At 46.0% G+C, this 144,179-nt stretch overlaps 1 protein-coding gene across 3 annotated transcripts; it reads left to right on the top strand.

Moving 5' to 3' along the window:
• Positions 1 to 59,120: 59,120 nt before the first annotated feature.
• On the top strand, positions 59,121 to 114,715 carry LOC144106508 (uncharacterized). 3 transcript variants are annotated; one of them, XM_077639350.1, is made up of 4 exons: positions 59,121 to 59,259; positions 69,255 to 69,625; positions 78,371 to 78,390; positions 114,310 to 114,715. In XM_077639350.1, exons 2-4 carry the CDS (start codon positions 69,356 to 69,358, stop codon positions 114,569 to 114,571), a joined length of 552 nt encoding a protein of 183 aa, XP_077495476.1. In that variant the 5' UTR covers positions 59,121 to 59,259; positions 69,255 to 69,355; the 3' UTR covers positions 114,572 to 114,715. The 3 variants fall into 3 exon arrangements, with proteins under 3 accessions (XP_077495476.1, XP_077495477.1, XP_077495475.1); XM_077639351.1 differs by lacking the exon at positions 59,121 to 59,259 and adding an exon at positions 61,557 to 61,676; XM_077639349.1 differs by lacking the exons at positions 59,121 to 59,259; positions 69,255 to 69,625; positions 78,371 to 78,390 and adding an exon at positions 105,203 to 105,560 and having other exon boundaries at positions 114,290 to 114,715.
• The last annotated feature ends 29,464 nt before the right edge of the window (positions 114,716 to 144,179 follow it).

The raw sequence follows: 144,179 nt of genomic DNA, 5'->3' as shown, positions 1-144,179 counted from the left end.
AAGGTGAAAAGAAAGAAGAGTCGGACGTCATTCGAGTATCAATTGGTAAATGGTCTTTTACGCAGGGAATGCACATTTAGTTCAGGAAGGCGGGTCCAACAGCTGGTGTTACCAAGAGATATGCGAGAGATAGTGCTACGCTTAGGACATGACGCCATTATGGCCGGACACAAGGTGTCTAGGATCACCGAGGAGTTCTTTTGGCGGGGTGTTCAGAGTGACGTAAAGTGCTTTGTTCGCTCATGTGATGTGCGCCAGTGCTCAGTTCCGAAGGGAAGAGTTGGTCCCGTACCTCTGGGCACACTACTACCAGCGTCTACTACTAGCGTTCTACTATTCGTGGTCGGCGTTCGTGCTCAAGGTGGTTCGGTGCGGCTGCGGCGTTGTATGGATCCCGTAGCCGGCGTCGAGGCGGCGTTCGGCGTGCTTGGGCTGGCGTTGCTGGCGGCGTTCGACGCCCTTGGGCTGGCGTCGCTGGCTGCGTCGTACCAGCTCCCGGTCCAAGCACCCGTGGAGGTGATGCCGGTGTTGTTGGCGTTGGGGCACCACCCGGATAGGTGGCAACAGAGCTGGAGACACCCCTGGCCGTTGCAGGTGGTAGCGACCTCCGTTGACTCCCCGGAACGGGCTCAGGCACGGCAGAGAGTCCACGATGCGGAGTCGTAGAACGCGAGCTTACCGGAGCAGTAGCCGGCGTCGCTCTCTTCCAGCCGATGTGTCCCTGACCCGCCGGAGCCTCCACTTCTCTGCTGTTCCCCCTCAGGCCTCGCTCTCACTCGCCCTTTTATAGCCTCGGTGATAGTCCACGTGAGCCTTGTCGTCGTCTTCTCTTCTCCGCCAATCATCACTCTCCACCTCACCAAATGCTTCTCTGCCAATCATCTCCCTCCACCTCACCGAATGCTTCTTCTTCCTTTCTTTATTCTTCGGTTAATTCGCGTCGTCTACTTCACACCTTTTTCCTTTAAAATTTAATTGACCGCAGCGGTGGACAAGTGGTTGAGCATCCGCCTCGTATGCGGGAGGTGCGGGGCTCGATCCCCGGTGCCGCCGGGTACCCACCGGTGATACAATGGGTACAAGCTTTCCCCTGGTCTGGTGCTTGGCTTATTTAGGGTGAAATGCTTGGAAAATGGGTCTTTGACCCCACCTTGAGAAAAAGAAAAAATACCTTGTGACATGGCGCTCTTTGGCCATAGCTGCCCTTGCGCCATAAAAATCCATAATCATCATCATAAAATTTAATTTAGGCTCCTTAATATATGTGACAACGGCCCCCTCTCTCAAGAATTTTTCCATAAAAAACTGCTTACGTCATCATCATCTTCAAGCCATCCAGCCAGCCGACTATCTTCCGTGGCGATTCTGGACTCAACACACACCACACCGAAGATGTCCAGCACACACCAAACGCACACCACTGACACAGCACACCAAACTGCCTTTTCAGAACACTAACACGCCACTGCCCCTGCCCGTACACAGTCCTTAATAAACATGTTCGTGTCCACAACACACGCCCTCGTATAATCACATAACACCAACAACAGCAACAAGAAGATAAATACCAGAGACCAGAGATACATTAACACCGCAACAACAACAAATCAACAACACCAAAAAGATACATTCCAGAGATAGCTAGACCTGTTTGATACTCTTCTTGCAAAAGTACGGTTCCATATACTCTGTCTGGTACTTCAGTGAGAAGAACAAATTCTTTATCCAATGCCAATAGCCACTTTTAAATGGTAGATCAATGGCTGGCCTCTTGCCCAGAGGTACGGGTCCAACTCTTCCCTTCGGAACTGCGCACTGGCACACATCACCTGAGCGAACAAAGCACTTAACGTCACTCTGAACACCCGGAAAAAAGAACTCCTCGGTTATCCTAGACACCGTTTTTTGAACACCCTGGTGTCCGGCCAAAATGGCGTCATGTCAGATGGTAACACCAGCTGTTGGACCCGCCTTCCTGAACTAAATGTGCATTCCCTGTGCAAAAGACCATTTACCAATTGAAACTCGAATGACTTCCGACTCTTCTTTCTTTCCACCTTTTCCCCGACTCTTTCGAAGCAGGTCTTCAGGCTCGGGTCTTCTTTTTGCCTAATTGCAATTTCGCCCGGTGTTACGCTCAGGCACATCGTAACAGGAGTGGAGAGCGGACGCTGCGTTGCTCGGGCTGTCGCTTGAGCTCTTGTCTCAACTGCTGACGAGAAACTGGCTGCACCCGTCTGAGCTTTCACGGGCCTTTCCTCATATGGATATTATTCAACATCGAGCATCCTCTTCTCGGGATCGGGGTCTTCGACACCTCTTGCACCAGTAATGTTCCCCAAGATGAGATCGTAGATGGGTTGGTCTACGCATTTTGCCACTACCTGCCCAGTATAATATGGCATGGACACTAGAATCCTTGCTTCAGGAAGGTACCTCACTGCGCTGTCTACAAGAGTGACGACCAATGATTCCCCTGTAAGATCCTCGTCCTTCACCAGGCTTCTCCGAACCAAGACTGTGTTGGCTCCACTGTCTCTAAGCACCAATATAGGACAGTCCCCTATTTGCCCAACCACCACTGGGATTGCTGCTTTCGACTTGGGTGCTCCACTCACTGCCTCATTTTCCAGCGGCGTTTGCTCTCCTTTCAGCTGTGGAACTTCGGGTGGCGTGACAAGTTCTACCCTTGAGTCGACAACACATGCAGCTTGGTCCTGCATTCTGTACCGGCACTCATCCAGAGTATGACCACTCCTCTTACAACCTTGACACACAACCTGTGTTTTTTGGGCAGCGCTACTAGTTCGACAGTCAGCTGCACGGTGTCCCACCTTGCCGCAGAGAAAACACCTTACTGGCGCCTTAGATGCACCGCCATATACTCTTGGTATTGCCGCATCTGTCTCTAGGGTCTTTTGCGTTTCCTCCTTTGCCTTACTCAAGTTTCTTAGCCCTTGAGCCTCGAGTAATTGGTCTGCAGTGTCTGCGAACTCTTCCAATGAACACAACTTTCTTTCTTTCAGGAATAGCGCTAGCTTTGAGCTGCAGCACGCTAAAAATTGCTCTCTGACCAGCTTGTCACGCACCCCTTCTAAACTCTTTTTGTGTTTTACATATCAAGCCACCTATCAAAATAGTTGGTCAGCCTGCAGAAAAACTGCTTCGCGGTTTCCGAATCCTCAGGTTTCGCGGTGCGAAATATCTCACGAAAACCCTCTGCCGTAAGCCGGAATCTTTGGAGGAGCGCCTTTATGACTTTCTCGTAGTCCATGGAATCAGCAGCTGGCATCATTCCAAACACATTCAGCGCCTCTCCGACTAAAGACACGCTCAATGCCGTGACCCCTTCACTGCGCTCCCAGCCTTGCCCCAAATCTATCCGCTCGAACCGTTCCAGATATGCGTCCATATCATCTCTTTTGTCATCGAAAGGAGCCATCAGCTTCCTTGGACAAACTCTGGCCGGGCTAGGTGATTCTGTACCCGCTAAGGAACGCTGATCGTTGTCCGTGATCTCCTCAGATCCTCCCGCTACATGCGCCTGTTTCCGCAAACTAAACTCCTTCTCCCGTTCTATCCTTCTTTTCTCCTGTTCTGCCTCGTGAGCTCTGCTCTCTGCCTCGCGTTCTTCTGCTTCACGAGCGTCTGCGCGTGCTTGCGCCCTTTCCTCTCTCTGCCTATCCGCCTCCTCTCTCTTCCTCTTTGCCTCCTGGTCATAGAGACGCATCGCCTCTTCTTTGCTTAACCCCAGCTTGAGCGCCAGTTCTAACGTTTTTGCCGAATCCATACTTTCTGCCGTCGAAAGATCCGAGACAGAGCAAAAATAAAAAAAGGAAAATATCCTGGCACAGGCTCGCCACTTATCTTTGTCACGGATCTCCCCGGGGAACACTCGGACTGAAAGAATGGACTAGGCGACAGGTGTACCAACACAAACGCACATTTAATACACCCTACGGGACACACTCACTAGAACACAAAACTAACAAAACTAACACCACACACAAAGGCTATAAATGCACACGGCCCGGGCATACTACTACCAGCGTCTACTACTAGCGTTCTACTATTCGTGGTCGGCGTTCGTGCTCAAGGTTGGTTCGGTGCGGCTGCGGCGTTGTATGGATCCCGAATCCGGCGTCGAGGCGGCGTTCGGCGTGCTTGGGCTGGCGTTGCTGGCGGCGTTCGACGCCCTTGGGCTGGCGTCGCTGGCTGCGTCGTATATGCTCCCGGTCCAAGCGCCCGTGGAGGTGATGCCGGTGTCGTTGGCGTGGGGGCACCACCCGGATAGGTGACAACAGCGCTGGAGACACCCCTGGCCGTTGCAGGTGGTAGCGTCCTCCGTTGACTCCCCGGAACGGGCTCAGGCACGGCAGGTAGTCCACGATGCGGAGTAGTAGAACGCGAGCTCACCGGAGCAGTAGCCGGCGTCGCTCTCTTCCAGCCGATGTGTATCTGACCCGCCGGAGCCTCTGCTTCTCTGCTGTTCCCCCTCGGGCCTCACTCACTCGCCCTCGCCCTTTTATAGCCTCGGTGTTAGTCCACGTAAGCCTTGTCGTCGTCCTCTCTTCTCCGCCAATCATCTCTCTCCACCCCACCGAATGCTTCTCCACCAATCATCTCCCTCCACCTCACCGAATGCTTCTTCCTCTACTTTATTCTTCGGTTAATTCGCGTCGTCTTCTTCACACCTTTTTCCTTTAAAATTTAATTTAGGCTCCTTAATATATGTGACAGTAGTTTAGAAAACGTGATGGCGGAGGTCGCGCTCGGAGAGTTATGAAGGCGACCGGACGCATTCTTCGGATTTGTGCATTAAATGTGTAACGTATTAAGGAAGGATTGAAAAAACGCGATTTCGCGTTGCGATTGTGCGAAGCGGGCCGTCGACTACCTTGCTTGCAACACGGGTGATATGTGAGAAAGCCCACTTGCGCAATTTCGCTTGAGGTCAAGCCTAGCGGCGTCAGAGTGCGATCGGACCCCCTGATAAACGATGGAAAAGGAAGGAAATAGGACTTCTGCATCGTTTTCCTGGAAATTTTCTCTGGATCATCGACTAATTTGCCCAGCTGTGGTGGTTTTGCCACGCTCGAATCTGCGCAGTGTACGATCGGTGGCTAGTATTCGTGAATTTTCGAATATTCGGAAATTCTCGAAGATCAATTTCTGGAATACGAATACCAATCAAACATCAAAGATATTCGATTCGTATTCTAGATTTCGAATATTCGCACGCCACTACTGTAAAGCGTGACACATATCACCAGCGATATGCGAGGGACTAGCTACGCGCGGCAGTGTTCTATCTACTTGTGTGGAATATGTATATAAAAGAAGACGGGTATATGGTGAAATAAAGAGGCCGTATAGTGCTGCGAGCTCTGCAATCACAGAGAGAAGTGGTGCCTTTATGATACTGGAAAATGTTTGGGGTACACCAGAGAACCGAATGAACCATGCTGGTGTGCAAAATATGGCCTTTTGTGATGGAGTCCACTTCACTTAAGCTTGAAGTGCGCCTGTGGAGTCTGCTGGGAGAGGGGGCTATGCTTGTGCCATAGGCGGTGAACGTTACGCACCACACGTCGGGGACAGTTGTCGGTTTCATTAGGACGCTGCCAAAGAAGAGGTGCAGAAGGTGTTAAATGAAGGTAAGATCAGTCGGGTCAAAGTAATTTGCCGGAACTGATGCTTGAAGGGACGGTTCAAGTTTCCCAGTGTGCGCTCTACGACAGTGTTTCAAGAGCCCATCGACAGTATACAGCTGAGCTTCCGCTTGTAGTGTATTAATAGGGACCAAGCGAGGAAGGCCAGTGGTAACCCGCATGGCATCTCTGTTGACTGCTTCCAAGCGTTACCAATCTCTTAGCGTAAGCCGTTGGAACTGTACTTTATAAACACTTGAAATAAAGCCATAAAGGCAGAGAATAAACGCGCATTAATGGCATCCTAGTCCAAACCAAGAGGAAATGGCCTCAGACAGGGCATGCAATGCCAAGCGAAGATTACCGATGGACGGTAAAGTTAGGTAACGGAGTGGATTCTAAGAGAATGCACGCGTAGCAGGGGCAACAGAAAGTTAGACGGGCGGACTATATGAAGTTTGCGGGTAAAAGGAGGCCACAGTAAGCACATGGCATGGTAATCAATTTTTATCCACCCTTTTTACAAATACGCTTCTTCAATTACACGAGCGCATTTCCCCCCAGCGTTGTCAGCGGTGTAGTGCACCTGACTGCAGCTAATGCGGGCTAACTAGTAGGCTGGTTAACTAATAATAAATCATTAACGTTTTAACTATTAGTATTAGCCTTGTTATTTATTGACCGGCGCGTAGCCCACCACGATAATATCGACATGAGTTTTCAGAATTTCGAAAACATAGTTTCCCTCGGGGCTGTGGCAGAACATATTATGGTTGCGTCGCGCCAAAACATGTGCGCTTTCGAGAAGCTTGTCGGCAAACCAACCCCTTCAGTGCATGCAACTCGTCGAAATTAACAGAATTTGTTGGGCCACAGCGCCGAGGTGAACTGTGTTTTATAAATTATAAGAACTGTAATGGATATTACTTGTGGTTTGCTCACGCCTCTAAATGAATAGCGAGAGCAACAGCTACATTTACAAAAGTTAACTATAGAGTATCAGCTAACCAGCCCACCTAGTTAGTATGTCTTAGCTGTTTTCTGAAGTGCTACACCGCTGACACTGATATGCAGAAAAACGCGCTCTTACGAGTAGCTAACAGGTACGCTGGGATGAAATAGGCAATCTCTTGAGACTGGCACAAGCCTTCGTAATCAGAGGGATAGTGTACGTGGCACCCTACCTCAATCTCAACGCAGTGGAACGGAACAAGCTAGAAATTGTTATCAGGAAAAGTGTGCCGGTCGCGCTCGGACTCCCCCCGAAAACATCCACTGACTGACTTATGAAGGTAGGGGTCTCGAACACACTCGCGGAGCTCACTGATGCTGCCGTTACCGCGCCGCATCAAAGACTATCCTGATCTAAAACGGAGTGCAAAAATTTTAGAGAGACTGGGCTACGAGCTGAAGCAGGAGCACGTGCGCTCAAGAGACATACGGCGACAAATCAGGGACAGGATTAAACTCCCTCCGCTGCCCAGAAACGTTCACCTCACCTTTCATGAAGGGAGACGTAAAGACGGCAGGGCAGATGCATTAGAAGTTAGGTATACAGATCCACAGAACGTCCTATATACGGACGCTGCAGTAGGCGAGAGCAAAGCGGAACACGCGGCCGTGGCGGTTAGGGAGTACGAAACCCCCTAGGAATGCTGCACACTCCGTGGCGTCGAGACCATAGAAGCAGAGGCAATGGCCATAGCCTCGGCCGTCAGCCAAGGGGGGTAAAGGTGTGCATCGGTGACTGAAACAACGCTGTATGAAATTACGAATCGGGGAAGGTGACTGAGATTGCCTTCCGTATAATCAATAGGGAAGGAGAACCCAGAGAACTGGCTCTACTCGTTTGGGCACCAACTCACCAAGCACTTAGACGAAACGAGGAGGCTAATTCGGTCGACCAATGTCCCACTTATCGGTCCACCCCAGGAACCTCCCAAGCCAAGAAAGAGGAATCTATGTGGAGAAAATTACAGACGGTGTCTTTTCCCAACCCAGTACTCTACAGCAAGTGGCACCCTGAGGTCTTCCGATCACAGTGCGCCTATGGAGTCTGCTGGGAGAGGGGACTCTACTTCTGCCATTAGGCGGTGAACGTTACGCATCATACGTCGGGGCTGATTGTCGGTCCCCTGGGGACGCTGTTAAAGAAGTTAAGAAGGTGTTAAATGAATGTAAGATCAGTCGGGTCAAAGTAATTTGCCAGGACAGATGCTGGAGGGGTCGCTTCAAGTTTATCAGTGTCAGCACTACGACGCTGGTCCAAGAGATCATCGTTAGTATACAGCTGAGCTACCGCTTCCAGTGTATTAATAGGGTCAAGAGAGAAAGGCCAGTGATAACCCGCATGGCATCTCTGTTGACTATTTCCAAGCGTTCCCAATCTCTTAGCGTAAGGCGTTGGACCTGGGCTTGATAAACATTAGAAATAAAGCCATAAAAGCAGAGAATAAGCGTGCAATAATGCATCCTAGTCCAGACCAAGAGAAAATGGCCTCAGACAGGGCATGCAATGCCAAGGGAAGATTACCGATGGTCGGTAAAGGTAACGGACTGGATTCTAAGGGAATAGACGCGCAGCAGTGGCGACAGAACGTTAGCTGGGCGGACTAGATGAAGCTTGCGGGTAAAACGAGGCCGCAGCAAGCACAGGACAAGGAAATCAATATTTATCCACCCTTTTCAGAAATAGGCTTCTTAAATTAGACGAGCGCTTTTTTTCACCCCAACATTGTCAGCAGAGTAGCGCACCTGAACACAGCTAAGGCGTGCTAACTAGTAGATCGGTTAACTAGTTATCAATCATTAACGTTTTAACTATTAGTGTTTGTCTCCATATTTATTGACCGGCGCGTAGCCCACGACATTAATACCGATATCAGTTTTCAGAATTTCGAAAACGGAGTTGCCCTCGGGGCTGTGGTCGAACAAATTTTGGCTACGTAGCGCCAAAACATATGCGCTTTCGAGAAGCTTGCAGCAAAGCAACCCCTTCAGTGCATGTCACTCGCGGAAATTAACAGAATTTCTTAAGAATTTGTTAAGAAATTACGAATCGGGGAGGGTGACGGAGATTGCTTTCCGTAAATTAAACAGGGAAGGAGGACCCAGAGAACTGGTTCTGCTCGTTTGGGCACCTACTGAACAAGGACTTGGACGAAACGATGAGGCTCATTCAGTCGCCCAAGGTCTCACTTTGCGGTCCACCCCTGGAACCTCCCAAGTCGCCGAAATTATAAACAGCTGAGAGGATATGCGCTCAGGCCAGGAAACCGCACTATACTAGAGACTAAATCGACAAATTTATCCGCCAGCGGACAAAAAGCTCAATAAGAAAGAGGAGGTTATGTGGAGAAAATTACAGGCGGGTTTTTTTCCCAACCAAGTACTCTGCAGCAAGTGGTAACCTGAGGTACACAGTACAAATTTCGCAACGAGGCAGCAACTTTGGTCCACATGGTGTTTACACGCCCGACAAGGTGAGATGGCTCGTGCACTCTAGAATCATGGGAGGATTTGCTCCGCAGCCCAGACCCTAACGTCCAGCAGGACGTCATCAGTCAAGCGCTTGCTGCTGCTGTGCCCCAATGGATTCCAAGCGCCGGCTAGGGGCGACGCGGAGATGGACCTCTCTCCTGGCGTTCAATGACTGGTGTTCTATTAAATATGTTTCGCTCTCTCTTTGACTCAAAAATCCTATTTTTTTAAACTTGTTCAACACCTGGTATAACTGATTACGGTACATGAAACCGCTTTTATTACTAAGTTTCTGATAGTAAGCGGTCCGGTCACTATGTGCACGCACGGAAAATATGTTTTTATCAATTTTGCTGAAAGAATAAAAGATGCACGAAGAATCTGAGGTTGGTAACTGATATCTATATTTTAGTGCAAGCCACCGTGGCTCAGTGGCTATTGCGTTCGCCTGCTGAGCCCAAGGTGGCGGCATCGAATCTTCGTAAAGGCAGCCGCCTTTAGTTGAAGAAAATTAAATGAAAATTGGTTTTTGGTAAAGGTAATGGCGCGGTATAATCCTCACTTCGCGGGGGACACCTGAAAAACGCCGCAAAGGAAGGGATAATGGAGGGACAGAGGGACGAAAGGAAGAAAGAGGTGCTGGAGTGGTAGACTCCGCAATAATTTCGACCACCTAGGGATCTTTCGATCCAGAAAAAAAACAGTAGCACCGAAAAAACTCAGACAGTAGAAGAACGACGCAGGAAAAGCGCTAACTTCTTCTGACTTTATTCTCTGAAACGCCAGCAAAACGCGACGGGGGAAAATTGCAAATAATGCAAAAAGTGTGAACCACGACTCCATGAGATAAAAATTCTGGGCAGGAGCGGTGACAGCAAGGCACGAGAGGCTTTAGAGGCGTACCACACCAGAAAAAGAGGAAAAGTGTGTGTCAGTGATTCATCTCTGAACCTTGTTAAAGCTGAGATTTCATATCTTGAACGGTTTTCTTGATCGCACGTGAGATTTCTGTCTGCGCATGCCTAGATGTTCTGCATATTTGCTCGCGTTTCAGGGAATAAAGTCAGATGAAGTTAGCGCTTGTCCTACGTCGTTCTTCTACTTTGTGCGTGTGTTTTTCGGCGCTACTGTTTTCCTTTCTGGATCGAAATGAATCATCTAGCCCAAATAGAAGTTTTTCTTAATTATAGGGATATTTCTTTAAAGCGCACTCACATCGCACAGTACATTAGCACCTTTGCGTTTCGCCTCCATCGAAACCTGGCCGCCGCGGTCTGGTTAGATCTTGGGTACTCCGGAGCAGTAGCCGAGCGCCCTAACCAAATGCCATAACCGCGGTGCACTGCGCGACGTTCTGTGCAGTGCTAAGGTTACCAGAGTGCCCCGAGTAATTATTTGTGCGACGCGCTTTCATCCGTGCTTCGCGCTCCCATTTGTATGAGAACGAACTTGCGCCGAAACCGCTCTTCATAAATGGCTGCCATAAATCTCCAATAACTTGATGTTACATACGAAGCGATACTGTAAGCGACAAGATAGCAGCCCTCAAATTGCTTCCGTAATCATAAGGCAAACCATCGTTTATTCGACGCTCCGATTAAGCCGTCATAACTGCCTTTCTGCTTAATATACGGTTGTAGGCGTATGTCCTTAACGCCCAATGTGACGCTACCTCAGGCACAGCCGATTCTCTACGTTGAGTATGCGCGAAGAAAGACTGCGAAGTTGCCTGACTCAGAATTGCTTACTGTGAAATCCGGATGAATTTTTCTTAATAGTTCTCATCTAAATAACATATCTTGCAGGTGTAAGCCTTTTAAACGCCGGGATAAACTTAACTAGTGCCGTTTTTACCTTGCCCCGTCAGCAAATTTTCGTCTATCCTTCTTCCATCCGTCCACATAAACCAACACAGAACTGCGGAAAACTATTGTAGCACACCTCGCCGTCAAGAATAAGAGAAAGCTTGAAACACATTAAATGAAAAGCGCAGTAGCGCGCTTTTCGTTTATATTTACAGCATAGCCGCACAACAGCTGGCTCCTGTCTTCGCCCGGTGACGTTCACTGAACGAGTCTGCGCGCATGGTCTATCTGGCCCGTCTGGCGGTTTGAGCAGCCTCTGTCGTCAGCCTCTTCCGTCGCCACTTTCGGCGCTCTGCAGTCTCACTCTTTTGCTTTTATTCCCGGCAGCTCACTCTAAGTTCCTCGCTGTTTGCTGCTTCTTCCTTTTTAACGCGGTAGTGTTAAGGGTCTCGTTTCGCAGAAATGCTGGAGCCGTCGTCGGCGTCGTTGACAGTGAGCGAAAAATCTTGATGGAAGGAAAAGATTTATGAAATTTAGCTTAAAATAAAACTGGGCTAACATTAACTCGGTTCTTGGTGGGGATCGGGCTCAGGTCATCTCTGTTGCGTTTCTAACACGCTACCCATAGGCAACGAAGGCTCGGCGGTTCAAGCTGAATAAAGGTAAAGGTGGTCCTTGATTCCGTTGTGATCTTTGACATGGTAAAGTGTCCTAGAGACCTGTAGTGATGATTGAATTTTGGGGTCTAACACCTCAAAGCGTTCCAGGCTATGAAGGAAGTGGGCTTAAGCGGATGGTTGGACAGGAACGAGAAAGTGCTGAGGTGCTGGCCGCCACGATGAAGGAGATGGCGGAATATGGACATAGGGAGATATGGACGTTTTCCGTGTTTCGCGTGACACAAACGCGCTATTTGACGCGTAAGTTATCATTCTGGTTTTGGAACGAAAAGCGAAACCGCGTGACAGAAAATATTAGGTTCTAAATTATCGAGCCGGGAGGTAAGCGAATATCACTTCGTTATTCATGCGTGATAGTGTCTGCCGCATCATTGCAGCGAAGTAAACATGCCACCAAAATTAGGTGCCTGTACACCTTTAACAAACAGCCGCCTTCATGTGTACTCTTTGAAACGAGAAAATATATTTCGGCAACTTTTGCTTCTAGACGCTTCTATGGGCCGCGCTCCCGTTCCGCAACAGCAGCGAGGAGTCCCTCCCATGCGTAGGTGTTTTTAAATATAGATCGCCTTCGAAATAACGCTAAATAATTTCAGAACCGGTACTAGGATGAATTTGGTTGTTCAGCACGAAGGGACGACATCGCAGGCGCAATCCATAATCAGAAAACTGCTCTGAAAACGTCTTTTTCCACGTATTCCAATCGGCGCTAATCCTACTTTTCACCCCCAGTCGGAATTGCCTGCCGAAACTCCCGGTTTGTTTATGAGCACGGTGTTTGTATATATATATAAATTGTCTATAACATTTCTATTGTCCATAGTCTAATTTATAGGACTTCTCAGAATCAAGTCAATAGACTTCAAAGACAAAAGTCTTGTATAGCAAAGAAATTTTCGGAAGCGGTGGCGATTTGACTGTCATCTGAATAAAGGTGTGCATATATTCAGATAGTTCGCTAAGCATTTTCATTTGCATAAATCAGTGGCCTCCTGGCAATAATGCGTTGGCTTCAAAGCCAAAAGCTTGGATGCGGACCCAGAAAATGAGGCAACGAGACAGAAACGCGGGATTGACGCTACATAAAGTCAAAAAAGATGGCCGCGTCGATTTGATGAACAGGTCCGTTTCGCCCGCTGAACAGCAGGACCAACAAAGAGCGGAGGAATGCTTCTGTCGCTCATAAGCGATAAAATGATAGCCTACAGAATCAGGGGCCGATTGATGAGGAGGGATAAACATATTATTAATGCGAAGCGCCTTGTATGGCTCATAATTAACGAAACCCGCCGTTGTCATCGTTGACCATGAAAGTGGTCAGAAATATTCAGTGTGATGTCACGATGGTCCCACAGATCGAAAATTCCCCCAACCAAACCGGAAGTTAAAGCCGGATGTGACCTGTGGCTTGGTTAAAGCGGCGGTTTTTATGTGTTTGTCGTGTGGCCTTTCCTAAAAGCCTTCACCCTAAGGCCTTTGACGTAAAGCCATTTACCGGAAATGCCTTTGAGACACAAATACTAGTTAACAACTTTTGAGGGTACTTCTGTCTGAGGGCACTTTAGTCTGCTTACGTGCAAGAACGCGAAAGCATGGAAGTCTTTAGAACGCGGTTTTTTTCCACAACGCCTGTAGGCGTTGCATTTTTCTGTTTTTAATCTTTTCTTTTTTATAATTAATTTATTTTTGTGTTATTATTCGTTCTTTATTAGCTTTTATTTTTATTTACTCCATCCGTATTTTCCGCATTTTATATGGAGGGTTGAACGGGCGCACGGACGGACGAACAAAAGGGCGGACGGACGAACGGACGGACGGAAAAAAGGGCGGACGGGCGGACGGACGGACGGACAAAGATGAGCCATTATAGGCTTTCGCCTTAAAACAAGACGGAGCGCGTCTGCAGTAATGCAGTGAACTTGTGGCGCACCTTGCGTTAGAGTCTTTTTTTTTTCGCTGAATAAGAAGCTTCTTTATACCTCAGCTGAATTCGTAGGTGGTGAGTTGAAATCTGTAGTGACTGGAGCCAGGATCTATTTTACAAACGTGGGCGGCGGCAGGATTCAAATGACCTAAGCTGGCTAGCTGTTTCACGAGAGCCTTAGAACTCCACCTCGCGTTCTATCAAGTGAATTGTTTTTTCGCGTGTTCCCAAGCGTCGAAATTAGCCATCCGCTGAAACATTCGCGATACTGAGGGTTTATTAAAATTCCTTCAATCTTTAACTTGTTCTAGTACACCCATTAGAAATGTTGCTGTGAGCATACGACCTGAAAAGAAGAACTCTGTTCAAACAGCAAAGGTATCGCTTTTCTAACTCTGTTGGACACGCTTTGTTTCATGGGGTGCAGGGCATATCTGGGGCCAAATTGTGGCTGCCACGTCTACACCTCTTGAGATAATCATTGCTCAGATACTTGAAAGCCATCAAAACCGGTGTTATCACCTATCTGATGCATTTTTTAACAATAAAGAGTTCCCACCATCTACCGTCTGCAAAGCCACAGATTTTAACTGCCCTTTCTCCCGGGGCTTTTATCTTGCCCTAAGATTTGGTTCTTCCTCTTAGCCCTATCACTCACCGGCGCAACCTTCGCTATCTCCTGCCGCACCGCTTCTTCGATGCATTGCATCAGCGAGGCGAAACCAGGAACTTGATGTCTCATACGAACTACCTCTAGGGGGCGACCACTATCTTGCTGTCTCTGTAAGCGGTGGGGGTGAACAAGCACTACTACGAGCCTGCTTCTAATTACAGATTTCAACAAGCGTACGGAACGGTACCGCGTTTATCAACCGACACTCCGTTGGTATAACAAGGACAGATTTCTGCGTCGGAACAGCCTTTTCTGCGGCATCACTGCTAGTGAGTAACGCCAGAAGTCTCCACCACGAACTGTCTAAAGCTGAATGAATTGGGCTGCCGCTGCTAAGATTCCTTGCACTTTATTTTAATCGGCCAAGAATATTCAGGATAGATACCACCTCGCTATGTTACATACGTCTACACGTGTGTCTATACAAATTCAATCTCGCACCGGGAAATCCAGGGGCGTTTTTTGAGAGTTGCATAGAGATGAAAACACCGCCTTATTGTGCAAGCACGGACGCATAAATCATGGTTTACATGCTGTGAAACAGAAAGCTACACCGAGCCCAGCGAGAAGGGTCTAATTCCATTAACATTCAATACAGAACGTTTCTCGTGCGTTGTAGACACGTTTGATGACGTCTGCACAAGTTTCTCTCGTGAGTATGGCGCTCCAAGGTGAATGAGCATAGCAGAATGTTTTCTTTCTAACATGTGGAGTCGATCAATGATCTTTTCTGCCTGGTTTATGAGGTTTTAATGTCCCAAATCCACTGTTGCTATGAAGGGCGCCGTAATTGAGAGTTTTCGATAATTCGGATTACCTGGGGTTCTTTGAAGTGCACTGACATCGCACAGTGCGCGAGTCTCTGGCATTTCGCCTCCATCGAATGACGACCGCCGCGGTCGGGATCTAACTCACGTCTATAGCGCCAGCAACGAAACACCAGGATCATTTTGCCACCATGGCGGCTTTTGGTCAATGCGAAATTAGCAATGTGATCATTACCTACCACGAAGATGGTGGGTTAGAAATCTGCAGAGAATTTTTGCAACGTTCGATTCACTGCGAAAGCATGGATTAATTTTTGCTACGCAGAAGACGACGACGAGCGGGCAGTGAAGTGGGACGGACCGCTCGCGCTAGGCCAGCTTGTAGGAGATACACTAAGCGATTTTGCTAGCTCTGCGCGTTTTGATTTTTTACGTAGTTTCGGAAATTTTGGTCCTGCATTGCCATTTTCTGGTTTTGCATTTTGAAGAAAATAACTAGCGAAGCCAGAGAAAGGCTTTACCAAGAGAGAAGATTCAGTACCGAAAATTAAAGCACAACCCAAACAAATGATAATTGACCATGGCTAGACACGACACATTAGAGATCTGGCAGTATAACTGCAGAGTCTACCGCTACAAAGAAGGCCTACTGCAAAAATTCATAAATTCGCAACAAAATTCTCACGACATATTAGCACTACAGGGACGAACACCGTGCCGACGCAAAAAGCATTCACGTGCCAGGAAAAGGGTAGCACGGCTACGCTCATTAGCAAAAGGCTAGACGCCATAGCGCACGATGAAATCCCGGACACGCGGATAGAACATGTCTTGACGGAAGTATTACCCAAGAAAAAGAGGAAAGAGAAAGGCACATTCGTTATAAATCTGTATAGTCCGCCGAGGCAGAGAGACGGAGACTTCCATAAACTCTTTGCAGGGGCAAGCAAATTGCCAAAATCTAATACTCTGCTCATAGTGGGAGATTTCAACGCCCGCGGGCACAGCTGGGGATATCAAAAAGACAACTAAAAGGTGGCGCAGGTTAGCGAGGCAGCTGAAACCACAAATTGCACCCTCCTAGTGGATGAAAATCATCCAACGCGCCTGAAAAACAGCGTTAGCCCCGACAAATCCCCAGATCTGACCTACGTCAGAGGAGCAAGGCAGGCCACGTAGTAAAATCTGCTGGAGAACCTGGGAAGCGACCATTATATAATAAGAACGCAAGTGGCAGCAGAAAACGTGATGCGCAAGATTGCAACAACCTGAATAATAGACGGTAACGCCTTCCGAAAGGACTCCAAGCTAATGGAAGGGGGGATAACCTCCATAGAAAACTGGTGCAGGCAGCTGAAATACACTCAAGAAGTGGACAAAATGGAACAAACACCGGAGGTGGATTCACGGCTCCTCAGGCTATAGAAGGCAAGACGCGGACTCAACAAAAGGTTGAAAAAGCAGAGGCTAAACGGGAAGCTAAAGAAGAAGATTGCAGAAATCACCAAAAAGGCAGAGGAGTACGCAACGCAACTTGCAAGAGAGAGCTGGCAACAGTTTAGCAGCTCGCTAAAGGGCACCCTAAGCACAGCAAAAACGTGGCGTATCCTCAAAGCCTTAACAGACCCCACAAAAACCAAATCGGAGAGCAACAAAGCCATTCAAAGACTAGTCCATCAATCTGAACGAGCAAACGAAGACCTTTTGGAAAAAGTCCGCGTCAAATGCTACAGAGCGGCACGACCCGAAGCGTATACGGGTGAATACCGCGGCCGGGAGAACTCAAACCTGGACAGGCCGATTACCAGGGAAGAGTTCTTCGCGGCCATTAAGGCATCAACCCGGAACAAAGCAGCGGGCACAGACAACATTAGGAACGCACTGATCCGCAATATGAGCGATGAGGCGGTCACGCAGCTGACGGATTTCCTCAATGCGCACTGGGTTGCGGGAACAGTACCGGAAGAATGGAAACATGCGGTAGTAATGATACCCAAGCCTGGGAAGAAGCTACAAGTAGAAAATCTCCGACCGATATCACTTACATCATGCATTGGCAAGCTTTACGAGCGGATGGTAACAAGAAGACTGCAGCAACACATGGAAGACGAAGATCTGTACCCCCACAGCATGTTCAGATTCCGCACCAAATTATCTACGCGAGACGACCTCCTACAGATCAAGGAAGAAGTCCTCAGCAACATTCCATACAACGGAGAGAACGTGATAAAGACCCAGGATGTCAAGGGCGCATTCTTTAACGTTAGCCACGCAGCCATCCTGGAAGGGCTGGACGGTCTAAACAGCGGCATGAAAATACACAGGTATGTGAAGGCATTCCTCTCAAATCGCACGGCAACAGTGCTATTAGGAGACCTGCGAAGTAACAAGTTCCACACCCCCAACAAAGGAACCCCGCAGGGATCTATCATTTCACCGATTTTGTTTAACATCGCAATGATAGGATTGGCCCGTAAACTAGAAAACATCGAAGGCATTCAACACACTATATATGTCAACGATATCATTGTCTGGACCAACCAAGGCTCGCTCAGCCAAAACGAAGAATGCCTACAAGCAGCAGCAACCTGCGTAGAATACGTCAAGGAAAGAGGCCTCGCCTGTTCAACTGAGAGGTCTGAGCTCCTGATAGTCAGGCGAGGAAGGCGATCGGAGGAAGACCTCAGTGTCATCCTCGAAGGGCAAAAAATACCGGAGAAAGAACTAAATAGCGCGTTGGGAATGTGGGTGAAAAGCAACCAGCGATGCACACACGAAATCGGCCTCTTCAAGTAAACAACAACGCAAGTCAACTGAATGATCACCCGAGTATCGCCAAGAAGATGCGGTATGAGGGAGGGGGACACGATAAAGCTGGTCAGAAGCCTCGTGATCAGCCGAGTCACGTACTCCCTCCCGTACTACAACACCAACAAGGGCGAAAGAGACCAAGCCGACGCCATCGTGAGAAAAGCCTACAAAACAGCCCTCCACCTAACAGCCACCACATCAACGGAGAAGCTTCTGGCCCACGGACTTCAAAACTCGTTCGAGGTACTCAAAGAAGGGCAACCAGTCACAACGAGACAAACTCCAGCAGGCGACCACCGGCAGAGCGCTCCTCATAAGACTGGGGCATCAAGCAAGGCTAAGAGCAGAGCAGAGAACATCGAGTCTGCCTGATAATTTCCGCAGCACCACCAAATAGGCTCGCTCCCCAAAAACATGGATCCACATTTACACGCAGCTAGGCGAAACGCCCGTGCCCAATATATATAGAAAAATACTTGGCAGTCAAGGCGAACACGGTTAACACGGACGCCGCGATGTACCCCGGAAACGGGGAACAACGGAGAAGAAAGTCGTCGCGACAGTAATCGGCCCAGACTATAAGGAGATCGCTTGCGCGTCGGCACGGGACTGCAAGGTAACCGAGGGAGAGGAAAGGGCTGTTGCTTTAGTGGTCGCGGAAGGTTATAGCGCGAATAAGTCCTTAACAATTCTCATAAAATTCGAAAGAGGCAGGCCGTAACTACATTAACAGCTGAATAGGTCATAAAGCGCTTCAAATCCTCCTCCGCGCAGGCCTACCCAAAGATCACATTAGACACACCATTTTCTGGATACCGGGACACACCGAGATAGAAGGCAATCAAAGGGTTGATAGATTCGCTTGCGAGTACACTAACCGAGCATTCTTGAACGAAGACCCGGTGGACTTCTTGAGGGTAATCCCGGCGTACTCTGACATTATAAATTATTGCAGGGGGACGAGACTAAAATATCCTCCTCCCCACAACAAATTAAATCAACAGAAAGCGGTTTACTGGCGGAAGCTGCAAACCGGAACCTTCCCCAATTTACACATCCTTAGCAAAATGTTCTCGAACCAATACAGGGGCATCTGCCCATTGTGGGGTGCAACACCCACCCTATACCATATTACTTGGGAATGGGACAGAAAGAAAGCATTCCATGGCTCAGAAAATCCGAGTGCGGAGCAGTGTGAGAGTGTGCTCTCCAGCGGCAACCCAATCCTCCAAAGAGGATTGGTCATCCATGCCCAGCGAGCGGCCAAATTCAGCAGTACCCTGAAATAGAGGCACCGAGCTCTGCAAGACGGAGGGAGACACCTGCTTGAAGTTGAAGACCTCTGTATGACTGAAAGACCTTGTTTGAGTAATAAAGTGTATCCTATCCTTTCCGTGCTATGTTATGAGCCTCCGGTTTCAATGTCAAGTAGAAGACGAAAAAGAGCAGACAGTGTTGCGGGATGCCATGTCTTAAGACGACGAAGAAGAAGAAGAAGGAGATGCGGGATGAATACCCCGGCGTAGGTATGTGTCATATTTACTGAGGTGAAGAAGAAGAAGAAGGAGAAGAAGAAGAAGAAGAAGAAGAAGAAGAAGAAGAAGAAGAAGAAGAAGAAGAAGAAGAAGAAGAAGAAGAAGAAGAAGAAGAAGAAGAAGGAGAAGAAGGAGAAGAAGAAGAAGAAGAAGAAGAAGAAGAAGAAGAAGAAGAAGAAGAAGAAGAAGAAGAAGAAGAAGAAGAAGAAGAAGAAGAAGAAGAAGAAGAAGAAGAAGAAGAAGAAGAAGAAGAAGAAGAAGAAGAAGAAGAAGAAGAAGAAGAAGAAGAAGAAGAAGAAGAAGATCGGCGACCCGGATTTAGCCGTGGCCTTTGAACGTGGCTGCTGCTGCATCGCCACCCGCCAGCCTGCTTCGTTTCCTGGTGGTGCCGGAAGTTTCTTTTAGTGAGGCCGTTCCACGTTCGTGGGGTTTTTTCCAGGGTTCAGGGTAGCTGTGCTGAGTCGGGTGATGTAACGTTACCGGCGCGCTCTGTGTAAGCATGTCTTTCACCTACCCGGTAGGAGGCTCGGCAGCCTGGTTCGCCAGCCTGCCGGTCGAAAGGTTGCCTTTGAATTCATTTCTAAAAAATGGTGTCGATTCAACTCCCGTGGCGCTTGTAGCGATTGGAGATGCAATTCTCAAAATGAAGAATCCGAAAACAATACAGCAAAAACTGAAAAGTCTAACCAGTCATCATCTCGACATCTCTGAAGTGCGACCTTTTGGAAGGCGTGGCATTGTTTGTAAGTCGGCAAACATTGAGTGTGTGTCCGATGTGTTCTGGTGTAATATATTCACTTCTCTGCCTGTTAAAGCCTTCATTACTGAGCAGCTTGCGTGCACTAGGGGCATTGTCCGTGGACTGGACCCGTCATCTTCTATTCACGAAATTTTGGAGGAGTCCAGGAAGCCGGGGCTGGAATGATTTCAGTATGCCGCTACTCTGGCGAGATGGCTGGAGTGCGTGGTGCAACGGAGTCAATCAACGGAGCCGCGTAGACCCGCTCCATCCTCGACCCCTACATTGTACCAACTGTTAGAGATTTCGACATAGTGGTAGAGCATGTAAGTCGGCGACCAGATGCCGCATGCGTGGCGAAGGTCACTCTTCCGACAGCTGCACCGCTCGACAACCAAGCTGTTGTCTGTGCAGTAACAGTCACAGCGCCGATGATGCCACTTGTGAAAGTCGGTCACAAGAGCAAAGTTTATTAGAGTTAATTGAGCAGAATCGCTGCTCACGGGCAGACGCTGATGCACTCCTTAACCGCAAAAGACATTCATATGCCAGCCTTATGCGCACATGTACTCCTGACCTCGAGGCCACATTGTCTGCCTCAGTGGTGTCAACCGTCGAAAAAGCACTCTCAGTTGTGGTCGAGCGCATGGTCAGCAGCTTCACGCAGGCGTTGTCCAATATTGTCGCTAACCAGGCTTTTTCTCGACCTCAGCTTGTAGTTCCACCAGCATCAACATCACATCAAGCCTATGCTCAAAGCTTCGTTGCCACGTCATGCCCCAAGGTTCCGTATCACGTGCCGCCTCTCGACAGCGTCCCTGTAAGTCTTTCTCGCCACTCTGTTTGCACTAATGATGTAGAAATGGCTTGTCCGACGCAGAATCGTCCTGCTTCAACATCTCCTTCTAAGTCCTCCGTTCCCCAGTCAAGACCAAAAAAGGGCCTTCTAGTGTCTTCCAAGCCAGATATACACGAGTTATTTCAGCCTCCATTCTCGAATAGGCAACATGGCGGGTGTAAAAGTTCTCCAGTGGATTTGCCGCTATATTGCATCTTGCCTTCCTGATTTAAAAATTCTATCTTCTCATAACCCAGATATGGTGCTCTTGAAAGAAACTTGGCTCTCCCCTGTTAAGCCATTTTCTTTAAACAGGTTTCGTGTAGGGGTGGCGGGTTGGTGACCCTGATTTCTTCAAAATTGTGTCACCGGGCATTAACAACTAAAAAAATAATGAATTCTGATTGCGAGCTTCTAGCTATAGATCTCACTTTGCCGCACTGCTCTACTGTCACAGTCGCAAACATCTATATTCCAAATGGAGTATGCAGAACAGACCACCTAGACAACTTACTTGCGAACTATAGCAGGGTAATCATTGCTGGAGACTTCAACTGACATCACGTCGTCTGGGATTCCTATGCTGATTCACATGGACATATGTTATGGGCATGGATGTCAGCAAATGATGTGCGGTGTTTCAATTCTCGAACCATAACCTTCATACAAAGACGCTCGCGCTCAGTTATCGATTCTCAGTTCTCGAGGAGTAGGTATAGGGGCATGGTCCACAACTGACTGTGGCACATCTAGCGACCACCTGCCAATTAATTTCACCATATTGATGAGCCTCCTCGAGATCAAGGTTCTTCCCGAAAATTAGCTAATCTTGCAGCCTACAAATCATCTTTGCGCGCCTCTCTTACATCTGATTCTTGTTCATGTAGGACCTACAGGGCTCGGCGAGTGTTTTCGTGAGCTTTGAAGGCTGCGGGGAGCTCCCAGTTCACTGTGCTTTCTGGTATTTGCAATAAATCACCATCCCCATGGTAGAATAACGCGTGTAAGACAGATTTTCATCGTAGGACCCTTTCGCATAATCAGAGCCCGGCAAACTGGATCAACTACAATTTTTTTCGGCCTGTTTTAAAAAAACCATAGCAAAGGCAAATTATGACTACAATCAAAATTCGAACACATATTTGTCAAACCCAAAAACTAGGAAGGCTTTGTATTAATTATGAAACGGAATGTGAACTCCTCAGTCATGCAGTTAGCCAGCTCGGTGGTGCTCTCTCCACATGAGGCGAAAGATGAGTTATAGCGAATTGCTCAAGGGCTTGCTTCACGTTTTCTGGAGCAGCGTAAAGTCCCTCTGTTCACCCGTTACCACTGCTCAGACTATTATGTGGTTGACAAACCAGAGTTAACAACTGCAGTTTTTTTAATGCAATCCTCAGCTCCGGGTTGGCATGGTTTTACGGTCATTATGTTGAAAATATTAGCGCAAGATTTCACTCAGGACCTCCTCGATCTGGTCAATACATCATCGGAAACTGCATGGTTGCCGCACTCCTGGAGGGTGGCGAAAATAATACTGTTCTTAAAAGATTCAAAGAACGGCTTCCATATTCATAACATTCAGCCGATAGCTCTAGCGTTCAATTTGGTAAAGTTCATAGAAAGAATTGCGCACAGCCGCCTATCCGCGCAAGTTTCAGTAGTGAACGCTTTGAGCTCTCCCCAGATTGGCTTTCGCCGGGGATGCTCGATTTGGTCTGTCCATGTCGATTTAGAGAGCAGAGTCCGCCTTGCTATGCACAAGAAAGAAGTATCAGCATTACTGGCGCTTGACATTGCTAAAGCGTACGACAGTGTTGAATATTTGATCCTTCTCTCTAAATTGGCATGATTACACCCGCCGTACAACATTTATACGTGGATTCGCGAATTTTTAACAGGACGGCAGTTCTTTTGCTCTCACGGTTCCTTCACCTCAGACACCTATGTCCAAACCAGAGGCGTGCCACAAGGTTCTGTACTTTCGCCACTTCTATTCAATCTGCTGATGTGTGATATTCCAGTGGACCCTGATGTTACAGTGTATGTTTATACAGACGACATAGCCTTCTATGCTTCTGCAGCAGACATTCATGCCCTATCTCGTTCTCTCCAGGATTACCTCAATGCGCTCGAGGTTTGGCTGGACGCATTAAATTTGGTATTAAATGTGCAAAAAAGCAGCATGCTGATTTTTTAAAAACCAGCATGCCTTTATATATATCGCTACACTATCGCCCGGGCAGCATCCCTCAGGTAGAATCGTTGAGGTATCTAGGCGTCATTTACGATGCCAGTTTGGATTGGCGACCCCACATCAAGACTAACTTTGAGAAATGTGAGCGTGCACTAGGTAGGCTACTACGAATAAGTACTAAGAAATTTGGCATGCGCCGAGACACGCTTGTACTTCTCTACAAAGCCTATGTCAGACCCATTTTGAAATTTGGCTGCCTACTTTTTTCTGGCTCCTCTAAATATAAGCTTCATCCGTTGCTGTTAGAAAGGCGCGAATTGCGCCTCTGCCTAGGTATCCCTCAATCAGTTTCCACCGCAGTTCTATACCTGGAGGCTCGTATTCCCGACCTTAACTTCTGTTCTCACCTTTTAACGGTCAGGACTTTTTGCGGGCATTTTAGTCGGCTCATGGTGTGGCTACACCTATTTTCGTCTCACACGCAGCCCTTTTTCTCACTCCTCATTGGCCAAAGTTCCGCCTTTCTCAAGTTGTATTTTCTCAGAACCCTATATCAAACATTGGGGTGGATCTGAATTTTGTATGCAGAGTTGGTTGGGCAACGTCCCATGTGGATATTACTTTCGATTATAATTTCCCGCCTAATGCGAAGCATCTGCCTGCAAAGACATTGACTGGACTCCTCGTTGATCACCTTGCCTCGTACCCGCAACATACTGTAATTGCTACAGATGCGTCTGGGGCCGACCGGAAGGCAGGGATTGGTGCTTTTTCAGAGTCTCTCTCGTGGAGCTTTTCGGTTAGAGTCCCGAATTACACGACCATATTTCTATCAGAATTTTTTGCTGTTGGGCTGGCCGCTTTGAAAATGCCCACAAATGTTTCTCAGCTGACATTCCTCTCATGTTGTCTCTCTGTTCTGTTAGCGCTAGAGTCCACGCGAAACGCTTTTTTCAGACGCTCACTAAAGTTTTTTTATTCCTGGATGGGTTAAAGAGGTGCACTTCGTTTGGATACCAGGCCATTGCGGTATTTTAGAAAATGAAGCAGCAGACTTTCTGGCAAAATCAGCTCTGAATGCACCACTTGCCTCTAGCGTCTCTAATCTTGTTCTTTTCGGTATTGCTTGATTTCAGTGTTTTCAGTTTCAGTTTATACCCGCGACGTGCAACGATCTCTTAATCTCTACTGTTGACTAGCAACATCTGAAGTACCCATGGAAGGCTCGTGCGTGTAAAACCCGGCAGTGTGAGCTAGCAATGACACTCATGCGGTGCAGGATTCCCCATCTAAACCTTTCCTTATGAAGATGCGGGTTCAGTCCCACAAACCTTTGTGCGGCTTGTGGCGAGGTCGAAACATTGGAGAATTTCTTACTCTCTTGCCGGAGGTTTGCACATCAGAAGAGAGCACACCTACAAATTCGCATTACGAAGTTGCGCCTCACTTTGTCGGTTCCCCTCCTCCTCTCTTTTGTCTCGAGCGCCAGGGGTTTTGCATTGCATCAAGTTTGCGAATACCTCCAAAATTATATAACAGCTACTGGCAGATTCCCTTGCTAATTGTTTCCAAAATTTCCGTATTCACAAGAGCGTTTGAGTATATTCATATATTTATTTACTTAATTCTCAAATTTTCTCTCCCGAAAATTTGTTTCTTCATTTTCTTTTAAATTACTCTGAAATTTCACCCAAGGCACAATCATTAGCTTGGCGCCAGTTTACACTATTCTATGGGGTCTCCCCACTAAACCCTGGCCAATCCCCCGTCGTGAGTATGTGCCATGTCACGAAGGCAACGACAACAACAACCGGACCTCCTGGCTCACGCCACTCTTCTTGTCATCGATCTTCTTGCCTCCGCCGGACTCCCTCTTCTCTCTTCTACTGTGGGGCCTTTCACGTCTTCGAGTTATGGCCAGAGGTTGCTTTTTATCGTGTATGCTGTAGTACGTTAAATGTCCTCTTAGGCTTTAATCTATGTCTTTAGCTCCCCGGCTTGGAGTACGGTCCTTAGTTCGCCAGCCTGCTGGCCCAAAGTGCGCCCCTGGAATCATTCGGATTGATCGGCGTCAGTGACATTCGAGTGGCGCTTGTCTCCACTTGTGACGGAAGGCTATTACCAGCCGCAACCTGGAGATCTCGAAGGTGCGTCCTTTTGGCCGGAAGGGCATTCTGCGCCGAGCCTCGGATGTGCAGTGCATGGCGTACTTCCTGCATTGTACATCATTCACGCCTTTTCCGGGTAATCCTTTCATACCCGAGCAACTCGTTTATTCAAAAGGCGTCATTCGCGGCATGGACACATCCGCCTCTCCTCTCAGGAATTGCGTGACGGCTATAAGGGCGGCGTTATTGGCGTGTTATTAGTATTCCTCTATACCAGAGCTGCATATACCTCTCGTGTGCCGAAAGAGCCCGTGATCGCAACTTTGTCAGAATCCTCATGCCCTCCTGAGCCAAAAGCCTGCCCCATAGTATACCGTTTCGACCCGCTTCAGCGTCCTCCTTTGCAATTCAGAAATTGCTAGCCCTTTGCTCATAGCAACAAAGCTTGCAAATCTGCGACGCATTGCCGACTTTGCTGCGACAGCCATTCATCGGACATTTGAATATCTGATGTGGCAGTTGCAGTCTCTGTCGAGGCGGTCGTCCGCTTGATGATGCTGGCTGTCCCAAATGTTCTGATGAGCAGAGTGTTCTGGATGTCATTCAGCAGAGGTGCTCCAGAACTGATACCCATGAAGAATGGGACAGGAAAAGGCATTGTTATGCGGGCCTTGCTAGGTCATTGGGTCTGATGTAGAAGCAGTGCTGACTAAGTATGTGGTCTCAGCTATTGAGAACGCGCTAGCAGACGTTGCGGATTCCACGTTGGCTACCTTCAGTGAAGCTATCTCACAGGTCATTTCTAGTCAGATTTGCTCCTTCACCTGCTGGTTTTCCCGCTCCTCCAAATAGTCCTTCCCAAAGGATCTCTGGTGACTCTCCCAGACTCCTATTTCTGCTGCTCCTCGTCTGTGCCTGTCCATGATGCCGGGGATACCAGCCTCTCTACCGTTTGCACTTCGGACGTCGCGATGGCCAGTCCTTTCCAGAAACGTTGAGCTCCTTATACTGAGTCAAAGTTTGCCACCCAAATAACAAAAGCAAGAAATGTTCCTTCGTAATCCACATAAAACTGATGTGCTAAAGAAGGCTGTTACAGCCTCTCTGGTTTTACTGTAATCAAGGCAGGGTTGAAATACTACAGTGCAATTGCCGTTGAGTTGCATCTTCTTTTCACGATTTACAGAACCTTGTCTTCCAATTCGAACCAAACATAATTTTATTTCAAGAAACTTGGCTTACTCCTATCAGGCCATTCTCTCTTAAATATATCCCGAGCCGATCGCATTGTGGCCGGGGTGGTTGCTATTTAACATTTATTTCTTCCAATATATTTCATCGCGCGCATGTGTCACGCCATATTCTAAGACCTGACTGCGAACTGTTGGCTGTTGATATCGTAATTCCACAGTGTGCTCAACTTACCGTTGCTAATGTCTACATTTCTTCAGGTGACCAAAGCACAGAAAATTTAAACAATATTTGCGTTCTAACTTCAGACTGGTAATAGCTGGCGATTTTAATTCTCATCGCGTAATTTGGAATTTCCGTACAGATGAATGTGGGCAGCTTCTTTGGCAAGGAACGTACGCAGGTGCAACAATTCAGGAGTTAGTTACATGCGTGCCGATTCTCAGTCCGTCATTGACTTAACATTGGCAGCGAACGGAGTTAGGGTCTTTTCGTGGTCAACAGTGGGTTGTGGCACGTCCTGTGATCATTTTCGGATAGCTTTCACTATAGTGGATTGTCCCCTTAGCGCGACTCTTTCTTTACAAAAATTCGTAAACCGCGCACTTTTGATAAAACTTTTGCAATCCTCTTTCTCCTCTATTTCATCATCTGAGATCATAAATCGCGCTACACACGCGTTCTGTTCCGTGTTAGGTGCCACTGATAATTCCGTGTTCATGGTGCAATCTATGGTGAACAATAAACAGCTCTCTCTCTGGCGAAATTATGCGTATGAGACACCATATCGACTTAGAATAGCTGCCTGGAGGAGCCTCGCTCGTAATCTCTCCACTGAGTTGGACAAATTACTAATTTTTCGCGACTTCAATTAAATAGACCATTGGCAAGACGAAGGTAGGAGGGATACAATAAGAATTTCACCAGTTATCTATTCCGGCCATATAATCTCAAAACTTTGTACCGGTTCATGGAATGCAACTATAATTCGCCGTGCTCTCATGTAACAGGGTCACTTATGTTACCGCCCCAGGAAGCACAAAATCGACTTGACCAGATAGCGAAACGCTTTACTGTGCGCTTTCAATCGCGGTTGGTGGTTCCGTTCTTCCTACCCACACCACGCGCAGACTACATTGCGGTTCTACCCACTGAAATATTTTCCATATTTTCTGGCCTCAAACCTGCGGCTCCTGGATGCGGCGGGGTTGCCATCGGTATGCTGGAGTGTCTTGTGCAAGACTTTACCTCTGATGTAGTTCATATTGTTAGCGTGTCGCTTGAGAGAGCTTGGCTCCGTCCTGAATGGAAAATAGCAAAAATAGTCTTACTTCATAAAGAACCTAAAAAGAGTTTTGTAATAGATAGCATCCGGCCGATTTCGTAGTAGTCTAATTTAGTGAAACTTATTGAACATACTGTTCACAACCGTGTAATAAGTACGTTACGGCTTCACAAGCCTTCAGTGCTTCTCAGATAGACTTTTTTAGAGAGTTCTCGATCCGGGCTGCTGATTTAGGTTTGGAAAGCGGAATTAGGGCTGCAAGGCTGTAGAGCATTTAATAGTTTTAATAACCCAAGCAGCACAGGTAATTGGCCTAATATTGGAAAAGGAAGGTCTTACATTGGTCCTTGTAGGACCAGCGTTTCCCAATAGATATCCAATATAGGGCCGATCATCTGTGCTGCTTGGGAAGCTTGACGACATTCGGCCACCTTTTTACCTTCGTGCATAGGTACAGCAATTCCTAAAAGTTAAACGTTTCCTCTTCTGACGGTTCCTTTACTTACAAAACCTTTTCTTAGACTACAGGTGTGCCTCAGGGATAGGTATACGTAACCTTTACTTTTTAACATACTAATGCGGGACATATCAATTAAGGGTGATATCAAAGTGTATGCGTATGCGGCGGACATAGCCTTTTTCGTACCTACTAAAGATATTCATTCACGGTGCTGGCTATTCCAACTATACCTCAATGCCCTGGAAGCCTACCTCAATGCTGTGCAATTTACATGCAATTATTAACGTGAACCAATCTTCCGTTCTCCTTTTTCCATCGGCGTCCCCTCTTCGTATCTGTCTACACTTGTCGTGGCACCCAAATCGCACATGTTGAGTCCTTAAAATACACAGGTGTAATATACGACCCTGATTTAGACTAAAGACCTCGTATCAAAATTATTGTTCTGAAAGGTGAGCGGGCTCCCCGTCGCCTGAAGCGAATCAGAAATAAGAAATTCGGTATGCGCAGAGACGCATTTGCTTCTCTAAAAATGATGTAAAACCAATTTTAGAGTTCGGATGCGTTCTGTTCTGCGATGTTCATAGATACAGAACTCAACCTATGAAGTTTTTGTAGAGGCGATCTGTGCGGCTTCGCCTGGGTTTGCCAACATCAGTGGAAAATAGTGCCCTCTTTCTGGAAGCCCGCGCACGTGACTTGAACTCTCGCTTCCGGCTCCTCACAGTGCGCACCTTCTTGAAGAGACTTGAGCCTATGCCGGCAGTGGCTACACCAATTTTTTTCAACAAACCCAGCCTTGTTTCGAGATAAACACCACACGCATTACAAGCTGCCTCAATTTGGGATTGCAGCGTAACTGCTGCCTATAAGTGCAGTATCGCTTAGCTCTACGCAACGCGTGAGTATTATGCAGGCTGCACCAGCTGTTTCCTGCGCTCCAACGCTATGAAAAGAATTTGACTGCAAATGTGCTAAAATGCCTCCTGGAAGAATGTCTATTCCAGTATCTGAGCCATGCTTTTATTTTCACAGATGCCACTCAACATGGCGAAAGAGCAGCAGTAGGTGTTTATTCCCACGGACTAGATTGGAGTTATTCCATCTGGGTCCCTGATTTTACGTCAGTGTTTTCCCGTTGAATTTATCACCATTCCTTTGGCCCTTCAAGAAGTTCTCTGATAAAATTTTCACGTAAGAATTCCCTCGGACTGTTTCTCAGTCTTAGCAGCGCTTGAACACTCGAGGACTAGTCTCTTGTACCGATCCCTAATGCCCTTTGTGCCCCTTCTTGCGCATGAAGTTCTATTTCAGTGCATTCCAGGACACTAAGGCATTATTCAAATTTTATGGCCGATTTCTTGGCGAAATCATCCATCAATGGGCCTGTTTTCTGCGTCCTCCCAAACAGTAGCCAACTCACCACGTCCCGATATGAACGTTTCCAACTACACCAGAACCTGAGCCATGAGCCCATCCTTGATACAGCGGACTATGAGCAATTACACTTCCCAAGGAACATTCCTTCATGTGCGTGATGGCAATGCGAGGTTTCCATGACACTGTTGCTGTGCAGGATTCCTTTATTTACGTCGTTCATGGTTCACGCTGTCGAATTTATGTGCGTCATGCGGGGACGTTGAATCCTTAGACCATTTCATCGCCTCCTGCCGGCAGATTGCATGGCATAGAATTTAGTTTTTGCAAATTCCTATCGCGCAGTTAGGGCTGCCGTTTACTTTTCGCGTCTTCCTCTTCTTCAGTGCAACCGTTAAAGGGCGTGCCCTTTAGCAGTGATGTGAGGTTCTTCGCAGGTACGTTACCGAGAATATGTGTTAACTCTTCGTTGCCTTTACTTCTCTCAAAATTTATTTATTTATGATTATTCCTTTAAAATTCATTTATTTTAGCCCTTTTTTCTTTGTTCCCCCCCACTTCTTTAATGCGAAATCTCTGAGAGTAAAATAAATATGAAAATCTCTCAAACTTCGTCATTTGCTTTCACAGATTTCCAATTTTTATTTATGAGCCACTTGATTTAAATCTGGATATTTTTTCTGCTGTTCGGATCTCCACAAAACCCTGGCCAGTCCCGCATCGTTCGTATGTTCCATCCCTTTAGACGCAACAACATCAAAACCAAGGGCGGAGCGCTGACGCTAGGCCCGCTTTTCGGACATACAATAGACAATTTCACTAGGCTCTGAACCTCCGGATTACTGCTTTCGCATAAACAGTAGAAAGAAAACACAACCACATCGTGTCAGTAGGATCGGCAGCCACGATCTCCGTTTATCGCGTACGGGGCGCTACCGGCTGAGCTATGGCGGTGGCTGTCGAACCTCGCCAACCGTGTTCGTATCACCTGACGTAGAGCGCTCTGTACTAACACAAGTGCCGGATGCCTATATTCTGCAGGAAGCCAGCCGACCGCGGCGCGTCGCGGTTGCTATGGAAGCTCAGTGCAGTGCAGCCGAATGGCACGTTATGCGGGAGCTCGTCGCAGCATGCCACCTTGCTAATGAACTACGATGGACATTACGTCCGCATTGCTTCTCTTGATCTGACAATAACTAAAGATGAAGTGAAGAAAGCTTTAGAAGTAACGAAAAGGGGGAAATCAGCTGGTTAGATTCAGGTAACATCAGATCTGTTGAAGGACGGAGGGGAGATTGTGGTACGAAAACTGGCTACCCTGTATACGTAATGTCTTATAACCTCGAGCGTACCAGAGCCTTTGCAGAACCCTAACACTATAATAATCTATAAGAAAGGAGACGCCCGGAGCTTCAAAAATTACAGTCCGATCAGCTTACTATTCGTTCCCTACAAGGTATTTACGAAAGCAATACCTAAGAGAATCAAGACAACCTTTGACTTCGACGACCCAAATGATCAGGCAAGCTTTCGTAGAGGATATTCCACAATAGACCACATGCACACTGCGACTTGATTGAGACACGTAGCGGCCGCCTTTCGTTCAATATCTGCATAATGGACATACGGCTGTTCTTCCTTTTCGTTCGGTGTACCAAAAGCGTTATGTACCTACTTCCATCGTCCGACGGGACGAAAAAATCTACTCAAGACCTGAATATCGGGCTTCGCACCTACCACCCAGAGCTCATGGGTTGCGGCGACTCGAGAACTTCCTTCTTCCATCTTTACTACTCATTTCCCTCGCCTGCGCTGAGTAGCATGTCAGCGAATATTCGCGCCTGCTAAAATATCAGTTTTTCATTAAGAGTTGTCTGTATGAATACCACTCCAAGGGTGTCATCACGCCCAACAGAATCGATTCGTTCACCTGCCGCACCCAAACCACCTTCCCGTATGTAACGGGCGTCAGCGCGTCTTTGGTCCTTGCTTAGCGCACTTACGATATCCATGTCACTCACACTGTAGCGTTCAACACCAACGCGTTGGTGGCCTTAAATGACTGACTACAGGAAGAAAAGTTTTCTGGCGTAATTTATAGAATTCCTTGCGCATATTGCGACTATACTGACATAGGCAAGAGCGGGAACTTAAAAAGATAATTCATAAATTTCAAGCACGACGTCATCAGTAAGAACAGTGCTTCTAACGCGCCTGCGGTACACATGGAAGCAGCCACACTCTTTATCCCTTGGGATGAAGCATCAATATTCAGGAGAGAAAATAACTGTCTCGCACTCTCATATCTCAAGTAACTGACAATGCGAACAGCAATAACATTAAATTACAATGACGAAAATCTTCCGCCTCCATGAGCAAAGGAGAGGCTTCTGTTTGATTACTGCGCCGCAATTTGTTTTGTCTTGGTTTAAGGCTTTTGTTTGAGTGAACAAGGCTTCCATATGGGAACCAGAGCGTCTAACATTTTTAACAACTTTCGGACAGCGTTCCTTTTCCTTTGACACCTCCGCACGGAAACGGAATAATGTATCTCAACAGAGAATACAGGTCACCTAAAAGAACCCAACACAAAACCTCCTCAAAATCTCCCAGAAATATCCGATCGGGACATTTGGAATGTCCCCACGAGGTTCTCATTTTTCGCGAAGACGTCCAAAAAACGTCCCCACAACTTGCCGTATCCAAAAAGTTGTGCGTCCCAGGGACAGCCCGAAAAGATTAATGCTAGATTTCTCAGCTGTGGCTCAATAAAATTATTTCTTTTTTTCATGCAGACTTCAGGCGTCTAAGCGCACGTATGTGCCATATTTAAGGCACATGCTTACGTTACAGGTAGTGTAATACATCTGTCAACTCGCGTGAATGCTTGCTGGCTAGGCCATTCAGACTTACCTGTTTACATGAAATGTGCTTTAACTAGGTGATAATTTGGACTGGTTGGTGCATGATCTTGTGACGGAAGCAGCGCAGCACGAGACAAAGATTGAGGCGGGACACGACGCTGAATAACGACCAGATTTTTAATGCACGTTCGTCGAATATATACATCTCGCTCGTATAAGAAGGAAAAAAAAGAAGCATGAAAAACGCATAAGGTGTACACGTGGTGAAATATTAAGACATCGCACGCAGATAATCAATTTCTCTGTCACGAAGCGCTATTGAAGGTATGCAGACTCGTAGGTCGCTCTATGGTCGTATGTTGAAGGCTTCTTCAATCTCCCTGGTCCGTTGATTAAAATACGACGGGATGACCAGTGTGTTGATAAGCTGCGGAGTGCATTCATGCTCTCTGCAATGTTTTGCTTATTCACTGCTGATGGCGCCCGTTAGGGATCTTTTGTTTTCTCGAAGCCGTTTATTCAAACAGCGCCCTGTTTGACCAATGTATGTGCGTCAGCATGACAGAGGTATTTCATAAAATCCGCTTTTCACACATTTCACAGGTTTTTTTAGGTGCTTTTTCTTGCATTAATTTTTTTCTTTGCTCGCTGCTGACTTTGGCGCACAGGCTCCTTAACTTGTTGGGTGCTGACATGAGCACCTTTACACCAGCTCTTGCTCTTACCCTTTTGAGACTGTGGGAAATGCCATTAATGCAAAGAATGACCACGCATGGCTTCCTTTATTCTGATGTGGTTGCGACATATTTTCTGCCTCTAGGTGCTTGCAGAATCCCTTCTGAGACACTGGATAGCAGTCTCGTCGGCCAACCTGCTGCTTTCAGCCGACGGTTCTGGGTGTCAAAACTGCCTTGAACCTCATGATGACAGAATCTCGTCAATGCGGCTCTCATTGCTGTCTTTTTCTACCCCCGCTTGATGATCTTGGAGTGTGCAGATGTGTAGGGGATCAGTCCCTTCTAGCTTCGTGGTCCGTACCGCCAGTATATGTGAGCGCCTAGAAAGGCTAGCGTCAAGTCAAGAAATCGCATAACGTTGTTTTCTGGGAGTTCATTTGTTATTTCTAGTCCTAGTTCTTTTAGTCCTTCTAGCCGTTAGCAAAAGTAGCAATGAGAGCCGCATTGACGTGATCCTGTCATCATGAAGTTCGAGGAAGGTTTGACGCCCAGAACAGTCGGCTGAAAGCAGCAGTTTACCCGACGAGACTGCTATCCATTGTCGCAGATGGGATTCTGCAAGCACTTAGGAGGCAGAAAATATGTTACAACCACATCATAAGAAAGGAAGCCGTACGCTATCATTGCTTACATTAATGGCATTTCCCAGTCTCAAAAAGGTAGGCGCAAGATCTGATGTAAAAGTGCTCATGTCAGCACACAACAAATTAAGAAGCCTGTGCGCCAATGCCAACAGCGAGCAAAGAAAAATCAATGCATGAAGAAGCACCGGAAAAAAACGTGTGAAATATGTGAAAAGCCGGGTTTGGGAAATATCTCTCTCATGCGGACGCACCTACACTGGTCTAACAGGGCACTGTTTGAATGAATGGCTTCGAGAGCACAAAATATCCCTAAAGGGTGCCATGAGCAGTGAATTAGCGAAATATTGCAGAGAGCGTGAATGCGTTCCGCAGCTTATCAACACAATGGTCATCCCATCGTATTTTAATCAACGGACCAGGGAGATTGAAGAAGTCTTCAACATCGGGCAAAAGAGCGACGTATATGCGTCAGCATACTTTCGATAGCGTTTCGTGACAGCGAAATTGATTTTCTGGGTGCGTTGTCCTAATCATTTACCATGTGTACATCTTATGCGTTTGTCATGCTTCTGTCCTTTCCTTATTGCACGAGCGAGATGTATATATTCGATCGAACGTGAATTAAAAATCTGGTTGTTAGTGAGCGTTTATTCCCGCCTCTCTCTTCTTTGTTTCGTGCTGCGCTGCTCCCGCCACAAGAACATGAAATGTGCAAGAATTTTACACACGAAGGAAATATAATTCAGAATGTTGCCCGATCCCTCCCATATAACAGGAAATAGCAGCGCAATACAGATGTAATTTCAGTTTATTTGATGTGTTCTTTGCATTTAAATGAATACAAACAGGAGACGCATATGTGTGCACAATTTAACACACAATGTACGGAGCACTACGACACCAGCATATAATAATGGCCAAATTTTTCTCCAGCTTTGAGAAATCTGAAAAATGAAGCAATAAAAACATAATGCAGGCTGAAAGTTGATGCACCTTAAGCAAACATTCTAAATGGTACAAAAGCATATATGCACACACAAAAGCAAACGCATGTAAAGAGCAACCTGGGTGCCAAAAGAAAAGACGATATGGGCGTACGATACAGATACGTGGTTTCAGGTTACGGGTATTCTGCAGGGTGAAACCTCCTTCTCGCTTTGCTTCTCGTACGAGCCTTTGGAGTAGTCTTGAGCGTGTTATCAAAACAGGAAAAAAAATTAATTCTACGAGGCGAAAATAAAAAACGAGCATAAGCCACATACCTTGACGACGTTGCCAACAGAAACCTGGGGATGAAATAAAGTGCTGCAACTATATATGTGAGTTCAACGCAGCCTTCTGTCCTGCGCCTTCTCCCGGCACAGCGAACGCTCAAACATACGCGTTACATCCTCGTTACACCACCGTTTTATTTTTCTGTCACTAAGTGTGGAGATAAGACTGCTTGGAGCCGGATGGAAAGGGGTACGTCTTGAGGTAGGAGCCCTGGCCGCCCGCACTCATGGTACAGCAGAACACGCGTGCGGCACAATACGGCGTGGGAGGCGAGATCAAGGTGATCAAGGCACAAGTAATCCGGTAGGGGTGGGTTGGGAGTCAGCGACGCGAACACAACACAAACTACCGCTGCGAAAAGACGGCAATGTAGGTAGAGCAGGTTAATCCATGGGGACTCGCAGCAAGAGCCTGGTGGGCTTCCGAAGATCTCTCCCGCCTATGACCGCAGTGGACGGCCACGCTGCCACCAACAACACGCCACAGTCGTCGGAGGCGCTGAGGGATGCAGAGTGCGCGCTAGGAGTTGCCCATTGCCTTGAAATCCGCTCCCCCGAACTAGGCCTGTAAGAGCGCCATTATGGTGTAGGGCCGTGAAGCTGTGCAAAAGCCTTGCGATGCGCCGCGCGCCGCTGCACCAGTTCCAAAAGGAATTATGTGGGCACGCCGAGGTTCGAGGGAAAGCTGCCATGAATCAGCAGCTACGAAGTTCATGACAGCCCAGTGATCAGAGCAAGAGCTGCTGCGCGCTGGGGCTTGCGCGCGAGCGGCTAGGGGCTGCGCGAATACGTGTGCGCAAGATGGCTTCCGTCCAGCGAGGAAGCCGAACGAGCGATGGGGGGCCATTACGGCGCCTCTGGTAGACAGCAGCGCAACGAGGACTGCTGGTAGTTGGAGATGCCTGCAGGGACCGTCGCACCGTGCTGAAGTTAGAAACACTATAGAAAACTCGCACGGTGGTGACCGCCGCTCCCGGCGATGCGATGAAAAGGCAGACCGTCGCCTGCCTGCCTGCCTGCAGCATGGAGCCGACGGCCCACGAGAGAGATGCGGGGTGAACTGCGCTTCCTTCGGCTGTTCGAACAAAACTGTCTGATCTCTCAAAACGGCGAGTGCAAGAGCAAAACCTTCTCTCCCCGTAGCTTTTGGTGCGAGGGAGAGAGAAAAGGGAGCGAGGAGTCAATTTGTATTTTTTGTTGAAAAGCATTGGCCCCAAAAACGTTCTCCCAGTTACCTTACTGGGACCAAAATGCTATGATTTGTTTTTGTTTCTGCTTAACACCCTCGAAAAAACGTTTCTAGAACATTAGTGGGTGCACTTCCCTTTTGCTTGTGTTTCTATGTCCTGCATCTACGGCCTGGAAATGTTCGATAAATGTTGCATTGGAGCAGGGACATTCTGTCCTTTCTGGGCGCTCCTGGGGAGGTACGTTGTTTGCTGGGAAAAAAACTAAAAGTGTATAATCTTTTGTCGAACGTATAGGGTCATGTTGCTGGTTTCTACTAACAAAGGATAAATGGCAACAACACATTTTTACAGCAGGCTTTTAATGCAAGACGGTAAAACGTGAAATATTTGTGAAGCTCACAGTATGGAGCATCGGACTCCTTGGGAGCACAGGAACTGGATGTGTGAAAGGATTGAGACAGATATTTAGTTTTAAAAACAGATCCATTGCCAGACACGATATGCGCACATGACGCAAGTTCTCACTCAACGAGACGCCGAAATGTCTAATTTCTAACCCCAAGAATGCCAAGACGGTGGATTGTTGTTGTTCAGCAAGTCTATGAGAGCGTGCATAGAGCGATGTTCATGTGACCGTGAAGTTTTCCGCTCGAGAACCAGTCTCTTTGGAGCTAGGATTATAGACCTCAGTGCATATTACAATTCGCTGTTGCTGTAAATTCGAGTAGGTTTTTCGCAGAAAGAAGAGAAATATAACGATGACCCTTGAGGACTGAGAAGTTGAAAGCCTACTGGGCACAAAATCCGGCCGGATTTCCTGGTCGAACACTTCCAGTGCGGGCGAACACTTTTTTCCACCAAATCGCGCTCTGTTAGCAAGCAATATGAATTCGTTTATTGGTACGTAATTTTGTTGCATAACAAACGTATGTACCTCGTATAAGGGTTTCACTGCCGATGGATGTAGTGGGTTGGCATGCTTTCTGCCTGGCGAGGTAAGGTGACAGGGATATCGGCGAATGGCGATCCAGTCGCTGGAGTTTTGGTAGAAGTACCTTTTTCTACGTCTTTCGAAGAACAGGTGTAAGCAAAAGGGATATGCCGGTGCAGTTGTAGCACTGAGCGACGTTGAACTTCCAACCAAAATATCCGATGTCCTAAAAAAGTAAACAAAGTTTTGCATGGCACCTAATGTACCATCGCCCGAGCTGCTGTCTGTGAAGTGGCAGTTGGAGCGCAGAGCAAACGACGATGACCGTGAAAAGTCTCTACTAGATAGTCATGACTGCCTTCAGCGCTCTGCTACCAGTGGTCAGGTTTTTGAGAGCAAGGATGATAAAGCTCGAAAATGAATGTGCACGAAGTTGCCACTTTTTTTGGACAAAAACGGGTTTATTGTTGTGCTAGCAGACAAGGGTGGAGGGTTCGTCTTACCACTGTTGGGGATATTTAACGTCGACGCCACTGAAGCTGTCACAAAGAACCCTGTGCCCAATATAGTGAAGGCTTCCAAGGAAAAAGCTGAAGCGCTTTAACTGTGCAAGGACGTGTATTTGGATTGATTGTCGATTGTTGTTACTAACTACAAGCACAATAGCCCAATACTGTTTTTTGCTGTGAAAAACCTACAAAATTTATAAGCCCTTTCGATGACAAGTGACTGAAAGTGTACCTGGCAACGGAAGATTGACCCCTTTGCCTCGATGTGTTTAAATACGTTAGCAATAAAAGAACGATTCGCGACAAAGAACACAAACGATGTGTTTTCCTTCCTGCAGGGTTCCTCATCTTTGAGTTGCGTCGTCTAGATAGACACAGAATTCTTTTTCTTTTCAATTCCTCATGTTGCCCTGTTTCGTGCCGATAGGTCTCGCATTGGAGGTAATGGTGTCGTTAGTTTTCAAAGGACCAGACATTTGACCCTGGACAATTTTATGACGCTGATTGAATTTTATTTTGAGCCACCCTTTGTAACATTTGACAACCAGAACCATGCTCAAAGCGAGGATATTTGCATTAGCACTTCTGCGGCGACTCTAGTTGCTGGTACTCTTTTGGCCAGCATTGATCGTGATCAGGTTACCCCTCAAGAATTACCTCTTCAGAATAGATTGCATTTTTTACAGACTAACCTGACCACCAGGTCAGGCGTGCTGGATGAATTCTCCATGTGTCCCAAAAGACCTGTTGCTATTTGAATCCGCTAATTCTGGGACGGTAAAACGGGTCATTGGTACTTTCTGCGTCAGGAGAGGTTTGGAAAAAATATGTTTTCGCCTGGCGCATCACAGCCTCAACAATCAGGTTGGTCGGATGCTGAAAGCTGGCTTCACTATCTCGCCGTGGTTGCTCTGGCGGAGACGTTCCTGCTGATATTGAAGGCTAGAACACCCCAGGAAGCTGACAGTCGAGAAAAGGAAATGAGACCGGAGGTTCTCCGCTATATTTATACGGTGTCCCACAATGTCGACAATGTAGCCAATCTCTACGGTGTGCAGTATGTATTCCCTGCCACACGCATTGTGACCCCGAATCGCCTCCGAAGAAAGGAGCAATAAAGAATGCATGAAATGTCACGCCACTCAGTTCGTCAGGTGTTCGGTTTGGGTGGTGTATGAAATTGCCCTGACCGGTGGGAAAATTTAGTTTCGCCAAACGGGCCTATGTATAAATGAACGACACAGGGAGCACCGGTATTCGATAAACAAATGAAAAGGGACTAATTTGCACTTGCTCTACGCAGCATTCTATTTGGCTGCGCGTGAGAACTTGTGCCGACCTTTGCCTGTAAGAGCATAAATTTCCAGGCGAATTCGGGAACAGATGGCACTTGAGCTTGCTGACGTTTTTTTTTTCATAATGAAGAAGAGAGATGACAACATTTGTGCCACATTGATCAAATTGTATAAAAAAAACTCCAGCGGAGCGCTTAAGTCCACATAGGGGCAGTAATGTAAAACCACTTCTCTGCGCGTCCTTTCTCCTTTACACCCGCCCGACATATCGCCTCCATCATCTAACCTACGCTCATAGAGTTTCTTACTATTAACTGGAGGTAAAGCTAGCGCCTCGCCTATGGAAGTTTGCATCCATGGAGCATCCTTGAGACGACCACAGCCACCATGGGCGCTCTGAGCATCATGGGGCGGAGAGCCACCGACTGCAGAACCACAACTTTAGGCCAAATGTAATGAAAAAACAAACGTTGTTCTATAATCAAGAATGCCCTATCGTTTAATACCCTGTCTACAAAATGCAACAAACGAGCAGAAAAGCACGTAAATGTAAAGTTTGCCCAAAATAAGCGATGTCTTGTTCTCCTATTGGACAAGTATTGCCGACCACAAAAGCCAATACTTAGTGCTTAACAGGCACACATTTAAAAAGAAATATGTTTTAAAAGTGGTCGCTTAAAGACCTTAAGAGGATTTTTAGTAGCACTTCGGAAAACAAAAACCTTTTATAGACGTCGTGTGCTGTTGCGTTTTCGCTACTATGGCTTTTTCGCACTACGTTTGCGCCGAAGTCGTCCGTGCGCGGGGTGCGCCGTGGACAGAATCGACCATCTCAGTAACACCACTCTGTGTTCCTGAAAAAAAAAACGGACTCTCCCGCACCAAGTAGCTCATCGCCCCATGATGCTTGGAGCGCCCATGGTGGCGTACGTGCAACGCTGCCAGCTTTCCCTCTAGGTAATAGTAAGGAACTCTATGCCTATGCGACTTCCTTCACGCCATCTGCTGACCAAGCGTCGTAGATTGCGAGGGCGGTTTTGAGGGGGAGACGAACGATGGAGCTACGACTGCATTTTAATGCAGTTCTTGTAGACACACACTCTCTACCGCTTCTGTCCAAACTTTTGTCCACAGCTTCCTGTCGCGCCATTCATGAGCCAAGAAATGCTTTCCCTTTAAAATAACGCATGTTTTTGGCACGCACTTAGAGAATCATTTGCAAGACGCATAAAGACATGCAAGATCTGTTTTCTTCCGAATAAAATATGTCCCGAGTGTCCGCCTCTCATTGTGGTCTTAACGGCCATGCTTGTATAGCACAGTCCCTTGCTTAAATTTGTGCTTGTGTTTTTGTGGGCTGAGAGATGTAACTCTAAATATCTCCTTCGCTTATTCTGAGTGCACGTTTAGCACACTAAGAGTCAAGCTTTAAACGTTCTATTTTCTGGATTGGTTTCAAATTTTAACGTCTTTGGACGAAGTATACAACTGCAAATACGGAGCCTCCTTCTGAACGCACTGGGTTCTGGCAAATAGGCTAATCGACTCGAACAATCCGGATGTGCTGAAGGAGGTTCCAACTTCTAGCGTGTTCTCTCCACTTCCCTTATAAAAAGGTACGAGAGGGAGACGAGGGTGTCAATAAACGGAAAGCCACTCAACAGCATTTGTTCTACCACGATATGCTTCCAGAGCTCCCACCCTCTTCCCTGGAACTTCTGATCCGCAGGAAGATCACAAGCACCCGCGCGAAAAAAAAAATTATGGCTGACTTCAAGGAGCCTCAAAAACAAACGGCTCTTCAATACACTGCCCGCACAAGCTTGACTAGTGAAGAGGGGACCATTTTATCTGGCATACTATTATGAACACCCATTAATCAGCCTACGCACACAGAATGTGTACAGAGGAATCATGGACACTTTCCCCGCCCTCATTCTGGGAGCTACGCATCAAATCAATACGATGCCGGAATACACCTACACATGGTCGTTAAGGTCCAAGATCTCACACCACTCTCCCAAACCAAGCATCCTATACATCCGGAGAGAGGAGGCCCTCAACGCGAGCACATCTATGTGTTGCTCCTATCCAGTTGTGTTATGGGTGTCATAGTAGAGGAGAGGTTAACAGATGAATACAGTTGCCTACCTCACGTGAAAAAGAACATTTTGCTATCTCCGTTGGTCTATTGCTTCGACACGTAGACACAGTGAGGTAGCCTCAAGCGCCAGTTGTGAACCTGCCGCTTTCTGTTCGTTTTCAGAGGCACCTCGGTGAGCACATGATCCCTCAGGCGCGCATCGAGACGTTGGTGTGAGGAAGATGAGCGCCTCTGACGGCTACCACCTGACGAAGAACAACTGCCAAAAGTAGGCCGAGCGCTTCCTACGCGAGCTTGGTATACAGATAACTCTTTGCGAGCCTCAAGCGGAGGAGGTGGTGGAGCGGGTCATAATACCGGGGGCTGTCGGTGGAGCTCTGCTAGCAGGCGCTGGTATCCTGGCCGCTTGTTTCGCTTCCGTACCGCGTCGAAATAATAGCAACTAACTGCAGCAGTAACGCCGATTGGCTACCAAAAAACATGCGGCCCATGGGCTTCAAGCCAAGTATGCACTTTCGCAGATTATTTGAGGTTGTTAATACTTTCGGCGCTAGTCTGTACACCAATCGAGTGCTGCGCAAATATTCGGTGGTGGATCGATAAAATATTGAAGTTGTTTGTAAGGAATTAAATGAAATACAATAAATTCTCAGTCTCAAAACCGCCCTTTAAAGGAAGCCGTGGATGGATTCGCCACAGTTTAACGCAGAATTGTCACAATGATGATGATGGATTTCTATGGCACAACGGCATCTATGGCCAAAGGGCGCCATGGCACAAGGTATCTTTGATTACTGAAGGTGGAGTCAAAGACCAATTTTACAAGCATTTCACCTTCATTAGACGAGCACCGGGCCAGGGGAAAGCTTGTGCCCACTGTGTCACCGGTGGGTACCCCGCGGCACCGGGGATCGAACCCCGCACCTCCCGCATGCGAGAAGGATGCTCAACCACTCGGCCACCGCTGCGGTAGAATAGTCGCAATACTATCGTTTATCGGAGACATTAGTCCATTCCAACCGACGCAATTAGCAAAGTTAACATATTAGCTGCCAGTACGTATGTCACCGGGTACAATGCATTTTACGTTTTTAGAGACTAAACTTTTTGTACTTCCTTGCAGCCACTAGTGAACTATTGTGCAACACGCAGAAACATAGCGAAACGACATGAAGCATAAATAGCAGTAGACAGTATCCACCGCAAAGAGATGTCACCTCTATGGTAATAGAAGAACACGTGTGCAGCATTTCAGGAAAATATACAGTGCAGGGGTTGGCTTCTGAACTGGTCTGTGTGTATTATTTAGCAGCCCCAGCATTTGAAATCTTTTAACAATGAAATTCAAGACCACACCCTTCAGGACCCAGCGAGAGACTTCAACGAGTTTTCCAGGTGTTTCACTCTACTCCTATGAAAAAAAGCTCCTCGCCTCTGTCATTTTGCCGTATCTTTGTGTTGGTAAACTTGGCTGAAACAGCGCACTCATACTACACGTACACTGCACTAGAATGCGCTTCGCAAAGAATCGCACTCTAAAGCGATGGAATTTAGGCATTGATAATTGATTGTGAAGAGGGACCGAATACAACGTCTTTTAGTGGCGGCCACTAAGAAGCTCACTGCATTAAAAAAGAGCAGTGGGAGGTGTGAAAATCTTGTACGCATCATGTGCTACAAATTATTTTGGGATCACGCTTGGGTTGGGTTCTTTATTCGAGCCCCTCCACCAATATCCTTGAGGCATTTCTGTCACCCCTCCCCAAGGTTATCGATGCAGGAAGATAAAAGCTCTTTCCCGTTCATGAAAACTGCGTTCTGAGACCCTCCAACTTATCACCAACCAAAACATCCTTGCAGGTGCCGCGTCAAGTGTCGAAAGAGGACGAGGCCGGTTCCAGACTCGTAACCGCCCTCCCTTAGTGGCGTGGCATTGTGAGTGGTATGTGGCGGCTGAAGCGCCTTTGTAAATTAGTGATATACTTTTGCGTAGGTATTCATGGCACTTGTCCGCCATTGCTCCGCGCAACAAAATCGGCACAAAAACCTGTAAGGCTACTGTTGATGCATAAATATTTCTCAGTACAAACATTACAGCAGTAATCTCTGCCGCAAAGGATTTGCTTAATTTGAAGGGAATCGAAAAATTCTAGATGTTTCAGTGTTTGCTGTCCCCCGTTTTTTTTTATTGAGTTAATATTCATAGCTCCCACAATTATTCCCTGTCTCAAAGTTCCCGTAAAGTTAACTCTGATCGGTGTTTCTTCTGTGGTGACGTTGTCGACAATAGAACATGAAGTTCTTTAGTTTGCGGCGCATTTTTCTAATGGCTAATCCGAAAGACTCCCGGCTTTTATTAATTATTTATTTATTATTTATTTCATAATACTGCAGGCCACTGCTTGGCCCAAGCAGGAGTGAACATATAATGTTACATAACCAAAAGAATAAAGTTATTCAATATTAGCAGCACACGGAAACCAAAAGAATAAACTTCTACAATGTTAGCAGCGCACGGATACCAAAAGAATAAACCAAACGAATAAACTTATACAATGTCAGCAGCACACGTATACAAAACTTACATATAATCAATATTAGCAGGTAAATAGACGATTTACCGCATCAGAAAAATTTTGCGAGGAAAAAACAGATTCCGGTAACGAATTTCAATCTTGCACTGTTCTGGGGAAAAAACTGTATTTAAAACTGTTAGTTTTGGCGAATAGGGGAGTAAGTGAATGTTCAAGAACGTTCCGAGTCCTTCTCACTAGAGGACGCTTAAAGCACTCCGGAAGCTTCAGTTCATTTTTACCTGTTAAACTATTAAACAAGAATACCAATCTATTAATCTTTCGGCGGACTTCTAGTGTAGGAATGTTATTTGACATCATTAACTGCGATGGAGAGTCTTCCCTTTTGTATTTTCCGTATATAAACCTAACCGCTTTCCTATTTACTTTTTCAAGGACCATTATGTCCTTTTTCGTGTACGGGTCCCAAAAGATTGAAGCATATTCAAGTAAAGACCGCACACAAATTTCGTAAGCCAATTTTTTCATGTGTGCTGGGGCAGTTTTTAGCTTTCTTCGTAAAAACCATAGCTTTCTCAATGCGGCTATAGAAATATTAGTAATTTGTGACGACCATTTTAACTTAATGTCAAGTGTTACACCTAAATATTTATATTGCTCAACTTCCAAAATCCTATTACCGCGAATAAGGTAAGGCAGCAAACTTGGAGACTTTTTTCTAGTTATACGTAAGACAACAGTTTTTTCACTATTAAGTTCTATAGCCGATTTAAGACACCATTCTTCAATGGCAAAAACTGCTTTTTGTACAGAGCTGTGGTCATATTCGGATGAAATTTGTTTAAACACAACACAGTCGTCTGCGAATAACTTAACAGAAACATCTTCAGGTACGACCGCAACTAAATCATTAACATATATTAAAAACAACAATGGCCCAAGCACACTTCCTTGGGGGACTCCTGATTGAACATTAACAACACCTGAAGCGGTCTTATTAATTTCTACATATTGCCGTATAACGCCCCACTCTGAAGCAGTATTTACAAGGCAAACACTCCTGTTGACACTTGCCATATGCTCTCTCAAGTAACCGTGAAAAAATGTATCCACATTTAATATGCATAGGCATCATTTTTTTTTTCTTCCAAATTCCATTTTTTTAACAGTCGTCTTTCCAGTGTAGGGAAACCTAATTTCATCGGAAACAACCTTTAAGGACTGCTAACTGCGATGTTGTTTTCTCTATCTGAAACGAGGTTACAGCTGCCTGCGACGTAACCGCAAATTATATGGAGCCAATTATCACAGAAAACCACTATGTTTGAAAAATGTTATCTCTAGCCTTGTGAACTCTATTAATTGCATTCAGTGCTACGGAAACCCTGGTAGGCAGGACAGCATTTCTTGAGCAGTGGCTTTACAGTTTAGCAAGTTGTAGCACACGACCTACGCGTGGCTCCGTTCTGTGATCACGGGACCACCCTCTGCATCTGCTTCTCGTTGCATTCGTCGTCGTCAGGTGGGGAGTGGTGGAGTGGAGCCGTTGTGACCGCACCCATCATGTGCCCCGCCTTTGACTTCAACCAAACTTCGCCGTCATCGGGCGGAACGCTTGTTCCTGAGGCGCCCCAACGCGTCGTAGCAGTGTTCAGATGCCGCACGTAGCCGGGAGCATAGCCTTCTAGACTTCTGCGAGCGTACAAAAGAGGGTTTTTGGGGGCGTCACGACCTGGATGAGTTCTTGTACGCTCATTCGCCCACGCGGTCAACGCTGTGCTAGCACTATCTGTGATTGGTTCAGCGTTTGCCCACGAAGTCTGCGCATCGCTGGCGATTGGACCTCTCGACTTAGAAAATAAAGAGATGCCACCACCGTCTGGAGGACGTTGAAGTAGCGAGAGTTGGCCGTTTAGTTTGCTCTATAGGATTGACATGATTGAGATTAAAGTTAGGTACACCGATGGATATACGAATTTGGCATCTTTGACTTATAAGGGACGTCACCAATCAATTATTAATTGGATATCTCAGTGGCATCAACCGTCAATCACCAAATATATATACCAATGACGTCACTAATCGGTCAAAAATTGGATTGCTATATCGATTTACAACGGGGCCACCATCTTTAATTCCTCTTAATTAGAAAATTGTACGCCGAAGGGTGGTGGTAGCCGACCCCAAGAAATCGATAAACATTATGGGTAAGACCTAACGCTCTTAAAATTTGATAGTACGCTTTCAGACTCCTATGGGCTCTAATTCTTCATGCGCCTTAGTGAACCAGACGCAACGGCAAGCGTTATTTGTTCTTGGTGCAAGTGAGCGCGCATAAACATTAATGTGGATTAACTCGGCTAATCCAGGATATATAAAGCGGAAGCTATCGGCGTTCAGTGTGCTCATTGACGTTGGCGTTGACACCGTTCTAGACGGCGATGATATCGAGGAAAAAAAGGTCACAGAACTGGCTCCCTGGGTCAATGGACGCCTCAACCGCGCTTTGAGGTACGTGGCGGTGGTGAGGGAGAGATGTGAGGGGATGAAAGACGGAGGGAAACAAGAAAGGAAGAAAGAAGAATTCGAAAATTAAAATATATATTTTGAGGAAAGCTGCAGCGAAGCCGCAGAACGCCTGCGGCTCGGTGCAACTAACGCTGCCAGCACAGTAGTGACTAGCGACGTGTATCCAAAATGCGCCGCTGACTGGCCTAGTGTAGCTTTCGCTACAAAAGTATGGTCTTTTTTTATCTACACTGGCTACACTAGTCACTGTAGCATGGTTCCCTTTCTTTTACTAGTGTAAAAAAAATTTTACCCCTCCTACACGAACGTATTTCTTTTACGCGCAGAGTAGCCCGGTAACTAACCTTTCTACACCGCTTTTTGTTTGGAGTTGTCGGGTAGCAGACGAAAAAAGAAGGCGCGCGTTTCAAGCGCACAACCCCCTTTTGTGACTGTAAATGTCGCTTGCGGTTGCAGCGCAGCCTGGCAAGTCTGTGAAGTTCGTCCGCCTGGACGATGGCAGCGTTATGGCGGTGCACCCACGAGACGGAGACTGGCAACCTTACCTTCTACGAAGATAAATACCGCTTACACGTCGGAATGTGCATATTTTAGTCTGCCGAACGCTACTTCGCATTTAGGCAAGCCGCGTTCGTACAGTTGGTATGGGCCCTGAGCGACCCACGGGAACAAATGTATTTTGCGTACATGGTCATTCACGTATCTGTGTATGTTAGTGCGAAGCTCCCTACTCCCTACACTTACAGTATCGTCTTTCACGTCTGTTTATTGATACGGCAGCGCCTCAAAGCGGTCGGTCAGGCTGCTGTCTCAGAACCAAGGCGAAGCCTTCGAAACTCGTACCCCATATGCCGCGGAACGCCGGTTTCAACGCGTCGCAGAGCGCTGTTCCCCTAGTCACGAGAGAAGCATGGACGCTTTGTATTTCGCACGAGGAACTGGTCGCCGACCCTTCTTCCGACGATGAACTTACTGCGCAAGAAATTTAACGGCAATTGCGTGATGTGCTGCATGCATCGGCTGAGCAGACGATACAACTTAGTGTGCTGCGCTCCATTTGAGGCGAAACAAAAATGCCCATTGCATTTATTTACTTACAAACGCCATGCAAAAACGTTTTGCAGATTATATTTCTTTATTCTATCTTGCATTGTATTACGACATCCCAAATATTCAGAGCTTGTCGTCTGCTCCCGAGGACGGCGACGATCGGTATCACGCTATTGGCTGACTCTCGTGCAGACGAGTGCAGCGCCTTTACGTCAAAGCTTTAGCCCCGCCTTCCACTCGCCTACACGAACTTCCACAAGTTCAGCGCAGTGTAGGTTAAAAAAATAGCCCTAGTGTGGCAGGGTGGGGGCGCTGCATGTCTAGCGTGGGGAGCGCACCCAACGTTACAGATGCCAAGCCGCCTCTACTTGCCCCATGCACCCCAGCTTTCGCTCTCTTACCAGGTTCAGCAGTATTTAAGCTGCTGCTTATTTTTTCTAGACGAAAAAGGCATTTTTAGAAACGCAGGTGGTGGCTAACAATGCCCCATTTTACATCCATCGGCGGTATGTAGCTCTCTTTTATGAAAATATAACAAAACAGGTATACGCTGAATTTCTCCAGGATTACAGTGATTGTTAGTGCCCATATGAGAACATCAGAAAACACCCTAGGATTTTGTTTTGACCCGCCCCGGTGGCTCAGCGGTCCGTCTGCTCAACCGGAATACCAGGGTTCGAACCCGACCGCGGCGGCCGCGCTTCGATGGTGGCGAAACGCAAAAGGTGCCGGTGTGCTGCGTGATGTCAGTGCACGTTAAAGATCCACAGGTGGTCGAAATTATTCAGGAGCCCTTCACTACGCCACCTCTTTTTCTTTCTTCCTTCTTTCACTCCCTCCTTTATTCCTTCCCTTAATGCGCGGTTCAGGTGTCCGCCGAGATGTGATACAGATACTACGCTATTTCCGTTCCTCAAAACCACTTTTTATTTCCATTTTGTCTTGAGATAAATTTACCTCGGACGCTATGCGACCAGACTGAAGTGCATTGCCTAATATTGCCCTGCTCGGGTGCGATTTCACCATCAGTAGATGTTTCTTTTTGGCTCGAGGCCTTCAATTTAACAGTTATTGCATTAAAGACCGGCAAAGAATTTGCACTGCAAAAATTGCATCTCCGCTCAGGAGTCCATGTTTGCCATCATCCTGTTGAACTCTGGCAACGCCGCCCGGCGCAAGGCACAGCGTTATCGAGGTGGCTAACGTCCACCACGAATTACAATGTTAATGCATTACTAGGCTATGTCTGCGAAGAAGTGTCCGCAAAAGGTGTCCGCAAGATGTGCCCGCAAAATGCGTCCGCAAAATGTGGAAGCAATATGCAAAGACGGGGCTGAGATGTTCACAGAGATATCGATATCTGGCTCTACTGCGCCCTCGGACATCATCTAAAATACATGGGAGGTATAGGTCCTAGCCCGTCCCCTTAAGAGCCGCTGCCGTGCCTCACTGGTTATGGAGCTCGGCTTCTGACCCGAAAGACGAGGATTCAATTCCGGCCGCTACAGTCGCAATTCGATGAAACTGAGATTCTAGAAGCCCATGTACTCTGCAATGTCAGTGCACGTTGAAGAACCCCAGATGGTCCTGAGTAGCTTTGGTATGTTGTGCCCGATAAACTAACCAACCACCATTCTTTATATAACGGCTTTTATCTTGGTGGCATGACTTCATGGGTCTGCTCATGTAGCCGCTGCGGCGTTGCAGCGCTTGTCGGCATGTGTAGCCTAGAATTAAAGTACAAACTCGATTTGCACTTCATAAAGCTCGCCGTGCTGGGAAGATGTTGTCCAGCGCTTTTTTTTGTGCTCTGCGGTTCGGTCACTTCGATGAACTCATTTCATTCTGCTCTCATTTGGAGCGAAAGCTTCACTACGCTAGTTAAAGCCGATATTGCCTTGCGCTGCCGGTTGGCCTTCAACTGAGCCAGAGGTCAAGTGTGGCTATAGGCCTTCCCGTATGTGGTCCTCCATGGTGTCGCACCACTTCACCTCTGACCTTTCGATTCCCCGGTAGAGGGCGGTAGAAGGGTCACGCAAAGTGAAGTCGTGTGATTTAAACTGCCATTGTGACGTCAGTCTGAGGGAAATGTAAGCCGGAGCCCTGCGTTCATTGGGTGACCAATTTCTCGCGATAAATCAATATTTAACTTCCACCTGCCCGGGAGGGCACGCTTCCTATCCAGTGCGCGGAACGCACTTAATGTTACAGACGACAAACAGCGTCTATTTGCCCGATACACCACAGCTTTCATTCTCTAACCAGGTTCAGCAGTCGTTAAACCAAAGGTCATTTTTGTTATCCCAGTAATTCTCTCACAGCCATTGATTCAAGCCCTTTCCGACAACAAGCAGTAGAGGTTATTTGGCGCGCACAAGTTTATCTCTAAGGCCCCACATAATCTTCACGAGGCAGTGATAGCGGCGAGTGTCTGATTGTATAAGGGTCTGTGCCATGCTCCAGTTTGTTTCGAGAAGCAAGCTGTTGAACCTCTGCCCCGAGGGATACACGTATTCCATGCATGGGCACGCTGCAAGAGTGCGATATTGTGACCACCTCATGCCTCCACGTAGTATCTCACGTTACTCTTTTTGTAATCGGGCGAAGCGTGAATTTATAGGACGCCAACATTCATGCGGAAAGGCACCTGAAGAAAACAAACTGCACTTCTTCGTCCTGTCTCGCTGCTTTCGATTGCACTTCGTCAATTTCACTTTCCAGCCACTTTGACATCGTTGTCATTAAGCATAAGAGATACGTTGTCGGTGTCTCGGCAAGGGTTTGTTATCTAGAAATCAACGCAATGCCATCGCCAACACCCCGAGCGCCTGCGCAGATCTCGAGTTGAGTACGCACTGCAGAATGCAGGAATTAGCGTATTTCCATTGCCACAAAACAGACACAATCAGAATTCAAGAAACGGAAATGTCAGAACATCCCTAACCTTCTCCCCCTATCCTCTCTTCCTGTCCCCTCACCACTTTCATTTCATTTCTCCATTCTGCCTGCTATCCTTTATTTCCGCTGCCCCAGCTCAGGTGCTTCAGTATCGATGGCAGATGCCGGGGCTAGCAAAAATCTTTTCCTTCATTTTTACTATTCTTTTTAATAAAACCACTACCACCACCACCACCACCTAACCTATCGTTTTTTACTGTCGCTCCCCTCTTTCTTTCTGTCTTACTATCCTCTGCCTATCCATTTGGTATCTGCTAGCCGCAGCTCAGGTGCTTCTGGTTTCGATGGCAGATGCCGCGGCTAGCAACATCTTTTTAGCTCCGCCTCAAAGCGTTTGCATTAAATGCCCCCTCATGCAGACTAACCGGCGACGGTGTTGTCAGCGTTGTGTGCGAAAAATCACAGGCATGACTGTAGCAGGTGGTCCTCAGAAAGCAATCCAGGAGACAGGTAGGCCAGCTAGGTAACACGACCTTTCTAATTCATCGCAACATGCCCACCGGATAGTGAGAAAATTGCCCGCCGGGGTAGGTGGCACTTAAATTAATTATTGCTCTTTCGGAAAGAGCAACGATGTCCCACACGAGGCCTAGCAGAGGGAGCATCTTCCATCGCAAGGCAGTGGCGCATCGCTTAGCCGCTGCACCACTGCCCCAGCAGGGGTATGACGACTCCCAGGGATCTATGAATGTGAAGTAGAGAAGGACCTTCTGCATATATGGGATACAACCAATTACGCTATCGCATTATACCCTTAAGGCAAAACTTAAGTTTTTCATCCTATCTTTTTTTATTCTATCAATAAAACAACTTACTGCGTCCCTGAGCCTAACTCAAAGCCAACCATCCCGAAGTATATAATTCATTGCGTCATTTCTCCAATCATTCAGAGAATCAGCGAGCGTCAAATATACTTAAACAGTATTGGAGGATTAACACAATTTTCAGACAAGCTAGATTGTTCTTAGATTCAGAAAGTAGTATATCGCATTCGCAGGACCGAGACAAAGCCCGTGTGCTTTTGTGTGTGTCTAACAAATGCGCTATACAGCTTCATATTTTTGAGGACTGCTTCCATCTGTACATCTGGCGCTTCGCGTTACGTAAATACCTCGTTGACGATGTAATCGACAAATGCGAATCTGCACTGGTCCTAAAGCGTAACTGATAGCAGCCTTTCTTAATGGCAGAATATCTAGAAGTACAGACAACTCGCTTTCTGTTGTTCGAGTGGTAGTATCGCACCTTTTTTTTTTTACAGCGGCAATCAGTCCAGCAAGAGGTTTGTAAGGCAGGTTATTATTTCTTGCAATTTCAATGAGGGCATTACTGTCCTTTCTACTCACAATTCCAGGCTCAGCAACCACCCCGACAAGATGCCCGAAACTTATTTCAAACCTACCCCGGAGCTAACTGAGGAGAAATTTGTAGACTTCGCGGAAGAATTCGCTGCCTCGACAGATTCTCGCGATGCAGGTCATATTCGCTGCAGCGGAAAAATACTTGAGTTCGAGGCACAAAAGTCAGTCTCAGTTGAGCCTCAGTGAGAAAATTAGGATTAAATCGAGCGTCGTCAAAGTTGCCGGAGGGCAGATATAGGACTAGCTTGATATAGGCAACGCGCTGCTAACTTCTATCTTTAGTTAAAGGAAACACTTCACCAGTAAAATGCATGCATGTCGTGTCAACTTCGCGACCTGAATGGGATCATTCTTACCTTGTAAAAAAAGGAAATATCGATTCGCCAAAAAAATGAAAAAGAGTGAACTGGTGAGCAGCAGCTGATTGATCTACGATAGCTTTGAATCTGACACCAGATTGTATTTCGAAGGCAGAAACCGCCCCGAAATCTGACGTGACAAAGCGGTATGACACTCGAAGCTGCGTTGAGTAAGCATTGTAAAAAAAGTAAGCGAACAATGGTAAAGGCATACTCTTACCAATGAAATATCGGCTGGAATACCTAAATTTTCAGTAGCGAGAACACGTTAAGTGATTCAGTTAAATTGAGAACTTTATTTCACAGCGTACGTAAAAGAAATTGCAGGTTGAAACTAAAAGCATTGATACCGTCATATACAGCAGAATAAGTAATGGTAGGTCACAAAGATAACGACAAAAGAAACTTTTTCGCACATGCTTATATTCCAAAAAGAACACGAGTTTTTTATAGCACGAGTATCGAGATTTCCAATCATTTCTAGAATATTCTGACACAATGCATTGCAGAACAATTAGCAAAGAAAGCTTTTCAGAACGTTGCACTGGCCGCTGACGCACCCTACGGCGACAGTTTTAAAAAAAGCGAGAATCCACAACAATCACAAGCACTTCTGAGAAAGTCTGTTTCGAATGGTAAAAACAATCCTTAAAGAGTTTGTTAGTCACGCACAGATAAATTTTCAATGCTGGGGACTCAGCTCTGAGGATAAATCTGAAACCATCACGATTTCGGTGATATACGTGCCATCCTCGCGGCTGCGTTGTTTGCACTAAATACTTCGGTTGAAGTCAGCAGGCTAAAAGACTGGAACTCTTCCACTGCTCCCGGGAGTCATTATTTGGAATCAGAGAAGTCCTCGCTGGCCTTTGCTGGCTAAACTTGAGTCTGGACCCTGGCGAACACAAAGCTCACGAAATCCAGTGCCACACACAGCGAATCTGCAAACGGAACGTGCGAAGTAGTCATTGCTTGTTCCAGTTGTTGGCGGGCGTTTTCTATTTGATCGACGAGAACCTGCACGTCGCTGGCCCGAAGAAATATTCCCACTGGATCCTCGCAAGCGTAAAAATGGTCGCGCATGTCTTTGGTGACTACGCTGCCATTGCACTTGAAACACGTTGTCACCTCGAAAGTACATGTTTCACGTAAGTGCTTGTTCAAATCTATCAAGCGGCCAACGTGCTCGCAGCCCAGACCACGGTTGGAACAGCGCACCGCCTTGTCGGTAACATTGTTCGAGAACGCATAGGTTTGGTCGGAAGACAGCTGTTCGCTGTCGAGCACGCACACTGCATTCGGCACCTTGAATGCCTCCTCGTGACAATGATAGCAGATGACGTGCCGGCAGGACAGCAGGAACAAGTCAGGGGCGACCAGGCCGCACCATCTGCAGAACTGCGTCGTCTCGAGTTCGTCCAGAAATTCGACCGTCTTCCATTCCGGAAAGCCGCGGTACTCTACGCGGAACGCCAACCGCTGCCGCCAAAGAGCCATGACCTCTTGCTTACTTCTTCCACACAGTTGCGTTACCAGTGATGAAACCGAATGCAGCGATCGAGACACCTTCGAAGATCCCTCTTGAAGGCTCTACGTTGTTCAGGGCGTTCCCCAAAGATCTCTGATGTCTTGCAGCGCGCGTTTCTGCACTGAGTCAATACAGCTGTCGCTAGCCGCTTGCCTAGGGGAGTTGGTCCTTGCTTCTTTCTCGAGCCCAGTAAATCCTCCTGACTGTTGTAAAACTGGGCAGCGATCCGCATATCATTCTTATAAGGAAAAAAACGGATAAGAAAATAAGGTGCGTTATGTCACGCCACATTTATCGCTCCTCGATTGGATGCTTTCCGACTAGTTCAGCTTTGAATGCAACAACTTAATCAAATTATCAGTGACCTGGCCACTCACGCTGGTACCTGTTTCCGATGTGCTGATAGTACTGATTATGATAATGTACTGTGCTTGCGCGTGTATATGACACACCTGAAACGAGTGATTTTGGATTGTCGTTTCTGTAACTTACATTTAAGTCCTTCAGACGGAAGCATATGCGTATCATGAGATGATTTACGATGATAAATAGCGGCGCACGTCCGGTCAGCACATGTTTCCTTGTTAAAGAAACCCTATTATAACAAATAACATATCGTCGCCTTCTTGGTGGGTTAACGCTGTCAGACTCCGCATCGTCACGCAGCAAAACCGGTGATGGAACGTGCGAAAAGGCAGCAGTCAGTGCAATGCTACGCAATTTCTCCCGGGCCAAAAGTGGTAAATTGTGCTACGCCAGAAATTAGCGACAAGTGAAACTTTCAAAGCCACAAAGCTGTTTCTCATTTCTGGTTTAGTATCTATCAACCTCTGTTTTGTTGTATCCACATATGCGTTTCTTTTCACAATACTCTTGTAAAAGTTGTTCTTTATTTTAAGGTGATTTTTACTGCAGTTATGGCTGTTGCAAATGACACAGCCAGGAAAAGGAACAGCGCCCGCTGTAGCCTTTTTTGCGAGAACTCTTTCTGCATTTTGGGCTAAAGTCGATAGAGCATGCACCAATAAAAGAACCTCGCGATATCGGGCTACACGAACCCCCCCCCCCCTTTTTTTTTCTTGGGGGGGGGGGGCATAACAAAAATGTTCTCTTTGCTTAGACTTACAACATTTAAATTTAACCACTAATGTGGCATTTTTTTTATCCAACTGACCATGATATGGATGAATTGAAATATGTGTTTTACACCAACCCTTTAAAAAGAGCACCTTTCAGGTCTTGCCGCAAGTGTCTAAGCCACATTCACAATCCCTTGCCCTTAATCACAGGTATACCAGAAGGCAAATAACAGGAGTTATGATGGGTTTGTTGGCAGGTATATACTAAAGAAGCAATCATTAATTGTGGCAAACGAAAGTATAAGAGATTATTCGTTACTTTTGTGATAGCTTTGAATACCACAAGCTAGCATGCGCAAAGCATTACCGCAACAGCGTTTTGTATATGCTGCATAACAAAGAAAACGTCAGGGTTAATGCCAGACACAAACTTATCTAGCTGCTGCAAGTATTCAGTAGTTAGCGACGTTGACAAATCAGCGGAGTCTGGAAGAGAGTTTCAGTCATTGCAGCTTTAAACAACATAACAACAATCATATTGTTGCTAGTTTTGTTTTCTTTATTTTTCTGCTTCTTGTGTTAGATTGTTTTTTTTTTTTTGCCTTTTCATGTCATTTCCCGCTGCTCGTGTTCTGTTTGCATTTTGGCATTTAGGCTCAATTTGTGATCTGTTTCTGTAATCCACTCCTGCTTGGACCTCACGGCCTGCTGTATGTCATAAATAAAAATAATAAAAATAAATAAAGTAAATTTCGTACGGCCGGTAATCGAATAAATTACTATGGCGATGCCTTGATATTTCATTAGTTTTGATTTCAAAGTTATCTTATTTGTTGATTTTAAGAATGTTGCTACTAACGAGGTAAAAGGATTTTCAATCTTTCATACTTGGTTCTTGCTTCTAGCGACGGAAGTTGAGCTTTCCTACAGAATTCTGGTGAAAAAATGAAAAAAGATAAACCTTGCAGCAAGTCGCTGTATACTATCAAGTTTAGGACTACTGGATTAGGTGTAAGGATCGCGTACTATTTTGGCGTATTCAATTACCGGTCTAACAAGAGTTTTGTATGCGAGGCACATTACATCTGGTAACACCGAGCGGGCAGAGCGCCTCTCAGGGTACGTAGCATCCTTTGTCACACTCTTCTTAAAAGCAATCACCAACTGTTAAATATGTATAGGGATCTAACTTCTGGGTGCGTGTTTTCTTGTTTGTAATAATGCGCAAGTCATTCTCATACACGGATTACAACCTGGTATTCTGCTGGGACCGCTAAATAATTTATAATCGCGTTTATTTTTGTCCTGTTTCAGGTTCAACAGTCGAATGAGGACTGTGACATCAACGTGTGCTTACAGGTCACGGGAGACACTGAATTAACAGCAATATAATCGCTGCTTCCACATTCGTTGTCATTCTGGCAATTGAGAGAGGCTGGCTTGAGCACTACAGTAAGTTATAACGATGAATCAGCGATTATATGGACGTTTTTTAATGCCTCACGTGACAAAGAAGCAGTCTTTGAGGTAATAACCGTCTTTCGGCTTTTGAAACCGAAACAGTAGGACAGAAAAAATCTGATTATAAACTATTTATCGGTCCTAGGTGCATATCACATGGAGATTCACACACGGTAGCGTCTGCCGCGTCATTGCAGAGAAGAATGCATGCCACCAAAATTAGGTGCCTGTACTCCATTAACAAACAGCCGCCTCCATGAGTACTCTGTGAAACGAGAAAAATATTTCGGAAAGTTTTGCTTCTAGTCGTTTCTATGGGCAACGCTCCCGTTCTTCACCCGCAGCGAGGAGTCCCTCCCATGCGTAGGTGTTTTTAAATATAGATCGCCTTAGAAATAACGCTACATACTTTCACAACCTGTACTAGGATGAATTTGGTTGTTCAGCACGAAGAGATGACATCGCCGGTGCAATACAACATCTGAAAAGTGCTCTGAAATCTCCTACTTCCAGGTATTCCTATCGTTGCTAAGCCTACTTTATATATATATATATATATATATATATATATATATATATATATATATATATATATATATATATATATATATTGCGTATAGAAATTGTATTGTCTATAGTCTAATCTATTGGATTTCTCTGTAGGAATCAATAGACTTTAAAGACAAATATCTATTAACAGTCTAAAAATTTTCGGAAGCGGTAGCGATTTGGCTGTCATCCGAATACAGGTGTGCATTTATTCAGTAAGCATTTTCACTTGCATAAATCAGTGGCTTAAGGGCACTATTGCGTCGACCTAAAGGCAAAGAGCTTAGACGCGGAACCGAAAAATGAGGCAAAGGGACAGAAACGCGGGAACTGACGCTACATAAAGTGAAAAAAGAAGTTGGCCGCGTCGATTTGAAGAACAGCTCAGAAAAGGCGACAACAGTTACCTGCGGCAGTTTCGACCAGTTAACAGCACGACCAACAAAGAACGACCAATGCTTGTGTCGCTGCCATGCAACCAAATGATAGCCCTCGGAAGCAGCGGCCGATTGACGAGGAGGGATGAACACATTATTAATGCGAAGCGCCTTATATGGCTTATCAGCAACGAAACCCGGCGTTGTCATTGTTGACCGTCAAAGAGGTCTGAAAAATTCAGTAAGCATTCAGTAAGGGGTAGGGTGTGTGTGTGTGTGTGTGCGGGGGGGGGGGGTGCCCCCAACCTAACCGGAAGTGATAGCCGGATGTGACACGGTAGCTTGGTTAAAGCGGCTGTTTGTATGAAGTTGTTCGTCGTGTGGCCTTTCCAAAGGCCTTCACGCCAAGGTCTTTGACCTAGAGGCATTTACCGAAAATGCATTTAAGGCAATAATACTGGTTAGCAACTCGCACAAACTTGAGGGCAATTCTGTCTCAGGGCACTGAGGGGACTTTAGTCTGCTTGCGTGCACGATTGCGAAATGCGTTTAACTTTTTAGAACGTGGTTTTTTCCACGGCGCCTGTAGGCATTGCATTTTTTTCTGTTTTTATTTGTTCTGTTTAGTGTCATGTTTTAGTGTTTAGTGTCAATATTTTTATGTCATGTTTTACTCTTTATTATTTTTTATTTGTATTTAGTCCGTCCGTAATTTTAGACGGATTGACCGCCGGTAGGACGAACAGAAGGCCGGACGAACGGGCCGACGGACAGACAACGAACAGCCATTACAGGCTTTCGCCTCAAAACGACGCAGCGCGTCTACAGTAATGCAGAGAACTTGTGGCGCACCATGTGTTAGAGTCCTTTTTTTTTCGCTGAATATGAAGCTTCTTTATACTTCAGTGGAATTCGTAGGCGGTTAGGTGAATTTTGTAGTTACTCGAGCCAGGTTCTATTTTACAAACTTGGGCAATTACGGGATACAAATGATCGAAGCTGGCCAGCTGTTTCACGTGAGCATTATAAATCCACTTCGCGTCGATTCAAGTGAATTGTTTTGTCGCGTGTTGTCAAAGCTTTGAAAAAAACCATCCGCTGAGGCATTCGCCATACTGAACGTTTATTTTCGAAATTCCTTGAATTTTCTTAATTCTTTCTAGTACACTTATTGGAAATGTTGCTATGGGCATATGACCTGAAAAGAAGCACTCTGTTCTAAGAGCAAAGATATCGCTTTTCTGACTCTGTATTTACATGGTAACGGAACTACCCGTCGAATGAAAGAATGTGCTCTCCATATGTGAGTTGCTGTGCTTAAGGGAACCTTCATTTCGTGCTAACCGACTCTAGTGTGTACTAGCTAAGCGAGTGAAAAAAACATAATGCACCATTCGATTTTCTCAAAACAAGACCACACGCGCGCCAGCAAGGTGAAGTGGTTTTGAGCTGAATACCGTTGATTTCAGAGGACTCTGCAGGGTTCTTCCGCTACGAATACGGAGCCTATAAAGAGCAAAGGAATAATCTTTATCCGTGTTTACGACGCTTTGTACTTATTTTACCAACGGTTGAACTGCTTCTAGGAGGCTGGACCCAGTCGCCAGTTACATGGCCGCAATGGTATATATTGGCTTTAGGCACAAAATTAGACGCAGCACCAAACCTACCCGTCTAAGAAATTCGCTCCTGATTGAAATTTTATTTCATTAGAGACAGTGTAGCAAAGAGAAGAAGCACACATAGCTCATGTTACGTGCTAGTTCCACGCCAACAGCAGCTGTGGAGTACGCCAAGCCTCAAGAACACCCACAGTGCATGACGAATTTGCGCCAGAAACCAGAACACAAAGACCGCCTAAGATAAAGGAACGTAGTAATCAAGGCCTGCGTTTCCTGCTGTTTGACACGCTTAGTTTCATGTGGTGCAGGGCATCAGACAGCCGCCGGAAGGTAAGATCTGGCAGCCACGTGGCAGCCACGTCTATACCTCTTGAGATAATCATTGCCCAGATACTTGAAAGGCATTAAAACCGGTGTTATCACCTATCTGATGCATTTTTTAACATTAAAGAGTTCCCACCGTCTAGCGTCTGCAAAGCCACCGATTTTAACTGCCCTTTCTCCCGGGGCTTGTATCTTGCCCTAAGATCAGGTTCTTCCTCTTAGCCCTATCACTCACCGGTGCAACCTTCGCTATCTCCTGCCGCACCGCTTCTTCGATGCATTGCATCAACGAGGCGAAACCAGGAACTTGATGTCTCATACGAACTGCCTGTAGGGGGAGACCACTATCTTGCTGTCTCTGTAAGCGGTGGGGGTCAACAAGCACTACTACGAGCCTGCTTCTAGTGACAGGTTTCAACAAGCGTACGGAACGGTACCGCGTTCATCAACCGACGCTCCGTTGGTATAACAAGGACAGATTTCTGAATTGCAACAGCCTTTTCTGCGGCATCACTGCAAGTGAGTAACGGCGGAAGTCTCCACTACGAACTGTCTAAAGCTGAATGAATTAGTTTGACCTTTTATAAGCATAGCGTTTGAAAGCCCCTGCAGAGATTCCTTGCAATTTATTTTAATCCGCCAAGAATGATCAGGCTAGATACCACCTCGCTGTGTTACATACGCCTACACGTCTGTCAAGACAACTTCACTCTCGCCCCTGGAAATGCAGGGGCGTTCTTGAGAGGGGCATAGTGATGAAAACACCGCATTATTGTGCAAACATGGACGCATAAATCATAGTTTACATGCCGGCAACCACAAAGCTACACCCAGCCTAGCGAGAAGGATTTAATGCCATTAACATTCCATACATAACGTTGCTGGTGCGTTCTAGACAAGTTTGTGGACGTCTGTACAAGTTGCTCTCATCAGTATGGCGCCGCAAGGGGGAGGAGCATATTTTTGTGAATAACGCACGTCGGTTAAGCGAAATCATTAAAAGAATATGCGCCATATTTTCTTCAGCACAATATGTCGTTTATCTTCACAGCGTTGAAATAATTGAAAGGGTTCAAGTATTTTTCCTGACATTCCTGTTGAATCCATAGCGGTTCTAGTATAACAGTCACATGGTACTCTCACGCTTTCGCGCTTCGGAGATCAGATGGATGATCAAGAAAATGCAAATTGCGGTGATCATGAAAATTATCAGCTAAAAACAGATCTGTTGAGTACTGCATATTTCTATAAGCCTTTGCTTACTACACTAAAATAACTGAGCAGCAAAGTGTACAGAAATGAGGGACTCGTTAGGACATATGAGCAAAGTCAACAGCCACCAACACCTAGATTTGCATAGCAGAATGTTTTCTTTTTAATTTGTGGAGTCGATCAATGATCTTTTCTGTCTGGTTTATAAGGTTTTAATGTCCCAAATCGACTGTGGCTATTAGGGGCACCGTAATTCAATTTTCGATAATTTAGTCCACCTGGGGTTTTTTAAAGTGTACTGACATTGCACAGTGCGCGACTCTCTTTTCGCCTCCAGCGAATGATGACCGTCGCAGTCGAGATCTAACACGCGTCTATAGCGTCAGCAACCCAACACCAGGATCACTTAGCCACCATAGCAGCGGTTGGTCAATGGAAAATCAGAAATGTGATCATCACCTACCAGGAAGATGGTGGGTTAAATAATCTACAGAGAATTTTTGCAATGTCTGACTCAGTGCGGAAGAATGGATTTATTTTTGCTACGCAGAAAACGACGATTAGCGGGCAGTGCCGCGGGACTAACCGGTCGCGCTAGGCCAGCTTGTAGGAGTTACACTAGACGATATTGCTATGCTCTGAACCTCCGGATTTAATGTCACGTAGAAGACGACGAAGAGCAGGCAGTGTTGCGGAATGCCATGCCTTACGAACGACGAAGAAGAAGAATAAATTGCGAGATGGATCGCCGATATTGCTGTGATCATGTAAATTGTCACCCAAAAAACAGGTATTTTTATTACTGAATAGCCTCTGTTTACTACGCTAAAATAACTGAGCAGAAAAGTGTATGAAAATGAGGAACTCGTTAGGACCTTTTTAAGAGCGAAGTTAACAGCCACCAAATCCAAGAGATGCAAAGAAGAATGTTTTCCTTTTAATTTCTGAAGTCGATCGATGATCTTTCCTGCCTGTTCTATGTTATTTAGACCACCCTGGGTTCCTTAAAGTCCACTGACATCGCAGAGTGCGCGAGTCTCTAGCATTTCACCTCCATCCAATGACGACCCTCGCGGTCGAGGTCTAACCCGCGTCTATAACGCCAGCAAACGAACACCAGGATCGCTTACACCTCCACCGACACCCTTCATAGCTACAGTTGCTTGAGAGATTATAACCCCATCAAACAGGCAGAAAAGATTATTGATCGACTCCACAAATTAAAAGGAAAGCATTCTCCTCTCTTTCCGGCGGTTAGCTGCTCAGGGAAAGCAGTATATGGAGGTCCCTCTTTCCAGGTTACGACCCCTCTGTCTCTTCCAGTTCTTCTCTCGTTCGGTGCGAGCGCACAGGGATTGCCGTTAAGCAGTGTTTGCGGCTACCTTCATGATAACATAAGTGCAATTGATCGATTACCATGTTAGCTGTATACAAAATTCTGTCGCATGTCCGAAAATTCTTAATTCTATTGCTGATAATTCATATTTCTTTTTCATTTGAATTTTCCAATTTTTATGTTGATTCAGTCTTCTCACGTCTATTTTACCTCGCGAAAATACTTCATTGGCATTTTCCACTGTACCTTGGCCAATCTCCCCGCGTAGGTATATGCCATATTTACTGACGTGAAAAAGAAGACCGCCGACCCGAACCTGCCGGCTCCCGCCACTCTTCTTGTATTCGACCTTGTTGCCTCCACTGGACTCCCTCTTCTCTGTTCTACGGTGGGTCCTTTCACGTGCTGTTTTTTTATCGCTGAAACTGTAGTCAGGTTAAATGTCATCTTAGGCTTCGATCTATGTCTCTAGAGTCCTCGGCTTGGAGTACGGCCCTCTGGTTCGCCAGCCTGCTGGGCCAAATTTCGCCTCTGCAATCATTCGGACGGATCGGCGTCAGTGACATTCCAGTGGCGCTTATTCCTACTGTAGACGCAGCTGAAGGCAGCTGAAGGCTATTACCTGCCGCCACCTGGAGATCTCTGATGTGCGTCATTTCGGCCAGAAGGGCATTCTGCGCCGAGCCTCGGATGTGCAGTGCATGGCGTACTTCCTGCATTGCACATCATGCGCGTCGTTTTTGGGTAGTCCTTTAATACCAGAGCAACTCGCTTGTTCAAAAGGCATCACCCGCGGAGTGGACCCATCGGCCTCTCCTCAGGAATTGCGTGAGGGTTTTAAGGACGCTTGTGTTGGTGTATTATCGGTATTCCGCTGTACCAGAGATACAAATGGTTCTCGTGTACCGACAGAGCTCGTGATAACATTTTCAGGATATCCGTGCCCCCCTGAGCTTAAAGTTTGACCCATGGTATACCGTTTCGAATCACTTCAGCCTCGTTCTTTCAAATTCAGAAATTGCTGGCCCTTTGCTCATAGCAACGAAGCTTGCAAATCTGCGATGGATTGCCGACTTTGCGGCGACAACCATTCATCAGACATTTGAAGATCTATGCAATCTCTGTCGCGGCGTTCATCCCGCTGATGATGCCGGCTGTCCCAAATGTTCTGATGAGCAGAGTGTGTTGGACGTCTTTCAGCAGAGAAGGTGCTCCGGAACTGATGCCTATGAACTATTAAACAGGAAAAGGCATCGTTATGCGGGCCTTACTAGGTCTTTGGGTCTGATTCCGAAGCAGTACTGATTGAGTCTGTGGTCTCAGCCGTTGAGAAGGCGCTAGCAGGCGTTGCGGATCCTATGTTGGCTACCTTCACTGAGCCACTCTCAAAGGTCATTTCTAGTCAGTTTTGCTCCTTCGCCTGCTGGTTTTCCCGCTCTACCAAATAGTCCTTCCCATAGAATCCCTGGTGACTCTCCCCAGACTCCTTCCTATTCCTGCTGCGTCCTCGTCTGTGCCTTTACATGACGCCGGGGAATCCGGCCTCTCTACCGTTTGCACTTCGGACTTCCAGATGGCAGCCCTTTCCAGAAACATTGAGCTCCTTCCACTGAGTCGAAGACTGCCACCCAAATAACAAAAGCAAGAAATGTTCCCCCGTAATCCACATAAATCTGATGTGCTAAAGAAGGCTGTAACAGCCTCTCTGCTTTTACAGTAACCATGGCAGGGTTAAAAAACTTCAATGCAATTGTTGTTCAGTTGCATCTTCTTTTCAAGATTTACATAATCTTGTCTCCCAATTCGAACCAGACAATTTTATATCAAGAAACTTGGCTTACTCCTCTTAGGCCATTCTCTCTTAAATATTGTCGAGTATTCCGAGCCGATCGCAATTATGGCCGGGGTGGTTGCTATTTAACATTTATTTCATCTAATATATTTCATCGGGCGCATGTGTCACACCACATTCTAAGATGTGACTCCTAACTGTTGGCTGTTGTTATCGCAATTCCACATTGTGCTAAACTTACTGTTGATAAAGTCTACATTTCTTCAGGTGACTAAAGCACAGATTATTTAAACAATATTTGCGCTCTAACTTCAGAGTGGCATTAGCTGGCGATTTCAATTCTCATCGCGTAATTTGGAATTTCCGTACAGCGAACGGAGTTAAGGTCTCTTCGTGGTCTGCAGTGGGTTGTGGCACTTCCTCCGCTCGTTTTCCGATAACTTTCATCATAGTAGCCTGTCCCCTTAGCGCGACTTTTTTTTACAGAAATTCGTCAACCGCGCACTTTTCAGAAAACTTCTGCAATCCTCTTTCTCCTCGATTGCATTATTTGATAACATGGATCCTGCTCAACAAGCTTTCACTTCCATGTTAGTCGCCACTGAGCGTTGTGTTGATAGTGCAATCTTTAGTGAAAAATAATCAGCTCTCTCTGTGATAGAATTATGAGTGTGAGAGAACATATCGAGATAGAATAGCTGCCTGGAAGAGTCTCTGTCGTAATCACTGCCCGCTGAATTGGACAAAATACTAATTTTTCGCGGCGTCTTTAAAAGGAGAATTCATAAGGCGAAGGAAGGAGGAGCACAATAAGAATTTGAGCAGTAATCTATTCCCCACAAATAATCTCATAGCTTTGTATCGGTTCATGGAATGCAACCACAATTCGCCGTGCTCTCATGTGAAATTCACTTATGTTACCGCCCCGGGAAGCACAAAATCAACTTGACCAGATAGCGAAATGCCTTACTGTGCGCTTTCAATCGCGGTTGGGGGTCCGTCCTACCCACACCGCGCGCAGACTACACTGCGGCTCGACCCTCTGAATTATTTTTAATAGTTTCTGACCTCAAACCTGCAGCTCCTGAATGCAGCGAGGTCGGTATCAGTATTTTAAAGTCTCTTGTTTAAGACTTTACCTCTGATGTATTACATATTTTCAATGTGTCCCTTGAGACAGCTTGGCTCCCTCCTGGATGGAAAATAGCGAAAATAATTTTACTTCTTAAAGAACCTCACAAGGGTTTTGCAATCGATTACATTCGGCAAATTTCCCCGTTGTCTAATTTAGGAAACCTTATTGAACCCACTGTTCACAGCCGTCTAATAATCACATTTTGGCATTACAAGCCTTAGTGCTTCTCGCTTAGGGTTTTGACGAGAGTGCTCGATCTGGACTGCTCCTTTAGATTTGGAAAGCCGAATTAAGGCTGCAAGGCTGTACAGAATTCAATAGTGTTGAACAACAAAAGCAGCACACGTAATTGGCCTAATATTGGAACAGGAAGGTTTCACATTGGTCCTATGTAGCACCAGCGTTTACCAATACATCTCCAATATTGGGCCGATCACTTGTGCTACTTGGGAAGCTTGACGACATTCGGCCAGCTTTTTACGCTCTTGCATGGGCAGAGCAATTCCTAAAAGATTAAATTTTTCTTTTCTGACGCTTCCTTTATTTCCAAAACCTTTTCGCACACTACAGGTGTGCCTCAGGGACAGGTACTGTCACATTTCCTCTTTAACACACTCACGCGGGACATATCTATTAGTGGTGACATCAAAGTGTATGTGTATGCGCATGACATAGCCTTTTACGTATCAAGCAGAGATATTCATTCACGGCACTGGCTATTGCAACTATACCTCAATGCCCTGGGAGCCTACCTCAATGCTGTACAAGTTACAATCAATTCTTAACGTTAACATATCTTCCGTTCTTGTTTATCCACTGGCGTCCCCTCTTCGTATCTGTCTGCTGTATGGCGGCACCCAAATCGCACAAAATGAGTCCATAAAATATTCAGGCGTAATATACGACCCTGATTTAGACAAACTACCTCGTATGAAAAGTATTGTTCCGAAAGGTGAGCGGGCTCTCGGTCACCTGACGGCAATCAGCAGTAAGAAATTTCGTGTGTGCAAACACTGCAGAAACACTCTTATATTTCTTTCGGAATTATGTAAAACCAATTGTAGAGTTCGGCCGCGTTCTGTTCTCCGGTTTTCCTAGATGCAAATTTCAATAACTGGTGTTTTTGGAGAGGCGCGCTCTACGGCTTCACCTAGGTTTTCCAAAATCGGTGGGAAATTGTGCCCTTTTTCTGGAAGCCCGCGTACGAGACATGAACACTCGCGACCGGCTCCTCACATTGCGCACCTCCTTGAAGGGACTTCAGCCTATGCCTGGAGTGGCTCCACCAATTTTTTGACTAACCGAGCTTTGTTTCTAGAGAAACATTGGCCGCAATGCTACCTGCTGCGTTTACAGTCTACCTGTTGTCTAGGATTAAAGTCTCGCTTAGGTCCGTGCAATGCATTAGCATTGTGTCAGCTGCTCCTGCTGTTTGCTTTGACCATACGCTGCAGCAGCGTGCAAAGAACTTGACTGGCAGTGTGCTAAATGGTCTCCTGGAAGAACATCTGTTCCAGAATCCGAGCCAAGTATTTTCTTTCACAGATGGCACTCAACATGGCGAAAACGCAGCAGTAAGTGTTTATCCCCACGCAATAGATTGAAGTTATTCCATCCCGGTCTCTGATTATACGTCAATTAATTCCGCCTGAATTTGTCGCTATTCGTTTGGTCTTCAAAAAATTCCCCGCTATAACACGTAATCATTTCCTCGGACTGTACCTCAGTCTTAGCAGCGCGTCTCTTTTACCGGTCCCTAAGGCACTTTGTGCCCTTTCTTGTGCATGAAGTTTTATTTCAGTGGATTCCAGGACACTATAGCATTATTCAAATTCGACGGCCAATTTCTCAGCGAAAGCCATCAATGGGCCTGTTTTCTGTGTCCTTCCAAACCGTAGCCTCCTGACCACGTCCCGATATGAACGTTTCCAACTACACCAGAACCTGAGCCATGAGCCCATCCTTGATACAGCGGACTATGAGCAATTGAAGTTCCCACAGAATATTCCTTCATGTGCCTGAATGCAATGTAAGGTTTCCATCACGCTGTTCCGCTGCCGATTCCTTTATTTACGCCGTTCATGGTTCACGCTGCCGAAATCATGTGCGTCATGCGGGGACGTTGAATCCTTAGACCATTTAATCCTCTCCTGTCGGCAGTTTGCATGGCATAGAGATAACGTTTTGCAAATTCCCCTTGCTCAGTTATGGCTGCCGTTTACTTTTCGTGTCTCCTTCTCCTTCGGTGCAACCGTTAAAGGGTGTGGCCTTTAGCAGTGATGTGAGCTTCTTCGCAGGTTCGTCACCGAGAATTCGTGTTAACTCTTCGTTGCCTTTACTTCTGTCAAAATTTATATATTATGATTATTCCTTTAAAATTAATTTAGTTTAGTCCGTGTTTCTTTGTTTCCTCTATGTTCATTCCAATTGCCCCTCTTTACTGCGAAAGCCCTGAGAATAAAATAAATGAAATGAAAATCTCTCATAATTCGTTGTTTGTTTTTCCAAATTTCTCTATTTTTATTGATGAGCCACTTGAGGTAAATCTGGAAGATTTTTTCTACTGTTCGAATCTCCACGAAATTATGACCAATCCCTCATCGTTGGTATGTTGCATCTCTTTAGACGCAGCAAGAACAAAACGAAGGCCGGAGCGCTAACTCTAGGCCAGCTTCTCGAACATACAATAGTGGATTTCACTAGGCTCCGAACCTCCAGATTACTGCTTACGCATAAACATTAGAAAGGAAATACAACCACATCGTGCCAGTAGGATCGGCAGCCACGATTTCCGTTTATAGCGTACGGGGCTCTGCCAGCTAAGCTATGGCGGTGGCTGTCCAACCTCGCCAACCGTGTTCGTATCACCTGACGTAGAGCGCTCTGTACTAACACAAGTTCCGGATGCCTATATTCTGCAGGAAGCCAGCCGACCGCGGCGCGTCGCGGTTGCTGCGGAAGATCAATGCGGTGCACCCGACTGGCGCGTTATGCGGGAGCTCGCCGCAGCATGCCACCTTGAGAATGGACGGTGGACAATACGTCCGCGTTGCTTCTCTTGATCTGACAATAACTAAAGAGGAAGTAAAGAAAGCTACAGAAGCAACGAAAAGGGGGAAAGCAGCTGGTAAGAATAAGGTAACATCAGATCAGTCGGAGGACGGAGGGGAGATTGTGGTACGAAGACTGGCTACCTTGTATACGCAATGCCTTATGACCTCGAGCGTACCAGAAGCTCTGAAGAACGCTAACACAATAATAATTCATAAGAAAGGATACGTGAGGGGCTTGAAAAATTACAGACTGATCAGCTTACTATCTGTTGCCTACAAGTTATTTACTAAAGCAATACTTAATAGAATCAAGACAACCTTAGATTTCGACGACCCAAATGACAAGGCAGGCTTTTGTAGAGGATATTCCCCAACAGACCCCATTCACACTGCAACTCAGGTGATAGAGAAATGCCAAGAATATAATCAACCTCTATATATAGCCTTTATTGATTACGAGAAAGCATTTGATTCAGTTGAAACTTTAGCAGTCCTGCAGGCACTGCGGAATCCGGGTGTACAAGAGCCTTATCAAAAATACTTGAACATATCCACAGCGGTTGCACAGCTCAGATAGTCCTGCATAAAGTCAGGAATAAATTTCCAATACGAAAGAGTGTCAAGTAAGGAGATATATAGATGAATACAGGAGGTGTGCAGAGGCCTGTATTGGGAGTGGTTGAGGATAAGAGTCACCGGAGAATTCCTTACAAATCAGCGATTCGTTTATGATATCGCGTTGCTAAGTCACTAAGGAGATGCTGAACTGCAAAACATTCCATTAGATAGACAGACAGAGCAGTATTGTTTATCTAAAGATTAATATACAGAAAACCAAAGTAATGTTCACACTCGCCAAAGAGAACAGCAGTTTACAAATGGTAGCGCGCTGAAGGAAGTGCTAAGGAAATACGTCTACTTAGGGCAGGCATTGACCGAAGATAGGGAGATACGGAGAAGAATAAAAACTGCGTGGAGCGCATTTGGCAGGGTATGGAAAGAAAAAAAATGATAGGTGTAACTTTAATAGACCGGAAGCGGGCTTAGTGGGTGACGGAACACACGTGGGTTAATTACTACCTAGTCGAAATCAATGGGAAGAAATGGGCTTGTGCAGGGCATGTAATGCGAAGGCAACATAATTGATGATCCTTATTGGCAACACACCAGATTCCAAGTGAAGGAAAGCGCAGCAGGTGGCGGCAGAAAATTAGATCGGTGGATGAGATTAAGATTTTGAGGGGATAAGGCGGGCGCAGATGGCACAGGACAGGGTTAATTGGAGAGGTATAAGAGAGGCCTTTGTTCTGCGGTGCGTATAGTCTGGCTGATAATGATGATGATGATGATGACGATGATGATTGAGAGGTACTATGATACAGGATGCGCTGTCTCGTCTCCTGCTTCATGTCTATGGTGGGATATGCCAGAATGCGACGCCATCCGGGCCGTCCCGTTGAACTATTCATTTTCTGGCCGGCGTTAACAAATCTACTGCTCTTCAATCCGTGGTTTGGGATCTTCTTTTCCTGTACTGTTCCCTGTAGTCCTTTATTTATTTGCTTGTATTTTTTGCGTCGCTGGAAAAAATTTCTCACTGCATTCTGTAGTCCAATTGTGGCCGAGTATAGCAGCATGAAAAAAATAATGAAAACACTTTCGCCATTTTAGCAAACAGCCCTCATTTGTGGCACAGACATTATTTTTTTTCTGCGCATCTACTGAGCTAGAGGTATATTCCTAAAACTCAATCCGTAAAATTCCAAATGCATGCACTTTGTTCTACGTAAAATTTTAGAGAAACAAGACAAGAAGAGCCACTTCACGTTATGACGTGGAAGCTTCAAAACGTGGATTGTACGGTGTCTTGTTGGTTTTAAATTATCGAAATATTCACTGGTTTTTTGGTGAAAAACGTACTTGGATAGCACAACCGCGAAATTATGCTTTGTGCATTTTTATCTCGTTTTCCCGTCCACACCACAGGAAACCTGCTGTGAAAAGTTCTTCAAGCCCTGTCATTAAGAGCCCAATCTCCAGCTATCGTCTTTCTAAAGAGGCACAGCCTGTGGACGGGTCACGTGAAGATGTCCGATTCTACGCGATCTTCAGACCTCTGCAACGTGTACCTCTGCAGCACGCCAATCCAGCAGCCCGGGTCGCAGGCCCTTTCTTTCTTCGCCTCTTCTTCGCGGTCAGTGACTGGACATAGCTGGGAAAAGCACTGGCTGGTGGCGTTCGACTACGGCGGCCCGCAAGTGTTCGTCTGCGATGCCGACATGGACCATGCAGGAGATTTGACCGGACGCAGCACATGGAAGAGCAGGAAAGTTTTGGAGGAGGTGTATCCGTACAAAGTGAGTACTGGAAACGCATACTAAGACAAGAATGCGTGCGGTGAAAAAATTGGCGGTGGTTTAGCTCTGGTTAAACCTGGGGTGACGCGATTGCTACAGCTGGCTGAGTGTAACCTGGTCACGTGACGAACCACATGACGAACCACGTGATCAGCCATGGCCCCGTGCCGCTGGCAGCTGCTCCGCACCACGTGACCAACCACGTGAGAGCGTGGCGGCGCAGCCACAGTGTGGCGGCGCCACAACGCCGAAGGCTGGAAATGCTACCGTTATGTACGCTACAAAATACAGTTAAAAGCAGTGATTTAAGAAAATATATACTGTAGTGCTTGAGGGAAGCAAAGTAAGCAGCTGGCAAGCTATGTTGGAGGAGTGCACAGCAACATTACTTGTGAACGCCAAATAACAACAGACCGTCAATAACTGGAACAAAAGAGAAACCTGCAGCGGCAGCCACCACACTAAAGAAATATAAATAAGGTTTGACGACAGCTTGTCTGGTCGGATCGTAGATTCATGCTGTATTGAAAAGGAATGGTGACCAAAAGTTGTTAAAAATGTTAAGCATTTGTTCATGTGTCCCAAATCACGAAGCATATAAGAGCGTCGCAGTAATGTGTCCAGGCACCTTGCATGCGTAGGTGGAAGATTACTGCTGTTGAAATACACTGTTTTGTTTCTGCTGTCTGGTTTATCAGGGACTCCAGACGTAACAGTGGCAGCCATCTGATTGTGCGCAGCCAGGTCATTGTGTGTCGCCATTTCCCCTCTTTCCGCAATATTCAGTCTTTTTGTAGCGATAGCTACATTACGGTAGCATTTCGAGCCTTCAGCGCGGCGGCGCCGCCACGCTCTCATGTGGTTTGCCTCGTGGTGCGGAGCAGCTGCCGGCGGCGCGGCGCCGTGGCTGATCACATGGTTCGTCACGAGGTTTGTCACGTGACCGAATTCCACTCAGCCAGCTGTCACTATCGCGTCACTCCCGGTTTAACCAGAGCACAACCACCGCCAGTTTTTTTTTATATTTGACGTCGTTCTTGCGATCCCCTCATCGTCTTTCGAAGTTCCCCATCTCACCTATGTAAGTATACTCGCTCTTTGCATCGGGTGCTTTAGAGAGTGCGAGAAACATGTTTCTTTTCGTTTGACTTTAACGGCCACCAATCGTGAACTAATTTCCGCGCTGAAGCGCGATGGAAATGCATTTGCTATGTGCTACAGCAAACACTAAAGACTCGCTCACGCCTTGTACATAAGTGATCTTAGTTCCGGCTTGGCAAGGAGGACAAAACGGTTCTGAAGGGCGCGATGACCTCTGGTAGAACGATATCCAAGAAGTACTTGAGTAGGTGCATTTGTTGAGCTCTCGGCGCACTTAGCATAGGTCAGAAGCTGCAGCTTCAAATTTTATTTGGCACCCTGGATAATGGAAGCAGTCTCAGAACGCTTGTGGCACACCGGATGAACAGAATTGAAATAAAGATGCCGGCCTGTGTGTATGGGTCCTTTCTGCAGACATTGAACGAAAGGTGGCATCTATGTCGCTCAATGTATATGTCCAAAAATGAAACATGGCATGCGCCATGCTCCTCGAAACTGAACTATATTAAGTCTTCTGTGCTGCTAACGTGGTTTCTGATAGCAGACAATGCGTGATTTTCGATACTGCAGAAGCATTTATGTATCGTAGAAATCTGTTGGTCACAACTGGAACAAGGCCAGTTAACGGTCTTTTGAAGCTTCCATGATAAAGTTGGCGGTTGTCACTCGAGATAGTTGAGCCCATGGCGGTGCTGTGAACCTCTTGGAGGAAAGTTATGCAAGTCGGCAATACACACGTGCGGCTCAAGAGGGACCCTTAGACTCAAAATAGAAGGAGACTTGCAGAGTCTTCTTACGGCAGCGTTCCGATTTGTTCTACCGCAGCACAAGTCGTTGCACTTTAAGCTCCTTTATTGGATCTGAACCACCTTTACATGCCCTCCCGAGTATTCATAAGCAGTGTCGTGATGCAACCGAGAGTAGATTTTGTACGTTCGCCCTTATGCCGCCTGTCGCGCTACTTGTACAAGGCATTACCAGTCCTAAACACACTCATTCAATACGTAACCCTTTATATTTCACCGAAACGGTATGGGCAGATTGCGACAAAATTACTGTGCCCTTGCATATCAAGTCGCTGTTCACTAGTGTTCTGCCGGATCTGAGTGAACGAGCACCAGTCAGCGCGTAAGTACGACGAAGAACTGTGCTAGAGAACCCCTGTCGACGCATCGCAGCTTCCAAAGCTGTTACAGTTCTGCATGCAGAATTCATACTCTGTCTTTCAGGTTGCAGTTACAAAGAGTTTTACGGGGCCATCATGGGTCCGGCTGTCTTGGTAACAACCGCCAACTTCAACATGAAACTATTACAGATAGGGCGATGGCAGCATTCGAGCCACAGCCAAAGGTCTGTGTACAATCCGTCGACTATTTTTCTGCAAAATCAAAAAGAACGCTTGGCTGCTTTCACAAACCACATGAACAGCACTGAAGAATTCATTCGGTTCAGTGTCGAGGACGAGCCTTCTGGCAGTCTTTCTTTGTTGCACTTCTTGATTGAGACATGTAGCGGCCGCCTTTCGTTCAATATCTGCATAAAGGACATACGGCTGTTCCTCCTGTTCTTTCGGTGTACCAAAAGCGATATGTACCTACTTCCATCGTCCGACGTGACGAAAAAGTATGCTCAAGATCTGAATATTGGGTTTCTCACCTACCACAATGCACCGAGAGGTCATGGATTGCGGCGTCTCAAGCACTTCCTTGTTCTATCTTTACTCCCGAACTCCCTCCATTACGCAGAGCATCATGTCAGCGAATATTCACGCCGGCTAAAATCTCTGTTTTTCATTAAAGAGTTCTCTCTCTGAGTACCGATCTAAAGGTGTCATCACGCCCAGCACAATCGGTTCGTCTTCCTTGCCGCACCCAAGCCGCCTTCCCTTATGTACGGAGCGTCAGCGAGTCTTTGGTCGGTGCACTGCTCACTTACGGTATTCATGTCACTCACGCCTCAGCGTGCAAGCTGAGGAACGCGTTGCTGGCCTTAAATGACTGACCACAGAAAGAAAAGTTCCCTGGCGTAATTTATAGAATTCCTCCGCATACTGCGACCATTCCGACCGAGACGAGAGCGGGAACTTCAAACGGCGATTCAGGGAACACAAACACGACATCATCAGTGAAAAGACTGGCTCTAACGTGCTTGCCGAACAGATGGCAGCCGCGACACACATTATCGCTTGGGATGAAACATCAATAATCAGAACAGAAAAGAACTGGCTCTCCCTCTCATATCTCGAGTCCCTGATAATGCAAACAGCAACAACATTAAAATACAACGACGATAACCTTCCGCCTACAAGCGCAAAGGATAGGCTTCGGTTGATTACTGCGTCGCAGTTGGTTTTGTCTTGGTTTAAGGCTTTTCGTTGAATGAACAAGGCTTCCGTACGAGAACCAAAGCGTCTACATTTTAACAACTTTCGGCCAGCATTCCTATTCCTTTGCACCTCCGCACTAAAACGGAAGAATGTATCTATGTATTTCAACAGAGAATATAGGTCAGCTAAAAGAAAAAAAAAAGTGTATACCATTCCATCAAAACTATAGCGTCAAGTTCAATCAATCAATCAATCAATCAATCAATCTTTTATTTCCTCCTCAGAAAAAGATTAACGGAGGACGAGGAGGGCTCGAAGAAAAAAGTGGCAGTTTCCACTTGATGAGCTTCGAGCCCCCTATTTACAAGGCATATACAGTGGAAGATTTAGAAATATACATCTTTATACATTAGAAAGTATAACAGTCAGTACGTATATGCAATACAAAAAAAATATACACTCATTCTCAAGCCACAAATAAAAGTCAATATATACAAGGCAGCCATGGTAGCACAACAATTTTACAATGGAAAGAGCATTTCTAAATACATGAAACAATTTCATACATGCTCACTCTCCCGTTACAAAGGACTTAAGTATATTTTTGTTGATGGTGCTTATGTTTATTCCCTCACAATGAAGGTGGTTGCAGGTTTCTAATGGTCGGTTTCTACGAAGAAAGCTTAATTGGCAACAACACCTGCATTTTTGCATGTCTTCTAATAAAATATGGTAAAACGTGAAATATTTGTGAAGCTCACAGTATGGAGCACCGGTCTCCTTGGGAACATAGTAACTGGGTGTTTGCAAGGATTCATAGAGATACATAATTGTTTTTACAGACCGATGCGTTGCCAGACTATTAATATGCGCATGCATATGACGCACGTTCTCACTCTACGAGACGCCGAAATGTCTAATTTCTTACCCCAAGAAGGCCAAGACGGTTCATTGTTGTCGTTCAGCCAGTCTATGGCAGCGTGCATAGAGCGATGTTCATGTGACCGTGAAGTTTTCCGTTCCAGCACCAGTCTCTTTGGAGCTAGGATTACAGACCTCAGTGCATATTACAATTCGCTGTTGCTGTAAATTACAGTAGGATTTTCGCAGAAAGAAGAGAAATATAACGATGACTTGTGAAGTCAAAGAAGGCGAAAGTGTACCGGGCACAATATCCGGCCGGATTTCTTGGTCTCACACTTCCACTTCGGGCGCAATTAACACCGTTTTTCACCGAATCGTGCACTGATAGCAAGCAATATGAATGCGTTTATTGGTACGTAATTTCGTTGCAAAACTAACGTTTGTACCTCGTATACGGGCTTCACTGGTGATGTATGTAGTGGGCCGGCATGCTTAAGAAGGTCGAAGTGCCTTTTCCTGCGCCTTCCTAATAACAGGCGTAGGCAAAAAGGATATGCCGGTGCTGTTATAGCATTTGCTGACGTCGAACTCCAACCAAAATAACCGATGTGCTAAAAAAGGGACCGAAGTTCATCATGGAACCTACTGTACCTGAGCACGAGCTTCTGCCTTTAAAGTGGCAGTTGGAGCGCAGAGAAAACGACAAGGACCGTCAAAGGTCTCTTCTAGATAGTCTTCACTGCCTGCTGCAGACTGCTACCAGTCGTCAGATTTGTGCGAGCAAAGGATGATAAAGCTTGAAAATGAATGTGCATGAGGTTGCCTCTTTTTTTGAAGAAAACGGGTTGATCGTTCTGCTAGCAGACTAGGGTGGATGGTTGGTCTTACCACTGTTTGGGACGTTTAACGACAACGCCACTAAAGCTGTCACAAAGAACCCTGCGCCGAATACAGCGCAGGCTTCCAAGGAAAAAGCTCAAGCGATATAACTCTGCAAGGACATGTCTTTGGATTGATTGACGAGCGTTGTTACTAACTACAAACAGTAATGTTTTTTTTTTCTGTGAGAAACCTACAAGCTTTATAAGCCCTTTCGATGGCAAGTGACTGAGAGGGGTACCTGGCAACGGGAGAATTGCCCCTTTTTCCCGATGTGTTTAAAGGCGTTGGTATAAAGACCCATTCGCGACAAAGAACAATGGCGATGTGGTTTCCTTCCTACAGCGTCCCTTATCGTTGGGTTGCGTCGTCTAGATAGTTACAAAAATCTTTTTCTTTTCTATTCTTAATGCTGCCCTGCTTCGTGTCGATAGGTCTCGCATTGAAGGAAATGGTGCCGTTAGTTTTCAAAACACCAGACGTTTGACCCTGTCCAGTATTATGAAGCTGCTTGAATTTTGTTTTGAGTCAAACTTTGTGACTTCTGACAACCAGAACCTTGTTCATCGCGAGGATATTTACATCAGTCCTTGTGTGGTGACTGTAGTTGTTGGTACTCTTTTGGCCAGCATTGATCGTAATCTGGTAACCCCTCAAGAATTACCTGTTCAGAATAGATTACATTTTTTAGTTACTAGCCTGACTTTAACACCACGTCAGACGTGCTGGATGTATTATCCATGTGTCCCAAAAGACCTGTAGCTATTTGAATCCGCTAATTCCGGGACGGTAAAACGGGCCATTGGTACTTTCTTCGTCAGGAGAGGTTTGAAACATTTATGTTCTCGCCTGGCGCATCACAGCCTCAACAGTCAGGTTGGTCGGATGCTGAATGTTGGCTTCACTGTCTCGCCGTAGTGGTTCTGCGGAGAAGCTGCTGCAGGTATTGAAGGCTAGAACACCTTAGGAAGTTGACAGTCGAGTAAAAAAAATTAGACTGGAGGCTGTCCGCTATATTCATACGGTGTCCCACAATGTCGACAATGTAGCCAATCTCTACGGTGTGCAGTATGTATTCCCTGCCCCACGCATTGTGACCCCGAATCGCCTCCGAAGATAGGAGCGATAGAGACTGCATGAAATGTCACGCCACTCAGTTCGTCAGGTGTTCGGTTTGGGCTGTGTATGAAATTGCCCTGACCGATGGGAAAATTTAGTTTCGCCAAATGTGCCCATGTATAAATGAACGACACAGGGAGCACCGGTATTCGATAAACAAATGAAAAAGGACTAATTTGCAGTTGCTCTACGCAGCATTCTATTTGGCGGCGCGTGAGAACTTGTGCCGACCGTTGCCTGTAAGAGCAGAAATTTCCAGGCGAATTCGTGAACAGATGGCACTTGAGCTTGCTTACGTTTTTTTTTTTCATAATGAAGAAGAGAGATGACAACATTTGTGCCACTTTTATCAAATTGTATAAAAAAAACTCCAGCGGAGCGCTTAAGTCCACATAGGGGCAGTAATGTAAAACCACTTCTCTGCGCGTCCTTTCTCCTTTAAACCCGCCCGACATATCGCCTCCATCATCTAACCTACGCGCATAGAGTTTCTTACTATTAACTGGAGGTAAAGCTAGCGCCTCGCCTATGGAAGTTTGCATCCATGGAGCATCCTTGAGACGACCACAGCCACCATGGGCGCTCTGAGCATCATGGGGCGGAGAGCCACCGACTGCAGAACCACAACTTTAGGCCAAATGTTATGAAAAAACAAACGCTGTTCGAGAATCAAGAATGCCCTATCGTTTAATACCCTGTCTACAAATTGCAGCAAACGAGCAGAAAAGCACGTAAATGTAAAGTTTGCCCAAAATAAGCAATGGCTTGTTCTCCTATTGGACAAGTACTGCAGACCACAAAAGCCAATATTTAGTGCTTAACAGGCGCACTTTTAAAAAGAAATATGTTTTAAAAGCGGTCGCTTAAAGACCTTAAGAGGATGTTTAGTGGCACTTCGGAAAAAAAAAACCTTTTATAGACGTCGTGTGCTGCTGCGTTTTCGCTACTGTGGCTTTTGCGCACTACGTTTGTGCCGAAGTCTTCCGTCCGCGGGTTGCGCCGTGGACAGAATCGACCATCTCAGTAACACCACTCTGTGTTTCTGAAAAAAAAAAACGGACTCTCCCGCACCAAGTAGCTCATCGCCCCATGATGCTTGGAGCGCCCATGGTGGCTGACGTGCACTGCTGCCAGCTTTCCCTCTAGGTAATAGTAAGGTACTCTATGCCTATGCGACTTCCTTCGCGCCATCTACTGACCAAGCGTCGTAGATTGCGAGGGCGGTTTAGAGGGGGTGATGCACGATGGCGCTACGACTGCATTTTAATGCAGTTCTTGTAGACCCACGCTCTCTACCGCTTCTGTCCACAACTTTTGTCCACAGCTTCCTGTCGCGCCACTCATGAGCCAAGAAATGCTTTCCCTTTAAAAGAACGCATGTTTTTGGCACGCACTTAGAGAATCATTTGCAAGACACATCAAGATATAGGTATCTGATTTATTCCGAATAAAATTTCTCGCGAGTGTCCGCCTCTCATTGTGCTCTTAACGGCCATGCTTGTGTAGCACAGTCCCTTGCTTAAATTTGTGCTTGTGTTTTTGTGGGCTGAGAGATGTAACTCTAAATATCTCCTTCGCTTACTCTGAGTGCACGTTTAGCACATTAAGAGTCAAGCTTTAAACGTTCTATTTTCTGGATTGGTTTCAAATTTTAACGTCTTTGGACGAAGAACACAACTGCAAATACGGAGCCTCCTTCTGAACGCACTGGGTTCTGGCAAATAGGCTACTCGACACGAACAATCCGGATGTGCTGAAGGAGGTTCCAGCTTGTAGCGTGTTCGATCCACTGTCCTTATAAAAAGGTACGAGAGGGAGACGAGGGTGTCAATAAACGGAAAGCCACTCAATAGCATTTGTTCTACCACGATATGCTTCCAGAGCTCCCACCCTCTTCCCTGGAACTTCTGATCCGCAGGAAGATCACAAGCACCCGCGCAAAAAAAAAAAATTATGGCTGACTTCTAGGAGCCTCAAAAACAGACGGCTCTTCAATGCACTGCCCGCACAAGCTTTACTAGTGAAGAGGAGACCATTTTATCTGGCGTACTATTATGAACACCCATTAATGAGCCTACGTACACAGAATGTGTACAGAGAAATCATGAACACTTTCTCCGCCCTCGTTCTGGGAGCTACGCATCAAATCAATACGATGCCGGAATACACCTACACATGGTCGTTAAGGTCCATGATCTCACACCACTCTCCCAAACCAAGCCTCCTATACATCCGGAGAGAGGAGGCCCTCAACGCGAGCACATCTATGTGTTGCTCCTATCCAGTTGTGTTATGGGTGTCATATTAGAGGAGAGGTTAACAGATGAATACAGATGCCTACCTTACGTGAAAAAGAACATTTTGCTATCTCCGTTGGTCTATTGCTTCGACACGTAGACACAGTGAGGTAGCCTCAAGCGCCAGTTGTGAACCTGCCGCTTTCTGTTCGTTTTCAGAGGCACCTCGGTGAGCACATGTTCCCTGAGGCGCGCATCGAGACGTTGGTGTGAGGAAGATGAGCGCCTCTGGCGGCTACCACCTGACGAAGAACAACTGCCAAAAGTGGGCTGAGCGCTTCCTACGCGAGCTTGGTGTACAGATAACTCTCTGCGAGCCTCAAGCGGAGGAGGTGGTGGAGGGGGTCATAATACCGGGGGCTGTCGGTGGAGCTCTGCTAGCAGGCGCTGGTATACTGGCCGCTTGTTTCGCTTCCGTACCGCGTCGAAATAATAGCAACTAACTGCAGCAGTAACGCCGATTGGCTACCAAAAAACATGCGGCCCATGGACTTCAAGCCAAGTATGCACTTTCGCAGATTATTTGAGGTTGTTAATACTTTCGGCGCTAGCCTGTACACCAATCGAGTGCTGCGCAAATATTCGGTGGTGGATCGATAAAATATTGATGTTGTTTTTAAGGAATTTAATGAAATACAATAAATTCTCAGTCTCAAAACCGCCCTTTAAAGGAAGCCGTGGATGGATTCGCCAGTTTAACGCAGAATTGTCACAATGATGATGATGGATTTCTATGGCACAACGGCATCTATGGCCAAAGGGCGCCATGGCACAAGGTATCTTTGATTACTGAAGGTGGAGTCAAAGAAAATTTTACAAGCATTTCACCCTCATTAGACGAGCACCGGGCCAGGGGAAAGCTTGTGCCCACTGTGTCACCGGTGGGTACCCGGCGGCACCGGGGATCGAACCCCGCACCTCCCGCATGCGAGAAGGATGCTCAACCACTCGGCCACCGCTGCGGTAGAATAGACGCAATACTATCGTTTATCGGGGACATTAGTCCATTCCAACAGACGCAATTAGCAAGGTTAACATATTAGCTGCCAGTACGTATGTCAACGGGTACAATGCATTTTACGTTTTTAGAGACTAAACTTTTTGTACTTCCTTGCAGCCGCTAGTGAACTACTGTGCTACGCAGAAACATAGCGAAACGACATGAAGCATGATTAGCAGTAGACAGTACCCATCGCAAGGAGATCTCACCTCTATGGTAATAGAAGAACACGTGTGCAGCATTTCAGGAAAATATACAGTGCAGGGGTTGGCTTCTGAACTGGTCTGTGTGTATTATTTAGCAGCCCCAGCATTTGAAATCTTTTAACAATGAAATTCAAGTCCACACCCTTCAGGACCCAGCGAGCGACTTCAACCAATTTTTACAGGTGTTTCACTGTACTCCTATGAAGAAAAGCTCCTCGCCTCTGTCCTTTTGACGTATCTTTGTGTTGGTAAACTTGGCTGAAACAGCGCACTCATACTGCACGTAAACTGCACTAGAATGCGCTTCGCAAAGAATCGCACTCTAAAGCGATGGAATTTAGGCATTTATAATTGATTGTGAAGAGAGACCGAATACAACGTCTTTTAGTGGCGGCCACTAAGAAGCTCACTACATTAAAAAAGAGCAGTGGGAGGTGTGAAAATCTTGTACGCGTCATGTACTAGCAATTATTTTGGGATCACGCTTGGGTTGGGTTCTTTATTCGAGCCCCTTCACCACAATCCTTGATGCATTTCTGTCACTCCTCCCCAAGGTTATCGATCCAGGAAGATAAAAGCTTTTTCCCGTTAATGAAAACTGCGTTCTGAGACCCTCCAACTTATCACCAACAAAAACATCCTTGCAGGTGCCGCCTCAAGTGTCGAAAGAGGACGAGGCCGGTTCCAGACACGTAACCGCCCTCCCTTAGTGACGTGGCGTTGTGAGTGGTATGTGGCGGCTGAAGCGCCGTTGTAAATTAGTGATATACTTTTGCGTAGGTATTCATGGCACTTGTCCGCCATTGCTCCGCGCAACAAAATCGGCACAAAAACCTGTAAGGCTACTGTTGATGCATAAACATTTCTCAGTACAAACATTACAGCAGTAATCTCTGCCGCAAAGGATTTGCTTAATTTGAAGGGAATCGAAAAATTCTAGATGTTTCAGCGTTTGCTGTCCCCCGTTTTTTTTATTGAGTTAATATTCATAGCTCCCACAATTATTCCCTGTCTCAAAGTTCCCGTAAAGTTAACTCTGATCGGTGTTTCTTCTGCGGTGACGTTGTTGACAATAGAACATGAAGTTCTTTAGTTTGCGGCGCATTTTTCTAATGGCTAATCCCAAAGACTCCCTGCTTTTATTAATAATTTAAACGCCCCACTATGAAGCAGTATTTACAAGGCAAATACTCCTGTTGACACTTGCCATATGCTCTCTCAAGTAACCGTGAAAAAATGTATCCACATTTACTATGCATAGGCATCATTTTTTTTTCTTCCAAATTCCATTTTTTTAACACTCGTCTTTCCAGTGTAGGGAAACCTAATTTCATCGGAAACAACCTTTAAGGACTGCTAACTGTGATGTTGTTTTCTCTATCTGAAACGAGGTTACAGCTGCCTGCGACGTCACCGCAAATTATATGGAGCCAATTATCACAGAAAACCACTATGTTTGAAAAATGTTATCTTTAGCCTTGCGAACTCTATTAATTGCATTCAGTGCTACGGAAATCCTGGTAGGCAGGACAGCATTTCTTGAGCACTGGCTTTACAGTTTAGCAAGATGTAGCGCACGACCTCCGTTCTGTGATCACGCGACCACGCTCTGCATCTGCTTCTCGTTGCATTCGTCGTCGTCAGGTGGGGAGTGGTGGAGTGGAGGCGTTGTGACCGCACCCAACATGTGCCCCGCCTTTGACTTCAACCAAACTTCGCCGTCATCGGGCGGAACGCTTGTTCCTGAGGCGCCCCAACGCGTCGTAGCAGTGTTCAGACGCCGCACGTAGCCGGTAGCATAGCCTTCTAGACCTCTGCGAGCGTACAAAAGAGGGTTTTTGGGGGCGTCACGACCTGGATGAGTTCTTGTACGCTCATTCGCCCACGCGGTCAACGCTGTGCTAGCACTATCTGTGGTTGGTTCAGCGTTTGCCCACGAAGTCTGCGCATCGCTGGCGATTGGTCCTCTCGACTTAGAAAATAAAGAGATGCCACCACCGTCTGGAGGACGTTGAAGTAGCGAGAGTTGGCCGTTTTGTTTGTTCTATAGGATTGACATGATTGAGATTAAAGCTAGGTACACCGATGGATATAAGAATTTGGCATCTTTGACTTATAAGGGACGTCACCAATCAATTAATAATTGGATATCTATGTGGCAGCAACCGTCAATCACCAATTATATATACCAATGACGTCACTAATCAGTCAAAAATTGGATTGCTATATCGATTTACAATGGGGCCACCATCTTGAATTCCTCTTAATTAGAAAATTGTACGCCGAAGGGTGGTGATAACCGACCCCAAGAAATCGAGAAAGATTATGGGTGAGACCTAACGCTCTTAAAATTTGATAGTACGCTTTCAGACTCCTATGGGCTCTAATTCTTCATGCGCCTGAGTGAACCAGACGCAACGGCAAGCGTTATTTGTTCTTGGTGCAAGTGAGCGCGCATAAACATTAATGTGGATTAACTCGGCTAATCCAGGATATATAAAGCGGAAGCTATCGGCGTTCATTGTGCTCATTGGCGTTGGCGTTGATATCGTTCTACATAGACGGCGATGATATCGAGGAAAGAAAGGTCACAGAACTGTCTCCCTGGGTTAATAAACGCCTCAACTGCGCATTGAGGTACGTGGCGGTGGTGAGGGAGAGATGTGAGGGGATGAAAGACGGAGGGAAACAAGAAAGGAAGAAAGAAGAATTCGAAAATTGAAAAATATATTTAGAGGAAAGCTGCAGCGAAGCCGCAGAACGCCTGCGGCTCGGTGCAACTAACACTGCCAGCACACTAGTGACAAGCGACGTGTATCCAAAATGCGTCGCTGACTGGCCTAGTGTAGCTTTCGCTACAAAAGTATGGTCTTTTTTTTATCTACACTGGCTACACTAGTCACTGTAGCATGGTTTCCTTTTTTTTACTAGTGTAAAAAATTTTACCCCACCTACACGAACGTATTTCTTTTACGCGCAGTGTAGCCCGGTAACTAACCTTTCTACACCGCTTTGTTTGGAGTTGGGTAGCAGACGAAAAAAGAAGGCACGCGTTTCAAACGCACAACCCCCTTTTGTGACTGTAAATGTCGCTTGCGGTTCCAGCGCAGCCTGGCAAGTCTGTGAAGTTCGTCCGCCTGGACGATGGCAGCGTTATGGCGGTGCACCCACGAGACGGAGAGTGGCAACCTTACCTTCTACGAAGATAAATACGGCTTACACGTCTGAATGTACGTATTTTAGTCTGCCGAACGCTACTTCGCATTTAGGTAAGCCGCGTTCGTACAGTTGGTATCGGCCCTGAGCGACCCACGGGAACAAATGTATTTTGCGTACATGGTCATTCACGTATCTGTGTATGTTAGTGCGAAGCTCCCTACTCCCTACACTTACAGTATCGTCTTTGACGTCTGTTTATTGATACGGCGGGGCCTCAAAGCGGTCGGTCAGGCTGCTGTCTCAGAACCAAGGAGCAGCCATCGAAAGTCGTACCCCATATGCCACGGAACGCCGGTTTCAACGAGTCGCAGAGCGCTGTTCCCCTAGTCACGAGAGAAGCATGGATGCTTTGTATTTCGCACGAGGAACTGGTCGCCGACCCTTCTTCCGACGATGAACTTACTGCGCAAGAAATTTAGCGGCAATTGCGTGATGTGCTGCATGCATCGGCTGAGCAGACGATACAACTTGGTGTGCTGCGCTTCATTTGAGGCGAAACAAAAATTCCCATTGCATTAATTTACTTACAAACGCCATGCAAAAACATTTTGCAGATTATATTTCTTTATTCTATCTTGCATTATATTACGACATCCCAAATATTCAGAGCTTGTCGTCTGCTCCCGAGGACGGCGACGATCGGTATAACGCTATTGGCTGACTCTCGTGCAGACGAGTGCAGCGCCTTTACGTCAAAGCTTTAGCCCCGCCCTACACTCGCCTACACGAACTTCCACAAGTTCAGCGCAGTGTAGGTTAAAAAAATAGCCCTAGTGTGGCAGGGTGGGGCGCTGCATATCTAGCGTGGGGAGCGCACCCAACGTTACAGATGCCAAGCCGCTTCTAACTGCCCCATGCACCCCAGCTTTCGCTCTCTTACCAGGTTCAGCAGTATTTAAGCTGCTGCTTATTTTTTCTAGACCAAAAAGGAATTTTTAGAAATGCAGGTGGTGGCTGACCATGCCCCATTTTACATACATCGGCGATATGTAGCTCTCTTTTATGAAAATATAACAAAACAGGTATACGCTGAATTTCTGCAGGATTACAGTGATTGTTAGTGCCCATATAAGAACATCAGAAAACACCCTAGGATTTTGTTTTGACCCACCCCGGTGGCTCTGCGGTCCGTCTGCTCAATCGGAATACCAGGGTTCGAACCCGACCGCGGCGGCCGCGCTTCGATGGTGGCGAAACGCAATAGGTGCCGGTGTGCTGCGTGATGTCAGTGCACGTTAAAGATCCACAGGTGGTCGAAATTATTCGGGGGCCCTTCACTACGCCACCTCTTTTTTCTTTCTTCCTTCTTTCACTCCCTCCTTTATCCCTTCCCTTAATGCGCGGTTCAGGTGTCCGCCGAGATGGGATACAGATACTGCGCCATTTCCGTTCCTCAAAAACACATTTATTTCCATTTTGTCTTGAGATAAATTTACCTCGGACGCTATGCGACCAGACTGAAGTGCATTGCCTAATATTGCCCTGCCCGGGTGCGATTTCACCATCAGTAAATGTTTCTTTTTGGCTCGAGGCCTTCAATTTAACAGTTATTGCATTCAAGACCGGCAAAGAATTTGCACTGCAAAAATTGCATCTCCGCTCAGGAGTCCATGTTTGCCATCATCCTGTTGAACTCTGGCAACGCCGCCCGGCGCAAGGCACAGCGTTATCGAGGTGGCTAACGTCCACCACGAATTATAATGTTAAAGCATTACTAGGCTATGTCTGCGAAGAAGTGTCCTCAAAAGGTGTCCGCAAGATGTGCCCGCAAAATGCGTCCGCAAAATGTGGAAGCAAAATGCAAAGACGGGGCTGAGATGTTCACAGAGATATCGATATCTGGCTCTACTGCGCCCTCGGACATCATCCAAAATACATGGGAGGTATAGGTCCTAGCCCGTCCCCTTAAGAGCCGCCACCGTGCCTCACTGGTTATGGCGCTCGGCTTCTGACCCGAAAGACGAGGATTCAATTCCGGCCGCTACAGTCGCAATTCGATGAAACTGAGATTCCAGAAGCCCATGTACTCTGCAATGTCAGTCCACGTTGAAGAACCCCAGATGGTCCTGAGTAGCTTTGGTATGTTGTGCCCCATAAACTAACCGACCACCATTCTTTATATAACGGCTTTTATCTTGGTGGCATAACTTCATGGGTCTGCTCATGTAGCCGCTGCGGCGTTGCAGCGCTTGTCGGCATGTGTAGCCTAGAATTAAAGTACAAACTCGATTTGCACTTCATAAAGCTCGCCGTGCTGGGAAGGTGTTGTCCAGCGCTTTTTTTTGTGCTCTGCGGTTCGGCCACTTCGATGAACTCATTTCATTCAGCTCTCTTTTGAAGCGAAAGCTTCACTACGCTAGTTAAAGCCGGTATTGCCTTGAGCTGCCGGTTGGCCTTCAACTGAGCCAGAGGTCAAGTGTGGCTATAGGCCTTCCCGTATGTGGTCCTCCATGGTGTCGCACCACTTCACCTCTGACCTTTCGATTCCCCGGTAGAGGGCGGTAGAAGGGTCACGCAAAGTGAAGTCGTGTGATTTCAACTGCCATTGTGACGTCAGTCTGAGGGGAATGTAAGCCGGAGCCCTGCGTTCATTGGGTGACCAATTTCTCGCGATAAATCAATATTTAACTTCCACCTGCCAGGGAGGGCACGCTTCCTATCCAGTGCGCGGAACGCACTTAATGTTACAGACGACAAACAGCGTCTACTTGCCCGAAACACCACAGCTTTCGTTCTCTAACCAGGTTCAGCAGTAGTTAAACCAAAGGTAATTTTTGTTATCCCAGTAATTCTCTCAGAGCCATTGATTCGAGCCCTTTCCGACAACAAGCAGTAGAGGTTATTTGGCGTGCACAAGTTTATCTCTAAGGCCCCACATAATCTTCACGAGGCAGTGATAGCGGCGAGTGTCTGATTGTATAAGGGTCTGTGACATGTTCCAGTTCGCACGCTGCAAGAGTGCGAGCTCGTGACCACCTCATGCCTCCACGTAGTATATCACGCTACTCTTTTTGTAATCGGGCGAAGCGTGAAATTATAAGACGCCAACAATCATGCGGAAAGGCATCTGAAGAAAACAAACTGCACTTCTTCGTCCTGTCTCGCTGCTTTCGATTGCACTTCGTCAATTTCACTTTCCAGCCACTTTGACATCGGTGTCATTACGCATAAGAGATACGTTGTCGGTGTCTCGGCAAGGCTTTGTTATACAGAAATCAACGCAATGCCATCGCCAACACCCCGAGCGCCTGCGCAGATCTCGAGTTGAGTACGCTCTGCAGAATGCAGGAATTAGCGTATTTCCATTGCCACAAAACAGACACAATCAGAATTCAAGAAACGGAAATGTCATAACATCCCTAACCTATCGTTTTTTACTGTCGCTCCCCTCTTTCTTTCTGTCTTACTATCCTCTGCCTATCCATTTGGTATCTGCTAGCCGCAGCTCAGGTGCTTCTGGTTTCGATGGCAGATGCCGCGGCTAGAAACATCTTTTTACCTCCGCTTCAACGCGTTTGCATTAAATGCCCCCTCATGCAGACTAACCGGAGACGGTGTTGTCAGTGTTGTGCGCAAAAAATCACAGGCATGACTCTAGCAGGTGGTCCTCAGAAAGCAATTCAGGAGACAGGTTGGCCAGCTAGGTAACACGACCTTGCTAATTCATCGCAACATGCCCACCGGATAGCGAGAAAACTGCCCACCGGGGCAGGTGGCACTTAAATTAATGATTGCTCTTTCGGAAAGAGCAACGATGTCCCACACGAGGCCTAGCAGAGGGAGCATCTTCCATCGCAAGGCAGTGGCGCATCGCTTAGCCGCTGCACCACTGCCCCAGCAGGGGTATGACGACGCCCAGGGATCTATGAATGTGGAGTAGAGAAGGACCTTCTGCATATATGGGATACAACCAATTACGCTATCGCATTATACCCTTAAGGCGAAACTTAAGTTTTTCATCATATCTTTTTTTATTCTATCAATAAAACAACTTACTGCGTCCCTGAGCTTCACTCAAAGCCAACCATCCCGAAGTATATAATGCATTGCGTCATTTCTCCAATCATTCAGAGAATCAGCGAGCGTCAAATATACTTAAACAGTATTGGAGGTTTAACACAATTTTCAGACAAGCTAGATTGTTCTTAGATTCAGAAAGTAGTATATCGCATTCGCAGGACCGAGACAAAGCCCGTGTGCTTTTGTGTGTGTCTAACAAATGCGCTATACAGCTTCATATTTTTGAGGACTGCTTCCATCTGTACATCTGGCGCTTCGCGTTACGTAAATATCTCGTTGACGATGTAATCGACAAATGCGAATCTGCACTGGTCCTGAAGCGTAACTGATAGCAGCCTTTCTTAATGGCAGAATATCTAGAAGTACAGACAACTCGCTTTCTGTTGTTCGAGTGGTAGTATCGCACCTTTTTTTTTTTTTACAGCGGCAATCAGTCCAGCAAGAGGTTTGTAAGGCAGGTTAATATTGCTTGCAATTCCAATGAGGGCATTACTGTCCTTTCTACTCACAATTCCAGGCTCAGCAACCACCCCGACAAGATGCCCAAAACTTATTTCAAACCTACCCCGGAGATAATTGAAGAGAAATTTGTAGACTTCGCGGAAGAATTCGCTACCTCGACAGATTCTCGCGATGCAGGTCATATTCGCTGCAGCGGAAAAATACTTGAGTTCGAGGCACAAAAGTCAGTCTCAGTTGAGCCTCCGTGAGAAAATTAGGAATCATTCGAGCGTCGTGAAAGTTGCCGGAGGGCAGATATAGGACTAGCTTGATATAGGCAACGCGCTGCTAACTTCTATCTTTAGTTAAAGGAAACACTTCACCAGTAAAATGCATGCATGTCGTGTCAACTTTGCGACCTGAATAGGATAATTCTTACCTTGTAAAAAAAGGGAATATCGATTCGCCAAAAAAATGAAAAACAGTGAACTGGTGAGCAGCAGCTGATTGATCTACGATAGCGTTGAATCTGACACCAGATTGTATTTTGAAGGCAGAAACCGCCCTGAAATCTGACGTGACAAAGCGGTATGACACTCGAAGCTGCGTTCAGTAAGCATTGTAAACAAAGTAAGCGAACAATGGTAAAGGCATACTCTTACCAATGAAATATCGGCTGGAATACCTAAATTTTCAGTAGCGTGAACACGTTAAGTGATTCAGTTAAATTGAGAACTTTATTTCACAGTGTACGTAAAAGAAATTGCAGGTTGAAACTAAAAGCATTGATACCGTCATATACAGCAGAATAATTGATGGTAGGTCACAAAGATAACGACAAAAGAAACTTTTTCGCACATGCTAGCATCGCAAAAAGAACACGAGTTTTTTATAGCACGAGTATCGAGATTTCCAAACATTTCTAGAATATTCTGACACAATGCATTGCAGAACAATTAGCAAAGAAAGCTTTTCAGGACGTTGCACTGGCCGCTGACGCACCCTACGGCGACAGTTTTAAAAAAGCGAGAATCCAGAACAATCACAAGCACTTCTGAGACAGTCTGTTTGGAATGGTAAAAACAATCCTTATAGAGTTTGTTAGTCACGCACAGATAAATTTTCAATGCTGGGGACTCAGCCCTGAGGATCAATCTGAAACCATCACGAGTTCGGTGATATACGTGCCATCTTCGCGGCTGCGTTGTTTGCTCTAAAAATTTCTGTTGAAGTCAGGAGACCATTAAACTGGCACTCTTCCGCTGCTCCCGGGAGTCGTTATTTGGAATCAGAGAACTCCTCGCTGGCCTTTGCTGGCTGAAGTTGAGTCTGGACCCTGGCGAACACAAAGCTCACGAAATCCAGTGTCACACAAAGCGAATCTGCAAACGGAACGTGTGAAGTAGTCATTGCTTGCTCCAGTTGTCGGCGGGCGTTTTCTATTTGATCGACGAGAACCTGCACGTCGCTGGCCCGAAGAAATATTCCCACTGGATCCTCGCAAGCGTAAAAATGGTCGCGCATGTCTTTGTTGACTACGCTTCCATTGCACTTGAAACACGTTGTAACCTCGAAAGTGCATGTTTCACGTAAGTGCTTGTTCAAATCTATCAAGCGGCCAACGTGCTCGCAACCCAGACCACGGTTGGGACAGCGCACCGCCTTGTCGGTAACATTGTTCGAGAACGCATAGGTTTGGTCGGAAGACAGCTGTTCGCTGTCGAGCACACACACTGCATTCGGCACCTTGAATGCCTCCTCGTGACAATGATAGCAGATGACGTGCCGGCAGGACAGCAGGAACAAGTCAGGGGCGACCAGGCCGCACCATCTGCAGAACTGCGTCGTCTCGAGTTCGTCCAGAAATTCGACCGTCTTCCATTCCGGAAAGCCGCGGTACTCTACGCGGAACGCCAACCGCTGCCGCCAAAGAGCCATGACCTCTTGCTTACTTCTTCCACACAGTTGCGTTACCAGCGATGAAAGCGAATGCAGCGATCGAGACGCCTTCGAAGATCCCTCTTGAAGGCTCTACGTTGTTCAGGGCGTTCCCCAAAGAGCTCTGATGTCTTGCAGCGCGCGTTTCTGCACTGAGTTAACACAGCTTTCGCTAGCCGCTTTCCTGGGGGAGTTGATCCTTGCTTCTTTCTCGAGCCCAGTAAGTCCTCCTGACTGATGTAAAACAGGGCAGCGATCCGCATATCATTCTTATAAGGAAAAAAACGGATAAGAAACGCAGGTGGGTTATGTCACCCCACATTTATCGCTCTTCGATTGGATGCTTTTCGACTAGTTCAGCTTTGAATGCAACAACTTAAACAAATTATCATTGACCTGGCCACTCAAGCTGGTACTTGTTTCCGATGTGCTGATAGTACTGATTATGATAATGTACTGTGCTTGCGCGTGTATATGACACACCTGAAACGAGTGAATTTGGGTTGTCGTTTCTGTAACTTACATTTTAGTCCTTCAGACGGAAGCATATGCGTATCATGAGATTATTTACGATGATAAATTGCGGCGCACGTCCGGTCAGCACATGTTTCCTTGTTAAAGAAACCCTATTATAACAAATAACATATCGTCGCCTTCTTGGTGGGTTAACGCTGTCAGACTCCGCATCGTCACGCAGCAAAACCGGTGATGGAACGTGCGAAAAGGCAGCAGACAGTGCAATGCTACGCAATTTCTCCCTGGGCAAAAGTGGTAAATTGTGCTACGCCAGAAATTAGCGACAAGTGAAGCTTTCAAAGCCACAAAGCTGTTTCTCATTTCTGGTTTAGTATCTATCAACCTCTGTTTTGTTGTATCCACATATGCGTTTCTTTTCACAATACTCTTGTAAAAGTTGTTCTTTATTTTAAGGTGATTTTTACTGCAGTTATGGCTGTTGCAAATGACACAGCCAGGAAAAGGAACAGCGCCCGCTGCTGTAGCCTTTTTTGCGAGAACTCTTTCTGTATTTTGGTCTAAAGTCGATAGAGCATGCACCAAAAAAAGAGCCTCGCGATATCTGGCTACACGAAACCCCCCCCCCCCTTTTTTTTCTTGGGGGAGGCATAACAAAAATGTTCTCTTTGCTTAGACTTACAACATTTAAATTTCTTCACTAATGGGGCATTTTTTTTTATCCAACTGACCATGATATGGATGCATTGAAATATGTGTTTTACACCAACCCTTTAAAAAGAGCACCTTTCAGGTCTTGCCGCAAGTGTCTAAGCCACATTCACAATCCCTTGCCCTTAATCACAGGTATACCAGAAGGCAAATAACAGGAGTTATGATGGGTTTGTTGGCAGGTATATACTAAAGAAGCGATCATTAATTGTGGCAAACGAAAGTATAAGAGATTATTCGTTACTTTTGTGATAGCTTTGAATACCACAAGCTAGCATGCGCAAAGCATTACCGAAACAGCGTTTTGTATATGCTGCATAACAAAGAAAACGTCAGGGTTAATGCCAGACACAAACTTATCTAGCTGCTGCAAGTATTCAGTAGTTAGCGACGTTGACAAATCAGCGGAGTCTGGAAGAGAGTTTCAGTCATTGCCGCTTTAAACAACATAACAACAATCATATTGTTGTTAGTTTTGTTTTCTTTATTTTTCTGCTTCTTGTGTTAGATTGTTTTTTTTTTTTGCCTTTTCATGTCATTTCCCGCTGCTCGTGTTCTGTTTGCATTTTTACATTTATGCTCAATTTGTGATCTGTTTCTGTAATCCACTCCTGCTTGGACCTCACGGCCTGCTGTATGTCATAAATAAAAATAATAAAAATAAATAAAGTAAATTTCGTACGGCCGGTAATCGAATAAATTACTATGGCGATGCCTTGATATTTCATTAGTTTTGATTTCAAAGTTATCTTATTTGTTAATTTTAAGAGTGTTGCTACTAACGAGGTAAAAGGATTTTCAATCTTTCATACTTGGTTCTTGCTTCTAGCGACGGAAGTTGAGCTTTCCTACAGAATTCTGGTAAAAAAATAAAAAAAGATAAACCTTGCCGCAAGTCGCTGTATACTATCAAGTTTAGGACTACTGGATTAGGTGTAAGGATCGCGTACTATTTTGGCGTATTCAATTACCGGTCTAACAAGAGTTTTGTATGCGAGGCACATTACATCTGGTAACACCGAGCGGGCAGAGCGCCTCTCAGGGTACGTAGCATCCTTTGTCACACTCTTCTTAAAAGCAATCACCAACTGTTAAATAAGTATAGGCATCTAACTTCTGGGTGCGTGTTTTCTTGTTTGTAATAATGCGTAAGTCATTCTCATACACGGATTACAACCTGGTATTCTGCTGGGACCGCTAAATAATTTATAATCGCGTTTATTTTTGTCCTGTTTCAGGTTCAACAGTCGAATGAGGACTGTGATATCAACGTGTGCTTACAGGTCACGGGAGACACTGAGTTAACAGCAATATAATCGCTGCTTCCACATTCGTTGTCATTCTGGCAATTGAGAGAGGCTGGCGTGAGCACTACAGTAAGTTATAACAATGAATCAGCGATTATATGGACGTTTTTTCATGCCTCACGTGACACAGAAGCAGTCTTTGAGGTAATAACCGTCTTTCGGCTTTTGAAACCGAAACAGTAGGACAGAAAAAATCTGATTATAAACTATTTATCGGTCCTAGGCGCATATCACATGGAGATTCACACACGGTAACGTCTGCCGCGTCAATGCAGAGAAGAATGCATGCCACCAAAATTAGGTGCCTGTACTCCTTTAACAAACAGCCGCCTCCATGAGTACTCTGTGAAACGAGAAAAATATTTCGGAAAGTTTTGCTTCTAGTCGTTTCTATGGGCAACGCTCCCGTTCTTCACCCGCAGCGAGGAGTCCCTCCCATGCGTAGGTGTTTTTAAATATAGATCGCCTTAGAAATAACGCTACATACTTTCACAACCTGTACTAAGATGAATTTGGTTGTTCAGCCCGAAGAGATGACATCGCAGGTGCAATACAACATCTGAAAACTGCTCTGAAATCTCCTACTTTCAGGTATTCCTATCGTTGCTAAGCCTACTTTATATATATTATTATTATTATATATATATATATATATATATATATATATATATATATATATATATATATATATATATATATATATATATATATATATATATATATATATTGCGTATAGGAATTGTATTGTCTATAGTCTAATCTATTGGATTTCTCTGTAGGAATCAATATACTTTAAAGACAAATATCTATGAACAGTCTAAAAATTTTCGGAAGCGGTAGCGATTTGGCTGTCATCGGAATACAGGTGTGCATTTATTCAGTAAGCATTTTCACTTGCATAAATCAGTGGCTTAAGGGCACTATTGCGTTGACCTAAAGGCAAAAAGCTTAGACGCGGAACCGAAAAATGAGGCAAAGGGACAGAAACGCGGGAACTGACGCTACATAAAGTGAAAAAAGAAGTTGGCCGCGTCGATTTGAAGAACAGCTCAGAAAAGGCGACAACAGTTACCTGCGGCAGTTTCGACCAGTGAACAGCACGACCAACAAAGAACGACCAATGCTTGTGTCGCTGCCATGCAACCAAATGATAGCCTTCGGAAGCAGCGGCCGATTGACGAGGAGGGAGGAACACATTATTAATGCGAAGCGCCTTATATGGCTTATCAGCAACGAAACCCGGCGTTGTCATCGTTGACCGTGAAAGAGGTCTGAAAAATTCAGTAAGCATTCAGTAAGGGGCGGGTGTGTGTGTGTGTGTGTGTGCGGGGGGGGGGGCGGTTATGCCCCCAACCTAACCGGAAGTGATAGCCGGATGTGACACGCTAGCTTGGTTAAAGCGGCGGTTTGTATGAAGTTGTTCGTCGTGTGGCCTTTCCTAAAGGCCTTCACGCCAAGGTCTTTGACCTAGAGGCATTTACCGAAAATGCATTTAAGGCAATAATACTGGTTAGCAATTCGCACAAACTTGAGGGCAATTCTGTCTCAGGGCACTGAGGGGACTTTAGTCTGCTTGCGTTCAAGATTGCGAAATGCATTTAACTTTTTAGAACGCGGTTTTTTCCACGGCGCCTGTAGGCATTGCATTTTTTTCTGTTTTCATTTGTTCTGTGTAGTGTCATGTTTTGGTGTTTAGTGTCAATATTTTTGTGTCATATTTTACTCTTTATTATTTTTTATTTTTATTTACTCCGTCCGTAATTTTAGCCGGACGGACCGCCGGTAGGTCGAACAGAAGGCCGGACGAACGGGCCGACGGACAGACAACGAACAGCCATTACAGGCTTTCGCCTCAAAACGACGCAGCGCGTCTGCAGTAATGCAGAGAACTTGTGGCGCACCATGTGTTAGAGTCCTTTTTTTTCGCTGAATATGAAGCTTCTTTATACTTCAGTGGAATTCGTAGGCGGTTAGGTGAATTCTGTAGTGACTCGAGCCAGGTTCTATTTTACAAACTTGGGCAATGGCAGGGTTCAAATGATCGAAGCTGGCCAGCTGTTTCACGTGAGCATTATAACTCCACTTCGCGTTGATTCAAGTGAATTCTTTTGTCGCATGTTGCCAAAGCTTTGAAAATAACCATCCGCTGAGGCATTCGCCATACTGAACGTTTATTTTCGAAATTCCTTGAATTTTCTTAATTCTTTCTAGTACACTTATTGGAAATGTTGCTATGGGCATATGACCTGAAAAGAAGCACTCTGTTCCAAGAGCAAAGATATCGCTTTTCTGACTCTCTATTAAACATGGTAACGGAACTACCCGTCGAATTAAAGAATGTGCTCTCCATATGTGGGTTGCAGTGCTTAAGGGAACCTTCATTTCGTGCTAACAGACTCTAGTGTGTACTAGCTAAGCGAGTGAAAAAAAACATAATGCACCATTCGATTTTCTCAAAACAAGACCACACGCGCGCCAGCAAGGCGAAGTGGTTTTGAGCTGAATACCGTTGATTTCAGAGGACAGTGCAGGGTTCTTCCGCTACGAATACGGAGCCTATAAAGAGCAAAGGAAATATCTTTATCCGTGTTTACGACGCTTTGTACTTATTTTACCAACGATTGAACTGCTTCTAGGGGGCTGGAACCAGTCGCCAGTTACATGGCCGCAATGGTATATATTGGCTTCAGGCACAAAATTAGACGCAGCACCAAGCCTACCCGTCTAAGAAATTCGTTCCTGATTTAAATTTTATTTCATTAGAGACAGGTTAGCATAGAGAAGAAGCACACATAGCTCATGTTACGTGCTACTTCCACGCCAACAGCAGCTGTGGAGTACGCCAAGCCTCAAGAACACCCGCACTGTTTGAAAAATTCGCGCCAGCAACCCGGACACAAAGAGCGCCTAAGATAAAGGAACGCAGTAATCAAGGCCTGGCTCTCCTGCTGTTTGACACGCTTTGTTTCATGGAGTGCAGGGCATCAGACAGCCGCCGGAAGGTCATATTTGGGGTCAAACTGTGGCAGCCACGTCTACACCTCTTGAGATAATCATTGCTCAGATACTTGAAAGCCATCAAAACCGGTGTTATCACCTATCTGATGCATTTTTTTAACATTAAAGAGTTCCCACCGTCTAGCGTCTGCAAAGCCACAGATTTTAACTGCCCTTTCTCCCGGGGCTTTTATCTTGCCCTAAGATCAGGCTCTTCCTCATAGCCCTATCACTCCCCGGTGCAACCTTCGCTATCTCCTGCCGCACCGCTTCTTCGATGCATTGCATCAGCGAGGCGAAACCAGGAACTTGATGTCTCATACGAATTGCCTGCAGGGGGAGACCACTATCTTGCTGTCTCTGTAAGCGGTGGGGGTCAACAAGCACTACTACGAGCCTGCTTCTAGTGACAGGTTTCAACAAGCGTACGGAACGGTACCGCGTTCATCAACCGACACTCCGTAGGTATAACAAGGACAGGTTTCTGAATTGCAACAGCCTTTACTGCGGCATCACTGCAAGTGAGTAACGCCAGAAGTCTCCACTACGAACTGTCTAAAGCTGAATGAATTGGGTTGCTCTTTTATAAGCATAGCGTTTGAAAGCCCCTGCAGAGATTCCTTGCAATTTATTTTAATCCGCCAAGAATGATCAGGCTAGATACCACCTCGCTGTGTTACATACGCCTACACGTCTGTCTAGACAACTTCACTCTCGCACCTGGAAATGCAGGGGCGTTCTTGAGAGGGGCATAGAGATGAAAACACTGCATTATTGTGCAAACATGGACGCATAAATCATAGTTTACATGCCGGCAACCACAAAGCTACACCCAGCCCAGCGAGAAGGGTTTTTGCCATTAACATTCAATACATAACGTTGCTGGTGCGTTCTAGACAAGTTTGTGGACGTCTGTACAAGTTGCTCTCGTCAGTATGGCGCCGCAAGGGGGATGAGCATATTTTTGTGAATAACGCACGTCGGTAAAGCGAAATCATTAAAAGAATATGCGCCATATTCTCTTCAGCACAATATGTCGTTTATCTTCACAGCGTTGAAATATATGAAAGGGTTCAAGTATTTTTCCTGACATTCCTGTTGAATCCATAACGGTTCTAGTATAACAGTCACAAGGTACTCACGCTTTCGTGCTTCGGAGATCAGATGGATGATCAAGAAAATGCAAATTGCGGTGATCATGAAAATTATCAGCTAAAAACAGATCTGTTGAGTACTGCATATTTCTATAAGCCTTTGCTTACTACGCTAAAATACCTGAGCAGCAAAGTGTACAGAAATGAGGGACTCGTTAGGACATATGAGCAAAGTCAACAGCCACCAACACCTAGATTTGCATAGCAGAATGTTTTCTTTTTAATTTGTGGGGTCGATCAATGATCTTTTCTGTCTGGTTTATAAGGTTTTAATGTCCCAAATCGACTGTGGCTATTAGGGGCACCGTAATTCAATTTTCGATAATTTAGTCCACCTGGGGTTTTTTAAAGTGTACTGACATTGCACAGTGCGCGACTCTCTTTTCGCCTCCAGCGAATGATGACCGTCGCAGTCGAGATCTAACACGCGTCTATAGCGTCAGCAACCCAACACCAGGATCACTTAGCCACCATAGCAGCGGTTGGTCAATGGAAAATCAGCAATGTGATCATCACCTACCAGGAAGATGGTGGGTTAAATAATCTACAGAGAATTTTTGCAATGTCTGACTCAGTGCGGAAGAATGGATTTATTTTTGCTACGCAGAAGACGACGATCAGCGGGTAGTGCCACGGGACTGACCGCTCGCGCTAGGCCAGCTTGTAGGAGATACACTAGACGATATTGCTATGCTCTGAGCCTCCGGATTTAATGTCACGTAGAAGACGACGAAGAGCAGGCAGTGTTGCGGAATGCCATGCCTTACGAACGACGAAGAAGAAGAATAAATTGCGAGATGGATCGCCGATATTGCTGTGATCATGTAAATTGTCAGCCAAAAAACAGGTATTTTTATTACTGAATAGCCTCTGTTTACTGCGCTAAAATAACTGAGCAGAAAAGTGTATGAAAATGAGGAACTTGTTAGGACATTTTTAAGAGCGAAGTTAACAGCCACCAAATCCAAGAGATGCAAAGAAGAATGTTTTCCTTTTAATTTATGAAGTCGATCGATGATCTTTCCTGCCTGTTCTATGGGATATAGACAACCCTGGGTTCCTTAAAGTCCACTGACATCGCACAGTGCGCGAGTCTCTGGCATTTCGCCTCCATCCAATAACGACCCTCGCGGTCGAGGTCTAACCCGCGTCTATAACGCCAGCAACCGAACACCAGGATCACTTACACCTCCACCGACACCCTTCATAGCTACAGTTGCTTGAGAGATTATAACCCCATCAAACAGGCAGAAAAGATTATTGATCGACTCCACAAATTAAAAGGAAAGCATTCTCCTCTCTTTCCGGCGGTTCGCTGCTCAGGGAAAGCAGTATATGGAGGTCCCTCTTTCCCAGGTTACGAACCCTCTGTCTTTTCCAGTTCTTCTCTCGTTCGGTGCGAGCGCACAGGGATTCCCGTTAAGCAGTGTTTGCGGCTACCTTCATGATAACATAAGTGCAATTGATCGATTACCATGTTAGCTGTATACAAAATTCTGTCGCATGTCCAAAAATCCTTAATTCTATTCCTGATAATTCATATTTCTTTTTCATTTGAATTTTTCAAATTTTTATGTTGATTCAGTCTTCTCACGTCTATTTTACCTCGCGAAAATACTTCATTGGCATTTTCCACTGTACCTTGGCCAATCTCCCCGCGTAGGTATATGCCATATTTACTGACGTGAAAAAGAAGACCGCCGACCCGAACCTGCCGGCTCCCGCCACTCTTCTTGTATTCGACCTTGTTGCCTCCACTGGACTCCCTCTTCTCTGTTCTACGGTGGGTCCTTTCACGTGCTGAAGTTATGGCCAGGTGCTGTTTTTTATCGCTGAAACTGTAGTCAGGTTAAATGTCATCTTAGGCTTCGATCTATGTCTCTAGCGTCCCCGGCTTGGAGTACGGCCCTCTGGTTCGCCAGCCTGCTGGGCCAAATTTCGCCTCTGCAATCATTCGGACGGATCGGCGTCAGTGACATTCCAGTGGCGCTTATTCCTACTGTAGACGGAGCTGAAGGCAGCTGAAGGCTATTACCGGCCGCCACCTGGAGATCTCTGATGTGCGTCATTTCGGCCGGAAGGGCATTCTGCGCCGAGCCTCGGATGTGCAGTGCATGGCGTACTTCCTGCATTGCACATCATGCGCGTCGTTTTTGGGTAGTCCTTAATACCAGAGCAACTCGCTTGTTCAAAAGGCATCACCCGCGGAGTGGACCCATCGGCCTCTCCTCAGGAATTGCGTGAGGGTTTTAAGGACGCTTGTGTTGGTGTATTATCGGTATTCCGCTGTACCAGAGATACAGATGGTTCTCGTGTACCGACAGAGCTCGTGATAACATTTTCAGGATATCCGTGCCCCCCTGAGCTTAAAGTTTGACCCATGGTATACCGTTTCGAATCACTTCAGCCTCGTTCTTTCAAATTCAAAAATTGCTGGCCCTTTGCTCATAGCAACGAAGCTTGCAAATCTGCGATGGATTACCGACTTTGCGGCGACAACTATTCATCAGACATTTGAAGATCTATGCAATCTCTGTCGCGGCGTTCATCCCGCTGATGATGCCGGCTGTCCCAAATGTTCTGATGAGCAGAGTGTGTTGGACGTCTTTCAGCAGAGAAGGTGCTCCGGAACTGATGCCTATGAACTATTAGACAGGAAAAGGCATCGTTATGCGGGCCTTACTAGGTCTTTGGGTCTGATTCCGAAGCAGTACTGATTGAGTCTCTGGACTCAGCCGTTGAGAAGGCGCTAGCAGGCGTTGCGGATCCTATGTTGGCTACCTTCACTGAGCCACTCTCAAAGGTCATTTCTAGTCAGTTTTGCTCCTTCGCCTGCTGGTTTTCCCGCTCTACCAAATAGTCCTTCCCATAGAATCCCTGGTGACTCTCCCCAGACTCCTTCCTATTCCTGCTGCGTCCTCGTCTGTGCCTTTACATGACGCCGGGGATACCGGCCTCTCTACCGTTTGCACTTCGGACTTCCAGATGGCGAGCCCTTTCCAGAAACATTGAGCTCCTTCCACTGAATCGAAGACTGCCACCCAAATAACAAAAGCAAGAAATGTTCCCCCCTAAATCCACATAAATCTGATGTGCTAAAGAAGGCTGTAACAGCCTCTCTGCTTTTACAGTAACCATGGCAGGGTTAAAAAACTTCAATGCAATTGTTGTTCAGTTGCATCTTCTTTTCAAGATTTACAGAACCTTATCTCCCAATTCGAACCAGACAATTTTATATCAAGAAACTTGGCTTACTCCTATTAGGCCATTCCCTCTTAAATATTGTCGAGTATTCCGAGCCGATCGCAATTATGGCCGGGGTGGTTGCTATTTAACATTAATTTCATCTATTATATTTCATCGGGCGCATGTGTCACACCACATTCTAAGATGTGACTCCTAACTGTTGGCTGTTGTTATCGCAATTCCACATTGTGCTAAACTTACTGTTGATAAAGTCTACATTTCTTCAGGTGACTAAAGCACAGATTATTTAAACAATATTTGCGCTCTAACTTCAGAGTGGCATTAGCTGGCGATTTCAGTTCTCATCGCGTAATTTGGAATTTCCGTACAGATGAATGTGGGCAGCTTCTTTGGCAAGGAACGTACGCAGGTGCAACAGTTCAGGAGTTAGTCACATGCGTGCCGATTCTCAGTCCGTCATTGACTTAACATTGGCAGCGAACGGAGTTAAGTTCTCTTCGTGGTCTGCAGTGGGTTGTGGCACTTCCTGTAATCATTTACCGATAACTTTTCATCATAGTAGCCTGTCCCCTTAGCGCGACTTTTTTTTACAGAAATTCGTCAACCGCGCACTTTTCAGAAAACTTCTGCAATCCTCTTTCTCCTCGATTGCATCATTTGATAACATGGATCCTGCTCAACAAGCTTTCACTTCCATGTAAGTCGCCACTGAGCGTTCTGTGTTGATAGTGCAATCTTTAGTGAAAAATAATCAGCTCTCTCTGTGGTGGAATTATGAGTGTGAGAGAACATATCGAAATAGAATAGCTGCCTGGAAGAGTCTCTGTCGTAATCACTGCCCGCTGAATTGGACAAATTACAAATTTTTCGCGGCGTCTTTAAAAGGAGCATTCATAAGGCGAAGGAAGGAGGAGCACAATAAGAATTTGAGCAGTAATCTATTCCCCACAAATAATCTCATAGCTTTGTATCGGTTCATGGAATGCAGCCACAATTCGCCGTGCTCTCATGTAAAATTCACTTATGTTACCGCCCCGGGAAGCACAAAATCAACTTGACCAGATAGCGAAACGCTTTACTCTGGGCTTTCAATCGCGGTTGGTGGTTCCGTTCGTCCTACCCACACCGCGCGCAGACTACACTGCGGCTCGACCCTCTGAATTACTTTTAATAGTTTCTGACCTCAAACCTGCAGCTCCTGAATGCAGCGAGGTCGGTATCAGTATTTTGAAGTCTCTTGTTTAAGACTTTACCTCTGATGTATTACATATTTTTAATGTGTCCCTTGAGACAGCTTGGCTCCCTCCTGAATGGAAAATAGCGAAAATAATTTTACTTCTTAAAGAACCTAACAAGGGTTTTGCAATCAATTACATTCGGCAAATTTCCCCGTTGTCTAATTTAGGAAAACTTATTGAACGCACTGTTCACAGCCGTCTAATAATCACATTTTGGCATTACAAGCCTTAGTGCTTCTCGCTTAGGGTTTTGACGAGAGTGCTCGATCTGGACTGCTCCTTTAGATTCGGAAAGCCGAATTAGGGCTGCAAGGCTGTACAGAATTCAATAGTGTTGAACAACAAAAGCAGCACACGTAATTGGCCTAATATTGGAACAGGAAAGTTTCACATTGGTCCTATGTAGCACCAGCGTTTACCAATACATCTCCAATATTGGGCCGATCACTTGATCTACTTGGGAAGCTTGACGACATTCGGCCAGCTTTTTACGCTCTTGCATGGGCAGAGCAATTCCTAAAAGATTAAATTTTCCTTTTCTGACGCTTTCTTTATTTCGAAAAAACCTTTTCGCAGACTACAGGTGTGCCTCAGGGACAGGTACTGTCACATTTCCTCTTTAACACACTCACGCGGGACATATCTATTAGTGTTGACATCAAAGTGTATGTGTATGCGCATGACATAGCCTTTTACGTATCAAGCAGAGATATTCATTCACGGCACTGGCTATTGCAACTATACCTCAATGCCCTGGGAGCCTACCTCAATGCTGTACAAGTTACAATCAATTCTTAACGTTAACATACCTTCCGTTCTTGTTTATCCACTGGCGTCCCCTCTTCGTATCTGTCTGCTGTATGGTGGCACCCAAATCGCACAAAATGAGTCCATAAAATATTCAGGCGTAATATACGACCCTGATTAAGACAAACTACCTCGTATGAAAAGTATTGTTCCGAAAGGTGAGCGGGCTCTCGGTCACCTGACGGCAATCAGCAGTAAGAAATTTCGTGTGTGCAAACACTGCAGAAACACTCTTATATTTCTCTCGGCATTATGTAAAACCAATTGTATAGTTCGGCCGCGTTCTGTTCTCCGCTTTTCCTAGATGCAAATTTCAATACCTGGTGTTTTTGGAGAGGCGCGCTCTACGGCTTCACCTAGGTTTTCCAAAATCGGTGGGAAATTGTGCCCTCTTTCTGGAAGCCCGCGTACGAGACATGAACACTCGCGACCGGCTCCTCACATTGCGCACCACCTTGAAGGGACTTGAGCCTATGCCTGGAGTGGCTCCACCAATTTTTTGACTAACCGAGCTTTGTTTCTAGAGAAACATTGGCCGCAATGCTACCTGCTGCGTTTACAGTCTACCTGTTGTCTAGGATTAAAGTCTCGCTTAGGTCCGTGCAATGCATTAGCATTGTGTCAGCTGCTCCTGCTGTTTGCTTTGACCATACGCTGCAGCAGCGTGCAAAGAACTTGACTGGCAGTGTGCTAAATGGTCTCCTGGAAGAACATCTGTTCCAGAATCCGAGCCAAGTATTTTCTTTCACAGATGGCACTCAACATGGCGAAAACGCAGCAGTAAGTGTTTATCCCCACGCAATAGATTGAAGTTATTCCATCCCGGTCTCTGATTATACGTCAATTAATTCCGCCTGAATTTGTCGCTGTTCGTTTGGTCCTTCAAAAAATTCCCCGCTATAACACGTAATCATTTCCTCGGACTGTACCTCAGTCTTAGCAGCGCGTCTTTTTTACCGGTCCCTAAGGCACTTTGTGCCCTTTCTTGAGCATGAAGTTTGATTTCAGTGGATTCCAGGACACTATAGCATTATTCAAATTCGACGGCCAATTTCTCAGCAAAAGCCATCAATGGGCCTGTTTTCTGCGTCCTTCCAAACCGTAGCCTCCTGACCACGTCCCGATATGAACGTTTCCAAGTACACCAGAACCTGAGCCATGAGCCCATCCTTGATACAGCGGACTATGAGCAATTGAAGTTCCCACAGAACATTCCTTCATGTGCGTGAATGCAATGTAAGGTTTCCATCACGCTGTTCCGCTGCCGATTCCTTTATTTACGCCGTTCATGGTTCACGCTGCCGAAATTATGTGCGTCATGCGGGGACGTTGAATCCTTAGACCATTTAATCCTCTCCTGTCGGCAGTTTTCATGGCATAGAGATAACGTTTTGCAAATTCCCCTTGCTCAGTAATGGCTGCCGTTTACTTTTCATGTCTCCCTCTCCTTCGGTGCAACCTTTAAAGGGTGTGGCCTTTAGCAGTGATGTGAGCTTCTTCGCAGGTTCGTCACCGAGAATTCGTGTTAACTCTTCGTTGCCTTTACTTCTCTCAAAATTTATATATTATGATTATTCCTTTAAAATTAATTTAGTTTAGTCCGTGTTTCTTTGTTTCCTCTATGTTCATTCCAATTGCCCCTCTTTACTGCGAAAGCCCTGAGAATAAAATAAATGAAATGAAAATCTCTCATAATTCGTTGTTTGTTTTTCAAATTTCTCTATTTTTATTGATGAGCCACTTGAGGTAAATCTGGAAGATTTTTTTCTACTGTTCGAATCTCCACGAAATTATGACCAATCCCTCATCGTTGGTATGTTGCATCTCTTTAGACGCAGCAAGAACAAAACGAAGGCCGGAGCGCTAACTCTAGGCCAGCTTCTCGAACATACAATAGTGGATTTCACTAGGCTCTGAACCTCCAGATTACTGCTTTCGCATAAACATTAGAAAGGAAATACAACCACATCGTGCCAGTAGGATCGGCAGCCACGATTTCCGTTTATAGCGTACGGGGCTCTGCCAGCTAAGCTATGGCGGTGGCTGTCCAACCTCGCCAACCGTGTTCGTATCACCTGACGTAGAGCGCTCTGTACTAACACAAGTTCCGGATGCCTATATTCTGCAGGAAGCCAGCCGACCGCGGCGCGTCGCGGTTGCTGCGGAAGATCAATGCGGTGCACCCGACTGGCGCGTTATGCGGGAGCTCGCCGCAGCATGCCACCTTGAGAATGGACGGTGGACAATACGTCCGCGTTGCTTCTCTTGATCTGACCATAACTAAAGAGGAAGTAAAGAAAGCTACAGAAGCAACGAAAAGGGGGAAAGCAGCTGGTAAGAATAAGGTAACGTCAGATCAGTTGGAGGACGGAGGGGAGATTGTGGTACGAAGACTGGCTACCTTGTATACGCAATGCCTTATGACCTCGAGCGTACCAGAAGCTCTGCAGAACGCTAACACAATAATAATTCTTAAGAAAGGATACGTGAAGGGCTTGAAAAATTACAGACTGATCAGCTTACTATCTGTTGCCTACAAGGTATTTACTAAAGCAATACTTAATAGAATCAAGACAACCTTAGATTTCGACGACCCAAATGACCAGGCAGGCTTTTGTAGAGGATATTCCACAACAGACCCCATTCACACTGCAACTCAGGTGATAGAGAAATGCCAAGAATATAATCAACCTCTATATATAGCCTTTATTGATTACGAGAAAGCTGTGACATTCCGTGTGTGCTGATTCAGTTGAAACTTTAGCAGTCCTGCAGGCACTGCGGAATCCGCGTGTACAAGAGCCTTATCAAAAATACTTGAACATATCCACAGCGGTTGCACAGCTCAGATAGTCCTGCATAAAGTCAGGAATAAATTTCCAATACGAAAGAGTGTCAAGTAAGGAGATATATAGATGAATACAGGAGGTGTGCAGAGGCCTGTATCGGGAGTGGTTGAGGATAAGAGTCACCGGAGAATTCCTTAGAAATCAGCGATTCGTTTATGATATCGCGTTGCTAAGTCACTAAGGAGATGCTGAACTGCAAAACATGATCCATTAGATAGACAGACAGAGCAGTATTGTTTATCTAAAGATTAATATACAGAAAACCAAAGTAATGTTCACACTCGCCGAAGAAAACAGCAGTTTAAAAATGGTAGCGCGCTGAAGGAAGTGCTAAGGAAATACGTCTACTTAGGGCAGGCATTGACCGAAGATAGGGAGATACGGAGAAGAATAAAAACTGCGTGGAGCGCATTTGGCAGGGTATGGAAAGACAAAATGATAGGTGTAACTTTAATAGACCGGAAGCGGGCTTAGTGGGTGATGGAACACACGTGGGTTAATTACTACCTAGTCGAAATCAATGGGAAGAAATGGGCTTGTGCAGGGCATGTAATGCGAAGGCAACATAATTGATGATCCTTATTGGCAACACACCAGATTCCAAGTGAAGTAAAGCGCAGCAGGTGGCGGCAGCAAATTAGATCGGCGGATGAGATTAAGAATTTTGAGGGGATAAGGCGGGCGCATATGGCACAGGACAGGGTTAATTGGAGAGGTATAAGAGAGGCCTTTGTTCTGCGGTGCGTATAGTCTGGCTGATAATAATGATGATGATGATGATGATGATTGAGAGGCACTATAATACAGGATGCGCTGTCTCGTCTCCTGCTTCATGTCTATGGTGGGATATGCCAGAATGCGACGCCATCCGGGCCGTCCCGTTGAACTATTCATTTTCTGGCCGGCGTTAACAAATCTACTGCTCTTCAATCCGTGGTTTGGGATCTTCTTTTCCTGTACTGTTCCCTGTAGTCCTTTATTTATTTGCTTGTATTTTTTGCGTCGCTGGAAAAAATTTCTCAATGCATTCTGTAGTCCAATTGTGGCCGAGTATAGAAGCATGAAAAAAATAATGAAAACACTTTCGCCATTTTACCAAACAGCCCTCATTTGTGGCACAGACATTATTTTTTTCTGCGCATCTACTGACCTAGAGGTATGTTCCTAAAGATCAATCCGTAAAATTCCAAATGCATGCACATTGTTCTACGCAAAATTTTAGAGAAACAAGACAAGAAGAGCCACTTCACGTTATGACGTGGAAGATTCAAAACGTGGATTGTACGGTGTCTTGTTGGTTTTAAATTATCGAAACATGCATTGGTTTTTTGGTGAAAAACGTACTTGAATAGCACAACCGCGAAATTATGCTTTGTGCATTTTTATCTCGTTTTCCCGTCCACACCACAGGAGACCTGCTGTGAAAAGTTCTTCAAGCCCTGTCATTAAGAGCCCAATCTCCAGCTATCGTCTTTCTAGAGGGGCACAGCCTGTGGACGGGTCACGTGAAGATGTCCGATTCTACGCGATCTTCAGACCTCTGCAACGTGTACCTCTGCAGCACGCCAATCCAGCAGCCCGGGTCGCGGGCCCTTTCTTTCTTCGCCTCTTCTTCGCGGTCAGTGACTGGACATAGCTGGGAAAAGCACTGGCTGGTGGCGTTCGACTACGACGGCCCGCAAGTGTTCGTCTGCGATGCCGACATGGACCATGCAGGAGATTTGACCGGACGCAGCACATGGAAGAGCAGGAAAGTTTTGGAGGAGGTGTATCCGTACAAGGTGAGTACTGGAAGCGCATACTAAGACAATAATGCGTGCGGAGAAAAAATTGGCGGTGGTTTAGCTCCGGTTAAACCTGGGGTGACGCGATTGCTACAGCTGGCTGAGTGTAACCTGGTCACGTGACGAACCACGTGACGAACCACGTGATCAGCCTTGGCCCCGTGCCGCTGGCAGCTGCTCCGCACCACGTGACCAACAACGTGAAAGCGTGGCGGCGCAGCCACAGTGTGGCGGCGCCACAACGCAGAAGGCTGGAAATGCTACCGTTATGTACGCTACAAAATACAGTTAAAAGCAGTGATTTAAGAAAATATATACTGTAGTGCTTGAGGGAAGCAAAGTAAGCAGCTGGCAAGCTATGTTGGAGGAGTGCACAGCAACATCTACTTGTGAACGCCAAATAACGACAGACCGTCAATAACTGGAACAAAAAAGAAACCTGCAGCGGCAGCCACCACACTAAAGAAATATAAATAAGGTTTGACGACAGCTTGTCTGGTCGGATCGTAGATTCATGCTGTATTGAAAAGGAATGGTGACCAGTTGTAAAAAATGTTAGGCATTTGTTCATGCGTCCCAAATCACGAAGCATATAAGAGCGTCGCAGTAATGTGTCCAGGCACCTTGCATGCGTAGGTGGAAGATTACTGCTGTTGAAATACACTGTTTTGTTTCTGCTGTCAGGTTTATCAGGGACTCCAGACGTAACAGTGGCAGCCATCTCATTGTGCGCAGCCAGGTTATTGTGTGCCGCCATTTCCCCTCTTTCCGCAATATTCAGTCTTTTTGTAGCGATAGCTACATTACGGTAGCATTTCGAGCCTTCAGCGTGGCGGCGCCGCCACGCTCTCATGTGGTTTGTCTCGTGGTGCGGAGCAGCTGCCGGCGGCGCAGCGCCGTGGCTGATCACGTGGTTCGTCACGAGGTTTGTCACGTGACCAAATTCCACTCAGCCAGCTGTTACTATCGCGTCACTCCCGGTTTAACCAGAGCTAAACCACCGCCAATTTTTTTTATATTTGACGTCGTTCTTGTGATCCCCTCATCGTCTTTCGAAGTTCCCCATCTCACCTATGTAAGTATACTCGCTCTTTGCATCGGGTGCTTTAGAGAGTGCGAGAAACATGTTTCTTTTCGTTTGACTTTAACGGCCACCAATCGTGAACTAATATTCGCGCTGAAGCGCGATGGAAATGCATTTGCGATGTGCTACATCAAACACTAAAGACTCGCTCACGCCTTGTACATAAGTGATCTTAGTTCCGGCTTGGCAAGGAGGACAAAACGGTTCTGAAGGGCGCGATGACCTCTGGTAGAACGGTATCCAAGAAGTACTTGAGTAGGTGCATTTGTTGAGCTCTCGGCGCACTTAGCATAGGTCAGAAGCTGCAGCTTCAAATTTTATTTGGCACCCTGGATAATGGAAGCAGTCTCAGAACGCTTGTGGCACATCGGATGAACAGAATTGAAATGAAGATGCCGGCCTGTGTGTATGGGTCCTTTCTGCAGACATTGAACGAAAGGTGGCATCTATGTCGCTCAATGTATATGTCCAAAAATGAAACATGGCATGCGCCATGCTCCTCGAAACTGAACTATATTAAGTCTTCTGTGCTGCTAACGTGGTTTCTGATAGCAGACAATGCGTGCTTTTCGATACTGCAGAAGCATTTATGTATCGTAGAAATCTGTTGGTCACAACTGGAACAAGGCCAGTTAACGGTCTTTTGAAGCTTCCATGATAAAGTTGGCGGTTGTCACTCGAGATAGTTGCGCCCATGGCGGTGCTGTGAACCTCTTGGAGGAAAGTTATGCAAGTCGGCAATACACACGTGCGGCTCAAGAGGGACCCTTAGACTCAAAATAGAAGGAGACTTGCAGAGTCTTCTTACGGCTGCGTTCCGATTTGTTCTACCGCAGCACAAGTCGTTGCACTTTAAGCTCCTTTATTGGATCTGAACCACCTTTACATGCCCTCCCGAGTATTCATAAGCAGTGTCGTGATGCAACCGAGAGTAGATTTTGTACGTTCGCCCTTATGCCGCCTGTCGCGCTACTTGTATAAGGCATTACCGGTCCTAAACACACTCATTCAATACGTAACCCTTTATATTTCACCGAAACGGTATGGGCAGATTGCGACAAAATTACTGTGCCCTTGCATATCAAGTCGCTGTTCACTAGTGTTCTGGCGGATCTGAGTGAACGAGCACCAGTCAGCGCGAAAGTACGACGAAGAACTGTGCTAGAGAACCCCTGTCGACGCATCGCAGCTTCCAAAGCTGTTACAGTTCTGCATGCAGAATTCATACTCTGTCTTTCAGGTTGCAGTTACAAAGAGTTTTACGGGGCCATCATGGGTCCGGCTGTCTTGGTAACAACCGCCAACTTCAACATGAAACTATTACAGATAGGGCGATGGCAGCATTCGAGCCACAGCCAAAGGTCTGTGTACAATCCGTCGACTATTTTTCTGCAAAATCAAAAGGAACGCTTGGCTGCTTTCACAAACCACATGAACAGCACTGAAGAATTCATTCGGTTCAGTGTCGAGGACGAGCCTTCTGGCAGTCTTCCTTTGTTGCACTTCTTGATTGAGACATGTTGCGGCCGCCTTTCGTTCAATATCTGCATAAAGGGCATACGGCTGTTCTTTCTGTTTTTCGGTGTACCAAAAGCGATATGTACCTTCTTCGATCGTCCGACGTGACGAAAAAGTATGCTCAAGATTTGAATATTGGGTTTCTCACCTACCACAGTGCACCGAGAGGTCATGGATTGCGGCGTCCCAAGCACTTCCTTGTTCTATCTTTACTCCCGAACTCCCTCCCCTACGCCGAGCATCATGTCAGCGAATATTCACGCCGGCTAAAATCTCTGTTTTTCATTAAAGAGTTATCTCTCTGAGTACCGATCTAAAGGTGTCATCACGCCCAGCACAATCGGTTCGTCTTCCTTGCCGCACCCAAGCCGCCTTCCCTTATGTACGGAGCGTCAGCGAGTCTTTGGTCGGTGCACTGCTCACTTACGGTATTCATGTCACTCACGCCTCAGCGTGCAAGCTTAGGAACGCGTTGCTGGCCTTAAATGACTGACTACAGAAAGAAAAGTTTCCTGGCGTAATTTATAGAATTCCTCCGCACACTGCGACCATTCCGACCGAGGCGAGAGCGGGAACTTCAAACGGCGATTCAGGGAACACAAATAGGACATCATCAGTGAAAAGACTGGCTCTAACGTGCTTGCCGAGCAGATGGCAGCCGCGACACACATTATCACTTGGGATGAAACATCAATAATCAGAACAGAAAAGAACTGACTCTCCCTCTCATATCTCGAGTCCCTGATAATGAAAAAAGCAACAACATTAAATTACAACGACGATAACCTTCCGCCTACAAGCGCAAAGGAGAGGCTTCGGTTGATTACTGCGTCGCAGTTTGTTTTGTCTTGGTTTAAGGCTTTTCGTTGAATGAACAAGGCTTCCGTACGAGAACCAAAGCGTCTACATTTTAACAACTTTCGGCCAGCATTCCTATTCCTTTGCACCTCCGCACTAAAACGGAAGAATGTATCTATGTATCTCAAGAGAATATAGGTCAGCTAAAAGAAAAAAAAAGTGTATACCATTCCATCGAAACTATAGCGTCAAGCTCAATCAATCAATCAATCAATCAATCTTTTATTTCCTCCTCAGAAAAAGATTAACGGAGGACGAGGAGGGCTCGAAGAAAAAAGTGGCAGTTTCCACTTGATGAGCTTCGAGCCCCCTATTTACAAGGCATACACAGTGGAAGATTTAGAAATATACATCTTTATACATTAGAAAGTGTAACAGTCAGTACGTATATGCAATACAAAAAACAATATACACTCATTCTCGAGCCACAAATAAAAGTCAATATATACAAGGCAGCCATGGTAGCACAACAATTTTACAATGGAAAGAGCATTTCTAAATACATGAAACAATTTCATACACGCTCACTCTCCCGTTACAAAGGACTTAAGTATATTGTTGTTAATGGTGCTTATGTTTATTCCCTCACAATGAACGTGGTTGCTGGTTTCTAATGGTTGGTTTCTACGAACAAAGCTTAATTGGCAACAACACCTGCATTTTTGCAAGTCTTCCAATTAAATATGGTAAAACGTGAAATATATGTGAAGCTCACAGTATGGAGCTCCGGTCTCCTTGGGAACACAGTAACTTGGTGTTTGCAAGGATTCATAGAGATACATAATTGTTTTACAGACTGATGCGTTGCCAGACTTTTAATATGCTAATGCATATGACGCACGTTCTCACTCTACGAGACGCCGAAATGTCTAATTTCTTACCCCAAGAAGGCCAAGACGGTGCATTGTTGCTGGTCAGCCAGTCTATGACAGCGTGCATAGAGCGACTTTCATGTGACCGTGAACTGTTCTGTTCGAGTACCAGTCCCTGTGGAGCTAGTTTTATAGACCTCAGTGCATATTACAGTTCGCTTTTTCTGTAAATTCCAGTAGGAGGTTCGCAGAAAGAAGAAAAATATAATGATGACTTGTGAATTCAAAGAAGGTGAAAGTGTACCGGGCACAATATCCGGCCGGATTTCTTGGTCTCAAACTTCCACTTCGGGCGCATTTAACACCGTTTTCCATCGAATCGTGCTCTGATAGCAAGCAATATGAATGCGTTTATTGGTACGTAAATTCGTTGCACAACTAACGTTTGTACCTCGTATAGGGGCTTCACTGGTGATGTGTGTAGTGGGCCGGCATGCTTTAAAAGGTCGAAGTGCCTTTTCCTGCGCCTTCCTAAGAACAGGCGTAAGCAAAAAGGATATGCCGGTGCTGTTATAGCATTTGCTGACGTCAAACTCCAACCAAAATAACCGATGTGCTAAAAAAGGGACCGAAGTTCAGCATGGAACCTACTGTACCAGAGCACGAGCTTCTGTCTTTAAAGTGGCAGTTGGAGCGCAGAGAAAACGACAAGGACCGTCAAAAGTCTCTTCTAGATAGTCTTGACTGCCTGCTGCAGACTACTACCAGTCGTCAGATTTGTGCGAGCAAAGGATGATCAAGCTTGAAAATGAATGTGCATGAGGTTGCCTCCTTTTTTGAAGAAAACGGGTTGATCGTTCTGCTAGCAGACTAGGGTGGAGGGTTGGTCTTACCACTGTTTGGGATGTTTAACGACACGCCACTAAAGCTGTCACAAAGAACCCTGCGCCGAATACAGCGCAGGCTTCCAAGGAAAAAGCTCAAGCAATATAACTCTGCAAGGACATGTCTTTGGATTGATTGACGAGCGTTGTTACTAACTACAAACAGTAATGTTTTTTTTTTCTGTGAGAAACCTACAAACTTTATAAGCCCTTTCGATGACAAGTGACTGAGAGGGTACCTGGCAACGGGAGATTGGCCCCTTTTTCCCGATGTGTTTAAAGGCGTTGGTATAAAGACCCATTCGCAACAAAGAACAATGGCGATGTGGTTTCCTTCCTACAGCGTCAATTATCTTTGGGTTGCGTCGTCTAGATAGTTACAAAAATCTTTTTCTTTTCTATTCTTAATGCTGCCCTGCTTCGTGTCGATAGGTCTCGCATTGAAGGAAATGGTGTCGTTAGTTTTCAAAGCACCAGACGTTTGACCCTGTGCAATATTATGAAGCTGCTTGAATTTTGTTTTGAGTCAAACTTTGTGACTTCTGACAACCAGAACCTTGTTCATCGCGAGGATATTTGCATCAGTCCTTGTGTGGTGACTGTAGTTGTTGGTACTCTTTTGGCCAGCATTGATCGTAACCTGGTAACCCCTCAAGAATTACCTGTTCAGAATAGATTGCATTTTTTAGTTACTAGCCTGACTTTAACACCACGTCAGACGTGCTGGATGTATTATCCATGTGTTCCAAAAGACCTGTAGCTATTTGAATCCGCTAATTCCGGGACGGTAAAACGGGCCATTGGTACTTTCTTCGTCAGGAGAGGTTTGAAACATTTATGTTCTCGCCTGGCGCATCACAGCCTCAACAATCAGGTTGGTCGGATGCTGAATGCTGGCTTCACTGTCTCGCCGTAGTGGTTCTGCGGAGAAGCTCCTGCAGGTATTGAAGGCTAGAACACCTTAGGAAGTTGACAGTCGAGTAAAAAAAATTAGACTGGAGGCTGTCCGCTATATTCATACGGTGTCCCACAATGTCGACAATGTAGCCAATCTCTACGGTGTGCAGTATGTATTCCCTGCCACACGCATTGTGACCCCGAATCGCCTCCGAAGAAAGGAGCGATAAAGAATGCATGAAATGTCACGCCACTCAGTTCGTCAGGTGTTCGGTTTGGGTGGTGTATGAAATTGCCCTGACCGGTGGGAAAATTTAGTTTCGCCAAATGGGCCCATGTATAAATGAACGACACAGGGAGCACCGGTATTCGATAAACGAATGAAAAGGGACTAATTTGCACTTGCTCTACGCAGCATTTTATTTGGCGGCGCGTGAGAACTTGTGCCGACCTTTGCCTGTAAGAGCATAAATTTCCAGGCGAATTCGTGAACAGATGGCACTTTAGCTTGCTTACGTTTTTTTTTTCATAATGAAGAAGAGAGATGACAACATTTGTGCTGCTTTTATCAAATTCTATAAAAAGAACTGCAGTGGAGCGCTTTAGTCTACATAGGTGCAGTAATAATGTAAAACCATTTCTCTGCGCGTCCTTTCTCCTTTAAACGCGTCCGACATATCGCCTCCATCATCTAACATACGCGCATAGAGTTTCTTACTATTAACTGGAGGTAAAGCTAGCGCCTCGCCTATGGACGTTTGCATCCATGGAGCATATTCGAGACGACCTCAGCCACCATGGGCGCTCTGAGCATCATGGGGCGGAGAGCCACCGACTGCAGAACCACAACTTTAGGCCAAATGTTATGAAAAACAAACGCTGTTCGAGAATCAAGAATGCCCTATCGTTTAATACCCTGTCTACAAATTGCAACAAACGAGCAGAAAAGCACGTAAACGTAAAGTTTGCCCAAAATAAGCGTTGGCTTGTTCTCCTATTGAACAAGTATTGCAGACCACAAAAGCCAATATTTAGTGCTTAACAGGCGCACTTTTAAAAAGAAATATGTTTTAAAAGCGGTCGCCTAAAGACCTTAAGAGGATTTTTAGTGGCACTTCGGAAAACAAAAACCTTTTATAGACGTCGTGTGCTGCTGCGTTTTCGCTACTATGGCTTTTGCGCACTACGTTTGTGCCGAAGTCTTCCGTGCGCGGGTTGCGCCGTGGACAGAATCGACCATCTCAGTAATACCACTCTGTGTTCCTGAAAAAAAAACGGACTCTCCGGCACCAAGTAGCTCATCGCCCCATGATGCTTGGAGCGCCCATGGTGGCTGACGTGCAGTGCTGCCAGCTTTCCCTCTAGGTAATAGTAAGGAACTCTATGCCTATGCGACTTCCTTCGCGCCATCTGCTAACCAAGCGTCGTAGATTGCGAGGGCGGTTTTGAGGGGGTTATGCACGATGGCGCTACGACTGCATTTTAATGCAGTTCTTGTAGACCCACGCTCTCTACCGCTTCTGTCCAAAACTTTTGTCCACAGCTTCCTGTCGCGCCACTCATGAGCCAGGAAATGCTTTCCCTTTAAAAGAACGCATGTTTTTGGCACGCACTTAGAGAATCATTTGCAAGACACATCAAGATATAGGTATCTGATTTATTCCGAATAAAATCACTCGCGAGTGTCCGCCTCTCATTGTGCTCTTAACGGCCATGCTTGTGTAGCACAGTCCCTTGCTTAAATTTGTGCTTGTGTTTTGTTGGCTGAGAGATGTTACTCTAAATATCTCCTTCGCCTATTCTGAGTGCACGTTTCGCACATTAAGAGTCAAGCTTTAACACTTCTATTTTCTGGCTTGGTTTCAAATATTAACGTCGCTGGACGAAGAATACAACTGCAAATACGGAGCCTCCTTCTGAACGCACTGGGTTCTGGTAAATAGGCTACTCGACTCGAACAATCCGGATGTGCTGAAGGAGGTTCCAACTTCTAGCGTGTTCTCTCCACTGCCCTTATAAAAAGGTACGAGAGGGAGACGAGGGTGTCAATAAACGGAAAGCCACTCAATAGCATTTGTTCTACCACGATATGCTTCCAGAGCTCCCACCCTCTTCCCTGGAACTTCTGATCCGCAGGAAGATCACAAGCGCCCGCGCGAAAAAAAAAAATTATGGCTGACTTCTAGGAGCCTCAAAAACAAACGGCTCTTCCATACACTGCCCGCACAAGCTTGACTAGTGAAGAGGGGACCATTTTATCTGGCGTACTATTATGAACACCCATTAATGAGCCTACGTACACAGAATGTGTACAGGGGAATCATAGACACTTTCCCCGCCCTCGTTCTGGGAGCTACGCATCAAATCAATACGATGCCGGAATACACCTACACATGGTCGTTAAGGTCCAAGATCTCACACCACTCTCCCAAACCAAGCATCCTATACATCCGGAGAGAGGAGGCCCTCAACGCGAGCACATCTATGTGTTGCTCCTATCCAGTTGTGTTAAGGATGTCATATTAGAGGAGAGGGCAACAGACGAATAGAGTTCCCTAGTTCATGTTAAAAGAACATTTTGCTATCTCCGTTGGCCTATTGCTTCGACACGTAGACACAGTGAGGTAGCCTCAAGCGCCAGTTGTGAACCTGCCGCTTTCTGTTCGTTTTCAGAGGCACCTCGGTGAGCACAGGATCCCTCAGGCGCGCATCGAGACGGTGGTGAAGAAGATGAGCGCCTCTGGCAGCTACCACCTGACGAAGAACAACTGCCAAAAATCGGCCGAGCGCTTCCTACGCGAGCTTGGTATACAGATAACTCTCTGCGAGCCTCAAGCGGAGGAGGTGGTGGAGCGGGTCATAATACCGGGGGCTGTCGGTGGAGCTCTGCTAGCAGGCGCTGGTATCCTGGCCGCTTGTTTCGCTTCCGTACCGCGTCGAAATAATAGCAACTAACTGCAGCAGTAACGCCGATTGGCTACCAAAAAAGATGCAGCCCATGGACTTCAAGCCAAGTATGCACTTTCGCAGATTATTTGAGGTTGTTAATACTTTCGGCGCTAGTCTGTGCACCAATCGAGTGCTGCGCAAATATTCGGTGGTGGATCGATAAAGTACTGATGTTGTATGTAAGGAATTTAATGAAATACAATAAATTCTCAGTCTCAAAACCGCCCTTTAAAGGAAGCCGTGGATGGATTCGCCACAGTTTAACGCAGAATTGTCACAATGATGATGATGGATTTCTATGGCGCAAGAGCGCCTATGGCCAATGAGCGCCATGGCACAAGGTATCTTTGATTACTGAAGGTGGAGCCAAAGACTAATTTTACAAGCATTTCACCCTCATTAGACGAGCACCGGGCCAGGGGAAAGCTTGTGCCCACTGTGTCACCGGTGGGTACCCGGCGGCACTGGGGATCGAACCCCGCACCTCCCGCATGCGAGTAGGATGCTCAACCACTCGGCCACCGCTGCGGTCGGAACAGGCACAATATTAGCGTTTATCGGGGACGTTAGCCCTTTCCAATAGAGGCATTTCGCAACGTTAACATCTTAGCTTCCAGTACGTATGTCAACAGGTACAATGCTTTTTATGTTTTTAGATACTAAACTTTTTGTACTTCCTTGCAGCCGCTAGTGAACTATTGTGCTACTCAGAAACATAGCGAAACGACATGAAGCATAAATATGAGTAGACAGTCTCCAACGCAAGGAGATGTCACCTCCATGGTATTAGTGGAACTTGTGGGCAGCATTTTAGGAAAATATAGAGTTGCGGGGTTGGTTTCTGAACTGGGCTGCGTGGATTATTTAGCAGCGTTAGTGTGTAAAATCATTTAACAATGAAATTCAAGTCCACACCCTTCAGGACTCAGCGAGCGACTTCAACGAGTCTTCCAAGAGCTTCACTGTACTTCTATGAAGAAAAGCTCGTGGTTTCTCTCATTCTGACGTACCTTTCTGTTGGTAAACTTGGCTGAAACAGTACAGTCATACAACACGTACAATTCACTAGAATGTGCTTCGCAAAGAATCGTGCTTGAAAGCGATAAGTTAATTATGAAATCCATAATCAATTATGAAGAGGGACCGAATACAACGGCTTTTTGCGGCGACCACTAAGCAGCTCTCTACATTAAAAAAAAGCACTGGGAGGTGTGAAATATCTCGTACGCCTTATGTACAAGAACTTATTTTGGGATCGCGCTTGGGTTCTTTATTCGAGCCCCTCCCCCACCATCCTTGATGCACTTCTGTCACCCCTCCCGAAGCTTATCGATCCAACAACGTAAAAGCTATTTCCCGTTCATGAAAACTGCGTTCTGAGACACTCCAAGTTATCACCAACAGGACAGATATAGATAGATAAATAAAGATGAGGAAGGAAGGACAGGGATGTTAACCAGAAAGGGGTTCCGGTTGGCTACCCTGCACTGGGTTAGAGGGATTAGGGGGAGAAAAGGAGGAAGAGAGAAGGGGAAAAAGGCATAACACGCACACGCACAACGCTGTCACAATTTGTCACCAACAAAAGCAGCCTTGCAGGTGCCGCATCAAGTGTCGAAAGAGGACGAAGCAGGTTCCAGACTCGTAACCGCCAAATTAGTGGCGTGGCGTTGTGCGTCAGATGTGGCGGCTGATGCGCCGTTGTAAATGAGGGATATACTTTTGCGTAGGTATTCATGGCACTTGTCCGCCATTGCTCCGTGCAACAAAATCGGCACAAAAGCCTGTAAGGCTACTGTTGATGCATAAATATTTCTCACTACAAATATTACTGCAGTAATCTCTGCCGCAAAGGATTTGCTTAATTTGAAGGGAATCGAAAAATTCTAGATGTTTCAGCGTTTGCTGTCCCCCGTTTTTTTAATTGAGTTAATATTCATAGCTCCCACAATTATTCCCTGTCTCAAAGTTCCCGTAAAGTTAACTCTGATCGGTGTTTCTTCTGTGGTGACGTTGTCGACAATAGAACATGAAATTCTTTAGTTTGCGGCGCATTTTTCTAATGGCTAATCCGAAAGACTCCCTGCTTTTATTAATATTTTAAACGCCCGCTATGAAGCAGTATTTACGAGGCAAACACTCCTGTTGACACTTGCCATATGCTCTCTCAAGTAACCGTGAAAAAAATGTATCCACATTTACTATGCATAGGCATCATTTTTTTTTCTTCCAAATTCCATTTTTTAAAAGTCGTCTTTCCAGTGTAGGGAAACCTAATTTCATCGGAAACAACCTTTAAGGACTGCTAACTGCGATGTTGTTTTCTCTATCTGAAACGAGGTTACAGCTGCCTGCGACGTCACCGCAAATTATATGGAGCCAATTATCACAGAAAACCACTATGTTTGAAAAATGTTATCTTTAGCCTTGCGAACTCTATTAATTGCATTCAGTGCTACGGAAACCCTGGTAGGCAGGAGAGCATTTCTTGAGCAGTGGCTTTACAGTTTATCAAGATGTAGCACACGACCTACGCGTGGCTCCGTTCGGTCATCACGTGACCACCCTCTGCATCTGCTTCATGTTGCATTCGTCGTCGTCAGGTGGGGAGTGGTGGAGTGGAGGCGTTGTGACCGCACCCACCATGTGCCCTGCCTTTGACTTCAACCAAACTTCGCCGTCATCGTGCGGAACGCTTGTTCCTGAGGCGCCCCAACGCGTCGTAGCAGTGTTCAGACGCCGCACGTAGCCGGGAGCATAGCCTTCTAGACTTCTGCGAGCGTACAAAAGAGGGTTTTTGGGGTCGTCACGACCTGGATGAGTTCTTGTACGCTCATTCGCCCACGCGGTCAACGCTGTGCTAGCACTATCTGTGATTGGTTCAGCGTTTGCCCACGAAGTCTGCGCATCGCTGGCGATTGGTCCTCTCGACTTAGAAAATAAAGAGATGCCACCACCGTCTGGAGGACGTTAAAGTAGCGAGAGTTGGCCGTTTTGTTTGCTCTATAGGAATGACATGATTGAGATTAAAGTTAGGTACACCGATGGATATACGAATTTGGCATCTTTGACTTATAAGAGACGTCACCAATCAATTATTAATTGGATATCTCAGTGGCATCAACCGTCAATCACCAATTATATATACCAATGACGTCACTAATCAGTCAAAAATTGGATTGCTATATCGATTTACAATGGGGCCACCATCTTGAATTCCTCTTAATTAGAAAATTGTACGCCGAAGGGTGGTGGTAGCCGACCCCAAGAAATCGAGAAACATTACGGGTAAGACCTAACGCTCTTAAAATTTTATAGTACGCTTTCAGACTCCTATGGGCTCTAATTCTTCATGCGCCTGAGTGAACCAGACGCAACGGCAAGCGTTATTTGTTCTTGGTGCAAGTGAGCGCGCATAAACAATAATGTGGATTAACTCGGCTAATCCAGGATATACAAAGCGGAAGCTATCGGCGTTCATTGTGCTCATTGGCGTTGGCGTTGACACCGTTCTAGACGGCGATGATATCGAGAAAAGAAAGGTCACAAAGGTCAATGGACGCCTCAACCGCGCTTTGAGGTACGTGGCGGTGGTGAGGGAGAGATGTGAGGGGATGAAAGACGGAGGGAAACAAGAAAGGAAGAAAGAAGAATTCGAAAATTAAAAAATATATTTGGAGGAAAGCTGCAGCGAAGCCGCAGAACGCCTGCGGCTCGGTGCAACTAACGCTGCCAGTACAGTAGTGACTAGCGAAGTGTATCCAAGATGCGCCGCTGACTAGCCTAGTGTAGCCTTCGCTACAAAAGTATGGTCTTTTTTTATCTACACTAGCTACACTAGTCACTGTAGCATGGTTCCCTTTTTTTTACTAGTGTAAAAAAATTTTACCCCACCTACACGAACGGATTTCTTTTACGCGCAGTGTAGCCCGGTAACTAACCTTCCTACACCGCTTTGTTTGGAGTTGTCGGGTAGCAGACGAAAAAAGAAGGCGCGCGTTTCAAACGGACAACCCCCTTTTGTGACTGTTAATGTCGTTTGCGGTTGCAGCGCAGCCTGGCAAGTCTGTGAAGTTCGTCCGCCTGGACGATGGCAGCGTTATGGCGGTGCACCCACGAGACGGAGACTGGCAACCTTACCTTCTACGAAGATAAATACCGCTTACACGTCTGAATGTGCATATTTTAGTCTGCCGAACGCTACTTCGCATTTAGGTAAGCCGCGTTCGTACAGTTGGTATCGGCCCTGAGCGACCCACGGGAACAAATGTATTTTGCGTACATGGTCATTCACGTATCTGTGTATGTTAGTGCGAAGCTCCCTACTCCCTACACTTACAGTATCGTCTTTAACGTCTGTTTATTGATACGGCGGCGCCTCAAAGCGGTCGGTCAGGCTGCTGTCTCAGAACCAAGGAGCAGCCATCGAAACTCGTACCCCATATGCCGCGGAACGCCGGTTCCAACGCGTCGCAGAGCGCTGTTCCCCTAGTCACGAGAGAAGCATGGATGCTTTGTATTTCGCACGAGGAACTGGTCGCCGACCCTTCTTCCGACGATGAACATACTGCGCAAGAAATTTAGCGGCAATTGCGTGATGTGCTGCATGCATCGGCTGAGCAGACGATACAACTTGGTGTGCTGCGCTTCATTTGAGGCGAAACAAAAATGCCCATTGCATTTATTTACTTACAAACGCCATGCAAAAACGTTTTGCAGATTATATTTCTTTTCTCTATCTTGCATTATATTACGACATCCCAAATATTCAGAGCTTGTCGTCTGCTCCCGAGGACGGCGACGATCGGTATCACGCTATTGGCTGACTCTCGTGCAGACGAGTGCAGCGCCTTTACGTCAAAGCTTTAGCCCCGCCCTCCACTCGCCTACACGAACTTCCACAAGTTCAGCGCAGTGTAGGTTAAAAAAATAGCCCTAGTGTGGCAGGGTGGGGGCGCTGCATATCTAGCGTGGGGAGCGCACCCAACGTTACAGATGCCAAGCCGCCTCTACTTGCCCCATGCACCCCAGCTTTCGCTCTCTTACCAGGTTCAGCAGTATTTAAGCTGCTGCTTATTTTTTCTAGACCAAAAAGGCATTTTTAGAAACGCAGGTGGTGGCTAACCATGCCCCATTTTACATCCAGCGGCGATATGTAGCTCTCTTTTATGAAAATATAACAAAACAGGGATACGCTGAATTTCTCCAGGATTACAGTGATTGTTAGTGCCCATATAAAAACATCAGGAAACACCCTAGGATTTTGTTTTGACCCGCCCCGGTGGCTCAGCGGTTCGAACCCGACCAGGGTTCGAACCCCAGGGTTCGAACCCGACCGCGGCGGCCGCGCTTCGATGGTGGCGAAACGCAATAGGTGCAGGTGTGCTGCGCGATGTCAGTGCACGTTAAAGATCCAAAGGTGGTCGAAATTATTCGGGAGCCCTTCACTACGCCACCTCTTTTTTCTTTCTTCTTTCATTCCCTCCTTTATCCCTTCCCTTAATGCGCGGTTCAGGTGTCCGCCGAGATGTGATACGGATACTGCGCCATTTCCGTTCCTCAAAACCACTTTTTATTTCCATTTTGTCTTGAGATAAATTTACCTCCGACGCTATGCGACCAGACTGAAGTGCATTGCCTAATATTGCCCTGCTCGGGTGCGATTTCACCATCAGTAGATGTTTCTTTTTGGCTCGAGGCCTTCAATGTAACAGTTATTGCATTAAAGACCGGCAAAGAATTTGCACTGCAAAAATTGCATCTCCGCTCAGGAGTCCATGTTTGCCATCATCCTGTTGAACTCTGGCAACGCCGCCCGGCGCAAGGCATAGCGTTATCGAGGTGGCTAACGTCCACCACGAATTATTATGTTAAAGCATTACTAGGCTATGTCTGCGAAGAAGTGTCCGCAAAAGGTGTCCGCAAGATGTGCCCGCAAAATGCGTCCGCAAAATGTGGAAGCAAAATGCAAAGACGGGGCTGAGATGTTCACAGAGATATCGATATCTGGCTCTACTGCGCCCTCGGACATCATCCAAAATACATGGGAGGTATAGGTCCTAGCCCGTCCCCTTAAGAGCCGCCGCCGTGCCTCACTGGTTATGGCGCTCGGCTTCTGACCCGAAAGACGAGGATTCAATTCCGGCCGCTACAGTCGCAATTCGATGAAACTGAGATTCTAGAAGCCCATGTACTCTGCAATGTCAGTGCACGTTGAAGAACCCCAGATGGTCCTGAGTAGCTTTGGTATGTTGTGCCCGATAAACTAACTAACCACCATTCTTTATATGCCGGCTTTTATCTTGGTGGCATGACTTCATGGGTCTGCTCATGTAGCCGCTGCGGCGTTGCAGCGCTTGTCGGCATGTGTAGCCTAGAATTAAAGTACAAACTCGATTTGCTCTTCATAAAGCTCGCCGTGCTATGAAGGTGTTGTCCAGCGCTTTTTTTTGTGCTCTGCGGTTCGGCCGCTTCGATGAACTCATTTCATTCTGCTCTCTTTTGAAGCGAAAGCTTCACTACGCTAGTCAAAGCCGATATTGCCTTGCGCTGCCGGTTGGCCTTCAACTGAGCCAGAGGTCAAGTGTGGCTATAGGCCTTCCCGTATGTGGTCCTCCATGGTGTCGCACCACTTCACCTCTGACCTTTCGATTCCCCGGTAGAGGGCGGTAGAAGGGTCACGCCAAGTGAAGTCGTGCTATTTAAACTGCCATTGTGACGTCAGCTTGAGGGGAATGTAAGCCGGAGCCCTGCGTTCATTGGGTGACCAATTTCTCGCGATAAATCAATATTTAACTTCCACCTGCCAGGGTGGGCACGCTTCCTATCCAGTGCGCGGAACGCACTTAATGTTACAGACGACAAACAGCGTCTACTTGCCCGATACACCACAGCTTTCGTTCTCTAACCAGGTTCAGCAGTAGTTAAACCAAAGCTAATTTTTGTTATCCCAGTAATTCTCTCACAGCCATTGATTCGAGCCCTTTCCGACAACAAGCAGTAGAGGTTATTTGGCGCGCACAAGTTTATCTCTAAGGCCCCACATAATCTTCACGAGGCAGTGATAGCGGTGAGTGTCTGATTGTATAAGGGTCTGTGCCATGCTACAGTTTGTTTCGAGAAGCAAGCTGTTGAACCTCTGCCCCGAGGGATACACGTATTCCACGCATGGGCACGCTGCAAGAGTGCGATCTCGTGACCACCTCATCCCTCCACGTAGTATCTCACGCTACTCTTTTTGTAATCGGGCGAAGCGTGAAATTATAAGACGCCAACAATCATGCGGAAAGGCATCTGAAGAAAACAAACTGCACTTCTTCGTCCTGTCTCGCTGCTTTCGATTGCACTTCGTCAATTGCGCTTTCCAGCCACTTTGACATCTGTGTCATTAAGCATAAGCGATACGTTGTCGATGTCTCGGCAAGGGCTTGTTATCTAGAAATCAACGCAATGCCATCGCCAACACCACGAGCGCCTGCGCAGATCTCGAGTACAGTAGGCACTGAAGAAGGGAAGAATTAGCGTATTTCCATGACCATAAAACAGACACAATCAGAATTCAAGAAAAGGAACTGTCAGAACGTAACCAACCTATCCTTTTTTACTTTCGTTCCCCTCTTTCTTTCTATCTTACTGTCCTCTGCCTATCTCTTTGGTTTCCGATAGCCGCAGCTCAGGTGCGTCAGGTTTCGATGGCAGATGCCGCGGCTAGCCACATCTTTTTATCTCCGCTTCAACGCGTTGGCGTTAAATGCCCGCTATGCAGAAAATCCGGCGACGGCGTTGTCGCCGTTGTGTGCGAAAAATCACAGGCATGACTCTGGCAGGTGTTCCTCAGATAGAAACCCAGGAGACAGGTTGGCCAGCTAGGTCGCGTTACCTTGCTGCGTCATCGCAATGTGCACGTCAGATAGGAGAGAACTGCTCGCCGTGGCAGGTGGCAGATAGATTAATGATCGGTCTCTCGGAAATAGCAACCATGGGCCGCACAAGGCCTAGCGCTGGGAGCATCTTCCATCGCAAGGCAGTGGCGCACCGCTTAGTCGCTGCACCACTGCCCCAGCAGGGGTATGACGACTCCCAGGGAACTATGAAGGTGAAGTAGAGAAGGACCTTCTGCATATATGGGATACAACCAATTACGCTATCGCATTATACCCTTAAGACGGAACTTAAGTTTTTCATCCTATCTTTTTTTATTCTATCAATAAAACAACTTACTGCGTCCCTGAGCTTAACTCAAAGCCAACCATCCCGAAGTATATAATGCATTGCGTCATTTCTCCAATCATTCAGAGAATCAGCGAGCGTCAAATATACTTCAACAGTATTGGAGGTTTAACACAATTTTCAGACAAGCTAGATTGTTCTTAGATTCAGAAAGTAGTATATCGCATTCGCAGGACCGAGACAAAGCCCGTGTGCTTTTGTGTGTGTCTAACAAATGCGCTATACAGCTTCATATTTTTGAGGACTGCCTCCATCTGTACATCTGGCGCTTCGCGTTACGTAAATACCTCGTTGACGATGTAATCGACAAATGCGAATCTGCACTGGTCCTGAAGCGCAACAGATAGCAGCCTTTCTTAATGGCAGAATATCTAGAATTACAGACAACTCGCTTTCTGTTGTTCGAGTGGTAGTATCGCACCTTTTTTTTTTTTTTTTACAGCGGCAATCAGTCCAGCAAGAGGTTTGTAAGGCAGGTTAATATTGCTTGCAATTCCAATGAGGGCATTACTGTCCTTTCTACTCACAATTCCAGGCTCAGCAACCACCCCGACAAGATGCCCGAAACTTATTTCAAACCTACCCCGGAGCTAACTGAAAATAGAATTGTAGACTTCGCGGAAGAATTCCCTACCTCGACAGATTCTCGCGATGCAGGTCATATTCGCTGCAGCGGAAAAATACTTGAGTTCGAGGCACAAAAGTCAGTCTCAGTTGAGCCTCAGTGAGAAAATTAGGAATCATTCGAGCGTCGTGAAAGTTGCCGGAGGGCAGATATAGGACTAGTTTGATATAGGCAACGCGCTGCTAACTTCTATCTTTAGTTAAAGGAAACACTTCACCAGTAAAATGCATGCATGTCGTGTCAACTTTGCGACCTGAATAGTATAATTCTTACCTTGTAAAAAAAGAGAATATCGATTCGCCAAAAAAATGAAAAAGAGTGAACTGGTGAGCAGCAGCTGATTGATCTACGATAGCGTTGAATCTGACACCAGATTGGATTTCGAAGGCAGAAACCGCCCCGAAATCTGACGTGACAAAGCGGTATGACACTCGAAGCTGCGTTGAGTAAGCATTGTAAACAAAGTAAGCGAACAATGGTAAAGGCATACTCTTACCAATGAAATATCGGCTGGAATACCAAAATTTTCAGTAGCGAGAACACGTTAAGTGATTCAGTTAAATTGAGAACTTTATTTCACAGCGTACGTAAAAGAAATTGCAGGTTGAAACTAAAAGCATTGATACCGTCATATACAGCAGAATAAGTGATGGTAGGTCACAAAGATAACGACAAAAGAAACTTTTTCGCACATGCTAGCATCGCAAAAAGAACACGAGTTTTTTATAGCACGAGTATCGAGATTTCCAAACATTTCTAGAATATTCTGACACAATGCATTGCAGAACTATTAGCAAAGAAAGCTTTTCAGGACGTTGCACTGGCCGCTGACGCACCCTACGGCGACAGTTTAAAAAAAGCGAGAATCCAGAGCAATCACAAGCACTTCTGAGACAGTCTGTTTGGAATGGTAAAAACAATCCTTAAAGAGTTTCTTAGTCACGCAAAGATAAATTTTGAGTGCTGGGGACACAGCCTTGAGAACAACCCGAAACCCTCACGAGTTCGGTGATGTACGTGCCATCTTCACGGCTGCGTTGTTTGCTCTGAAAATTTCTGTTGAATTCAGGAGACCATGAAACTGGCACTCTTCCGCTGCTCCCGGGAGTCATTATTTGGAATCAGAGCAGTCCTCGCTGGCCTTTGCTGGCTAAAGTTGAGTCTGGACCCTGGTGAATACATCGCTCACGGAATCCAGTGCCACACGCAGCGAATCTGCAAAGGGGACGTGCGAAGTAGTCATTGCTTGTTCCAGTTTTTGGCGGGCGTTTTCTATTTGATCGACGAGAACCTGCACGTCGCTGGCCCGAAGAAATATTCCCACTGGATCCTCGCAAGCGTAAAAATGGTCGCGCATGTCTTTGGTGACTACGCTGCTATTGCACTTGAAACACATTGTCACCTCGAAAGTACATGTTTCACGTAAGTGCTTGTTCAAGTCTATCAAGCGGCCAACTTGCTCGCAACCTAGACCATAGTTGGAACAGCGCACCACCTTGTCGGTAACATTGTTCAAGAACGCGTGGGCTTGGTCGGAAGACATCGGTTCGCCGTCAAGCACGCACACTGCATTCGGGACCTTGAATGCCTCTTCGTGACAATGATAGCAGATGACATGCCAGCAGGAAAGCAGGAACAAGTCAGGGGCGACCAGGCCACACCATCTGCAGAACTGCGTCGTTTCGAGTTCGTCCAGAAATTCGACCGTCTTCCATTCCGGAAAGCCGCGGTACTCTACGCGGAACGCCAACCGCTGCCGCCAAAGAGCCATGACCTCTTGCTTACTTCTTCCACACCGTTGCGTTACTAGAGATGAAAGCGAATGCAGCGATCGAGACGCCTTCGAAGATCCCTCTTGAAGGCTCTACGTTGTTCAGGGCGTTCCCCAAAGAGCTCTGATGTCTTGCAGCGCGCGTTTCTGCACTGAGTCAACACAGCTGTCGCTAGCCGCTTTCCTGGGGGAGTTGGTCCTTGCTTCTTTCTCGAGCCCCATAAATCCTCCTGACTGAAGTAAAACTGGGAACCGGTCCGCATATCATTCTTATAAGGCAAAAAACGGATAAGAAACGCATGTGCGTTATGTCACCCAAAATTTATCGCTCTTTGATTGGATGCTTTTCGACTAGTGAGGCTTTGAATGCAACAATTTGAAAATATTAGTGAACTGACCGCTCACGCTGGCACCGGTTTCCGCTGTGCTGGTAGTACTTATTATTATAATGTAGTGTGGTTGCGCGTACCTATGACACACCTGAAACGCGTAATTTTGCATTACCGTTTCTGTAACTTACATTTTAGTCCTTTCGACAGAAGCATATGTGTATCATGAGATGATTTACGATGATAAATAGCAGCGCACGTCCGGTCAGCACATGTTTCCTTGTTAAAGAAACCCTATTATATCAAATAACATATCGTCGCCTTCTTGATGGGTTAACGCTGTCAGACTCCGCATCGTCACGCAGCAAAACCGGTGATGGAACGTGCGAAAAGGCAGCAGACCGTGCAATGCTAAGCAATTTCTCTGGGACCAGAAATGGCAAATTGTGCCACGCCTGAAATCAGCGACAAGTGAAACTTTCAAAGCCACAGAGCTGTTTCTGATTTCTGGTTCAGTATTTATCAACCTCTGATTTGTTGTTTCCAAATATATGTTTGTTTTCACAAAACTCTTATAAAAGTTGTTCCTTATATTAAAGTGATCTTTACTTCAGTTATGGCTGTTGCAAATGACACAGAAAAGGAAAAGAAGTGCGAACGCTGTAATTTTTTTTTTTGCGAGAACTCTTTCTGCATTTTGGTCTAAAGTCGACAAATCATGCACCGATAAAAGAGCCTCGCGATGGCTGGCTGCACGAAACCTTTTTTTTTTTAGCATACCAAAAATTTTGTCTCTTTGCTTAGGCTTACAACTTTTAATTTTTGACCACTAATGTGTCAGCCAACCGAACCGTAAGTGACAGCCGGACGTGACACGGCGGCTTCGTTACAGCGGCGGTTTGTATGAAGTTGTTCATCGTGTGGCCTTTCCTAAAGGCCTTCACGGCAAGGCCTTTGACCTTTATAAAGGCATTTACCTGATATGCATTTGAGACACTAATACTAGTTAGCAACTTGCGCAAACTTGAGGGCAATTCTGTCTCTGGGCACTGAGGGGACTTTAGTCTGCTTGCGTGCAAGAATGCGAAAGCATGGAACTATTTAGAACGTGGTTTTTTTTCCACGGCGCCTGTAGGCATTGCATTTTTCTGTTTTTATTTTTCTGTTTAATATTTTCTTTATTTATTTTTGTGTTATGTTTTACTCTTTATTATTTCTATTTTTATTTACATCGTCCGTAATTTTAGACGGACGGACGGACGGACGGACAACGATCAGCCATTATAGGCTTTCGCCTCAAATCACGACGCTGTGCGTCTGCAGTAATGCAGTGAACTTGTGGCGCACCATGCGTTAGAGTCCTTCTTTTCGCTGAATATGAAGTTTTGTTATAGTTCCGTGGAATTCGTAGGTGGTGAGGTGAATTCTGCAGTTACTGGAGCTAGGTTCTATCTTACAAGCTTGGGCGATGGCCGAATTCAAATGACCGAAGCTGACCAGCTGTTTCACGTGTGCCTTACAACTAAACTTCGCATTCAATCAAAAGAATTGTTTTATCGCGTGTTGCCAAAGCTTTGGAAATAACCATCCACTGAAGCATTCGCCATACTGAACGTTTATTTTCGAAAATTCCTTGAATTCTTTTTAATTCTTTCTAGTACACACATGAAAAATGTTGCTATGAGCATACGACCTGAAAAGAATCACTCTGTTCAAAGAGCAAAAGTATCGCTTTTATAACTCTGTATTTACATTGTAACGGAACTAACCGTCCACTGAAAGAATGTGCTGTCCATAAATGGGTCGCAATGCTTAAGGAACTTTCATTTCGTGCTAACAGACTCTGTGTGGACTAACTAAGCGAGTGAAAAAAGCATAATGCACCATTCGATTTTCTCAAAACAAGACCAGACGCGCGCCAGCAAGGCGAAGTGGTTTTGAGCTGAATACCGTTGATTTCAGAAGACTGTGCAGGTTTCTTCCGCTACGAATACAGAGCCTATAAAGAGCAAGGCAATAATCTTTGTTTGTGTTTACAGCGCTTTGTACTTATTTTACCAACGGTTGAACTGCTTCAATGTCTCGGTGTCCCCAGTCCCATCCCATTACCCATAACCCTTCCCTCAGTCCCATTCCCACAACCTACGTCCCACCCCTTCAGCTACGTGCCAGGGGAGATCAGGGGAGTCTCCCCGGGCCCGCTCCCCCGGCTGTGGGTCGCTTAGTAGCATTACCCCCCCCCTCATTTTTTTTATTTTCCCACCTACGGGTGGCAAAAGCACAACATTGCCTTCGGGCCTTTCATTTATATTACGATTGGGTTAAGCCTGTTATACTTAAGTGGCACAGGCAGGGGCCTATTGGTTTACATTCCTTTTCTGGTTGCCCCACCATACTTATGCTTCTAGGAGAATGGAACCAGTCGCCGCAAAGTTATTTATTGGGTTAAGGCCCAAAATCAGACACAGCACCAAACCTACCCGTCTAAGAAATTCGCTCCTGATTACAATTCTATTTTAATAGAGACAGCATAGCAAAGAAAAGAAACACACATATTTCATGTTACGTGCTACTTCCACGCCAACATCAGCTGTGGAGTACGCCAAGCTTCAAAAACACCCGCAGTGCATGAGGAATTTGCGCCAGAAACCCGAACACAAAGACCGCCTAAGATAAAGGAACGTAGTAATCAAGGCCTGTGTTTCGTGCTGTTTGACACGCTTAGTTTCATGGGGTGCTGGGCATCAGACAGCCGCCGGAAGGTAAGATCTGGCAGCCACGTGGCAGCCACGTCTATACCTCTTGAGATAATCATTGCCCAGATACTTTATAGGCATCAAAACCGGTGTTATCTCCTATCTGATGTACTTTTTAACATTCAAGAGTACCCACCGTCTGCCGTGTGAAAAGACTAAGTTTAAACGGGCGTTTCCCGGGGCTTTTATCTTGCCCTAAGATCAGGTTCTTCCTCTTAGCCCTGTCCCTCATCGGCGCAACCTCCGCTATCTCCTGCCGCAGAGGTTTTTCGATGCATTGCATCAGCGAGGCGAAACAAGGAACTGGGTGCCTCAAACGAACTGCGTGTAGGGGGCGACCATAATCTTGCTGTCCCTGTAAGCGGTGGGGGTCAACGAGCAAATCTACGAGCCTGCTTCTAACGACAGGTTTCAACAAACATAAGGAATAGTGCCGCGGTTATCATATGACACTCCGTTGGTATAACAAGGACAGATTTCTGAATTGCAACAGCCTTTACTGCGGCATCACTGCAAGTCAGTAACGCCAGAAGCCTCCTCCACGAAGTCTGCCTTAAGCTGAATGAATTGGGTTGCTCTTTTATAAGCATAGCATTTTAAAGCCCCTGCAAAGGCTCCTTGCAATTTATTTTAATCGGCAAAGAATAATCAGGATAGATACCACCTCGCTATATTACATACGTCTACACGTCTGTCTAGACAACTTCACTCTCGCACCTGGAAATGCTGGGGCGTTCTTGAGAGAGGCATAGAGATGAAAACACCGCATTATTGTGCAAGCATGGACGCATAAATCATAGTTTACATGCCGGCAACCACAAAGCTACACACAGCCCATTGAGAAGGAACTAACGCCATTAACATTCAATACAGAACGTTGCTCGTGCGTTGTAGACAAATTTGTGGGCGTCTGTACAAGTTCCCCTCGTGAGTATGGCACCGCAAGTGGAATGAGCATACTTTTGTGGATAACGCACGTCGGTTAAGCGAAATCATTAAAAGAATATTCGCCAGATTCTCTTCAGAACAATATGTCATTTATCTTTACAGCGTTGAAATAATTGAAAGGGTTCAAGAATTTTCCCTGACATTCCTCCTGAATCCGTAACGGTTCAACAGTCACATGGTACTTTCACGTTTTCGTGCTTCGGAGGTCAGATGGGCTATCAAGAAAATATAAATTGCAATCATCATGTGAAATGTCAACCAATAAACAGGTATCTTTATTACCGAATACTTCTATAAGCCTTTTCTGTACTACGCAAAAATAATTGAGCTGAAAGGTGCATGAATATGGTGGACTCGTTAGGACATTGTTAGGAGCGAAGTCAAGAGCCACCAAAGCCAAGAAATGCACATCAGATTGTTTTGCTTTTCAATTGTTTAGTCGATCAATGATCTTTTCTGCTTTTTTTACGTTGTTTTAATATCCCGAAGCGACTGTAGCTATAAGGGGCGCCATAATTGAGCGTTTTTGATAATTTAGACAACCTGGTGTGTTTTAAAGTGTACTGACATTGCACAGTGCGCGAGTCTCTAGCATTTCGCTTCCATCAATGACGACCGCCGTGGTATAGATATAACCCACGTGTATAGCGTCAGCAACCGAGCACCAGGATTACTTAGCCACCCTGGGGGCTGTTGGTCAACGGGACATTAGAAATGGGATCATTACCTACCAGGAAGATGGTAGGTTAAAAAACTACAGAAATTTTTACAACGTTCAAATCAGTGCGAAAACATGAATTTATTTTTGCTACGCAGGAGATGGACTAGGAGATACACTAGGCGATTTTGCTATGCTCTGAGCCTCCGGATTTAATGTGACGTAGAAGACGACGAAGAACAGGCAGTGTTGCGGGATGTCATGTCTTACGAACGAAGAAGAAGAATAAATTGCGAGATGATCGCCGATATTCCTGTGATCATGTAAATTGTCAGCCAAAAAACAGGTATTTTTATTACTGAATAGCCTCTGTTTACTACGCAAAAATAACTGAGCAGAAAAGCGTATAAAAATGAGGGACTCCTTAGGACATTTTTAAGAGCGAAGTCAACAGCCACCAGAACCAAGAAATGCATAGAAGAATGTTTTCCTTTTAATTTGTAAAGTCGATCAATGATCTTTTCTGCCTTTTTTATGGGATTTAGAGCACCTGGGGTTCTCTAAAGTGCGCTGACATCGCAGAGTGCACGAGTGTCTAGCATTTCGTCTCCATCCAATGACGACCCCCGTGGTCGAGACCTAAGCCACGTCTATAACGTCAGCAACTGAACACCAGGATCACTTACACCTCCACCGGCACCCATCATAGCAACAGTCGCTTTGGGACATTAAACTGCCATAAAACAGGCACAAAAGATCATTGATCGACTCAACAAATTAAAAGTTGCCGGTGGTTCGCTGCTCAAGAAAAGCAGTACCTGGAGGTCCCTCTTTCGAGGTTTCGACTCCTTCTGTCTCTTCCAGCTCTTCTCGCTTTCGGTGCAAGCGCCCATAGATTCTTGTTAAGCAGTGTTGGCGGCTATCTTCATGATAACATAAGTACAACTGATCGATTACCTTGTTAGCTGTATACAAAATTCTGTCGCATGTCCAAAAATAATTGATTCTATTCCTGGTAATTCATATTCCTTTAATTCATTTGAATTTTACCAATTTTTATCTTGATAAAGCATTCTCACGTCAATTTTACCCCTCGCAAATACTTCATTGGCATTTTCCACTGTACCTTGGCCAGTCCTACCGCGTGGGTGTGTGCCATATTTACTTACGTGAAGAAGAAGACCGCCGACCCGCTTATGTCGGCTCCCGCCGCTCTTCTTCTTCGACCTTGTTGCCTCCTCCAGACTCTCTCTCCTCTCTTCTACGGTGAGGCCGTTTCACGTGTTGGAGTTATGGACAGGCGTTGCTTTTTTATCGTTGAAACTGTAGTTAGGTAACATGTCAACTTAGGCTAAGATCTATGTCTATAGCTTCCCCGGGTGGGGGTCCGGCCCCCTCGTCATCCAGCCTGCTGGGCCAAAGTTCGCCTCTGGAATCATTTGCACGGATCGGCCTCAGTTGCATTCCATAGGAGTATATTCCTACAGGAGACGGAGCCCTAAAACTGAAAAACTCTAAGATAATCCAGGGGCGGCAGAAGGCTATTACCAGCCGCCCCCTAGAAATCTCTGAGGTGCGTCCTTTCGGCCGGAAGGGCATTCTGCGCCGAGCCTCGGATGTGCAGTGCACGTGGTACTTACTGCATTGCACATCCTTCGCATCTTTTCCAGCAAAGCCTTTCATACAAGAGAAACTCGCTTGTTCAAAAGGCATCATCCGCGGGCAGGACCCATCGGCCTCTCCTCAGGAATTGCGTGAGGGCTTTAAGGACGCTTGTGTTGATGTATTATCAGTATTCCTCTATACCAGAGATGCAGATGGATCTCGTGTGCCGACAGAGCTCGTGCTAACATTTTCAGGATACCCATGCCCCCCTGAGCTTAAAGTTTGACCCGTAGTGTACCGCTTCGATTCGCTTCAACCTCATCCCTTCCAATTCCGAAATTGCTGGCCCTTTGATCATAGCAACGAAGCTTGCAAATCTGCGACACATTGCCGACATTGCGCCGACAACCATTCATCACACTTTTGAACATCTCTGCAGTCTCTATCGCGGCGTTCGTCCCGCTGATGATGCCGGCTGTCCTAAATGTTCTGATGAGCAGAGTGTTCTGGACATCATTCAGCAGAGAAGGTTCTCCATAACTGATGCCTATGAACTGTTAGACAGGAAAACGAATTGTTACGCGGGCCTTGCTAGGTCATTGGGTCTGATTTAGAAGCAGTGCTGACTAAGTCTGTGGTCTCAGCCGTTGATAAGGCGCTAGCAGGCGTTGCGGATCCCATATTGGCTAACTTCAGTGAACCTCTCTCACAGGTCATTTCTGGTCAGTTTTGCTCCTTCACTTGCTGGTTTTCCCGCTCCACCAAATAATACTTCCCATAGCATCTCTGGTGACTCCCCCAGACTCCTTCCTATTCCTGCTGCGTCCTCATCTATGCCTGTCCATGACGCCGGTGATACCGGCCTCTCTAACGTTTGCACTTCGGACGTCGAGATGGCGAGTCCTTTCCAGAAACGTTGAGCTCTTTACTCTGAGTCGAAGTCTGCCACCGAAATAACAAAGCAAGAAATTTTCCTCCGTAATCCGCATAAAACCGATGTGCTAAAAAAGGCTGTCACAGCCTCTCTGTTTTTACAGTAACCATGGCGGGATTAAAAAAACTTCAGTGCAATTGTCGTTCAGTTGCATCTTCTTTTCACGATTTACAGAACCTTGTCTCCCAATTCGAACCAGACATAATTTTACTTCAAGAAACTTGGCTTACTCCTATTAGGCCATTCTCTCTTAAATATATCCCGAGCCGACCGCATTGTGGCCGGGGTGGTTGCTAATTAACACTTATATCTTCCATTATATTTCATAGGGCGCATCTGTCACACCACATTCTAAGACCTGACTGCGATCTGCGAACTTTTGGCTGATGATATCGCAATTCCACAGTGTGCTCAAATTACTGTTCCTAATGTCTACATTTCTTCAGGTGTCCAAAGCACAGATTATTTAAACAATATTTGCGTTCTAACTTCCGAGTGGTATTAGCTGACGATTTCAATTCTCATCGCGTAATTTGGAGTTTCCGTACAGATGCACGTGGGCAGCTTCTTTGGCAAGGAACGTACGCTGGTGTAGCAGTTTGGGAGTTACTTACATGCGTGCCGATTCATAGTTTGTCATTAACTTAACATTGGCAGCGAACGGAGTTAAGGTCTCTTCGTGGTCTGCAGTGGGTTGTGGCACTTCCTGTAATCATTTACCGATAACTTTTCATCATAGTAGCCTGTCCCCTTAGCGCGACATTTTTTTTATTACAGAAATTCATCAACCGCGCACTTTTCGAAAAACTTGTGCAATCCTCCTTCTCCTCCATTGCATCATCTGATAATATGGATCCTGCTCAACAAGCTTTCTCTTCCGTGTTAGGTGCCACTGAGCGTTTCGTGTTCATGGTGCAATCTATGGTGAAAAATAATCAGTTCTTCCTATGGTGGAATTATGAGTGTGAGAGAACAAATCGACTTAGAATAGCTGCCTGTAAGAGCCTCTTTCGTAATAACTGCCCGCTGCATTAGACAAATTACATAATTTTCGCGGCTTCTTAAAAAGGACTATTGGTAAGGTGAAGGAAGGAGGAGTACAATACGAATTTGATCAGTTATCTATTCCCCACAAACAATTTCATAGCTTTGTACCGGTTCATGGAATGCAGCCACAATTCGCCGTGCTCTCATGTAACAAAGTCACTTATGTTACCGGCCCGGGATGCACAAAATCAACTTGACCAGATAGCGAAACGCTTTACTGTGGGCTTTCAATCGCGGTTGGTGGTTCCTTTCGTCCTACCCACACCGCGCGCAGACTACATTGCGGTTCAACCCTCTAAATTATTTTTCATACTTTCTGACTTCAAACCTGCAGCTCCTGAATGCAGCGAGGTCAGTATCAGTATGTTGAAGTCTCTTGTTTAAGACATTACCTCTGATGTATTACATATTGTTAATGTGTCCCTTGAGACAGCTTGGCTCCCTCCTGAATAAAAAATAGCGAAAATAATTTTACTTCTTAAAGAACCTAACAAGGATTTTGCAATCGATAGCATTCAGCCAATGTCCCTGTTGTCTAATTTAGTAAAACTTATTGAACGCATTGTTCACAGCCGTCTAATAATCACATTTTGGCATTGCGGGCCTTAGTGCTTCTCGGATAGGGTTTTGTCGAGACTGCTCGATCTGGACTGCTTGTTTAGATTTCTAAAGCGGAATTATGGCTTCAAGGCTGTAGAGCATTCAATAGTTTTGAAAAACCCAAGCAGCACAGATAATTGGCCTAATGTTGGAACAGGAAGGTTTCACATTGATCCTCTGTAGGACAAGCGTTTGCCAATACATCTCCAATACTGGGCCGATCAGCTGTGCTGCTTGGGAAGCTTGACGACATTCGGCCACATTTTTACGTTCTTGCATGAGTAGAGCAATTGCTAAAAGATAAACGTTTTCTCTTCTGACGGTCTCTTTAGTTCCAAAACCTTTTCGCAGACTACAGCTGTGGCTCAGGGATAGGTACTGTCACATTTACTCTTTAACAGACTCATGCGGGACATATCTATTCAGGGTGACATCAAAGCGTATGTGTATGCGGATGACATAGCCTTTTTAGTACCTACTAGAGATATTCATTCACAGTACTGGCTATTGCTACTTTACCTCAATACCTTACAAGCCTACCTCAATGCTGTGCAAGTTACCTTCAATTCTTAACGCGAACATATCTTCCGTTCTCGTTTATCCACCAGCGTCCCCTCTTCGTGTCTGTCTGCTGTATCGTGGCACCCAAATCACACAAGTTGAGTCCTTAAAATACCCAGGGGTAATATACGACCCTGATTTCGACAAACGACCTCGTATCAAAAGTATTGTCCCGAAAGGTGAGCGGGTTATCGGTCACCTGACGGGAATCAGCAGTTAGAAATTTGGTGTGTACAAACACTGCAGAAACACTCATATTTCACTAAGAATTATGTAAAACCATATGTAGAGTTCGGTTGCGTTCTATTTTCTTTTGTCCTAGATGCAATACTGAACCTCTGGTTCCTTTGGGGAGGCGCGCTCTACGTCTTCGCCTGGGCTTGCCAAAATCAGTTGGAAATTGTGCCCTCTTTCATGAAGCCCGCGTACGTGATTTGAACTGCCTTCCAGCTTCTCACAGTGCGCACCTTCTTGAAGGGTCTGGAGCGTATGCTTTGAGTGGCTCAACCATTTTTTTTTGACAAACCAAGTTTGTTTATTGAATAACACTGCCGCATTACAAGCTGCCTCAATTTGTGATTACAGCGTACCTGTTTTCTAGAATTGCAGTGTCGCTTAGGTCCGTGACGAGTTAGTATTATGCAGGCTGCAACAGCTGTTTCTCTCGATCGAACGCTGCCGTAATGTGAAAAGAACTTGACTGCAGATGTGCCAAACTGTCTCCTGGATAATGTATGTTCCACTATCTGAGCCATACTTTTATTTTCACAGATTGCACCCAAAATGGCGGAAAGCAGCAGTAGGTGTTCATTCCCACGCACTAAATGGGGTTATTCTATCTGGGTCCCTGATTTTACGTCAGCCTTTTCAAGCGGAATTTCTCGCTATTCGTTTAGCCTTTCAAACCGTTCTCCGCTATAGTTCTCACCTAATTATTACCTCGCACTGTTTCACAGTCTTAGTAGCGCTTTAGAGCTCGAGGACCAGTCTCTTGTACCGATCCCTAATGCACACTATGCCCCTTCTTGTGCATGAAGTTCCATTTCAGTGGATTTCAGGGCAGTATCGTATTATTCAAATTCGATGGCCGATTTCTTGGCGAAATCAGCCATCAATGGGCCTGTTTTCTGCGTCCTTCCAAACCGTAGCCTCCTGACCACGTCCCGTTATCAACGTTTCCAACTACACCAGAACCTGCGCCATGAGCCCATCATTGATACAGCTGACTATGAGCAATTACAGTTCCCACGGAACATTTCTTCATGTGCGTGAAGGCAATGTAAGGTTTCCATCCTGCTGTTGCGCTGCCGGATTCCCTTATTTACGCCGTTCAGTGTCCACGCTGTCGAATTTATGTGCGTCATGCGGGGACGTTGAATCCTTAGACCATTTCATCCTCTCCTGCCGGCAGTATGCATGGCATAGAATTAAGTTTTTGCAAATTCCTATCGCTCAGTGCAACCGTGCAACCGTTAAAAGATGTGGCCTTTAGCAGTGATGTGAGCTTCTTCGAAGGTACGTCACCGAGAATTTGTGTTAACTCTTCGTTGCCTTCACTTCTCTCAAAATTTATTTATTTATAATTATTCCTTAAAATTCATTTATTTTAGCTCTTTTTTCTTTGTTTCCTTGATATTCTTTTCAATTTCACCCTCCGTAATGAAAAAGCGCTCAGAATAAAATAAATGAAATGAAAATTTCTCAAAATTTGTTATTTGTTTTCCCAGTTTTCTCATTTTCTATTTATGAGCCACTTGAAGTAAATCTGGACGACTTTTTCTGCTGTTTGGGTCCCCACGAAAGCCTGACCAATCCCGCATCGTTGGTATGTTCCATCCCTTTAGACGCAACAAGAACAAAACCAAGGGCGGAGCGCTCACACTAGGCCAGCTTTTCGGACATACAATAGACAATTTCACTAGGCTCTGAACCTCCGGATTACTCCTTTCACATAAACAATAAGAAGAAAACACAACCACATGGCGCCAGTGGGATCTGCAGCCACGATCTCCGTTTATCGCGTACGGGGCTCTGCCAGCTGAGCTATGGCGGTGGCTGTCCAACCTCGCCAACCGTGTTCGTATCACATGACGTAGAGCGCTCTGTACTAACACAAGTTCCAGATGCCTATATTCTGCAGGAAGCCAGCCGACCGCGGCGCGTCGCGGTTGCTACGGAAGCTCAGTGCAGTGCAGTCGAATGGCACGTTATGCGGGAGCTCGCCGCAGCATGCAACCTTGCGAATGGACGGTGGACAATACGTCCGCATTGCTTCTCTTGATCTGATAATAACTAAAGATGAAGTAAAGAAAGCTTTAGAATTAACGAAAAGAGGGAAAGCAGCTGGTTAGATTCAGGTAACATCAGATCTGTTGAAGGACGGAGGGGAGATTGTGGTACGAAAACTGGCTACCCTTTATACGTAATGCCTTATGACCTCGAGCGTACCAGAGCCTTTGTAGAACCCTAACACTATAATATTCCATACGAAAGGAGACGTCAGGGGTTTGAAATATTACTGACCAATAAGCTTACTGTCCGTTTCCTACAAGGTATTTAATAAAGCAATACCTATTAGAACCAAGACAACCTTAAACATCGACGACCCAAATGACCAGGCAGGCTTTCGGAGAGTATATTCCACAATAGACCACATTCGCATTGTAACTCAGTGGTAGAGAAATGCGCAGAATATAACCAACCTCTATATATAGCAATTATTGATTACGAGAAAGCATTTGATTCAGTGGAAACTTTAGCAGTCCTGCTGGCACTGCGGAATCCGGGCGTGCAAGAGCCTTACCAAAAATACTGGAACATATCGACAGCGGCTCCACAGCTACCATAGTCCTCCATAAACTCGGGAATAAAGTTCCAATACAAAAGGGTGTCACGTATAGAGATATACAGAGGCATACAGGAGGTATGCTGAGGCCTGGATTTTGAGTTGTTAAGGATAAGATTTACCGCAGAATTCCTTAGAAATCAGTGATTCGCTTATGATATCGCATTGCTAAGTCACTAAGCAGATGATGAACTGCAAAGCATGATAAATTAGATAGAAAGGCAGAGCAGTAATTTTGGTCTAAAAATAATGTACAGAAAACCAATATAATGTTCACAGTCTCGGAAGAGAACAGCACTTTACAAATTGTAGCCAGCTGCTGGAAGTCCTGAAAGAATACATCTACTTAGGGCAGGTATTGACTGAAGATACTGAGGACCTCGAGAGGAATAAAAATGGGTTGGAGTGCATTTAGCAGGTTATGTAAAAAAAATGATAGGTGTAACTTTAATAGACCGGAAGCGGGCTTAGTGGGTGAGGGAACAAACGTAGGTTAATTACTACCTAGTCTAAATCAATAGGAAGAAATTGGCTTGTGCAGGGCATGTAATGCGAAGGCAACATAATCGATGGTCCTTATTGGCAACAGACTGGATTCCAAGGGAAGGGAAGCGTAGCAGAGGGCGGCAGAAAATTAGATGAGCGGATGAGATTAAGAAGTTTGCGGGGATAAGGCGGGCGCAAATGGCACAGGACAGCGTTAATTGGAGAGATATGAGAGAGACCTTTGTTCTGCTGTTAGCATAGTCTGGCTTATGATGATGATGATGATGATATGAGAGGCATTATTATACAGGGTGCGCTGTCTCGGACGCCTGGTCCATGTCCATGGTGGGATATGCCAGAAAGCGACGCCATCCGGGCCGTCGTGTTTCCCAATTCATTTTTCGGCCGGCGTTAACAAATTACTGTTTCTTCAATCCGAGGTATGGGATCTTTTTCCTGTACCGTTCCCTGTAGCCCTTTATTTAAGTGCGTGGGGAACGCACCCAACGTTACAGACACCAAGCCGCGTATAGTTGCCCGATACACCACAGCTTTCGCTCTCTTACCAGGTTCAGCACTAGTTAATCTGCTGCGTATTTTTTTAGAAACGCAAGTGTTGGATAACCATGCCCCATTTTACATCCATGGGGATTACGCAGCTCTCTTTGTTAAAACAAATAACAAAACTGGTATACGCTGAAATTGTCCAGGCTTCGAATGATTGTTAGTGCTCATATGGGGACATGAGAAAACATCTTAGCATTTTGTTTTGACCAACGCGGTGGCTCAGTGGCCCGTCTGCTGAACCTAAATACCCGGGTTCCAACCCGACCGCGGCGGCCGCGTTTCGATGGTGGCGAAACGCAATAGGAGCCGGTGTGCTGTGTGATGTCAGTTCACGTTAAAGTGCCACGGGTGATCGAAATTATTCAGGAGCCCTCCACTACGCCACCTCCTTCTTCCTTTCTTCTTTCACTCCCTCCTTTATCCCTTCCGTGCAGCCCGGCTAGCGTATCCGTCGAGGCGCACAAAACGGTTACTGCGATATTTCCTTTCCTCAAAACCATTTTTCATTTCCATTTTGTTTTGAGATAAATTTACCTCGTATGCTTTGCGACCAGACTGAAGTGCATTGCTTACTATTGGCCTGCTTGGGTGCGATTTCATGATCAGTAGATGTTTATTTTTGGCTCTGGGCCTAATAATTTACCAGTTATTGCATTAAATAGCGGCAAAGAATTTGCACTGCAAGCATTGCATCTGCACTCAGGAGTCTACGTTTACCATCATACTGTTGAATTCTGTCAACGCAGTCCGGCGCAAGACACAGCGTTGGCGAGGTCGCTAACGTCTACCACGAATTATAATGTTAAAGCTTTACTAGCCTATGTCGGCGAAGAAGTGTCCGCAAACTGTGTCCGCAAAATGTTCCGCAAAATGTGTTCGCAAAATTTGGAACAAAAAAATTTGGGCTGAGGCTTAGCTAAAGTGTTAAGCCTGGATATCTCGAAGCGAAAAGCTTCGTGGCGATGCTCGTGGTTTAGCTTAAGGTTTCATACATAAGATTACAATTTGGGTATGCGTTTCTAGCTTTTCCAAAACGTGTTGTCTTATGTATACAAAGCTTGTACAATCGTCTAAGATCCCGCAAATGACATAGTCTTTCCGAAACGTCACACACGTGGCCGAACGGGTTGTCCACAAAGCCTGTCGTAAAGACCTTGGACGCATTAGCACTTTCATTGGATTTCAACATGTAGTCTGTGGAGCAGCGAGTCTTTACCTCTTCTTCCATAGCGTCGTCGTCGTCGTCTTCAATCTGTTGGCTGATAACACTGATAGCCGACGCGGCTAAAGAGCCGCTTTTGAGCGTCTTGTCGTCGTCGTTTAGCGAGACGCTCCTCTCGTTGCTCGGGTGTTTCGGTTGCTCGTTTAGCTCTGGCCTTTTCATTATTTCTTCGAAACCGCTCGACGTCTCCCGGAGTAAAGTCTTCGCTCACCTGGCCGCTCGCATTTGACGCTGCCAAACGGCGCAATTCAGCGTCCTTTTGCCGCCGTTTATCAAAGCGTGCCTCTCGCGATTCTGGCGTTTCAGCCGCTTGTCTAGCCTTGCACTTTTCATATCTTCGCTGCTTTTGAGCCAACTCCCACGCTACCACTTCTGGATCTTCTTCTCCTCCATCCATGGCGAAAGGTCAGATGACGGAGGCAGCGCGCGGCGGCCACCCACACTTCGCGTGACGTTACTCGGTTTCACGGTAAGACGACGGACTAAGCGCGCGGTGGCTACCTGCGCTCCGCGTGACGTCACTCAGTTTCGCGCATGCGCAGCTGTTGGAAATCTGTAGTGTGGCTCACGCGAAGCCCGGTGTTGACGAGCCTAGTGAAGATTCTCCCCTCAATATAAAGGCGGGGCTGAGATGTTCACAGAGGTATCGAGATGTGGATCTATTGTGCCCTTTCCTTTCGTCAAAAACGTTTCCTTTCCTCTAAACACGTGTTTTCTTGGGGTTGAGGTGTCTACCGAGATGTCGAGATCTTAGAGCTACTGCACCGTTTCCTTTCGTCAATAGAGTCACCAATGACGTCTAGGAGCTACTAAAAAGCACTAAACAGTCACCAAATATGAATAGAAGTCAATGAAAAGTAATAAAGAGCTACCAAAGTCGTCTAGGAGCAACCAACGTCGCCGCAAACACGCATGCTTTTGCATTTCTCCAATGCAGTTCTCTGCAGTGCTCTCAAAGTTTTTCTTCAAAAGTATCGCTGTCAGCAACACGCACACACGAGATAAAATTGCGGCTATACACTGGTTGAGGAAGAAAAGATGTTCATTTTATTTATTCAAATCTCTTCGCAGGCTCCAAGCTTCGGAGAATTGTGTGAGGGGGGATTACAAATATAGGGGAAGGTAAGGAGCAGGAGTAACATGGTTATAAAATGCTGGTTGACTGTTAGTACCAATCACTACAACGCAAGAACATCTTTATAGAATAGTTAATGACTATAGAATATCGCAGTTACTTCGGCAACAACGCAAGATCATCATTACAACATCACTACTACGAAAGAACATCTTTATATATATATATATATATATATATATATATATATATATATATATATATATATATATATATATATATATATATATATATATATATATATATATTGGCGGTGGTTTAGCTCTGGTTAAACCTGGAGTGACGCGATAGCTACAGCTGGCCGCGTGTGACTTGCTCAGCTGAATTGCAAAGTCAGTCTTACGCGCCGCTCCGTTTTGCTGCGCGTTCCTTCTTCATTTTTGTCCCACTTGGCACGGCGCATGCGCACAGCTGTGGCAGCTCGGTTTCTCCTGCGCGTCGCGGCGCTGGCAGCAGCAGCTGTTCCACCCCACGTGGCTGGTCACGTGCCCTACCACGTGACGAACCTCGTGATCAGCCACGACGCCGCACCGCCGGCAGCTGCTCCGCACCATGTGACCAACCACGTGACAACATGGCGACAGCCACAGGGTGGCGGCGCCACCACGCTGAGGGCTCGAAATGCTACTTTATTGCAGCTATCGCTGCAAAAGATATGCCTTGATGGAAAGGAAGAAAATGCCAATGAGTACCAATGAGTATCCCAGAGTTTTATTTTTTCAGCGTGCGGAAAATTGTGCTTATTGGTATTTACACGCTGAAAATATCCAGGATGAATGCTGTGGTTAATTTTAATGATGGGTGCATCGCCCCGAAGCACATTTTCCTATCATTTGGTGTTTCACCTCAATAATTCATTTATAGTGCAGTGGATGTTCGAGACTCATCGGCACTGACCACATTGTGGAACAGACTACGCAAATCATTACAAAAGGGGCACAGAAAGTAAGGGAGCAAATGAAGGAGAAAAGTAATCATTGTGGGGAAGACTACCTTATGGGTATTTAAACCGTATACCAGCATGCATTTGTTGAGGATAATTTTGTAATGAAGCAATTTTCTCATTTAAAAGCCAATTATCTCAAAACATACATTTTTGAAATATTTGTCTCCTTTTCTCGGGAACTGCAAGAACTAGAAACATTATTTCTTGCCCAGTGCATAATAAAGGCAAGAAAAAGTGCACACAACCAGAATTAGAGAAATTAATGCAGGAAATTTTGTTTCACGGAATGTTTATTCCCTACTTTGGCTTAAAAACTGGTGAGGCCCAGCAAAAAAGCAAACTGAAAATGTAAAACAGCTTTTAAACAATTCTTGTGGTTCAGTAAATAGAACACAAAAGGCTGCTTACAATGATGCCAGTTTGAATGTCGTACCCAAGTCGATGCTGAGAAAAAGGGTCTCGGGCATCATCTAAAATACATGGGAGGTATAGGTCCTAGCCCGTCCTCCTAAGAGCCGCCGCTGTGCGTGTGTGGTTATGGCACTCGGCTTCTGACCTGAAAGACGAGTGTTCAATTCCGGCCGCGACAGTCGCAATTTGATGCAAGTGAAATTCTAGAGGCCCATGTACTGTGCGATGACAATGCACTTGAAACAACCCCAGGTGTTCCTGAATCGCTTTGGTATGTTCTGCCTCATATACTAGCCAACCACCATTCTTTATATAACGGTTTTTATCTTGGTGGCATACGACTTCATGGGTATGCTCTTGTAGCCGCTGCGGCGTTACAGCGCTTGTCGGCATGTGTAGCCGAGAATTAGAGTACAAACTCGATTTGCACTTCATAAAGCTCGCCGCGCTGGGAAGGTGTTGTCCAGCGTTTTGTTTTTTGTGCTCTGTGGTTCGGCCACTTCGATGACCTCATATCATTCTGCTCTCTTTTGAGGCGAAAGCTTCACTAGGCTAGTAAAAGTCGATCTCGCCGTGTGCTGCCGGTTGGCCTTGAAGTGAGCCGGAGGTCAAGTGATGCTATAGGCCTTACCATATGTGGTCTTCCATGGTGTCGCACCGCTTGACCTCTGACCTTTCCATTCGCCGGTAGAGGACGATAGAAGGGTCACGTGAAAATCGGGTGATGTGATGTCGCGCGATTTAAACTGCCATTGTGACGTCAGTCTGACGGGAATGTAAGCCGAAACCCTGCATTCATTGGGTGACCAACGTCTCGCGATCAATCAATGTTTAACTCCCACCTGCCAGGGTGGCAAGGTGGTCACGCTGCCTATCCAGTGTGCGGAACGCACTTAACGTTACAGACGCCAAGCCGCGTCTAGTTGCCCGATACACCACAGCTTTCGTTCTCTAACCAGCTCCTGCAGTAGTTAAACCACAGGCAATTTTTGTTTTTCCAGTAATTAATTCTCTCAGAGCCATTGATTCGAGCCCTTTCCGACAACAAGCAGTAGAGGTTATTTGGCGCGCACAAGTTTATCTCTAAGGGCCCACATAATCTTCACAAGGCAGTGATAGCGGCGAGTGCCTGATTGTATAAGGGTCTGTGCCATGTTCCAGTTCGTTTCGAGAAGCAAGCTGTTGAACCTCTGCCCCGAGGGATACACGTATTCCATGCATCGGCACGCTGCAAGAGTGCGATCTCGTGGCCACCTCATGCCTCCACGTAGTATCTCACGCTACTCTTTTTGTAGTCGGGCGAAGCGTGAAATTATAAGACGCCAACAATCACGCGGAAAGGCATCTGAAGAAAACAAACTGCACTTCTTCGTCCTGTCTCGCTGCTTTCGATTGCACTTCGTCAATTGCGCTTTCCAGCCACTTTGACATCTGTGTAATTAAGCATAAGCGATACGTTGTCGATGTCTCGGCAAGGGCTTGTTATCTAGAAATCAACGCAATGCCATCGCCAACACCACGAGCGCCTGCGCAGATCTCGAGTACAGTAGGCACTGAAGAAGGGAAGAATTAGCGTATTTCCATGACCATAAAACAGACACAATCAGGATTCAAGAAAAGGAACTGTCAGAACGTCCCCAACCTATCCTTTTTTACTGTCGCTCCCCTCTTTCTTTCTATCTTACTGTCCTCTGCCTATCTCTTTGGTTTCCGCTAGCCGCAGCTCAGGTGCCTCAGGTTTCGATGGCAGATGCCGCGGCTAGCCACATCTTTTTATCTCCGCTTCAACGCATTGGCGTTAAATGCCTGCTATGCAGAAAATCCGGCGACGGCGTTGTCGCCGTTGTGTGCGAAAAATCACAGGCATGACTCTGGCAGGTGTTCCTCAGAGAGAAACCCAGGAGACAGGTTGGCCAGCTAGGTCGCGTTACCTTGCTGC

This window comes from Amblyomma americanum, chromosome 10, assembly GCF_052857255.1.
Source record: "Amblyomma americanum isolate KBUSLIRL-KWMA chromosome 10, ASM5285725v1, whole genome shotgun sequence".
In the NCBI taxonomy this organism is placed as follows: Eukaryota; Metazoa; Arthropoda; class Arachnida; order Ixodida; family Ixodidae; genus Amblyomma; species Amblyomma americanum.
This window is presented reverse-complemented; position numbering and strand designations above follow the sequence as displayed.

Excerpts from the sequence above, each read along its gene's own strand:
- LOC144106508 (XM_077639350.1), top strand. The coding sequence starts at position 69,356 with ATGTCCGATTCTACGCGATCTTCAGACCTCTGCAACGTGTACCTCTGC. Across the intron at positions 69,626-78,370 it reads AGGAGGTGTATCCGTACAAA|AGGCACCTCGGTGAGCACAT; the intron begins GTGAGTACTGGA and ends GTTCGTTTTCAG. Across the intron at positions 78,391-114,309 it reads AGGCACCTCGGTGAGCACAT|GATCCCTCAGGCGCGCATCG; the intron begins GTTCCCTGAGGC and ends CGGTGAGCACAG.